The following is a 144,179-nucleotide window of genomic DNA, read 5'->3' as shown; positions in this document are numbered from 1 at the left end:
ATAAATACAGCCATTCATTCATTCATTCATTCACTCATTCATTCTTTCAAATTTAAAACCAGGCACCATGATGGACATCTGGCAGAGGCACAGAAGTTAGACACAGTACCCACTTAGAGGGAACTCTCAGTGTGGATGGCAAGTCGACAGTTAGAAAGCATTGGCAAGTACCCTGAAAGAACAATGCCAGGAGCACAGAGGCAGACAGAACACTTCATGTGGTCTGGGCGGGTGGGCACAGACTCCTGGAAAAGGGGTCCCTAGGCTGAGCCCTGGTGAAGAAGCAGGAGGAGGGGAAGAAACAAGAAGGAAGGAAAGGAATTTGGGGCATAAAAACATTAAGAGACATGGACATGATGGTTCCTCTTTACCTCACTTCAGCATTGTGGGAAACATAAGACACCACAGGCCTACGATGCACAGTGAGGGCTGCCAGCCAAGGAGCGATTAAAATAGAGAACAAGCCGCCATCCTCCCTGTGTTTCAGAGGCACCCTCAGAATGCAGATGGCTGTTAGGCCCAGGATGTTTCATTGCTCAGGGTCAGGACAGTTGAACATTAATTTGTTAAAGTAAGTCCTAATGATGTTTGCCTCTTTTAATTGCTTTCCTGGTCAGGAAATAATTTATTTTCATCAAATTAATTGTAAATTGAGAAATTTAAAGATTAGAAGTTGGGGAAGGGGCATAAGAGAGCGGATGCTGAAGGGAGAAAGAAACTACTGGGAAGAAAGGGGACGGGGCTGGCAGACGTGTTTCCCTAGTCCAACAAGTCTCTGTGTGTGGCTCCATTAAAAAAAATTAACACAGGCAGCCGTTGAGTTGTATTTCACATAGTTAATTCTGAAGCGTATATTTTATTTTCAATAATTATTCTTCTCAATATTATCTTCTATTCCTCAAAATTCTCTATTTTCTATTAAAAAAAAAAATAACTTCAGCCCTAGCTGGTTTGGCTCAGTGGTCAGAGCGTCAGCCTACACGCTGAAGGGTCTGGGTTCAGTTTCAGCCAAGGGCACGTGCCTCAGTCACAGGCTTGATTCCCGGCCCAGCGGGAAGCAACCAACGTGTCTCTTTCACATCGATGTTTCTCCCTCTCTCTCTGCCCCTCTCTCTCTCTCCCCCCGTTCCATTCTCTCTGAAAAGCAATGGAAAAAGCAAAGGAAAAAATGTCCTCGAGTGAGGATTAAAAAATAATAATAATAACTTCACCCTTTCTCTTTTAGAGCGACAATTACTTTGAGGAAAGCATATATTATTTATAGAGCAAGTACCATTACTATGGAGAGAAGCTCATAAATCTATAAATCACTGATATTGATAGTAAAAGAATGCATTGTTTTAACCAATAAAGCAATTGGAAGGGTTGTTTTTTTTATCATCAGGTTTTTATTTAACAAATTAAAGTTCAGTTATCTAGATTAAGTAACTAACAATTACATGTGTGTATTGCTCATTCAAATTCCTTACTGAATATCTTAAAATATTAAATACTGATATTCCTATGACAGGTGATAGTAAAAGTATAAATCTATCCCTCTCAAATTCATATCTACTAACATACACTCTTTTTTCTTCCTTTGCTTTATACGTGAACATTAAATATTTTTTGCTGTAATTATTTTTATTAATTTTATGTTCAAGCAACTGGTAGGTTGATTGGCTTTACAATTTGAGCATTAAATATTTTGTATTAATGCACTTCTTTCAGAGGCCTCTTTAAGATAAAGCAAATCTTTTAGCTATTATCTCAATTTTAAAAATTCTTAGGAAGTTCAAAATAGTTTATGCTTTTCTCTAAAATCACGCTCTTAATTTAACAATAAAAATGTAGTTCACTGTAATAATGTACCTACAGAGTTGTAAAATGGGAGAAAATGTGACTTATTTAAAATAAGGGTCCTGTCTGATTCTGTGATTTAGTGAGAGGACTACTTCTCTAGATAAGTCTTCCAGACCCACAAAGACAGATACAGTGAGTTAACACAAGGAACAGAAAGGAAATGATACAGTAACTTGTGGTGAATGCCTTTATTGTAATTATCACGGCATAATTAAATTTATCCAAATATTCTGGCTATAACAGGGAGAAAGTTCATTATTTGATAATTTAATTTAATTTTTTAAGGAAACTGGAGCCAAATACTAGAAAAAATTGAAAGGAAAAGTTTAAAAGGAGCTTTAAAATCTTCAGGAATTGGGAGCTGATTAAAAACACCTTATTGGAAATCCAAGAGAAATAAGCAGCTGGCACATATTTAGTCCAGGCTATTAATAAAATCCCTGTATGGGTAGGTTATATAGTAAAAAACAATCACTCTTTGGGAGGGGAAAGTGTATGACAGATCAGCTAATTGAGGATACAGGGGACTGCAAAATGTGACAGGGCATGTAAATAAAAACTAGATCAATCTGTATTTCATGTGCTTACTTTTGTGGACACTGAAGAATGTAGAAGGTATGTCTTCTGAGCTAATGGATCTTATTATCTACTTGGGGAAATTTTATACAATGGACAACACTGAAGAACAGCATGAAGTAATAGGGGTTTAAGAACATGATAGTGTCATTTAAATTCCAGCTGCTTATTATATTCCATATATGAGTGAGATCATGTGGTAAATAAACTGATGAACAAAATAGACCTGGAGACATAGAAGCATGGAACAGACTGAGGGATCTCAGAGGGAAGGAGGGGTTGGGGGAGTGGGTGGGGAGAGATTAACCAAAGAACTTACATGCTCATATGCATAACCCATGGACACAGACATTGGTATCGGGAAGGCCTGGGGGTGGGGTGGATGCGGGGTGAGGGGATCAGTGGAGGAAAAAGGGAACATCTGCAATACTTTCCACAATAAAGATAAATACGTTTTTTAAAAAAAATTACAGCTGCTGAAGCCAAGATTGCTACATGTAGGGCATCAGAGAGACTTCCTGGAGGAGGTAGGATTTAAGGACAAATTTTAATGAGGTGTAGCATTTGATTTGATCAAAGGAAGGGAAACACATTTGTGTGTCAGGGTCACAAAATAAGAGGAAGTAAAAAACTTCCAACAAAATAATGAGATGGAAACATGCCACAAATAGAACATTACATAGAAAACCAGAGGACCAATATTCAGCCCCTGAGCATTTATTGAGTATCATATGTGCCCAGTTCATTGCTTGCTAAAGTGGAGAAATACAGAAACAATTTCTGCATTCAAGAGGCTCAGTTTCTAGTGTATGAGATGAGAATATTTGAATATATTTGTATCACCTTGCACTATAATATAATATAAATGTGCTGTATATTAATTTGTGTGGCACAACCCTGCATTTCATAGAGTTAAGGAAATGGAGAAAGGGCCAGGATAAGAGCCAGTGGTTTCAGGAAGGGAATGCATTGACTTGAGCTCTGAAAGATGGTTAGAGTTCCAATACCTCACAGAGCAGGGAGGACATTTCCTGAAATTAGGTGAATTTGTTACTTTTCAGCTATTCTTATGGGAGATTGCATATATAGGGGATCTGAAATTACTCCAGTTGAAGTAGATGGCTTTTTTTGACAAGTTTATGCCAAGTTCATATTACCTATGGTAATTTTGTTTCTCTTTCATTTTTCTATAGATCATAGTAGATGATGCTACCTGCCTATCTGACCCTTTTGACAAGGGAATTTCTAAAATCGAAGGCTTCCTTGTATTGTTCAACTCAGCCAGAGAGAAATCATAGACAATGTAGTAAGTATTTGGTTCTTCTTCTTTTTTGAGTTGAAAAAACACAATGTAAAATGGTTCATTAATATAAAAGTTGGTTAAGGTGATCATTTCATTAAGAGTTAACATAATGGAATACTCTGCAGCTGTAAAAAGGAAGGATCTCCTACTTCTTGAGATAGCATCGCAGGACCTGGAGAGTACCACGCTAAGTGAAATAAGCCAGGCAGAGAAAGACAAGTATCACATGATCTCATCCATATGTGGCATCTAATGAACAAAATAAACTGATGAACAAAATAGATCCAGAGACATGGAAGCGTGGAACAGACCAACGAATCCCAGAGGGAAAGGGGGAGTGGGGTGGGAAGAGATGAACCAAAGAACATACATGCGCACATGCACAACCCATGGACACAGACAATAGTATGGTGAAGGCCCGGAGGGGGATGCGGGGATGCGGGGTGGAGGAGGTCAATGGCAGGAAATAGGGGGACATCTGCAATACTTTCAGCAATTAAGATAAATTTTTAAAAAAGAGTTAACATAAACACAATTTTGAAAATTTATCCAGTAAGCAAAATTTCTCCATAAAATTTTACACATATATTTTACCAAGAGCATTTAGGCTAAAGACAACTTTCAAATTATTTATTAAAAAGATGCCACTGTCTATTTCAATAGCACAGGCACAAAGGACATGTAGTCATGTTTCATGATTCAATTTTTGATACCAAAGTGATCACTAGACTTCTAAATAAGACACTAATTAGGCAATGCAGTGGGCAGAAAAAATGTGTTGTTACTGCTTTAATGAACAGAGAAAAGAATAATGTTGGGTATTGCCTAAGAAAATATTTGTATTTGTCATCTTTCTGAGAATTCTTGCAACCCAGGTAATAATACAAAGCCTCTAGATTCTTGCTGCACACAGCCCTTTGCTGCATTGGTATTTGATTTGAAATGATCATGTTGGTGTACCTAATTCTCAAGAAATAAGGGCATGCTTTTTTAAAAATATATATCTTTACTGATTTCAGAAAGAGGAAGGGGGAGAGAGAGAGAAACATTAATGATGGGAGAGTCATTGATTGGCCACCTCCTGAATGCCCCAGACTGGGGATCGAACCTGCAACCCGGGCATGTGCCCTGACTGGGAATTGAACCTTGATCTCCTGGATTCTAGGTCGATGCTCAACCTCTGAGTCACACCTGGCCAGGCTAAGGGCATACTTTTAATTTCACCTGGACTTTTCCTGAATGAATTTCCTGACCATACATGGTACCAATCTTACTGCAAGGGAGAAGTCCTAGATGAACACAGGTAGCATCAGGGAATTCTTAGGTAAGTCACCATTTCTTAGTTTTCCTACAGATTCTCTACTCCCACTGCTGAGTGACCAATGGGCCTTGTCGCTTCATCCTAGGGCTTCTGTTCAGCTAGATTTCAGGAGGTCCTGAGTGATGGCTGTTCTGTATTTTGATGTGGTTGTGGGAGGTGGCTGGTACTGCTGTTACCTACGCTGCCATATTTTTTAAAATTTGGTTCTTTTTCTAATACTTGTTTAAGTATTAAAACTTTTTAAAGGTCGAGTATTTGTTTTACTATTATTATTATCATTATTACCTTAAAATGTGTTTTCAGTAAAATTTGACTGTACGATTTAGGCAATACGAACAGAATCATATGAATCTTTTCAACAGAATCTGAAATACAAACACATATTTATTCCATTTTAAAAGTATGAAATATCTACTGTGCTCACAGCACCCCAGAGATGCCCTGTTGTTGGAAAAAGCGAGATTGGGGTCACCAAAACCATAGATGGTAAAGGTGTAAGTTCATGACTATACTAACATCTGTTCCTAAGGAAATCTCAGATTCCTGGTGAGTGTTTGGTCTTCAAGCTCAAGGCAGTGAAAAAAAAAGAAACACATTGCCTATCTGGAGGCACCTCTGATTTTATTTTAGCCTGAAGTGAACATATTTCAGGATGGGGGTTAAAATTGTTTGTGCTAAGCTGAAAATTATGGAAAGAAATTAAAACTGTCCCCTTCAACATCCAGGTAGAGCCAGGCTGGTGAAATGACTAAGTTTATTAGTTATTTTCAGTGGCAGTGAAGATCTGTTTCTTTCCCTTCGGCACTGGATCAGTGGGTCAGGAGTGCTGGACAATGGACTGGACTCCCTTCTGAATCACGACTTGGAAAGTGCTATTGTTTTTTGTTCTCCCAACTGTTGACAGGCTGCTAAATATTATGGGGCATTAATAAAATCTTCTGTAAATAACCATAACATTACTTTCGATGAGGTCATTTATGAAGCATCAAGAAGAGCTTCATATTCTACGTACGGATATATTTAGGACCCAGAATTTAAAATGGCAGGCTTAGGGACTGGAAAGATCAGGAACAAAATTCCCAACCCACTACTTTTGCTCTTGGGTAAGTGGTTGACCTCTGTTAGGCTGAAATTTCTGGGCTGTTAATTGACGTTAATAAGCCTGTACTCATAGGCTTTTTAGAGAATTATATAAGCTAACCAATGCGACAGTCCATCTACCTCTGTGAATGCTCAGTAATTATTAGTTCCCTTCCCCTACTCAACAAAGGATAGGTCATCAAAAATTGGGATTGTCAGCAGAAAGTGGAGGTTACTGCCGACAAATTCTAGCCTAAGAATTCTAGATAATGAGAATGGCATATGAATGAGGCTATATTTAACTACTTTTGCCACTCATTTTTATAAATCACACACTTCCACCCAAACCTTTTGATAGTTCAATGAAAGGTGAAAAGTTGCAATTAAATGGGAGGAGCTATGCTTTTAGCATCAGGCGTGGGGAAAGCTTGTAAGAGCACAGATGGGTGAGTGTTAAGAATCCTATTTGCTAAGTGGCTCACTATGGATGCTCTGGGGAAAAAGCTTTCTCATAATTTTAAATAATTTGTGATTTCCCCTTCAAAGCAGAATTTTCAAGGGGAACTGAACATAACCTCTGTCTAATTCCACTCGGTATTTCATTTCTATTTTGTTTGCAAGGTATTAATTATTAAATGTGGTTCATATTGATAATTATCCTGCATCTTATTTATTAATGACTCACTATTAAGCTAAACCTAATATCTCCAGAGGTTCTCAGGTCTCTGTTTGTGCAGGTCATCGCTCTTTTTTCTTGGCAGGACTGAGTGCTGAGAAGGTTTCAAGGCTTTGGGGCTTAAGGTAGATGGGTCTTGATGGTGTGATTACCCACGACATAGTTCATTACCACTGATGGAGTCACCCATGCAGCCAAAGGGAGAAAAGTAGGCCTGCAAAATAGTGAAGTAATAGGCAATCAATTATTACACTAGGAAGGCAATCATACATAAAGTCAGTGAGTGACCATAACCCAATAGAATACATACAGTTTTTATATTGCCTGATGTGGGTCGCCTTTTGGTTCTTTTTCAGAAGGACAGATCCATTCAAACCAAAATTTATTTCTTTCTTTTTAAAATATGTTTTTATTGATTTTAAAGAAGAGAGATGGAGAGAGAGATAGAAACATCAATGATGAGAGTCAGTGCTTGGCTGCCTCCTGTATGCTCCCTACTGGGGGTCGAGCCCGCAATCCGGGCATGTGCCCTGACCAGGAACTGAACTGCAATCTCCTAGATCATAGGTCGATGCTCAACCGCTGAGCCATGCTGGCTGGGCCAAAATTTATTTTTCATTTCTTGCCATATCAGTGTAGATAAGGCAAGAGATACAAAATTATCAAGGCAAAAATTGCATTTATTTCTTATCATGCTGCTTCCTATAGTCCCCGTTTCCTTGTTTGGGCTTCTCTCAGAATTACACCTGATTCCTTACATTCAAGGCCTCAGTGACACAGATGGCAAATTTACACTACAAGAGGATAACAGCTCACCGTCTGGTCCCACATGGGAAAAAAATATGTCCTTACTTGCAAACATTTTTTATATGGGTTTTAGAGTGAGAGACTTAATTAACAACAATAAACCCCTGTAAACCTCAGGTCTACAAGGCCCACATGGCCCCTGCGGGACCACAGTGCCTTTGGGTCTTGGTCTCCCTCAATCAGGAATCAGCACTCAGAGACAAGCTTTTCTGCTCCTGGATCCCCAAAGGCTTTCCAGCCAGTTTTCTTGTGGTTTACTGCTCCCAGAGCTCCCCTGTTTTGGGTCTACTCCCAACATCTCCAAAGTAACCCCTTCTTGATTTTCACCTCAAGTGACAAAAATTCATTATGAGCCTTTTCTCATGCATAAGAAAGCAAGGCTCCTGGGCTCAGCTGAGATTTTGAAGCTCCTGTTCATCCTTGAAATTAGAAAAACCAGTATCTTTCATCCAGGTAATTATACTTTGCAGCCTCTCTTTTATGCTTAGCCAATAGATCATGCATCCCACTCATCCAAGGTAAACTGTGACCCACGGTGGTTCCAATTGGAAGCTCTTGGGCTGCAATTTACATCATTTTTGTTGTTGCTGGAGGCTGCTAAGTGTGCTTGGTCGGAAATGGGGGGTATATCCTTTTCACGTTTGTCTAAGAGGTCAAATATATTTAAAAAATTTTTATTTTTGAATGGTTTTAGATTTAAATAAGGGTTGCAAAGGTAGTACAGAGAATTCCTGTCTATTCCTTTCCTACTTCCCCCTATTGCTAACATTTTATGTTACTGTGGTACATTTGTCAAAGCTAAAGGGACAATGTTAGTATATTATTTTTGTTTGTTTTTCCCCCATTGAGGTTTTTAAATAATTATATATAAGTATATGTGTACAACATGATAATTCGATGTGTATATATATTAAGGAATGATCACCTCTCCAAATCTAGTTACTATCCATTACCATAAAGTTGACCCCCCTTCCCCATTAGTGTATTATTATTTACTGAACTCCACACTTCATTTGAACTTTACTTATTTTTCCCTAATGTCCTTTTTTCTGTTTTAGGATGCACATTACATTCGGTCACTGTGCCTCCTTAGCTTTCTGTGTGACAGTTTCTCTGAATTCCCATGTTTTTGAGAACCTTGACAGTTTTGAGGAGCACTGGTCAGATTCTTGTACACTGTCACTCTGCTTGTATTTGTCTGAGGTTTTTCTCATGATTAGACTAATGATCTGTTTTTTGGAGGAAGACCATAGAGGTGAAGTGCCATTCTCATCACATCATATCAAATACACTTCCTATCATTCACATACAAAAAGTGTAGGGGTCTTAGATAAAGTAAGGCATTTTATTATCCCAAATCCAGGGTTCATAGGGCTTACGTTTTCATTAGAGCAGGCAGTCAGGTTTCCACAGTGAAGGAATATTGTTGTGTACCTCGTGGGATCAACAGGGAGACATGCTTAGATGGGTTATACCTGCCGGGAGTTCTACTGCCTTCCTTGCAAATATCGGACACCCAAAGGGATATCTTCTTTGTGAATGATAATCACTGTATTTGGATTGGAACAGTATGGCCCATGTTAGAGTATGTGTGTGTGTGTGTGTGTGTGTGTGTGTGTGTGTAAAATTTAATTTTAATTTATATCAGTAGTTTTTTTTTGTTTAGGGTAAGAAGACTTCACATGCCTTTGGAAACAGTGATGAGTAAATACTTTTAATGACATTGAGTTGATGAGGTGAGGCTAGATCAGAACTAGGTCAACTTGTTTTTTAATCTAAAATATTGCTTTTAAAGATAATTCTGTCCCATCAATAGAGTTTCATGAGTGTTATAGATGATTTCTAAAACCGGAAATATAAAAAGTTAACAAATTTGGAAAAAGAAAAACAACTGTCCTAAAGTAAACATTTTTCAGTAAAAGAGATATTTAAAAATTTTTTCTAAAATGCAAACATTCTAGCCCAGCTGGTGTGGCTCAGTTGGTTGAACACTGTCCCATGCACCAGAAGGTCGCCGGTTCAATTCCTGGTCCAGGCACCTGCCCAGGTTGTGGGCTCGATCCCTAGGAGGGGGCATGCAAGGGGCAGCTGATCAATGTTTCCCTCCCATTGATGTTTCTATCTCTCTCTCCCTCTCTCTTCCTCTCTCTGAAATCAATAAAATCAATTTAAAAATAAAACAAAATAAAATGCAAACATTCTATAACATATTTTTGCATGTGCTCTTCTGGTTAATTGGCTTTCTGGGAGAACAAAAGGCCCTGACTTGTATCAGCAATTGCTGATTTTTATGTTATAGATACTTCCACTATGACCAGTTTCATAATACCAAAAATTTAACAGCTGCCTCATAAAATTCCTAAAAATTTGGCAGTCAGCTTTAGGGAGTCCGTAAGAGTAGCTTCCAGCATACCTACAACATACTTATTCTCTTTCTCTGGAAAAAGTATGAATATGGGACCTACCTTGGTTAAAGTAAGAACTGTTCAAATTTTCTTCTTTCAATTTACTTTCATTGCTTTTCTGGACTTGGTTAGTACCCTTCTGACTATATGGGAACTGAATAAAGTAATGGAACAATTGTGACCTTTGAATTGTCCAATAACTTGTTAAATTAATTGCATCTGGTCATAGTTCTCAGTCGGTATCACCCTGATTTTTCCTCAAGCTCTCTTGACTTCCAAGGGGTTTCCTCTTTCTCTAGAAGTAGGCTCACAGCACCAGTGTAACATAATCTCAATTAAGAGGAAAAACCAAACTTGAACTAAATTTGGGACTTGAATTCAATATTTTCTCAATGTTAACCTGCCATCAGTTGCAAAATATACCTTTGATTTATTAATAGCTCTCATGGAAAAGAAAATAAACTACATTAAATATACCCATCAATCCTAAAATGCATTCTCTTTCAGAAAGGTGTGTGTGTATATAAAAATTAAGAATATATATCTTGAAATTAAGGAAATAAGGCAGGTAATGTATGGATAATTTTGAAAGCTTTAGTGTATTTTGAGTAGACCTATCCCAGGACTGTGGTTTTTTTCAGTTGAGAGAAATAGACTTCCTTCTTCAACACAGTAGTTTCAAATCATTAAAAATTCTTATGTCATATTGTTTCTGGGTACTGTGTAGATTCCAAACTTTTCTGCCATCTCTTATCAGAGAATGAGCTTTCCTAACAACTTTCCTATTCTTAGTGGGGGGTTTTTTGGTGTTCCTTTTTTTTTTTTTTTTTTTTAATGTCTTGTACCATCTCAGTTTAAATTGCTAAACAAAGATGATGCCCCAACTTAGAATCTCATGTACAGATGATGAATGAAGGTACTGAAGTAACCTTTGTTATGTCAGCATCTGAACCAGAACCACATAATTATATGCCCAAGCTTGGCATTATTACCTTTAAGGTAAAACAAAAACTAAAGAGTTTACACTGGAAAATCTGTATTTCCCTTTATTTTTTGTGGTTGGACTTTTTGTGTGTGTGTGACATGTTTTAAATTTCAAGATTCCTTATGATCTCTATCTCTATCTCTATTTTTTATCTCTCTCTCTATTATCTCAGTAGATCCAGCAATTGATTGATTGATCTATATAGCATTTAAGACAAATGCAAGAACACAATTATAGATTCGAAGTCTGAGGCATAAAAACAATATTTTTTCTGTTATATTTGTTGCTGTTACTAATATCATCTTGTCCATTAATGACATAATAAAAAAATTACTTATTTAGTACCCTTTTTTCCTTTTCTTTTTTGCTACTGATTTTTTTCTTAGCTGAGAGCCTTATTTTAGCCATTCCCTAAGTTTTCTGCTTATTGGACAGGATGAGAAGTGTAGTATTATTATATATAACACTGGTGCCAAGGATTCATTTAAGGGAAACAAGTTGAAAATTAGATTAAACTATTTTTACTGGTAAATTTTGAATATATGAAGGTAAGGGACAGATATTACATGGTGAACACATTGTTAATTAAGTGTGCATGCCAGCCTTGGGGTTAAAAAGACCAATAAGAGTAGTTTCTTAATGTGTTATGGGAAATGTAAAAAAAATATATAAATTTCAGAGTTCTACTCAGACCAAGAATGCCAGAATCTCCAGAGTTTGAACCCGAGCATACATTTTCAGTAAGCCTACAAATCTATTTTTAGTCATTTTATTATAAAGCCATATTTAGAAATCTCTGGTGTATATCATATATAATCCATAGAATAAGCCAAATTAGCACTAAGGATACCTATTTTCCCTTTTTTAAAGGCGAATACAGTTCCTCCTTTAAATTACTTTTTTCTCCCAGCTTGAGGTTTTTCTATAGCAAAAGTACTTTCCATTTTCAACTCTATTCACCACTATTCTGAGCATCCGCTCTGACACACTTCCCCCTCTGCCCGAGTCCAAACCGTAGAGACTCTGTCTCCAGTTGGGGAAACTCAACTAGAGAAAAGTAATTTATTTAGCCCTCGCCAATTCTATATTGCTTCTTATGTTGAAACAAAGATCCTTTTTATGGAGTCTTCCCGCTGCTCCTGAAACCCTTTTCCTCCTTAATTTAATGAGCCCCTGCTCTACAGTGCACTGAGCTTGTACAGGAGAAATATAAAGATGAAAACCACATGTGCTTACATTCAACTGGGGGAGGTCAATGGGATTTTAAATAAGTGTAACATGAGGTGAAAATCAGATTCATAATAATAAGTGGAAAGTGTTCATGTCCCCAAGGCTTCTTGGGTGCTTTCTCTTCTATTTCCAGGTCAAACAACCCCCCACCCCAAACAGTGTGAGGGGTCAGGCACTTGCTAGTGGTTCCGGAGTCCTGCCTGCTGGGCGTGCAGCCTCCCGGCTGCCACTCTCTGCTGATAATCCCTTCTCATCGGCTTCTGGCTGTTCCTCCTTTGTTCTCCAGGGTTTACTCTAAGTGTTGACATTTCTCCTTCATTTGCCCAAAGAATCCCTAACATCAGGCTATTGTGTTGGGTACCTGAAAATCTAGAAACAATGGAAGCTCATTATATTACAGAATAAGAAACCAACTAAATCTCAATATCGGATGTTATTCTGAAATTTCTTCCTTTGCTCAGACATTCCAGGTGTGTGGAAATCACTCATTGTGTATTTCTTTAGGTTCCAGACTTTCCTCATATTGCTGGATTCACCCTCACAGTAACCCAAATTCACCTTTCATCTCTGTTTTCCAAATGTTAGAGAAAAGTTTCCAAGTCGCCAGGTGGAATCAAAAGTTGATGATACTTATTTATAGAGAATAAATTTCCCCCTTTTAATTCCAGCATCTCTCCTCCAAACCATCTTGAGAGCCAGTCAGGGTACAACCAGTGAGTCCAGACAAATGTTTTACAAACTAAACTGTCCTCCTTCAACATCAGTTGTAGCAGTAGTAACTTCTCTTTCTTTGCCCATTTGATTATAGGGAAAAAACTAAATGCCATAGGGATGTGTAGCTTTTGAATGGGATCTAAAACAGGTGAGAGGGAGAGAGAGAGAGAGAGAATAGAGGGAGGGAGATTAGATTTTGAGATTAGGGACTATCTTTCTTCATTATATTCCTAAATGCTAACGTAGTTCTTGGCACAAAATTGTTTTCTTTACCTGTTCATAGATTGAATAGATAATTGAACACTTAAAAAATGTTTCTGGCTATTCTGGCCATTAAATATGAATGCCAAATCATTTTCAAAGTCGAGGAGACATGGAACACCTGTGTGGGCTGTGAAAGACTATGTGGTGGGGTGTGGTCTTATACTTAAGCAGGCAATTAATTTTTCAACCTAATTAGTTATTTAATTGACCATTCATGTAATGTTAATGCATTTGAATTTCTAATTAATCTCCATTTTATTTAAAGATTTTATATTTATGCTCCAATTTCTAGTTTAACAGTAAGTAATCTTGACTTTTGAAGTGCATTTACCACTAAGCCCTCACATATGCATTCATTTTCTTTGGGTACATACTCAAAGAGGGGTTGCTAGAATACGCAGTGGTTCTATTTTTAGTTTTTGAGGAACCTCCACACTCTTTTCCATAGTGGCTGCACCAATGTGCATTTCACCTACATTACACAAGGGTCCCCTTTTCTTCCTTTCCTCACCAACAGTTGTTATCTCTCATCTGTTTGATGATATCCATTTTAATAGATGTGAGGTGATCTCTCATTATGGTTTTGACTTTCATTTCCATGATGATTAGTAAAGTTGAGCAACTTTTCATGTACTTGTTGGCCATTTGTAGGCCTTCTTTAGAAAAATATTTATTCAGTTTCTCTGCCCATATTTTAATCAGATTGTTTTCTTTTTGCTACTGAGTTCTATGAGTTCCTTACATATTTTGGCATACAATACTGCTTCTCTCATGTTCATTTAGAAACTAAATTTTGCTGATTTTCTCTTGGAAAGTGTGGCATGAAATTGTTGAGAAGTTAATTTACAAATTCAATTATCTTTCCTAACTCCAATTTATTTAATATTGTTTGCAAACCTGGGTGATTTTATACTCCCTTGTCGTGTATATTAGTTTTCTATGACTGCTGTAACAAATTACCTTACTTGGTAGTTTGAAACAATACAAATTTATCATCTGACAGTTCAATTGTTGGACTTCTGAAGGTTAGAAGTCCAAAATGATCTGACTGAGCTAAAATCAAGATGAGGGCTGGACTGCATTCCTTTCTGGAGGCTTTAGAAGAGAATGCTTTTTCTTGTCTTTTCCAGCTTCTAAAGGTTGCCCACATTACTTGGCTCTGGCCCCCTTCCATCTTCAAAGCCAGCAATAGCCATTCAAGTCTTTCTCATACTGTATAATTCTGACACTGACTCTTCTGTTTCCTATTCCAGAGTTAAGGACACTTGTGATGAATTTGACCCATATGGATAACCCAGGATAATCTTCCTATTTTAGTCAGCTGATTAATGAAACTTAATTTCATCTGCACACTAAATTCCCCCTTACCATGTAATCTAACATATTCACAGGTACTGAGGATTAGGACGTAGACATCTCTTGGGGGGTATGCTGCAGACTACATCATTTTGTTGCATAGGAAACTATAGATTAAAATGGATTAGGAAGAAAACGAGATATCGTTTTTTTAACATCACATTCTAAATCAATGGTTTGTATTTTTTTTTTTTTTAATTTTGCCTACAAGGGAGAAAATGTTTTTTCCTGATTGTGGAATAAAAACAATTGAAACACAAGAGCTGATTGTTTACAAAGATATTAAGTATACATTGAGATATAGAATTTAAAAAATTCGCTTGGAGCCCATCTGGCATGGTTCAGTGGTTGAGCATTGACCTAAGATCCAGGAGATGGAAGTTCCATTCTAGGTCAGGGCACATGCCTGGGTTGCAGGCCCAGTCCCCAGCAGGGGGAGTGCAGGAGGCAGCTAATCAATGACTTTTATCATTGATGTTTCTATCTTTCTCTCCCTCTCCCTTCCTCTCTCTGAAATCAATAGAAATGTATTTTTAAAAATTTGCTTGGAAATTTTGACATCTAAAATTTACATAGTCTCAAACTCTGGAATTATTCATTTTAGTAATTATTACTAAATTACCCCTGAATTATTGTTTCCTTTTCAATAATTTATATTATAAAGATATATCTTTTCTTTTACTATTTAAACTATAAAAGTGGATATATTTGCCCTTGAAATAAAAGGGTCATTCAAAGTTAACAATTACTTTCTCTGAAGTACATTTAGTTGGTAAAGAATTGTTATAGACCTATGTCCCTGAGTCCTGAGTCTTAACTTATCTTCTCCTCTGATCACATGGTTCCTCAGGCAGCATCACAAGAGTGATTTAGGAGTCAGTAACTCTACAAATTACTATTTAGCCTCAAAGAAGGAGATGTTAGGCCCCCCAAATTTTTCTCTTTCAAGAAACAAATGGATGAAAACTTTCACTCCAGTAATTTAATTCATGAATGGGAAGGCTGTGCTTGGACACCATGTACGCTCTTCAGAGGTCTTAGGAGTTTTGTTTATACTGAAGTTGGGGGTAAAAGGAAGAACAAAGTGAAACATGCACTGAACCACTAGTCTTTGGAACTGTTATAGCTGTCTTTAAATTCTGTGTTTCATTTTCTGAATTTAAAAAATAGACAGCTGGATGACTTGTACTTCAAGCTATCTTCCAGTTCCCAAATTTTACGATTTAAGGATCTCTTTTCTTGAAGGTTAAATTCTACTGTCTCAAGAAATTGCCAGTTATGGCCGTAGGTATCTATATAATTCTTCTCAGTATTGACTATGCCCTACTTACTAATCGTCAGTGGGAATGACCGTCATCTCAAAAACCAGTCATCCAGTAGCTGTTCTTTGCCAGGTCAGAAAATCCCCACATCACTTAGATACTTTTTTCCTCCACTTTAGAGCTGAATATTCATTGAGCACCTTTTTTATAAGAAAGATTTCATAGTATTTTCTATAAAGTATAGAAAGATAATTCAATCCTTTGGGATGGTTGATTAAAATTTGCTTTTATTGGTATTTTTACCACTTACTCAATATCATCATGTCAATTCTTAGGGTTGTAAAATTTAAGAAAATTGCTCTAGTGCACTTATAATTATATGCAGTCCTTTATCAAGTGCATTCTTGAGAGGAGTCAATTTTTTTGACTAGATGCCAATGTGTGTCAAATTCTCTGCCTACAGTTTTAACTTATATAATGATTGGAAAATTTTCCCACAGTTAACTTCTGACTCTTCATTTCACATCTCACTGCTTCTCCACCCACAAGCTCTGTTTGGTTCCAGGTGCTATAGAATTTGCTCGCACTGTGATCTGACGTCTAAACCTGTCTGTGTCATGCAGCTGGGTGTGTCTACATAGTATATAGCATGTTCCGGGAAGCCTCTCCCAGCTGGCAATAACCTTATCACACACATAAATGACTAAGAACCACAGAAATATATCTCACTGAACTCAATGTAAGTGTATCCGTGATTCAAATTCTACTTTACTGGATCCCAAACATGCCTGCAACCACTCTGACTCTAGCAGAGATTAGGATGAACGAGTTGGTAGTCTTTAGAACATATCCTATGCTTGCTAAATTTCTAAAAAGTCATGACCATACAAACACTTTTTTAAATCCTCTTAGCTCGTTGAGCTGAAACTGCATTAGCTTTAAGGTAACCCTTCTCTGTGTCCTGACCCCTTCATCCTGGAGCACATCCTGCTCCCTGTGTGGTCGGATGTGGATGGGTTCTCCTCTGCTGCTCAGGTCCTCTTAGGAAGCAAGCATCCTGCACTATTTCAGCCTTTTTAAAACATGCTCTCTTGCGGTATTGGCCTCTGTGAATATTGGGTCATTTTTGCTCCCCCTCTCCCAGTCCCAGAGGCTTTAACAAATATTTAGAAAGAGAAAGTTGTAGGTTTCATTTTCTTCCAGGAAGCCTCTCACCTCTCAGGTAAACCAACAGGTACAACTTGATACAGGGTGTAGTATACAGGGTGAGGTCACCTGTATACTACAAATATTTGAGTTCCAGCCTTCCGTTGGCCAGGAAACCTCAGGGTGACTGGAACGGGTTGCCTGGAACAGTTCCTTTCCTCCCCTGACAACCATCAGTAATGCTTTTAGGATAATATGGGCCAATATTGTTTTTATATTGAACATCTTTATATTCACTCCATTTTTAGTCATCCCGATAAAGAATTAAATTTTGAAATCACTTTTGAACTACTGACAACTTTATTGTTAGGGTACTTGAATGAGCTGATAATGCTTCACTTTTTATTATTTATTTATTTTCTTAAAATTTTTATTTTTGAAAGGGAAACTACTCCAATGCTTGTCTTTTTAAATGAGGCCACATCTGAGGAAACTCAGATTAAAATTCTTGTGTCTTCTCTCTGCCAAATTATGGGTAAAATACCAAAGTCAAAAGGACATCTCTCCAAGTCTGGGAATAAGTGTTCCTCATCCCATTGAATTCTGCTGCTGCTTATTATGCACTTTTGAGTTTGTAATTTAAAAAGCGATCACATACACGCACATATACAGATGTGTGTAGCACATATGACATCCACATAGACTACTCCTATTTTCTCAGGCCTTTTAACGAAACCAACACCATGCCCCTATCGGCAGTGAAAGGTCTTCCCCTATGACTGGACATGCTAGTGCTCCGATCTTTAAGTAGGGGTCAAGGTCAGGTTGCTAATGCTTCCACTATGATTTCGGACACAGATGCATATAAAAGGAATTCTTTATGACTTCCCTACCAGGTTAATTTCAGGTTCTTTTCTTTTGTCGACATTGAAAAGAACAAAAGCGTACTGGTTGAAGGCAGGGAGAGAGACTGGTATACAAGGGATGCTGAGGGTGTATAATAGTAACTAATTTGCCTGTGATATAGGGTTGTTGTGGCAATGAGTAAGCTGAAGTACATCAAAACATTGGGAAAATGGAAAATGCTATAGCCTAGTATAACTGTTTGTATTTTATAATTATATTTCTCTTTATAAAAATATAAATATTGACCCAATCATCTTTGTGTAGCAGGAGTTCTTATTTTTTAAATTCACAAAGATTTAAGTGGATTTTCTAAAAAAGGTTTTTGAAGCCTCATGGTTCTAATTATTTCCATTAAGTTGAATGTAGTTTTCTAAAAATAGTTTGCTCTGGAGCAATGCAGAGTTTAGCAAACAGGATGTCTGAAGACAGTTATTACTTGGAAAATAATTAAGAAGGCCAATAAATACATATTTATGGATAGCCTTGAATAAATTCAGCAGAATAAAATGCAAGATAAAGATTTACTTCAACAGTGTTAGCTTACGTTTTACCTTCCTTCTCTCCATTCTTACCATCTGTCTGTTATATTAACAATGACATTTTCCCATAAATATCTATTAAAACTTTTTTCCCATACAATGCAGGTAATGATCATAGGAGTTGGTAATTCATGGTTCCCTTTTCTCTCCAAAATTCACTTTGATATTCTGAATGAATCCCACAGAATTAATATCAGAAAAAGAGAAAAAAGCCTTCCCCATTCTGATTATTATGTATGCCTGTTTGTGGCTGGCAAGTCTACAAGTGTTCAAATTTATGTCAGTTTACAGACTTTTAATAAAAATTTAAAATTACAATATTACTTTTCAGGTGTGTGACTTATACTTAATATACACTCATATGTGGGTGGATATATAAATAATAAATATATACTTATACATTTTTAAACATTGAACCATAAAAGACTAGACTTCTATTGTGCAATTTTATCCTGTGCTATCCCTGTGGTAACAATAAGAGATAGTTGATAAACCAAGTATTTTATTTATTAGATTATTTGAATTATGAAGAAATAGTTCCTTTGCTTAGAGAATTGGGGTCTCACACCTGTAAATACTTTTTAAGCCATAAAAAAAACACTCGCAGTTGCTGAAGATCAAGGGTACATATCAAAGTGAAAAACAGACATAACATCTGAGTTTTCATTCTAACCAGACACGGCCCATATTTCAGTTTATGTCTTTTCTAATTGATTCAGCAGGCCTGACGCTGAACAGCACATAACACCACGAGCTTGATGAGGTGCAACCTTCCCTAAGGTCACTCACTGGGTAACTGCAAAAATGCGCTCACATGTTCCTAAGTTGGAACACGGGACTTCAAAGTTGGACAGTGCTGCTCGCAAATATATTCAAATATAAAGTTTCCAACTGCTATGCACTTTTAAGGTTTACCTTGCTGAAAAGGACTAAATAGCAATATTAGAGATAGAATCAAGAAATATTCATAATAGGAAATATTGAATTGCTGCAGTGCTGCCATGATTTTTGCATTTCATTAATGAATCAAAAAAAATCCTGCCTTTAAAATGTGGAGGCAAGTTAGATAATTGTATCATTTTCTTTCTGGCCCTGAGAGTCTGTAAGTAAACAGTAAAGATCAACACCCCAAACGAAAAGTGGAGCCAACTGGAGGTTTCCTCCTGATACTCCATAAGTTGGATCCTTGTTCTGGCTTTCCCTTTCAAATCAAGTTTTCCTTCAAAACAATAAGTATCCTAAATGGGAATCATCGTACTTACATCAAGCAAAAACTTAGTGATGAGAGAAAAACAGGGCAAATCCAGAAAGGTAGCCAGGGTGCACATAGTTGTACCATTCATGTTCATTTTACTTTGAAAATGAAGTTATTTGTGTGTTGCCAGCAAATTCCTTAGCAAAACAACCTCTGAATCTGTTTTTAAATGGTTAGAAGGGAAAAGCAAAAAAATAATTTGATTTCCACTCTCCCTGATATTTCCCCTTCCATTGCAAAAAATCTGTTTGGGAAAAAAAGAAAAGTGTTTAAAAGCTCTTGTTTCTGCAGCCACTGCAGAGGCGATACCACGTCTGCACTCTGCACAGTTGTCAGGCATCAGACTCCAGGAGCATCTAGTTGAATAAATCTCCACTATTATCCGAGATGAATTATTAGTAATAAGTCATTATTCCCCCCAGCATCCTGGTCTTCAGTGTTGAATGTGTCTCCTGTCTGGGCATGTTTTCTAAAACTGTTGATAAGCAGAGTTGATGCAGGCAGAGATCATTACAAAGAAACATTCCCTTCATAAAAACTGTGGCAATGTCTGTGCTTGGAAAATGGGTGTGATTTCCTGTGATATATTGGTGTTTACTTTCTGATGTGTTTCCTGGTTCACACTGCATTTCTAAAATGAGAGTAGAAAATAAAGGCACAGAAGCAAAGGGAAGAGAGAGAATTTGGCAGGAAATTCTGTCTCCTAATAATGACACAAAACACTCCTGCCTCTCTGAAATATATTTAATTTTTGTCATTAAAGAAATAGTTAATTTTTTAAAAATACCAACATGAAAAGTTATGTGCAGCATTTGTACATTATCAGTTGTTCCCTAAAGTTTTTTAAATATAGAGATTATTTTTCTATAAAGATTGAGAAAATGCTTATTATAGAAACATTCTAAGTAGGATAAGTTACAAAACTGCTTAGAGTAGCATAAGGTATAATTTAATCTAATCAAGAGCGTAGCTCTGTAGCATTAATTTTCAATTATGGAGTATGAACACCACAGGTATTAAATATGCAATATGGTGACTAAATTAAATTATTCTTATGAATAATATTTTACCAATCTTCTGAAAATTATATAGAATATATAGGGATTTCTGACAGAATTTAGAAACAAGTCAACCCACCCATTTTGTAGATAAGAAAATTGATATGGAGACCCTTTGTCTAATGTCTCATTAGTACTTGGTGTAGAATGGGCAGAAGGGCTTTTCTTTCTTTTTTTAATCTTTTTTTAAATCTTTTAAAAAAATATATCTTTATTGATTTCAGAGAGAGGAAGGAAGGATGAGAGATAGAACATCAATGATGAGAGAGTCATCATTGATCGGCTGCCTCCTGCACGCCCCCCGCACTGGGGATGGAGCCCCCAACCCGGGCATGTGCCCTGACTGGGAATCAAACCTCAACCTCCTGGATCCTACCTAGGTCGATGCTCAACCGCTGAGCCATTCCCTGCCTGGCAGAAGGGCTATTCTTAATCTATCACACTCACTCTCTAGTGTAGAAATCTCTCTAGGATGTGTGACTGTCATAGTAATATGCATCAAATATAAATCTAGTATAAGGGTGTTTTTACATAACTTCATATTGAAAATGTGTCTAATATTTCACAGTCACTCTGATGTAACATAAGTAAAATATGATATTCATAAAGGTTTTGATTCATGGCACAATACTTTCTAAATACCATGGTGATTTATTATTTGAACACTGTGCACTCCTTGTGTAATTGGACATTCTACTTCAGTTATTAGACACAGCATACCAAAAAAGAAAAAAATAAAGCTTTTGCTTTTGAACTTCAGACCTATTAAATGGAGAGAAAAGAAGTAGTTTGAATCTTGGGACTGTACTTCACAATTGTGCAATATTTAGGAATTTGAATGTTGTAATCCAATTTTAAAATTCATTTCATTTGCCCTAGCTGGTTTGGTTCAGTGGTTAGAGCGTCGGCCCACGGACTGAAGGGTTTCAGTTGCAGGATCCATCCCTGGTGGGGAGCATGTGGAAGGCAACCGATTAATGTGTCTCTCTCACATTGATGCCCCTCCCCTTTCTTTCACTCTCTCTGAAAAGCAATGGAAAAAATATCCTCAGGTGAGGATTAAAAATAATAATAATAATGATAAAAATAAAATTAATTTTATTTATAAGAGTATTCTTCTTTGGAGCTTGTTGGCCAAAGATACTGTGTCTTGGTTCAGTCATCCTTAGACGCTTACAATTTATAATAAACTGGGGCTTTGTAGAGAACAACTGAGGCTTCAGATAAAGTTGCTGCTTCCCAAGAATCCAATAGAGAAAATAACAGATGTGTTTCTGAGCATACTTCTGAATACAAAGAAGAAAAATGAAGAATATTAAGAGGTCAGGGATTATATAGGGAGGTTAGAGATTGAAAAGAGATGGAATAAACCCTTGAAAGCTTCAGAAAATAGGTAGACCTTGAGAGAAACAATTAGACATAATATGCAATATGCTTTCCTGGAAGCTGTTCCAGAAGTAAGAAAGAGCTTGAGCAGGGACTCAAAGGTCACACTGAAGCAAAGAAACAAACTGTCAGAGAGGGTACAAAGTGGAGGTTAGTGCAAAATCAGATCAAGGGATGGAATTGTATGGGAAGAGAATCAGACATTGAAGAGATGTGATTCATCCTTTATGCATATTATTTATGATTTCACAGAGTTCATACTAAGCACAGAATGTGGACAAGAGCATGCATTTTGGAAGTGCTGTAATATAAGGGTTCTCTCTAACTGTAAAGTGTGAATGATAATTCTATTTACCAAATGGTTAGCATTTTTGAATTATTACGAGCCAGAATTAAACATTTTGCATATGTCAGTTCATTAGATCTCAGGATAACCCCTTGAAGTATGTTCTTATGCTCTTGTTGTGAAGATTAAATGGATAAATAAACTCTAAACACTTAAGTGAATATAGCAAACTCTCCAACAAGTTGGATCATTTTAATAAGATGGCCTTCAAATTAAAGTGAACATAGATGTAATTAAGCTCTAGTTAAGCCACCCTGGCTGGTGTTGCTCAATGGTTGGAACATCTCCCCACAGACCAAAGGGTCTCCAGTTCGATTCCTAGTCAAAGGCACATGCCTGGGTTACAGGTTCAGTTTCTGGCCCTGGTTGGAGCACCTGCGGGAGGCAAACAATTGATGTGTCTCTCTCACATAAATGTTTCTCTCTCTCTATCTCTCTGTCTCTCTCTCCCTCTCATCCTCCCTTCCACTCTCTCTGAAAAGCAATGGAAAAAATATCCTCAGGTTAGGATTAACAAAACAAACAAACAAAAGTGACCCAGTTAGGTCATTGTTGGTAGTGCTATCACTAATGTTAAGAGAGTAAATGAACAGTTATAGCTGGAATTATTGTGAATTCAAACCTCATTGTAGCATCTGAAGATCAGAATAAGTGATCTTGTCATTGTTGTGATGCTTCACTTTTGTAGGTCAACTATTATTTTCATTTTTTTATTGCCTTTTGGGAGGTGCCTATTTTTACTGTACATAGATATGCCTTGAAAATGGGCTTCTAATAAACAAATTTTTATTTTCGTACACCTGCTTCTGTTCAAAACAAATGTAATGGAATAAAATCCATTGGGTATAATAAAATTTCAGATACTGGTGTATTTAGTTGATCCTTTAAGAATTTCCACCCCTCTTCCACAGTAGTTTTGAATGTCTTTCTTCTCTGGGCCCAAGGCTCCCCAGAATCTCATCCTTCATAACAGCTTTGCAGAAGTAGTTGAGGAAAAGTTTCTCCAACATGTTGAACAGGCACTGAGTGATTCTAGGGTACTGCAAGTTAATGACTTTAGCTAAATATGAAACTTGGTTCCATGTCTCCCTAGCCTATGACATAGAGCAATTAGGGTTGAATGAGATTGGTGTACTAATTCTGCTATAACTTACACAAATGATGCCTCTATGAACTGCAGATGAAGTACAGGACAAAAGGTCAGTGCCTTCTGAATATTCATCCTAGATAATGAGGAAGTAGAATTGTCTTTCATATTAGATTTTGTAGTTTTTGACCAAAGTATAATTGTTACCTTAAAATCTTTAAAAAAAAAAATTTCTACTTTTCAAAAATTATATTTGTATATTGCAATTTAGTCAATCAAAACAATTGTTCATCAATAAGTGCAATATGAAGTACATGATAAAGTGATTTGCCAATTAAGGACATGATTACTGTCCTCAAGAAACCTGTAATTGGTAAACATCAGGGGTGTACACATATATATTTGAATAGGAGAACTACGTGGCTCCTCAGCTGCTAAGTAACCTTGGAGATTGTTGGAAGTTATTTATACAATATATTCAACTCAACCTGATGGTATTTTTCTGTTATGATTAGGTTGCAACTTTTTAGACGTTATTGTTAAAGATAATATGCTAAACTGAAGGGCATATTGTAAAAGTGGAGAAGTGAAGCTCTGATACTTTTTAGAAAGCCCAAAGGGAAAAGGTGGAAATAGATTTTGAAAGATATTTTTGAGGCTAAAATAATGATCTCAATAAAAATGCAGGAATAATATATTATTATAGGCTCTGCTCCTATAAACTAGTAACCTCCTTGGCTGGGATCCAAGTAATCATCTTTCAGACTGAGCATTTTTTCTTTAGAAAGAGGCAATATGCACATTGATTTTTCAGGAAAATGTGCCCCTCAAGAATCCATTGATGACAATTCAACTCTAAGTTTGAGAGCATTATTATATGCAATCTGATATTAGTCATCCAGAAGACTATTTTTTCCACACATGGGATGTTTTCTCCGTTTTAATTTTAATTTCTTTCTTAGTATAGAGAATCTGTGTTGACTCAAGTGGGTTTTTTTCTCCCTTCTTTTGTTTGCAGTTTTGTCTGTATTCTTTTTAAAGTGATTCATTGCCAGTTGTTGACTCTATTACTTAGTCAACTTTTTAAATCATTTTCTACTTGGATCCAACTTAAATCTTAATTTGTCTCTAAGGAATCAAGAAAAGAATGTGATTTTAGCCTTCAAGACTCTTTGGAAATGATGTCAGACCTTCCACAGTTGATGAGGCAACATAGCAAGTGCTGAGGAAGTAGACTTCGGAGAGACACGCCTCTAAGTTCAAATCACTCCTCCTGGGACATACTAGCCATGTGACAGGTTCCTGACCCTCCCTGGGACGGTTCCCCCTTCTCTAAAATAGGGATAGTAGTATATACCCCATAGTAGTATGAGCATTAAATGGGATAATGTGTGATTAGCAGAGTAAAATCCCCAGAGCAGGAATGAATATTCAAAGAGAGAGAAAATTTTTATCAAATTACAATAAGGAGTTTGGAGCTTATCCAAAAATAGAAGATATTCTAGTCATATTTGGTCTTGTTCTGTGAGAACTAGGAAGTAAAGTACATAATGTAGGTATGTGCGAACATTTTTGGAAAGGAAGCCCCATGAACTACCTGTTTCTGACGGTGGGGTATAGTTGAGAGGAGCATGGTGTTCAAAGGATGGTAGAAGAAGTTTGCAGTGAATTCCTGTGCTCTGGGCTGGCTCTCCCTCAATAAGAAGAAAGTAAAAGCATCAATTTAAATAAGGGCATCTGAATATCTTATACCCCTGTGGCCTTGTTCTAGGCAAAGGGGATGGAGCAAAGAAAAAAAGAGACCAAATTTTCTGATTTCTTAGAGTTTATATATGGATAGAGAAGACAGACAATAGATAAAATATATGGGTCTTTTATAACATATAATAGAAAGTAGATGCTTTGGAGAAATCAAACAGAAACTGTTTGGGAATGCTGTTTGGGCAAAGAGCTGTTTTCCCCAGCATGGTCAGAGAAGGCCTCCTTGCTCAAGATTTGAAAGAGGAGGGGGGCCAGCAGATTCCTGGGGCTAAAATGTTCCAGGCACAGAAAAGAGCAAGGTAAATGCTAAGGCAGGAAGGAACTGGCATTTCTGGAGAAGAGCAGGAAAGGCACTATGGGAATGGACTGAGGGCGGGAGGAAATACTGTCAGAGACGTTGTAAGGACTTCTGCTTTTACTTAGCAAGAGGCATTAACCAGAGGAGAGACCTGATGGGACATCACATTTTAGAACAACCATCATTCTGGTGTCTGTGTTGCAAGTTCTCAGTGATCTGTGAATGTGAGAGAGAAGGTGATTTATTTAAAATCTTAAAATATGGAATTGAAGAATAAATGGTAACAGTTAGTGGCATATATTTACTGAAAGCTTTAGTCTATGGCTCAACCCTGAATAGATTTAACATCACATAATCTCATTTAATCCTCACAACTAATATAGGCCGTAGTACATATATTATCCCCATTGTGTAGACAAGACACTGAGTTTACAGAGTTTAAGTAACTAAGATCACAGGGCTAGTGAGTCACATTGAGATCTATTTCTAGATCTATTTCTAGATTCTAGAGTGCAGACTATAACAGGTCTTCCTTCCTAGATGAGACATTAGATGAGATTTAAACTTTTTATGTGCTTACTTGTGTGTGTATTTAATTTTTTTTATATTCTGTCTTCTACTATGAAGCCTTTAGTCTTTTTTATATATAAATGATAGTTTATTTGCCAAGTTTTCCACTGTAAAATACATAATTCTGTATTATTTTCCCAGATGCTACTCTGGCATAAGTATTTCTAACTCATTTCCTCCATAAAGACATGCACGGTGAATCAGTGGCTTCCATCCTTGCACACCATCAATATCTTTGGGCAAAATTATTAGGTTTTAATAAAACATTGCCTTTCATATTAATAACCATGAGTGAATGAAAATATCTTTATATTTCCACCTTCCACCTCACAGCAGTTTTCTGTGAATTCTAACAGATTACGTAAATTAACATGAATGCTCAGCAATGGGAAGATATTTAAAACACTGATTCATGAATGTAGGCTCATTACATCTTGACAGTGTTAAGCCAGTGCAGGTGAAAAGGAAAGCCTGATTTTTTTGATGTACAGTATGTGTCTTTTTTTTCATTTGATATATGATCTGGCATCCTTAGTAAGTCCTTACAGGAAAATGCCAGATTTTGAAATGGATTGAAATGAATAAATATTTGCCTTAAATCTAAACCCTCTTCTCATCTTTGAATCTTTTCCTGCTCAGGTTCCAGTGATATAGTTTAAGTCCAAAGTGTATTGGCTGTTTCCAAAACTCTAAACATTTTTCAAGAGCCCTGAGGAACTAGTGTCGTTTAAGTCCCAGTGGAAATAAGATCATAGTGACCAATCACAGTTTTAAGAAAGTAGAAGGCATCTTACTTTGTATTTCATACAGAAAGGCTAGTCTTAGTTTGCTGATTGTGGTAGGCTAAATAATATCCCCCTAAAGATGTCCATATTCTAATCTCTGAAATTTGTGAATATGTTACCTTATATTTTGAAAAGAACTTTGAAGATGTGGTTAAGGACTTTAAGACAGGAAGATTATCCTCGATTATCTAGATTATCTGGATGGGCCGAATGTAACCACAAGGGACCTTATAAGAGGGAGACAGGAGATCAGAGAGGAGTAGGAGATATGCAACCAAAGCAAGAAGTTGGAGTGATGAGAGGAGGAGCCATGAGAGGGAAATAGGCAGCCTCTGGCAGCTGAGTAAGACAAGGACATAGATTGTCCCCTAGAGACTCCAGAAGGAACCAGCCCTGCTGACACCTTACCTTGAACACAGGGGAACCTGATCTTGAACTTCTAACCTCCAGAAGTGTAGGATAATAAATGTGTATTACTTTAGCCACTAAGTCTGTGATCATTTGCTACAGCAGCAATTAGAAGCCAGCACACTCCCTTATTTTCCTCAGGTTTCTGCTCCGATATCATCTGACAGGTGAGGCTTTCTCTGAACCTCTGTGTAAAAGAGCAGCGCTCTGCCTACCAACCTGCCACCTGTCATCCCCTTACTTTTCAGTTTATATTCAGCTCTCAAGTCTCTTAGTGTAGGGCTTCGTCGTGGAAGGCAGCCCCATGTGGTTAGTTTCAAGAGTTCATAATGCCCATCACTCTAGCACAGCCACACCTCACGTGGTCCCTTTGCACCAGCCATCAATTGGAGCCTGCAGAGCTCACTTGCAGTTGTGATGGTTGCTTATAGCTGGCCCTACTGAGCTTTTCACTGAGTGCCTCTTGGCAAGATGTGTCCTCTCCAGCTCGCAGCAGTCCCCTGTGCCTTTCATCTACTTTCTCCGTCACAGTTCCTTGTGCTCTGTGGATTTCTGTTTTGGATGGCCTGTAACCACTGACTCATATTTTGGGATCTGTAAGGATGCTCTATTACTTAATTTTGTTGTAGGTGTTTGCGGGTTTTGAGTCTTTGCTTATTGTTTGTATGGAGATTCAGGGAGATCTCCAAACTATGCCTCCACTTCCATCTCTTCCCAGAATCTTTTAATATCATTTAAAATATTCACAAACCTGGGAATGGGGTTTTAAAAAAAATAGAATTTGGAGAAACAGGAAAAAAAACAACAAAAATACATAACTTAGGGATTTTGAAACCAAAATTATTAAGCAACACTTACTAAAGGAACTATTGGCCCAGTATACACTTACACTGAATATTTTCCTATGACAGGCCTCTCTCTTCAGAAGGGAAGTCAAAGGCATTTTACACGTCATATGTCAGCACTGTGCTGAGTAATGTGTGGTAGGTCACATATTCCTCATCGCTTTATGAGGATGTGTGAGCTCTAAGTGACAGATAAAGAGATTCCGGTGAAGTGAGTGTGTTTGATTAGCTCAAGGTGGTGGGTGGGGTATTTAAGGAACCCTGGATCCCAAGAGTAAGGAAAAGCCAAGGGCTCATAAGGGAGATGCAATCAGGGCAGGGCGGAAAAACTGAGGCATAAAATTATCCACATGAGCTGGGCGAGCATGTTGCAGGTTTGGAATTTTGGCAACAGGATGGGCACATGGGTGAGCAGGAGCTATTTCATTCCTCACCATGGGGAAAATGGTGACAAGATTTTCTCATCCTAAGTCCTAAGTTGGGGATGAAAATTTATTACCTGTCCTCAATAAGAACTGGGTTGAATAAAAGGGGGAAGAGTGCTATGGAGTCAAGAAGAAGGCACTGTGCTACAAACAGAACAATAAGTTGTCAGCTTTTAACAAGAGTCAGCATAAAATCTATTGAATTATTATGCAATTAGCCTTAAAATACATGGAATAAAATTTTACTCTATCTGAGTAAGCAAGGAGTGCTTTGCATGTTTCCATGCCAAAAAAAAAACAAATAAAAAAACCCAAACAAACATAACCTTCCTCCACATACAACCAGTTGATTTTAATTACAAGATACCTTTTGGGGGTTGGGACTTAGCCACTCACACTGAGTATAGATTTCTCTAATAAAATTGCTTTTAAAATTGTTATATATAAAAGAAAGGGCATTTTCATTGAAGCAAGTATTATTTGTGTCATGAGGCACTTTAATGAAAAGTGGATTCAGTTGGATTTCAATAGGCCAAAAACATAGCAAAAATATTCAGCTGGAAGGAGGGAAAAGCATGATTGAAGGATGCCAGCAGTACGTATTTCCTAATTTACCATTTTCCTAAGTGTGCCATTAAAAATGTTCTCTCTGGAAGACTTTGAGGCCATAGATTGCCTGAGCTTCATCTTTTAAGACAGCAAAAATATTTTGATTCTGTCAAACTCATAAAGAGAGTTGACTCTAATTTCTTTCTCTCTCATGTTTAAAATGTGTCAGAGAAGCACGATTTACTGTACAGATTTCCCCTGCTATCCAAAGGAGAGTGTTCCTGTGAAACCTTCTGTAAGCCAAGATGACATAACGTGAAGAAGCAATTACCTTAGGACACATCTTGCTAACAGATGCACAAAATAAGCCAAGAGAGCGCAGATGCTCACAGACACAGTTCCCGGCCGCAGGGCTTGACGGAGGGATCTGAGTGTAGTGTCTGGGGAAGGAGCTTGGCGGGGCCACTCTTGCTCTACAGGACACCTACTACACAACATGAGGAAACAAAAAACAGCCAACCAGAAGAGAAAAAAAAAAAAAAAATCCAGAAATATGAAGATAGTATAAGGAGCCTCTGGGACAACTTCAAGAGGCACAACATTCCTATTATTGGGGTAACAGAAGGAAAAGAAAGAGAGCAAGAAATTGAAAACCTATTTGAAAATAGGCTCAGGGTGCTGCTGCCTCTATAACCCTCTTTGTAAAACGAATGCTGAATGTTATTTTTGCTTTTCACCTTTTTTCCTAAAAGTGAAAATCCTCTTTGATTTCTTTCAATTAGTGAAAACAATTACTAATGTAGATCTTTCATGAAAACAGTGGTATATGCTGTACATTATATGATGTTATATACCACTTCTTCCTCAATTAAGAAGTTTCTTCCTGTTAAACCCAGGAGGACATCTCGGCGGTGGGGGTTTCCCGGAGGAGTGAGGGGGCCCAGCCCCACAACAGGCCCCCAGCCCAGGGCTCCAGGGCTGGGAAGAGACGTCCCCACAGCTTCAGGCTGTGAAACCAGCGGGGACTGTGGCTGAGGGTCACGGAGGCTGCGGGAGCCCCAGCAGCTCCTCTTAAAGGGCCGGCGCACGGACTCACTCGGACGCTCCCTCTGAGCCCAGCGCCGGGCAGCAGCCTGAAAGGACCCGGGACACTCGGGGAGGAAATAACCTGCCTGAAGTCGGGGTGAGAACTGGAGGGGCGGCTTCCTCCCAGGCAGAAGGGCTGGCAGAGGCCATGGCTCCTTTGGCGAGTCCTCCCCGCACACAGCCGGCAGGCAGGCGCCATGTTTGAATCCCCAGCACCTGACTCACACCTTTGGCCCCGCCCTGTGATTCCCGGAGGCCCCTCCCCTCCCCTCCCCACCTGCAGGCTCATCCAGGCCATTTCCAGGGGCTTTTCTGTGCAAGTGGCCTCTCGAGCCTCATGCTTAGGACTTTCCTAAAATCTCTCAAACAAGCAGCAGTGGGCCACATAAGGCTTGATAAGTGGCCCCAGGCCTGGCACTAGTGGCAGCCTGCATTGGCTCATAGCTTGGCCTCTCCTGGACACCTCCAAGCCCAGCACAAGTAGCAGCCAACTATGGTTTGCTGTGTAGCTCATGCTGGGTGGCCCTGGGCAAGGCACTGGCAGAGGCTGACTTTGCACCTCCCGGGAGGCCCCAGAGACAGTGCACCTGGTGGTCAGACTCGACCACGCTGGATTACAACCCTACCACATCCACGAGTGACACACTGAAGGGGCACACTTGGTGAACACCAAAGCCCCATTGAAGTAAATCCTGACCATAGGCATGTCTCCAGCACAGCAGCTCTTTGGCTGTAGTTGCAGCTGGTTCTCACAGCCAATTGGCCTGGGGGTCAATTCCTCCCAGGGACGCCAACAGCAACCAAGGCTCAACTACAACAGCACAGTGCACGCAGCCCACACAGGGAAAAACCTAGAAGGCCCAGCTCAGGTGACTGGGGAGGCTGAGCCACTAATCCCTACAGGACACCTACTACACAAAGCCACTCTACAAATTCCAGGAGACATAGCAGCTCTACCTAATACATAGAAACAAACACCTGGAAGCAGCCAAAATGTGGAGGCACAGAAACATGTCACACAGGAAAGAACAGAAGAAATCTCTAGAAGAGGAACTAAATGAAATAGACCCAAGCAAACTAACAGATACATAGTTCAGAATTTTCTTTATAAGGATGTTTAAGCATACTATTAAGAAAATAACTGAGAAAATCAATAACATAATAAAGTACCCATGTGAAATGAAGGCTATATGAACTAAAATGAAGAATAATTTACAGGGAATCAACAGTAGTGTAGAGGACACTGAGAATCAAATCAGTGATTTGGAACATGAGGAAACAAAAAACAGCCAACCAGAAGAGCAAAAAAAAAAAAAAAATCCAGAAATATGAAGATAGTATAAGGAGCCTCTGGGACAACTTCAAGAGGCACAACATTCCTATTATTGGGGTAACAGAAGGAAAAGAAAGAGAGCAAGAAATTGAAAACCTATTTGAAAAAAATAATTACAAAAAACTTCCCCTACCTGGGGAAAGAAATAGACTTACAAGTCCAGGAAGCACAGAGGGTCCCAAACAAGAGGAACTCAAAGAGGCCCACAGCAAGACACATCATAATTCAAATGCCAAAGATTAAAGACAAAGAGAGAATCTTAAAAGCAGCAAGAGAAAAGCAGTTAGTTACCTACAAGGGAGCATCCATATGGCAGTCAGCTGATTTCTCAACAGAAACTTTGCAGGCCAGAAGGGAGTGGCAAGAAATATTCAAAGTGATGAAAAACATGGAACTACAACCAAGATTGCTCCCCCCAGCAAAACTATTATTTAGAACTGAAGGTCAGATAAAGAGCTTCTCAGACAAAGAAAAGCTAAAGGAATTCATCACCACTAGACCAGCACTACAGGAAATATTGAAGGGTCTTCTTTAAGGAGAAGCTAATGAACAAAAGAATCTGATGAACTAAATAGGTCCAGAGACATTGACACATGTAACAGACGATGGTATTTCAGAGGAAAGAACGAAGGAGGGTGGAGAGTGGGAAGAGAGTAACCAAAGAAGTTATATGCATATGAGTATAACCCACGGACACAGTCAATAATGGGGTGAAGGCCTGGGGAGGGGTGGGAGCGAGTTGGAGGGGGTCAATTAGAGGAAAAAAATGGAACACTTGTAATACTTTCAACAATAAATATAAATTAAAAAAAAAAAGTTTCTTCCTTAAAAAAATGCAGTGGCATAAAGCAAACTTTCAAAAAGCAGGGGATACTTATTGTTGGGTAAGTTTTCTCATATGGCATTCTCCAACTCTAATTGAAAAATTAAAAATTATTTAAAAAAAAAAAAAAAAATCACTACAAAACACCCAGTTATATACATATTTTTAATGACTTCCTTCCTCTCCTCACCTCTCCCTTCCTCGCTTCCTTTCTTTCTTCCCTCCTTCTCTCCTTTTTTAAAAATGCAAACCAGTATTGACTCACTTTAGTAGGAAATGATATTTGACACTAATAGGTACAGTTTGAACCCTTACTTCCTTGGCATGTTGAATACTCAAATTGGTCCAATTTCCCACCATTCTTATCAGGAAATCTAAGCCACAAAAATGTGGTCAGATAAGTAGCTGTGACAAACACCCTGAAGGTTGCAGCTGGAAACTGAACTAAAATGGCAGCTTTCTAAGTTGACTTTAGTGGAAGGAAAAAGGCCTTTTTGCCAAATTAAAAACTCACTTCCAACTTAGAGCTTTGCATATTTAAGTTGTTGTCAATCATGCTGTATTTAAGTATGTAAACCCCAAGCACAGTGTAGCTACGTGCATTGTTTCAGAATGTTGAACATGGTTGCTCTGAGTCAGCTGTACTCACCACCTTCCCCTCCTTTCCTGTCTTCTCATGAGCACCTGTCAAGTCTTGCTACTTTTTTCCTTTCTTTTTTTTTTCTTCAAAGCACTGTTTGTGCCAGATTCCTTGACACTTTCCCAGGACGTCGTATATGTTTTGGGTTGGCTCTAGCCTGGCTTTCCTTTTTGGTTCTTGCACAAGGTGCGCATTTGATCAGCGGAGGGTTGGACTAGACCTACTGCCAGGTTGCACTTTGCACATTAACTTGGCAGGTTGATCAATTTGGAGTTTCAGTGGAAGGCCACACAAATGTATCACGTTGATGTGTTTCATATAGTTGTCATTTGAGTGGCCACTTTAGCAGTTTTTATGTTTACTATACCCACCTTTTCACCGAAAACTCCCTGCCACACACACACACACACACACACACACACACACACACACTCTTGCACAATCTTTGTCTTTCAGGGATCATAACTGTGCTGCTATTTCTGAGGTTTCTGTTTTCTTTGTCTTCACATTGTGTTATGCCATATATTAGACTTTTAACTACTATTTTAGGAACCGATAGACACACACACATATATATGTACAGTTGAACAAAACTTGTATTTGTTGGACAGAAGTTCATTATTATTATTTCACTAGAGCGTACTATACTATAAGGCACTAGCCAGGACCTTAAAACATATTTATTACCGCATATTTTACCTTTCAATATTATTTCCTCAGGATTGATTAGTTCTGTTTGCTTTTGTTTTATTTTTATTTTTATTTACAGAATGCTTTCAAAATTGTAATAAGGAGAAAAAAAGAACTTGTTCATTTAAGAGCTAGGAAAGAATTTCTCTTCCCCAACACAAATGCATTTCTTGAGACAAGTGTTGGGATGGGCCATTTGTTTTGTGGAATGTCTCCTGGTATAAGTATAGGCTGGGCTGGGAGTGAGACAAAGGCAAACCCCATTGCTCTGAATGACAAAATAAGAAGCCCAAGTTTCTCTAGGCAGCCTGAGAATGAGAGAGAAGAAAGTAGGTGAGGGAAGACAAACAACTATCCACTTGCCAAGGGTGAATATTTTGTCTGGAAGGAGTTTGGTCAGGCAGAAGTCTCCAGCGTCAGCAATGACTAAGGGACTTTAAAAGTTGATATATCTAATTTTTTATTACAAGTTATTCCCTGTGTTGCTTTGATATGTGAACTTCTCCTCTAACTCCCATTGCATCCAAATTTCACACTAGTCTGCCAAACACATGTAAGTCTTCAACTTTGAGTGGTTGCTATTTGGGTGAATGTAAGAGGATTGGGGCAATGTCCAGTGCAGTGGAGAGGTGAGGAAAATAAAAATAATAAGCAAGAGTCCTAGATGGGTTAGCTCAGTGGTTAGAGTGTCAGCCTGCAGACTGAAGGGTCCCGGGTTCGATTCAGCCAAGGACACATACCTCGGTTGCAGGCTCAATCCCCAGCCCCAGCAACCAATCGATGTGTCTCTCATATCGATGTCTCTTTCTCCCCTCTCCCCTTTTCACTGTCTCTGAAAAGCAATGGAAAAAATGCCCTCAGCTGAAACCAAGAATACTCTATCCAGTAAGGCTATCATTCAAAATAGATTCATGAAATAAAGTGCTTTCCAGACAAAAAAAGGCTAAAGGAATTTATCACCACCAGACCAGCATTGCAAGAACTGTTAACGGGACTGCTGTAGTAAAAAGTTGAAATAGAGAGAATGAGAAACATAGGCGTAAAGAAATAAAATGGCAATAGGTAAGCACCTATCAATAATAACCTTAAATATAAATGGATTAAATGTCCCAATCAAAAGACACGGGGTAGCTGAAAGGATAAGAAAACAAGACCCAAATATATGCTGTCTACAAGAGACCCCCTCAGGACAAAAGACTCAGGCTGGAAAAAAAAAACACGAAACAAAACTTCTGGAGGAAGTTTTAAAGGAGAGATCTCACCCTTTAAAGGAGAGATCGACAGCAAAAAGTCATAGTAGAGACAGCAATACAGTGATAGTAGGGGACTTTAACACCCCACTGACTTTACTTGATAGATCTTCCAGACAAAAAGTCAACAAGGAAACAGTGACACACTAGATCAGATGGATTTAACTGACATTTACAGAACATTCCACTCCAAAGCTGCAGAATAGGCCTTCTCCTCAAGTGCATATGAGACATTCTCAAAGATAGACCGAATGTTAGGACACCAAACAAGTCTCTACAAGTTCAAGAAGATTCAAATCATATCAAGCATCTTCTGGGACATTTACACCATGCAATATTATGCAGCTGTAAAAACGAAGGATCCCTTACCCTTTGAGACAGCATGGTGGGACCTGGAGAGTACTATGCTAAATGAAATAAGCCAGTCAGAGAAAGACAAGTGTCACGTGACCTTACTCATATCTAGAATCTAATGAACAAAATAAACAGATGAACAAAATAGATCCAGAGACATAGAAGCATGGAACAGACTGAGGGATCTCAGAGGGAAGGTTGGGGTGGGTATGGGGTGGAGAGAGATTAACCTAAGAATTTATATGCATGTATGCATAACCCATGGACACAGACAATAGTGGGGTGAAGGCCTAGGGGGAGGGGTACAGAGTGGAGGGTATCAATGGGGGAAAAAGGTGACATTTATAATACTTTCAACAATAAAGATAAATTTTAAAAAAAGAAAAAAGAAAAAATATCCTCAGGTGAGGATTAATAAAAATCACAATAATAACAAGCAAGGAGCAAATGTGGAATAAAGGTGGAATTCTGATATAAAATTCAGCAGAAGTAAAATTTCAGTGCCAATGGTGGGTGCAGAAATGTAGGCACCTTTCTCTTCTCCCTTCAAATCTGTAGCATGTGTGAGTTAAGAGGTTTGGTTGACTTTACTTAAAATGAAGGGACAAGGTGACCTCAATACTATGGAGTGCTCACTGCATCCGGGGGCTCTTTGCATTACAGTGTAATCAGCGTGAGGAAGGAACTATGAGTATATTAATACCGTGATGTTTTAAATTGTGCTTCTAAAGGAGATAAAAAGGAATGTAAGTGAGAAGATGACAGAAAGAAGAGGCAGAAATAAGTGTTGGTGAGGTTGTGGAAAAAGGGAACCCTTGTGCGCTGTTGGTGGGAATGTAAATTCCACTATGGAAGACAGTGTGAGGCTCCTCAAAAAATTAAAAAATAGAACTACCAGCCTTGGCTAGGTGGTTGACTTGGTTGGAGTATCATCCCACTCACCAAAAGGTTGTGGGTTCGATTCCCAGTCAGGGCACATACCTAGGTTGCAGATTCGTTCCACAGTTGGGGTGAATTCCGGAGGCAACTGATTGATGTTTCTCTTTCTCTCTCTTCCTCTCTTTCTCTCTCTCTAAAAATCAATAAATCTTTGGGTGAAGATTAAAAAAAGAAATAGAACAATCATATGATCTAGCAATTCTACTTCTGGATATTTATCCAAAGAAAATAAAAACACTAACTCAAAAAGATACATGCAATGCACCCCCAGGTTAACTGCAGCATTGCTTACAATAGTCAAGATATGGAAACAACCTAAGTGTCCCTCGATGGATGAGTGGGTAAGAAAGATATGGTACATACGTATATTCTATTATACATATGGTGGAATGTTATTTAGCCATAAAAAAGAATAAGCTCTTGCCATCAACAACAACAGGATAGACCTTAAAAGGCATTATCCTAAGAGAAATAAGTCAGAGAAAGACAAATACCATATGATCTCCCTTATTTGTGGAATGTGAAAACAATAAACAAAACCAAGCTGATAGAGAATAGATGGATGGTAGCTAGAGGCAGAGGTGTGAGATGGGAGAAATGGGTGAACTTTTTGTTTGTTTGTTCTTAGTCAAATAAATTGAATTTAAAAAATCAAGAAGAGGGGAAAAAGGGAGGGAGAAAAAGGTGTGTCAGAGTTTTCCTAGAGATCATGAGCTTCCTGCCACGGCCCTTATCTTCTCTCTCTTCTTTCTGTTCCTGTTTCCCTTGTTTTTGTCTCTTCCCCCTTCCTTCCTTCTGGGTCTCATTTTCTTTCTTGCAATAAGAGAGAACAGACTGGGGGTAAGAGTGGTGTCAAAGAATTTTGGGGAAAAGTAGCTTTTAATCAGCAATTCCCACACTCTCTTTGGTTTTACTTGCATGATGCCTGAAAATAGGGGTACATGAGTATTCATGTGAGTCTTTGCATATTCAATGGATGATGTATATTTGCCTAAATATGGAGGTGGAGGCCAAGTATGGGCTCATTACTGAAGAGGTGGCCGGGACACAGCAGGAAAGGCTGAGTGAAGTTCCTAAGGATATAGCATTGGTTTTTAGGGAAAAATGGTATTGAACAACTGGAGCAAGATGAAGAGGGGTGGTTAGTGGAAACTGGGAGCACGTCTAGGCTTTCTTAGGGACATTATCCCTGTCATTCAGACCATCACCCTGTCATTTAAGGTTCTTATAGGTTTCCTTCTTAGCATTTATTGTAATTGCAATCAATATATTATTTGCTTCTCCATACTAGATTGTAAACTAGACTGAAAACTTCATGAAGGCAGGAATTATAAAGTGCTTTTATAGTACTAGGCACATAACACATATCATCATCATCATCATCATCATTATTAACTACTAAATATTCCCACCTAGTATAATGCCTGGCATATAGTAAATATTCATTAAATGTTTGCCGAGGGAAGGAATAAGTGGACAGATGCACAGGGAAAACGCATAGATTGAAAAGGTCTGTGAATTGGGGTGGTTCTGCCAAAGGGCATGTTCTCATCTAAGGGCGGCCTGCAGTCAGGTAATGACAGTATGTCATTTATATGCCTTCAAAGGGTAGTCAAGCAGAAAGGCAATTTGATTAGCAAAATTAATTCAAATATTTACAACATACACAGATTTGAAAATTAATCCAATTTTAACAAAATTTTACTTTTTCCCCCTTTATTTATTATTTTTCCCCCATTGCCATCTATCCCCCATATACCCTCTCCCACCTCTACCCCACCCTCCCCGCAGTCGCCACACTTGTACAGTTATCCGTACATTTTTTTACTTTGCAACTTATTTTTAGTTCTTTGTTATACCTGCTATAGCGAGTCAGCCACTTTCCAGAAATTGTTTTGCTGAATTCTGGCCCTGAATTTTACATTTTACATTGAGATTTTTCATTTGACTCATGACTGAATTAACTAGGTTTGAATTCACAGTTTATTACTGTTTCTTAATAGAGAAAATGTGTGAATTTGTTTATGTTAGGGTCAAAGATTCCACCTTCCCCTGCTTTCAGTAATGCTTTTATTGCATTTGCAACCGCCCTCTGGCAAGTTTCTTTAATAAGCAGTCACAGTACACTGCGTGCAGTACAGGGCCTCTAACAACTTCCTGTAGTGAATGTTGATGTAAATCATATTGTAGATATGCTGTCTGTAGTGACAAAGAGTGTATTCTTTTCAGAGATTATAAGATTTACTGCTTCTTAAAAACATAAGGAGTGGAAATCCAAGCTGAGACTTGCCTATAGTTATATTGTAATGACTCAATCAATACACGATTGAAACCAAGGCACATGATTCTTTCACAGTGTGAATTTTTGAATCAGAAATACCATAAGAATTATGGTATTTCAGTTGTACATAAGAGCCATATTTATATGTATAGCATGATTTTCCTTCACTGCTCCTGAATATGTTCTCTGGAGTTTACACATTTTCAAAAAAACCCAGTTTAAAAAAATTAAAGATTTTATTGACTGTACTCTAGGTGTTTTGAAATTGCTCATTTATGAATGATTTTTGTATATTTAGGTTTACTATAACCTCATCCATCTGTTACACAAGAGTACTTTCAGGCATTCCCTGATGGTTAATAAAAATTTATGTTACAGGAGGTTAAGTACTCTCCAAATCTCTTCTATGTCACAATTTAGGCTCAGTTGAGAAAAATAGTTACAGGCAAGACTGGGCACATCTTACAATTCCAAGGATTCCACAGATTTCCCTACTGCTGCGTGCTAGGAATCCTTCCTACAAGTGCAGGCCCTCACTGGGACTTCGGGTAGAGTTTGAGATGTCAGATTATGTTGTCCTGTAATTCAATTAAATTTTATTGATAAAACTATTCAACCCTACAGAAAAATATAAAATCATTTAATAAACACAGAGTGCACAATTTAAGCTGAACAGATGTTATTTTACCATGTTCCTTTGATCTCACACCTTATTTTTATTTGAAAGAAATAAAACATTAAAGAACCCAGCAAAGGTTCATCCCCATAACTCTTTCTCCTCCTGCCTCCTCAAAGGTAACCACTCTTCTGGAGTCGGTTATATTGTCATGTGTATTTTTGTTCATTTGTTACCTATGGAATGGATTTATAAACAATAAGCAAAATTGTATTGTGTACTTTTAAACTTTACAGAAGTGGTATCATACTGTGTACATCCTACTGCAACTTGCTTGTTTCCATTTAAGCTTACATTTTTATGATGCTAATACATGTAAATTTAGTTCATACGTTTTACCAGTTGTGTCACATTTTATAAGAATAAACTACAGTTTATTTATTCCCCTATGATGAATAGTTAGGACGTTTACATATTTTGGCTGTGATGAACGTTAGTGCAATGAAAGATCCATCCTTGTATGTACTTGTTTCCTTTGAGCACTTGTATGAGAATTTCTTTAAAGTAGATTTCTGGAAGTGAAATTTATAACTCATAGGGTGAGTGCAACTTTAACTTTTCTAAATATTTTGTTGTAAGCTTACATTCTCAGATCAGTATGTAGGTCTCTTTTTTCCCCCCATAAGAAACCTGTGCATATTATCCATCTTAAATATTTGTCAACTTGAGAGGGGTGAAACATTAATTTTCTTTTATTAGCCTATGTAAAAGAGATGGTTAAGATGTATTACTGTGAGACCAGAAGATACTATTACTTTTTTATTTCCTTTAAGATCTCAGGCATACGGAATTACATTTATTGTATTCCTAGGTTCATTAGACAAAATCATTATTAGTCCATGAGTGGCCACTCTTTAATTTACCTGTTTGTTTATAAATAATGTCCTGGATACCCATGAACTCTCAAACCCTCTCCCTTTGCATCCTATAACCCTGAACTTTAGAGTGTTTATCATTTTCTTGCCTTTTAGAAATTTAGTGTGTGTGTTATTGCTTTTGTTTATTTTTTAATTTCATGAAGACATTATCATATTGAAAACCTTTTGAGAGTATTTTACCTAACAGTATGTAAGATTCATCCTGTTGTTTCATGCAGCTATAGTTTCTTCATTTTTCACACTCAATTGTGTGAATAAAACTTAATTTATTTAACATTCTCCAATAGATGGGAATTTGTTTTTTTTGTGTGTGTTTTGTTTTTTGTGGGGGTTTTTGGTAATTTTTGCTTTCTGGTTGTTCTTGTGGACATCTCATAGTGAACATATAAGCCTTTCTCTTAATAAATTGCTATGAGTAGAATTGATGGGTTGTGTGAAAATTTCCAACTGTACCAATCTCTGAAAGTTTTTGTAAGATTTGCCTGTAAAAACATCTGGATTTGTGTCTGTTAAAATTTTATGACTCTTCAATTTCTTTTGTAGCTATAGTGCCATTCAGGTGTTCTATGTCTTCACAGGTTAGTTTTTGTTTTTTTAAATTTATCTTTATTGTTGAAAGTATTACAGATATCTCCCTTTTTCCCCCCCATTGATCCCCTCCACCCTACATCTGCCCCCTCCCCCCAGGCCTTCACCACACTATTGTCTGTGTCCATGGGTTATGCATATATGCATGTAAGATCTTTGATTAATCTTTCCCCATCTACTCCCCCACCCCTGCCTTCCCACTGAGATCCCTCAGTCTGTTCCATGCTTCTGTGTCTCTGGATCTATATTGTTCTTGAGTCTATTTTGTTTATTAGATTCTACATATGAGTGAGATCATGTAAAACTGAATCAGGGAGAATCAGAAAACCTGAATAGGCTAATAACAAGTGATGAGATCGAAGCAATGATAAAAAAAAGCTCCCAGCAAACAAAAGCCTTGGTTTGCTGGCTTTAACAGGGGAGCTTTAACATTTCTTGCATTGCTTCTATTTCTACTTCTGATACAGGAGTCCCTTTAACATTTCCTGCAGTGCTGGTTTGGTGGCGATAAACTCCTTTAGCCTTTTTTTTTGGGGGGGGGGGGGTGTCTGGGAAGCTCTTTATTTCACCATCTATTTTAAATGATAGCCTTGCTGGATAGAGTAGTCTTGGTTTCAGATCCTTGTTTTGCATTACCTTAAATACTTCATGCCATTCCCTTCTGCCCTGTAGAATTTCTGATGAGAAATAAGCTGATAACCTTTTATGGGATCTCCTTTGTAGGTAACAGATTGCTTTTCTTTTGCTGCCTTTAATATTCTCTTTGTCTTGAATTTTTGGCATTTGAATTATGATGTGTCTGGGTGTGGTCCTCTTTGGATTCTTGCTTGAGACTGTGTGCCGTTATTTCTTCAAACAGGTTCTCTAAGCCTTGCTTACTTTCGACCTCCTCTGGCATTCCTATGATGTGAATATTGTTACATTTCATGTTGTCCGACAGCTCCCTTAGACTATCCTGTTTTTTAATTGTTTTTTTTTCTTTTTGGATCTCTGATTGAGTGATTTTTTCCTACCCTGTCTTCTAATTCATTGACCCTATCCTCAGCTTCCTCTAATCCGCTCTTTATCCCTTCCAATGTATTCTTCATTTCTGACTGGTCATTTATCATAGTTTCCATATCATTTCTCATGCTGTTGAGCATCTTTACAATCAGTATTCTGAACTCTATATCTGATAGATTGCTTATCTCCATTTCATTTAGCTCTTTTTCTGGAGACTTCTTTTGTTCTTTCATTTGGGGCTTGTTTTTTTGTCTCTCTGTTTTGGCTGCCCATTTGGGTTTGTTTCTATGTATTCGGTAGGCCTACTAGGACTCTCAGTCTTTTTGGAAGGTCTCTGGTGCAGGCCAATGTCAGACACTGTTTGTGATTGGCCTTGAGTACCGTTTGGAGCTATCAACAACCCACAGCTTGAGGTCCCCTCTGTTGGGGCTGAGTGCATTTGGACAGGACCAAGATGCATTCCAATGTCTGCTTTTCCAAAGCCTAGGTCCAGAAGCAGATCAGGCAAAGACTCAAAGAACTCTGAGGTCTGCCTCTACCTGCAGGCTAATTAGTCTGATTCTCTTAAGGAGCCGCAGGCTATAGAAACTCCATGGGGTAGGCCAAGAGTTTTTCCACCAGGGTGGGTCAATTGCTTCCCCCTCAGGAAAAAGCTGCTTGGAAAGTAAATGTCTACCTGTGAAAGATGTCCTTTGCAGTATGGGAGAATGAGTTGGCACAGGAATCCAGAGGGGTGCCCTCTGATCTCTATCTCTAGAGTCCACAACCCTAGATTCTCTTCACACAGCTTCAGTCCACTCTGCCCTCCCTCTGCTGAAGCCCAAGGTGAGTGGCTATGCACAAAACTTTGTGCATTGGCCCTTTAAGAAGGTGACTGCATTTCCAGATGTCTCTCCCTAGGAGACAGAAACCCAGCTGCTTTTCACAGCCAGATGTTATATGCTATGTGGGCACCTTTCTCAGTTCTGTTACTCTTTACCAGGAAGCCCAGCCTGGGGTTTAGGTCCCAGAGTCCTCAGTGGGAACACCCTACAGCTGAGATATCCCTTGGGACCTTCAGCTGCTGCCTGTGGGAGCCCAGCCAGCTCTCTCGCACCTCTGCACTTCCTGCCAGTCTCTATGGGGTCTCCACTTTTCCTCCTTGGTTATGAGGGTGCTCTCCAGCTCGTGTTTGGTTGCAGTTGATTATTCAGGATGCAGGTTGCAGTTGATTATTCTATATTTTAGTAGTAATTTCAGTTTGGTCCCAAAAGAGTGTCAGTGTAGCTTCCACCCAGACCACACCCATCTTTAATCTCCTTTACAGGTTAGTTTTATTAGGTTAACTTCCTATAGGACTTTGTCCATTTCACCTAGGTTTTCGATTAAATTTTAATAAGTTGTTGATAATATTCACTTACTATCTTTTTAATTTCATTTGCATCATTAGTATTATGTCTCCTTTATCGTTTATAATATTATTTGTGCACTTTGTCTCTTTTTATCCATCAGTATTAGCAGAGGTGTGCTTTTGTTCTGTCACCCTTCAAAGAAAGATCTGACTTAGAGTTTATTGAACATCTTTATTTCATCCTTGTCTTCTATTTACTTCTTTCAATGATCTCTTTGACTTTATTTTCTTTGGGTTTATTGTTTGTTTCTAATTTCTTACATTGAACACTTACTCTATATTTTTCAATTACAGTTTACATTCAATATTATTTTGTATTAGCACAGCATAGTGGTTAGATAATAATATACTTTACAAAGTGTTCCCCTGGATATTTCCAGTACCCACTTGGTACCATACATACTTATTATGATGTTATTGACTGTATTCCCTACGTTGTACTTTACATCCCCATGACTATTTTTTAACTACTAATCTGTACTTCTCAATCCCTTCACCATTTCCACCCAATCCCCCAACCCCTCTCCCCTCGGGCAACTATCAGTCTGTTCTCTGTTTCTATGAATCTGTTTCTGTTTTGCTTGTTCAATTATATTATTCTTTAGATCCCACATATAAGTGAAATTATATGGTATTTGTCTTTCTCTGACTCACTTATTTCACTTAGCATAATACCCTGTAGGTCCATCTATGTTGTTGCAAATGGTAAGATTTCATTCTTTTTTTTATGGCTGAATAGTATTCTATTGTATATATGTACCACAGCTTTTTTATCCACTTTAGACATTTACTCTATTTTTTATTCATTCATCTTTGTTTTTAATCCTCACCTGAGGATATTTTTTCCATTGCTTTTCAGAGAGAGCGGAAGGGAGAGAGAAAGAGAGAGAGAGAGAGAGAGAGAGAAACATTAATGTGAGAGAGACACGTTAATTGGTTGTCTCCCTCATGCACCCCAACTGGGGCCAGGGATCAAGCCTGCAACTGAGGTAAGTGCCCTTGGCTAGAATCAAACCCAGGACCCTTTGGTCTGTGGGCCAGTGCTCTAACCATTGAGCCAAACTGGCTAGGACTCTTTCATCTTTTCTAATATAATTATTTAAGGCTATCCATTCCCCTCTCAGCAAGGCCTTAACTGCCTTTCCATAAATTTAGATATAGTATTTTCATTTTTATCTGTAAGAATTTAAAAATTTATTATTTATTTTTTGACCAATGAGTTTTTAATGGGGATTTTAATTTTTCTGTTTCCAAATTCTAAGTTAATTGTATTGTTGCCAGAGAACATGATTTGTATACCTTTTCTTTGAAAAGTTGTAAGGTTTGTTTTATGGCCTAATGTGTGGTCAAATGTGGAAATTGTTCCATATATATTTAAGAAAAATATTTTTTTCCCCTTTTGATTCTGTTTTGGATGAGACTGTGTTATCCTGGGGGTGGCTGGATGAGAAGTTTGTTCATGTCTAGGCATAATGTAGGGTAATTTGTAATCAAATTGTGGATCATACCTTTCTGAGATTGATAGATAAACTTGGCCCAGATGCGGTGATCCTGGCACTTACCCAGATTAGCTTACATGCAGAATTGCTTCAGAATTCTTTATGTCACACTAGATCTGGAGAGCATATGTCGTGCTAACAGAAACCTAGGGGGACCTCAGTCATCTCATTCATGTGTTATGGTCTGCAACTGGTGAACTTGAACCTCCATCTGTGCTGAAGAATGTAACTGAGGTCTCTGTGGTATATCTTGAATGTACTTGCTTTTTTCTCTGTGCTTTAAGTAGGTAACCTCATTTGATTTTCCCAAGTGGTGCTGATCTTTCAGTCAGATTTTATTATTGCCATCTGTCAAGAAAGTGTTTGTATACCTTGATGAGGTACACATTTTCATGTTTTCTGCCAATGAGGTTTTCTTTTCTCTGAATATTCTGATTAAATCCTATCTTTCTTAAATTATTTTTTCTTATAGGTTTGCATATATATCTTTATATATGCAGGACTTTAAGTCTTTCTCTTATGGGAAATGTAAATATTATCTTTCAGATATAGCCTGTTCCCATGGTTATGGTGACTTTTAATGAACAGAAGGATTTCAATTTAATGTGGTAAATTTGTAAATATTTTTCTTAATTTTTATATTCAACAAATGTTACTGCATTCCTGATAGGTACTAGTAACATTTGTAGAATGTTGGGTACTAGTATCTGCTAGGTACTAGGTCTTGGAGATAGAGAAGTAAAAACAATAGACAAAATGCCTACTCCCATCTCAGCAGTGATAATAATTGCTGTGATGGAAAATCAAACAGGGTAATAATGTAGAGAATGTCAAGCATAAACTATGAGGGCTAGTATTTTATATCTGGTAGTCGAAGAAGGCCATTATGATTAGGTGACATTACAGCAGAGAACTTATTAGGTGAGGAAACAAGCCATGTAGATATATGTTTTGTTTGAGAAATTGTGCATTATCTGATCATCTAAAATTTACTTCTGTAGATTCTTGATTGTTAATTGAAATTTGCTTTTTATTATTTAGAAGTTTATCTGTCTAAAATTTTTTATATGTGTGTATGGTGTGAGGTGGGGTCTAATTTCAACTTTTTCCCCATGAATAACTTTCTACACCATATATCAAAAGAGACCATTCTATCTTCAGTGTTTTGTAATGCTATCTATTATATACCAGTAGCTCCATATATAATTGAGTCTTTTATATAAGCTCTATATTCTGTTCCATTGGTTTATTTATTTGTCTGTGTACCAATATTTCACTAATTTGATTACTATATATCTGTCATAAGCCATGGTTTCTAGTTGGTTGAATTCTCTTCTTATTCATTTTTTTCTTATTTGTTCTTGATATTCTTAGTTTTTCACCATAACATATGAATTTGAGAATGAGCTTGTTAAGTTTTATGAACCATTAAAGTTTTTAATTTATCAATTTGCTTATTGAGAACTGCCATCTTTAAGGTGCTGATTTCAAGAAAAATGTCTGTATCTGTATTATCAATCTTCTTATAAGTCTTTCAGTAAAGACTACAGTTTTCTAAACTTTTATTATATTTTTAGGCACCCTTCAAGTTTGTCTCAAATATTAATGGTACTTTTTTTAGAAGGAGTAACATGGCATTTCACTTTTATTGGTTGTTTAGCAGGCATCAGACAATGTTTCATATATTTCTCTTAGCTTATTTAATCCTCTGTCACAGACCCATAATTTAGCAAATTTTAATTAATGATATTTTTAATCATTCTTTTTAAAATATTATATTTTATAATTATTTATCCTTTGTGTTTAGAAATATAATTTTGTATAATGATTTTATATCCAGAAACCTTATTGAACATTCTTATTATTTTAATGTTTATTTATATATATATAAATAAATATATTTATTTAATTTATCTCAGACTTTCTATTTAGATAATGTCTTTTGTAAATAACAAAGATGTTTTAAAATAATTCTTAACTTTTTGTTTCTTTTCCTTGTCTTTTGTTTTTTAAAAATTCTAATAAAATTATAAATAGATTATATCTACATTTTACTATATATGCACATACATAAATAATATATTACATATAAAAGATTAAATTTATAATTTTAATTCATCAATTACACAATTAAAAGATTAATTGATTTTTATATTATTAAATTCACTTTGTATTTCTGAGATTGCATGATTTGATTATTATGAATTAATAAACACATTGTTGAATATAGTTTGTTAATATTTTTAGGATTTATGTTAATACTTTAGCATGCATTTATCTGTGTTTTGAATAAAGCTGGACTCTTATTTTTCTTATTTTTATTGTCTTTTTCTATCTTTTGATGTCAAGATTATACTAGCGTAATACGAAGAGGGGAGTTCTTTTCTTTTTCACTATTCTTGATAACAGTTTGCTTAAGACAGACATTTTGTTTTTTGAATGTGGATCTTTCCTGTAAAACTACCTGTATGTTTTTGCTCATTTCTTAGATATGATTTTTTTAAACCTCTGATTCATTTCTAGCTATTAAATAATTCAAAAATTCTACTTATCCTTGACTCATTTGGTAATATAGGGTTTTTTTCCTAGAAAATTGTCCATTTAATCTGATTTTTCAGGTAAATTGGCTTGAGTTTATACCCCTTTATTAGTTTACAAACTTGTATTTTGTTAGTTGTTATGACCCTTATTTTTCTTTTACAAAGATTTACTTCTGCCTTTTCTCTTTTTACCTTGGTACATACATCCCATCAAAAGTATGTTTAATTTGTTAGATCTTCATTGAATCATATTTATTTTGTTGTTTTATTATGTTTATATCAATTTCTATTATTACCTTGTTATCCTCTATTTTTCTGCAATCTTTGGAGCTTTCCCCATTATTCTTTGCTATAATTTTTTTGTTAAAATAAATATTCATTCACAGTAGTTAAATATCAAATAGTGTTTTAAAAAAGTGAAAAGTTTCTCCTACTCTGACCCTATCTGCTCAATTTCCAATTGGAAATTTTATGCAGTCATTTATATATACCCACACAATTATTGTCCTTCCTTTGTTACTTAATGTGATTTATATTAATTATATTATATTATTATATTTTATATTATATTATATTATATTATATTATATTATATTATATTATATTATATTATATTATTATATTATATTATATTATATTATATTAATGTTATAGAAGTCTATAACAACATTAAGAAATTTGAAGTTTTGGCCCAGCTAGCGTGGCCCAGTGGGTGAGCATCAACCTGTGATCCAGGCAATCAAGGTTTAATTCTCAGTCAGGACACAGGCTCGGGTTTCGGGCTCGATCCCCAGTAGGGGGTGTGCAAGAGGCAGCAGATCAATGACTCTCTCTCATCATTGATGTTCTATCTCTCTCTCCCTCTCCCTTCCCCTCTCTCTGAAATCAATAAAAATATTTTTTAAAGGAAAAGAAAAGAAATTTGAAGTTTTAAAAAATAGCTGGTTAGTATTCCATTGTATATTTGGGTACTTATTTGACCATTGCACTTTTTTGATGGGCATTGATGTAATTTTGAAACTTTTGCTTTTACAGACTATGACGCAATGTTAATATTTTATTGCACTTGGCTTATCTCTTTTTACACGTTTTTGCTGAACCATTTAAAAATAAATTGCCTACATTATGACATATATATTTCACATACATCTCTGAAGAATAAAGATATTCTCCTATGCAATCACAATTTTATTATCACACCTAAGAAAATTAATAAGAAATCCATATCATCCAAAATACAATTCTCATTTAAATGTCCTCAATTGTCCCAGATATATCTTTTATATCCTTTTTAGTTTCTTCTAATATAGAACACTCCCCCTCTTCCTCTCCTCCCCCTTTTTTAAAAAATTATATTGATTTTTTTTTTTTAATTCTAGACTGGTTGTTGAGTAGATTTTTCTCCTGTTATGGATTTTTATGATTGTTACCTCATCGCTGGATTCAGGTGAAACATTTTCAGCAAGAATTCTACATAGGTAATAGTGGGTTACCAATATTGGTTATATCAATAGGCACTATTGGTGTTATTTATTTTGATCACTTAAGGTGGTGACAATATTAATAAAAAACAAATGTCCTTGTTTTCAAATATCCCTTCCTACCTTCCCCCTACCCCTTTTCTTACTCCTCAGGGTCATCACATTTCCTCTGAACCTGATTTTCTCATTTTTTGCCCTCAGGTGTTATTCTATGACCCACTGATCTGATAACATGAAAGACCAACACCCATGACTTGAGTCGAGAAGAACTCTAGGGTATAATTTACTGTCAAGAGTTCTTCCTGCAGGATCAACTGGGACTTTATCTGAAATTGTAGCTTTGCTTGTCTTCTTTCTCAACCCTGCTCCACTTTCTGTATACATAAAAATCCCTTACCAGTATTCATAAAAGCATTGCTTTAGCAGCTCACTTGTGTATGATTTCTCAATTCATGTTCTTTTTCTAGGGAATCTGAAAACTAAGACAATTGATACTGAAAGTACTACAGTGTAGAATTCGAACTTTAAAAAAGGTTACCTGTAGTTTATCCACTCACTTGTCAAGTGACAGTGAAGACTCCATCACTAGTGGCAAATAGAGTATTGATAGCTCCTGTCAGGCTGTTGTATTGCAATTACTAAGACTTTCACCTGAGGTGAACTGGGATAAAACAGTGGGAAAGGGGTGCACTGCCTTGTGCAAGCTCTTTGGCTTCCAAATCTTTAAATAATATGCCTATCCTGTTATCTTATAGTTATATTTTATATGTTATATATCAACTTTCTACTGTGAAATATGATGATTCAGCTCTTTTGCTACTCCTCTCTTTCCCTAACCCACCCCCTTTACTCTCCCAATAGAGCTCTCTGGAATACTATGCAGCTGTGAAAAAGAAGGATCTCTTACCCTTGGGACAGCTTGGGAACTGGAGAGTATTATGCTAAGTGAAATAAGGCAGTCAGAGAAAGACAAGTATCACATGATCTCACTCATATGTGGAATCTAATGAATTAAATAAACTGAAGAACCAGAGCCAGAGACGTAGAAGCAGGGAATAGACTGACAAATCTCAGAGGGAAGGTGGGGATTTGGGTGTGTGGAGAGATTAACTTAAGAACTTATATGCATATATGCATAACCCATGGACACAGACAATAGTGTGGTGAAGTCCTGGGGGGTGGGGGGGATGAGAGGTAGAGGGGATCAATGGGGGAAAAAGGGATACATTTGTAATACTTTCAACAATAAAGAAAATAAATAAATAAATAAATGATAAACCATTGGTTTATTTGAATTAGAATCAAAAAAAAAAAATTAACTCTATAATAATATTGTTTATGTTTCTGGGAAGTAATAACTATCAAATGTATATCCAGTACTTACTACTTGGTAACAAACAATGGGTTAGGCATTTTGAGATACAGAAATAAAAAATTAGTCCAAGATCAAGTAGCTTACAATCTAATGAGAGACAGAGAAAAGTAATAGAAACTAACTCTGCAGTATAATGATTATTGTAATAAAAGGTAGTACAGGAGCTGAGAGATTGAAATGTCTAGATATTATGGGAAGAGAACTGCAGGCAGAGGGAATAGCAATTTCAAATGCCCATAAGGCTGGAGCATAGCTATCTTGTAGGAATAACAAGCTCTGAATGAGCAAGAGAAGCTAGTAGTAAGAGAGAAACCAAGGAAGAAATGGATTGTCAGTTCCTGCATGTCCTTTTAAGCCAGGGTCAGCAAACTTTTTCTGTAAAGAGCCAGATGGTAAACATCTTCCACTTTGTGGACCATTCTGTGTGTGTAGCAGCTACTCACCTCTATTGTTGTAGTTTGAAAGCAGCCAAAGGCAATATATAAACAATTGGGGTTTTAATAAAAATTTATTTACAAAACCTTTGTCATAAGTCATTGTAATAACTCTGATTGTCTTATCCTATTTGCAATCAAGATATTATCAGAGCAAGAGTTGGCAAGTTCCCCAGGAGCTAAGAACAACTTTTACATTTTTAAAGGGTTATAAACACGCACACACGCACGCAACCACAACATTAGACAGAGGCCATGTGTGGTCATGAAACTTAAAATATTTACTACCTGGCCTTTTACACAAAAAGTTTGCCAACTCCTGCACTAGATTTAAAAAAATGAGTTAAATATTTTTCCTCTTTTTTTTTTTATTCTTTTAAATAACTTCTCTAAGAAAGATTATTTATTTCATGAAAATTTGGTAGGCTTTACCTATAAAACAAATGATGAATAGTTTTGGTTTGCTATTTTTTTTAGTCAAATATATCCTTGTTTGCCACTTTTAAATGGTTATTTAATTTTTCAATTTTTCTGTTTATTCAGTTTTTCTATTTCTTCTAGTGCCATTTCAGTATTTGTTTTCCAGAAATGTGTCCATTTACTCTAGGTTTTCATATTACTGGCACATACCTGTTCGTTACATTCCTTTGTTATTTAAATTCCAGGTGTGTAAGATAGTTTATCTTTTTCATTTCACATTTAATTTCCTAATTTTTTTCTTGTTCATTTTTGTCAGACTTTTATTTATATTATTAGTCTTTAAAATAATTAAAACTTGCTATCAAGAATATTTTCTATCATTTTTTTGTTCTTTATTCACTCTTAGAATTATTGTTTTTCTTCTTTGAATATAGCCTCTTTCTCCCAAATTTTGTGTTGACTATTTAGCTTATTTGCTCTAAGTCTTTTTTATATTTTGATTAATGTAACTTATAACTTTAAATTTTTCTGTAAGTAATTTTTTAAAGAGTCACACAAATTAGAACACACTTTTCATTATTCAATTTTAAGTATTTTGTGAATATTTATCAAAAGATAAATTGATGGTATGTTTTTAAATTTTCATACATACAAGATTTATTTTTTAGCTCTATAATTATTATTAATTTCTAATTGGATTGCATTATGTTAAGAGCATATAGTTTGCATGTTAATTCTTTGTACCTTTTCCAAATTCCTCTTGTATCTTAGACATAGCATTTTTGTTAATGCTTTATATATGCTCTAAATTAATCTGCATTTTTTATTTGGTGGGTAAAAAGTTCTCTATAGAACTATTATCCTATGTTTATTAATCATACTCGTCAAATTTTCTATAGTTTTGCTTATCTGTCTGCTTCATGTATTTTTGAGCGTATATCATAACTTTTCAACTAAAACTCTTGTTTTTTAAAAAATTGAATTTTACATAAATACAAAAAAGTACAAAAATATAAATGCACAGCCCATTGAAGTATCATAAAGTTAAAACCCTCAGCTACTTACTACCCAGGTTGTAAAATAGTACATTAATAGGACCCTAGAACTGTCTTTGTGCCTCTGTCAATCATTATAATCCATTTAGCCCCAAACATAAGGATCGGAGTTCTCACACCATACAGTTGTTTCACTTGTTTTTAAACTTTATGTAAATTGAATCATACAGTACGTATATTTTTGTATCTGTCTTCTAACTTTGTGTGACGGTTGTCCATATTACTGTATACAGTCATTGGTCATCCTTTTTTATTGTTTTGTAGTATTTCATTGAATAAATATAATGGAACATGTATTCATTCTACTGTTTATGGACATTTGCATTATTTTCAGTATTGGCTACTATAAATAATGTCCAATATGAATATTCTCATCCATGCCTTTTGGATCATGGATGGCCTGCATTTTTATGGGACATATTCCTAGGCTATGTGTATGTTTAACTTAGTAGTTACTACCCAACAACTTTGCATAAAGATGCAACAACGGGCCCTACCCTGCAATGCTTTAGCGCCTTCCACGTGGCACGGAAGATACCCACATCATCTTGCCTCCTTCCAGCACCAGCCTTGTACGTATTTCATACGTGAGGTTTGTAAGGAAGGAGGTAACTGTCACTAACTGCATGGCCTCTCTGGCAGTACATACAATGTAGCATGCAAGTATTTTCAGTGAGGGTACTGTATTTATGGAGACCACTGCAGATATGAACATAGCGAACCATTGAAGCTGGAAGAAGCTGTAGATCTAACAGCAAAATCATCCTTTACTGCTTCCTCAGGTCTCTCATCAGTAGTTGGATCAATTGTTGAAATGAAGTCAGGTGAGGCTGAGTCAAGAAATTCAAACTTTGCAACTGTAGGAGCAGGTGCAGAAGACTGGGTGAATGAATGCCATTGAGTTCATTCCTGGGCAGCCCTGCTGTGGCCCACCTGCCCCTTCTTGCACTGAAGCACCCCTGCAGGGCTCAGCGACCAAGGCAGAATCAGAGAAGGAGCCCACAGCAGTGGAGAAAAAGGAGCAGCTCTGCCCCTAAGCTGAGATTGGAGAGTGCTGCTATGGGGAGAACTGCGTGTGTCCCCACGGAAACTCCTGTGACCTGCGTGGGCTGCAGGTCCTCCACCCAGTGGACGCTGCCCAGAGATCAAAGCACATAAAGTCTTGCACTGAGGCCCATGAGAAGGACATGAAGCTCTCATCTGCTGTCCGGTGCACTAAGGACAGTGTGCGGGATCTGCGTGGAGGTGGCCTACGAGAAAGCCAGCCCCAGTGAGCGCCGCTCCGGGATCCTCTCCAGCTGCAACCACACCTGCTGTCTCAAGTGTATTCGTAAGTGGTCTCAAGTGCATGCGCAAGTGGGGGAGTGCTAAGCTGTTCGAGAGCAAGATCATAAGGTCCTGCCCAGAATGCCCGACCGCAGCTAACTTTGTTCTTCCAAGTGAGTACTGGGTGGAGGAGACAGAGAGAGGCAGAAACTCATTCAGAAATACAAGGAGGGCGTGAGCAACAAGGCCTGTGGGTATTTTGATGAAGGATGTGGGTGCTGCCCATTTGGAGGGATCTGTTTTTACAAGCACGCCTACCCTGATGGCCCTAGAGAGGAGCCATGGAGACAGAAAGTGGGAACAGCAAGCAGGTACCAGACCCAACGAAGGAACCACTCTGCGAGCTCATTGAGGAGGCAGAGAACAGCAAGCCCTTGACAATGATGAAGAGGTTGTCACCTTTGAGCTGGGCGAGATGTTGCTTCTGCTTTTGGCTGCATGTGGGGACGACAAGCTGACAGACACTGAAGATGAGTGGAACTTGTTTCACGATGAGCTGGAAGACTTTTATGACTTGCATCTATAACAGCGTTGCTTGGCATGTGAACTGGTCTGCTGAGCCCAGACAGGCGCTGTCCCCTGCGGTGGTGTGGCAGTGGCCATGTCTCTCCTGGGCAGGCCTAGCAACTCCAGGTGCTGTTGGAATACTTCTACCCAGGGCCTATCTTCTCACTCCCTCACCTTTTCCCAAGGAGTATGTTGTTTTCTTTGGTTAAAGTTAGTTTTTTGTAACACGAAGTTAACTGTCAGACAGTTGTGCAAGTTTATTGCATCATCTAGTCTCAACCCGATTCACAGTTGGAGGGGGCTGTCTGCGGACTTGCCGCATGCATTCTGAGGACCTCAGTTCAAACGTAACAGCCCTGGCCCTGCTTTGGGGTTCAAAAATAGGGATGATGGGTGAAGGATCTGAACTGTGGCAAGCAGCCTTGTGCTATAGACTCAGAGGTGGATACTTGAGGCTCCTGGTGAAATCTGCACATCTGTGTTTTCGTATCTGTTCCCTGCCCTGCAGTACCCACACGTGCACTTGTTCTGTGGTTTTGGTCTCGTTCAACTGCACACAGGTAATAAACTACTGGGTAATCATAACCAGGTGCGAATGTGTTGAGATTTTTACTGTGTTTAGTATGATAGGAAAATCCTGAAAGAACACGTATAAAAGATATACTGGCATAAAAGAAATGCAGAATTGAGGTTGACTCCCAAGAGCTGATAGACCTGGCATGTGTGAGTGTGGGGCAAGCTTCTCATCCCTGCACAGATGCAGTGTTCTTAGCCTTAGTGGAAGACCTTGGCTAAGTGGTTTCAGCCTAGTGTGGCAAATAGATCTCACAGCACAAAGCAGTATTTGTAGCTGTTACTAGAGCAGCGCTAGCTTTGTCTGCCTATATAAATAAGTAGACTTAGCCATCGAGGTTAAATCGATCTGGTTATCCCATATATTAACACAAACTGGGTCTTGGAAACACAATTGTATTTAATGCTTAATGATCTCTTACCCGCCCCCTCTCCAGTTCAGGCACCTTTTGGCAAACCTTTGTTCTCATTTGAGGGGTTTTGTGGTGGGGTTTTTGTGTTTGTTTTTGTGAGTATTTGCCTCATTCCATCCCTGTGCTTTGCAGATAGACAGATGTGATTCAAAGCTATGTTCTAAGGTGTTTCTTATAATGGAGTCATTGGTTTTCAATAATAAGTTATGCTTTCCCGCTAAAGGGGGGGAAGAGGCTGGTAATACACAAGACAATCTAAATCGTTAGAAGAATTCCTTGATTGGAAAATTTAGCCTGTGTTTTGTTGCTGATTCCTAAAAATAACTTGGAGATGCTCCTGAGTTGTCCCATCCACTGCTTTGATTCCTTGGATCCCACCCATTCTTTCACTTTAAGAAAAAAACAAGTCGTTGTTATGGGGTCTATTTTACAGCTGCCCTTTTGTAAGAAGTACTTTTCCCAAATAAAACAATAGAAAAACAAAAACAAAAAAGATGCAACAACTAACCCTCCTAGCAGCAGAATATAGGAGTTCTAGTTGCACTACATTTTTACCACTCCTGGTATTGTCAGTCTTTCTCAAGTGAGCCACTATAATGTCAGGAATTAATATTCCATGTGGTTTTAGTGTTAATTGCCCTCATGACTAATACTGTTGAGCAGCTTTTTACAAATGTATCGGCCATTTTATCAAGTGCCTGTTAAAATTTATTGCCCATTTTCTATTGTGCTTTTTCCTCTTGATTTGTAGGAATTTATTTACTTTAGATATGAGATTTTTTCCAGTTGCAAACATCTTCTCCCATTTCCTGGTTCACTTTGATAGTCTCTAAATCATGTCTTTTGATGAACCAAAATTCTTTTTTTCTTGTTTAATATGTTTTTTATTGATTTGAGAGAGAGAGAAACATTGATGTAAGAGAGGAACATCCATCTGTTACTTCCTATACTGACCAGGAACTGAACTGGTGACCTTTCAGTGCGTGGGACAATGCTTAACCAACTGAACCACACTGGCCAGGGCCTGAAATTCTCAATTATAATATATTCTAATGTATCGTGGTTAGTAATTTGTATGTCCCTTTTAAGAAATCCCTGCTTATACCAACTTAAGGACTATACCCTATTTTCTTCTAGATCAGCACTGTCCATAGAAACATAGTGTGAGCCACAAATTTGAACCACGTATATAATTTTAATTTTTAAGTAGCTACATTAAAAAAAAAACAGAACAAAACTGGTGGAATGAATATAAGTAATAAAATTATTAAGGAGGTATTTTTTTCTTCCTCCTTTAAAAATAAGATTTCAAATTTCAGTGGATATTTTATACTTACAGCACATCCCAACTTGAACTAGCCACATTTCAAGTGCCGGTAGCTACATGTGTCCAACGGCTGTCATGTATCATATCAACCCAGTTTAGAGCTTTAAATGACATTCCACTTACATCGAACTCCGCTATCCATGTGCAACTGTTCTGTGTGTGTGGCATGAGGTGGCATACCTAGCAAGGAAGCAAGGCAGTTTATAGAAATAAAGGAAGATCTTCAGGATCCACAGCCAATCGGGGTCCCTTCAGCACTAAAACAGGGCTTGATGAAGCTGGCACATTCTAAGTCTCTCATCTCTGTAGAGTCTCAATTTATTTCATGGGCACTTTTTCTACATGACAGGGAACAAGGCCCCCGGTTGTTCTAGAGTCATACCTCTACAACTTCCAACAGATGAGAAAAGATAAATCTAATTCTGTTTAGAAATATCCCAGCTCAGGTCACATTCCCATACCCTGTTGCCGGGGAGATGATTATTTTTCGTCAGGTCATTATATGTCCATATTTATAATCATGGGACAGAAATAACACAAAGGAGAAGCTATCCATAATATATCATGTCTATTTCTTCCATGAGATGTATTTAGAGGACTGGAGCTATACCTTGTGCACAGTAAGCACTCAGTAAATATTTGTAAATAACAGCTTTAGTCTCCTAATTTGACAGGAGTGTTTAAAACAAGGCCTAACCTGGCTGGCAAGGCTCAGAGGTTGAGCATCCACCTGTGATACAGGAGATCAAGGTTCAATTCCAGGTCAGGGCACATGCCCGGGTTGCAGGCTCCTCGATCCCCAGCAGGGGCTGTGCAGCCGATCAGTGACTCTCTCTCATCATTCATGTTTCTATCTCTCTCTCCCTCTCTCTTCCTCTCTCTGAAATCAATAAAAAAATAAATAAATAAATAAAAATAACATAAGGCCTAAAGCAGGAGGAGGAATATAAATGCATTTGCTTGGAACTCATTTTTATGGTACACATATATTTGAAGACCATCCAAATCCTTTGTTTATATGTTTAAAACTGTTGACTATTAGGGTGTGTTAACACTGAAAATAACTCAGCATTTTCTTTGTAACCTGCATTTTCTGCCCATATCTAGGTGATTAGAATAGGTATAGTCGTCTCTTTGGTAACTATGTGTCTTATCCCATAGTACAATACTTTTGGCCATTGGTCTAACTTTAGTGATTTTCTTCATTAATTTTTAAAAAATAGTGCAAAGGAGGAAAATGTTACTTGATACTAAAAGAATCCCCCCCCCCCCTTTTAGAATTTATCTGGCTTCCTCTCTGAGTGAGGTCTTGGTCTCAATTTATTAATTCAGTCATTTAGCACAAAATGTAAAATTACAATGCACTCTGTGCTAGTTAGCGAGGGAACATTGTTCCCTGGGATGCTGAATGTTCTACTTTTAACTCATATTTCTTCAGAACTAATGTGTTCTCCCTTTGGGGAAACAAAGGGCTCTCCTCTCTCCATTATGTTCACTCATCAGGAGAATAGTGTGAGTGAAAGGACCCAGAGGAAAAACAGAAGGATCTTCCTTTCGTTTTCTTTTTTAGGAACTTCCAATAAGATTGAATGAGAAAAATTACCCATTTTTGTTCTTTAAAAAACATAACATCTGGGTAAAAGCGTTTATTTTGGTTGTAGAAAAACCCTCATTTGGTCTACCCAAAGCAAATTATGTATGGTTAGGTAGACAATATAAAAAGAAAATGATATAGCCTCAATTATTTGACAGTAGAGTATTGATATGGTATAATTTTCTCAGGTGCCAGCATAACACAGTGCTCACCTTCTCCATGCTCTCTGCTGGTGGATGTTTCTTTCTTGAACCTCTCTCCCCACCCCCACTGTTGATGTTTTTGTACAGACATTCAGGAGCATATTTAACGGTGTGCGTAAATGTAGCTTCAGGGCGATGTTAACTCGCAATTTTCACGGAATCCCAAACCACCTAAACCACAGCCAAATGTAATATCTGGAATTTTTTTTTTTTTTGGTATTTGTTTTATGGGCCTGATTAAGAAAGTTAGTAGGGTTTAAAAATGTTTTGCGTTTCTTACAGTTTCAAAGTGTTACTGGTGAGACGATGAAACCTCGGCTCTTGTCTTCTTGAGGGACAGATTACAATCAAGAGACAAAGCGTAGAAAAGAAAGCAAGAATTTATTGACTGCAGCAAAAATATACTGAGGACAGTGAAACAAGGAAGGGCATAGAAACAACAGGAGAGCCCAGGCTGAGCTGCTTTGGCTCACTGGGAAGTCAGAGAAAAGGGGAAAAGGGGGCCTTGAAGAGAGGTTCAGGGGGTTAGCCCCAGAGGAGCTGCCACTGCCCATTGCTCCCCTGGTTGCAAGTCTCATGGGGGTCCCTTAGAGGTTAGGGGACACTTGCCTGTGGGGGAAGGTGAGGGGGAAGGGAATGGCCTGGGCGTGCCCCCTGGAGGGAGATCGCCCTGGGACCTTCATTTTCAGAGGTTTTAAAGGCTGGGCAAGCCCTACCTGGTTTGGCTCAGTGGTTAGAGCATCAGTCCATGGACTGAAAGTTCCCGGGTTCAATTCCGGTCAAGAGTACATACCTTGGTTTCAGGCTGGATCCCTGGCCCATGCAATGTTTCTCTTTCTCTTGTCCTCCCTCCCTCCTTTCCACTCTCTCCAAAAAGCAATGTAAAAAATATCCTTTGGTGAGGATTAGAAAAATAATAAATAAATAAATAAATAAATAAATAAATAAATAAATAAATAAATAAATAAATAAATAAATAAAAGCTGGGCATTTAGGGGAGCTCTTAGGGGCGGATCAATAGAATATTTATCAGCTTTATGCTGATGAACCAAAATGAGATTTATTCTCTTAATTTGTCTGTCCTTGGGTGGGGTTGGCAAATGGTACTTAATTGGATTTCTGTTATCTGTCTCCTTGAGTAGGGTGATTTAAGCTATTTCCCCTCTGGTTGGGGAGAAGTACAAACCATTTACTCTTAAGTGTCCTTGGTGTAGGGAAGATAGGATTTACTAGGTGGCCACAAACTGCTCTTTAACTATCTGTCTCATTTTCCCCATTCCACTTGTCCTGGAATTTTCCTAGCTTCTTACTATTCTATAACCATAGTAAACAATTTAATCTTAGCTTATGTTTTAATTCATTTTAAATTTATAATCATAATATAACAGTAGTTCATACAATTTAGAAAAAAATAATACATGATATCATTATCTCCCAAACTATTATTCTGTATATTCCCTTTCAAGCTTTTGCTATATGCATGTTTTTATGTTATTGTGATTATCGTTCCATTTTTAAATTAGTTTTTTTAGTAATTCAATGGATCAATATGCAAATGAAGAATATGTATCTTTTATTTAGTTTAGGAGATTACCTAGGGCTAATGAGAGTCAGAAAATGACAATTTTCTAGAGTCATTGTGATTTTAAAACTTGTCACACTCGGTGATTTTAAGTACTGGTTTTTTATTGACAGTAAGAAAGAATTGTTATCTTTTAATGTTGAGTAAGGCTCACAATTGTTATGTACATGACAGCAGCTATACAGAATCATTCTAACTTTGTAAATATTAGATTTGATTGTGTTGCTAGGTAACACCCCCCCATCCCAAATAAAAAAATGAAATAAGCAGGAAATAGATTACAAAATCTAAATTTTGTTTCATAAACAGTGCAGTTCTGGGTTACATTTTATTATCAAAACAGTTCAGTGTAAAAGGAAAAAAGGAACTCTACAATGCTGTGATCATTTCCTGTTTCATTTTACTTTCTTTCTTGGGTCAGGAGCTTTTGTCCCTCACTAGGAGTTGCTTTAAATCCCTGGGAAAGTCTGTTCTGCATTTACTCCTTGTGGATTGGTTAAGATACCTTTTGAGTGTGTGCTTTGCTTTGTTCTCTGAGACGCTTAGGTCAGTTGAGCAACATGCTGCTACTGTTTAAAAAAAAAAAAAAAAAAAAGCGCTGAGTCATGCTGGAGCTTCTCTTGTGGCTGATGCAAACCTGGAGGATTTGCATCATCACTTAGCTGGAGTTAAGTTGGTGTGACAGGCAGGAGCTTAAATACCAGCCCTGAGGAAGCTGGGCTGGGCTGTAATGATAGGGCAGCCGCGGCAGGCAGCCACTGCTCCGAGGTGTCCGCGGAGGTGTGAGAGCTGGAGCCCTAGGAACCCACAGGTGCTCCGGAGGAGTAAGGAGGCAGCTAAAGGGGAGAAGACTCCTCTGAGTTTTTGAACTGTGAACACAGTGGCCCTGAGAGACACTCTGGCAGCAAAGAGGAAGGGATTGGTTACTCACACCAAGAGACACCAAAGTTGAAAGTTTCAGGGTTTTTTTGTTTGCCTGTTTCATTTTTCCCACCGCGTGTCACTGCAATGATCAGAAAGCCTGTTGTGTCCACCATCTCCAATGGAGGTTACCTGCCCGGCACTGATGAGGAGAGGCTGCCTTCCCTGGGTGGCAAGCAGCCCCCTGGGCAGGAGGCAGTGATGCTGAAGAAGAAAATTACTTTGCTGAGGGGCATCTCCATCATCATTGGCACCATCATTGGATCGGGAATCTTCATCTCTCCCAAGGGCGTGCTGCAGAACACGGGCAGCGTGGGCATGTCTCTGATTGTCTGGACCGTCTGCGGGGTCCTGTCGCTATTCGGTGAGTGCAGCTTCTTCTTGGGGTGGGTGTCTGTGGAGCTGGGCAGTTCGCTCGCCGGGAAAGCAAAGGGTAATGTTTAAGCAGTGAATGAAGTGGCAAAGGCTATATATCAGGTTTTCTGATTTTTGTTTAGGTATGTGAACTACCCAAACACAGTGTGCACTGTTGGCAGGATCCTGAATTCCTTCCGATCGATTCCTGCAGGCTGTGCTAGCTTTGCCTAACTAAGACAGACTATTTTCTGACTTTTCCCTGTGGTGACCAGAGCAAAGGCTAACTTAGATGACCCAGTGGAATCCATGCAAGCTTTCTGTCCAGGGCGGTTGTGCTTGGTTCTGTGTGTTTGGGACGTCTTGGCAGCTGGCACGTTGAATGAAACACCTGGGAAGTGAAACCCGGTGTGGCCTATTTAGACCTGGAACGGAGTGTTCAGCACAAGTTTTACTGACTTTTTTTTTTTTATTGGCAAGACAAGCAGGTGGCAGTCTTTTCCTTTTACATTTTTTAACTTCATGTGCTTGTCAGTTCCTCGGATTCTATCAAAAGTCCTTGACGTGGAAAGATGTATGACGGCAATTGTTATCATGAGTGGGTGTATGGCAAAGGTCTGAGCATACTTCAGATTTTTTTAACCTTTCATCTCTCCCCAATACCTACGAACTTGTGCAACATAAATTTTAAAACTGGAATTGGGCGTGAGTTTGCTGTGCTTGCCCAGATTTGTTTTCCTCATTTACAGTCTGCTTGTTCTCTGGAGACACAGCCCATTTGTCCACCTGTTCACTGAACAGAACTGCTAGAAGAAATATGATTATTAATTTTCCTTCAAGATCGAGATTTCTTCTGTTGATGTGACAGTTAATAGTAAAGAGGCAATAAATGCCCCCTCATGAGGTGAACAAATTACTAGAAAGCTACATGAGTTAGTTGTAAAGATGACAAAAACTGGTGAATGGTTCACAAAAATAAATTTCATTTTTGCTATGGGATAAATGTTTAAGATATATTTGCTTTTCTCTGGCACACTGTGTTTTGATTTCAAAAGTCACCACTCTGTAAAGCTACTAACTCTGTTATAACTCTAGGACCAAGTACTAACTCTTGGTTCTATACACGTTAGTCCATTCATTCCTAAGGCCTTGTGATGCTTTAATGCATTGGTTTGAGCATTCATTTAGAGAACTCAAATTTCTGTTATTAGTAACATGTCATTTTATTTATTTATTTTTAAAAGGAAGAAGGTATTTTAAAGAAAACCTGTTAAACCAGGGTCTTTGTTCAAGAAGACCCATGGGGGAATAATTTTTAGATTTTTAAAAAGAGTCGTGGTATTCACATGGTCTGGCATGTACATGTCTAGCCAAAGAGAAACTTAATTGTTGATCATCTTAAATGACTTTGCGCACCTTCAGCCTGTAATCTTCTACAATAGTGGGTCTATTTGGAGTAAATCTGTGTCTAATAAGAAAAACTGTACCACTTTCCTGGACTTTACATACTTATATGCATGTGTTGTAAGCAGTGGGAACAGCACCAGGTGTTAGACTCGTGGGGTCAGACCTGACCTGAGTTCAGCATCCTTGATACTTGGGTTCTGGCTAGGAAAGAATTCAGAGCCAAGACTCCAACTATAAGAGGACATTTATTTGGTAAATCACCAAGGTAGAAAAAGTAATTCCTAGAAGAAATGGGCTTAGGAAACAAGTTATAGAGGCAAAGGAAGGGCACTTGGATCTTGGGAGAGAGGAAGCTAATGGTAACTTGCACGGGAGTAGGGAAGGGAAAGGGAGAGGGATATGCTGCAGCATGCTCCCAGGAGGGAGTATGCTGGGTCCTCTGTCCTCCTGGTTGTTTTTATTTGTTTGCTTGTTTGTTTGTTTGTTTTAACACTTTATTAAATTTATTGGGGTGACAATCGTTAATATGAACTTATAGGTTCCAGGTGTGGTTTTCTATGTTACAAGATCTGTATCTTGCTCTGTGTGCCCACCACACAAACCTAATGGTTCTAAGGGTGGAGGTTTTAGGAGGTCCCAGGGGAAGGTCTCATCCAGGTGTGACCTTTCAGGGTTGTGGTCTCCACTGCCTTGGCAGGGGTCATTATCCAAAGCAACTGGTCCTGAGGTCAGCTCTGGCTGGTGTTGTTGCTTTTCTGGGCCTAGAGCTGAAATACAACTGAGTCCTAGATGTTATGTCTAGGGAAGAAAGGCCAGGGGGCCCATATGACCAGCAATGTGTTAGGGGAGGAAAGGCCACCCCGGGGGTGAGGTCCCACTCTACAATTGCCTTTTGCTAGCCATCTGGGGCTTTCCACCCCAATGACCTTCAGTACCTAGCCCATCGTTCTTTCTCTCCTCATATCTGTCTAACTGCCTACCACGCGTGCAGCTCCAACTATGTGATTCCATTTTTACACAAAATCACAGCTCTAAGGGAGCCCACGAGACGTGCAATCAGGGGAGCAATGGGCAGAGGCAGCTCAGTCCCAGGGGCTCTCCCTCCAGGGAGCATGCCCATGCCATTCCCATCCCATTCTTCTTCCCCTACAGGCACATGTCCCCTAACCTCTAAGGACCCCATGAGACTTGTAACCAGGGGAGCAATGGGCTAACCCACTGAATCTGTCTCCAAGGCCCCCTTTTCCCCTTTTCTCTGACTTCCCAGTGAGCCAAAGCAGCCCAGCCTAGGCTCTCCTGTTACTTCTGTGCCCTTCCTTGTTTCATTGTCCTAAATATATTTTTGCTGAGGTCAATAAATTCTTGCTTTCTTTTCTACACTTTGTCCCTTGATTGAAATTTTTCCCTCAAGAAAACAAGGGCCGAGGTCTCATCATCTCCTGGGTAACATGGAACTAACTAAAGTTACACCTGAGGTGGTATTCTTTGATTACTATTATTTTTTTAATTTATCTTTATTGTTGAAAGTATTACAGATGTCCCTCTTTTTCCGCTATTGATCCCCTCCACCCTGCATCCACCCCAGCCCCCAGCCTTCCCCATACCAATGTCCATAGGTTATGCACATAAGCATAGAAGTTCTTTGATTAATCTCTTCCCACCTACTTCCCCACCCCCTCCTTCCCTCTGAGATCCTTCAGTCTTTGATTATTAATTGCAGGGAGTGTGCCCCTGTATGAAATCTACTTATTGGTATTTACGTATTTACATGTGTCACTTAAGTTACTGGAATCTTTTTGACAGGAGGGCCTTCCTAACAGGAAGCAAAGCAAAATGTAAGAAATCCTTTCTTTTAAAACTCTAAAACTCTGGAACTAAAAGTAGAGAATCTATATATTTGGTTTACAATTATTTTTTAAAGCCAGGGTAAATGCATGGATTTTTATATCCTGTGTTGAACTTTTTTCATGAGCTTGAGAATTTTAAATGAAAATCTCATTCCTCCAGAACTCAATTTAAACCTAGGGTAACCATCCTGGAGTTTCTGGAAAGCATGCACAGGTCTAGGTATTGATTCTCTGGCAACAAATTCTGAGGTACTTAAGACTCAAGCCAATAACTTTTTATTTTGGATGCTTTTCTGTTCAGACTACCAAGATGGCGACTGGTTTCCAGCAGAAAGTGGATTGTAGATAATTATAATTAATTATAAATAGGCAAACTATCTCAGTGATCCCCGACTATCAATCTCCAAACTAGTTACTCTAGAATCATCTGTGCAAATTTTAAAGTAATAGCTTATCTTGGATCCCTCTTTTGGAGAGTCTAGCCTCTCTTGGTTAGAGTATGGGTCTGGGGTATGGCCCTAGAATCTGTTTTTTGTTTGTTTGTATTTAAATAAAAAATTCTTCCTGGGTGACTGATAAAATGCTAGGTTCAGGAATAGGATAAGTGATTCCAAGATTTCACTGAGTATCCAAATTCTATTCATGTTGGATAATTCTATCTGATGTCTTGCTGACTAGTGATAATTTCCCACACTTTTAGTCTCTGAAGTAGCTCAAGCAAAAATTATTTGTTACATTTGAGTACTTAGCAGTATGGTAGAACTTTTCACATAATATCAAGATATATTTTCTATTTTCTTAATATGTAATTGTTCAAATTAATGGGTATAGCTGTATTTCATGAGGTACTCATTCCAAGTGTCAGACCCAGTACTGTCCTTGGCACCATTATCACACTGATATACAGCAAATGAAACTGAAGTTTTAGAAGGTTACATAACTTACTCAAGTCCATGTGAATTGTGTTGCTAAATGTTAAAATTTGGTCTAAAATGAATTTTACCTAACGTAATAAATGTAGCTTATAGCATCATTTTTTTAAAAGTATATTTCAACCACCCAGAAGTATATACTTTAAAAACATCAAAGAAAATGTTTTCCAGAAATAGAATATCTGAGTTAAAATTCATTTTGTTGCATATAAAACATATCCTACAAAAAAAAGTGAAGCTTTTCAAGACCTAGAGTTCATACTTTTCTGAAAAACAGATAAGCCTTATTTTTTTTATTATTTACTGATGAGAGAGATTGATTTGTTGTTCCATTTATTTTTTATTTTTTTAATCTTCACCCAAGGATATTTTTTCCATTGCTTTTCAAAGAGAGTGGAAGAGAGAGAGAAAGTAGGTGAGAGAGAGAGAGAGAGAGAGAGAGAGAGAAACATCAATGTGAGAGAGACACGTCGATTGGTTGCCCCCCACACGTGCCCTGACTGGGACCCAGGATCCAGCCTGCAACTGAGGTAGGTGCCCTTGGCCAGAGTCAAACCTGGGACCCTTCAGTCTGAGGGCCAACGCTCTAACCACTGAGCCAAACTGCTAGGGCTTCTTGTTTCATTTATTTATGCATTCGTTGGTTCATTCTTGTGTGTGCCCTGACCTGGGATCAAACTCACAACCTTGTTGTATCCGGACGACACTCTAACCAACAGAGCTACCTGGCCAGTGCCAGAAAAATCTTTATTTTGATGTAACACAGAAATATTTGCTAAAACGATTTTCAATATAATGAAGTCAGTTTGGGATAGTTTCTTATCTTAGTGTGAAGTTATGCTCTAAAAATAGGTTAGTATATTGGCATCTATCTCCTCTTTTTCCGTTGTTCCCAGGTTTGAGATTCACAGTGGTATTGTTTTAGAAGTTTGTCTTTACCAGTTCAAGTAAACTTACATTGTTTGAACATCATGAACTAGATCTCAAATTTAAGGAAGTTACAAAAGGAATTCAGTGGCTCTTTAGCAATTATATGACTGTTACTTGTCTTGAAATAAGAATGTCATTTATACCAAAGGATGTAGTAACATCCCGTGCAATATAAACATTGTTGTATTAATTCTACTGCAGGATGACTTGGTGATATTTATCTTTGTACCTGTTTATTATAAATATTTCACAGGAGCCATGTCCTATGCAGAATTGGGAACAAGTATAAAGAAATCTGGTGGTCATTACACATATATTCTGGAAGTCTTTGGCCCATTACCAGCTTTTGTACGAGTTTGGGTGGAACTGCTCATAATCCGGTAAGTACACAAGCAGGAAAAAATTAAGGAAAAATAAACCTATGTGTTACACCCTTCATTGAATTACCTTGAATATTTTTAACTAATTAAAATATGCATATCATGTGACTATGCTGTAAATATATCTACTTCAGGACACAAAGTCTGTGATGAAATACCTTCTCAATTAACATTTCTAATGCAGTTTTCCCACAGGCAATAGTTCGCCAACCAAGCCAAACTTTGTGGTAGCTGCTTTTCTTTAATCTTCAATTATTCCCTATGGCATTTTCAAGGAAGATGTTAGCCTGAAAGGACAAGAAGCATCAAAATCCACCTTTATAAATCATACCTTTGACTTGCCAGACAAAAGGAAGTCCTATGCTAGGAACTGGAGTTGTTAGTCTTACGGATTACACCCCTAAGACAGTTAACTTGACTCAGGCTTTGTGACTAGGAACATTCTGTTCTTTTTCACAACTTAGCGTGTCACCAAGTTTAATGCTTTACAAAGAAATAAGACTTGACTTGACATTAATGACTCACTCCCTCATGTTAAATCAGTGGACTACAGTTGTGAAAATCTTTTCTCATTTTGTTGCTGTAGCAATGTGCTCTCTTCCCAAGACTCTTGGTTTAGAATCAAATCCAGTTGTGCTAAGTCACTCTGACCAGCAAGTTCTCTTCAACTTCATGGGAAATTTATGTCATTTAGAGTATTGCAGTTCCTAAGTTTAATTGCTTTCAGGAAACATGACTTGCATGTTCTGATCACTGAGTTTAATAGAATTATCTAGGAAAACTTATTCTTCCTGTAAACTTATCAGAGGTACACACCTGAGAGCCCATGAACTTTTATCTTATCATTTATTTGTGGGTAAGTGGCAAAGACAGAGTTAATAAGCATTGGCTTAACACTAATCTTGATCTTTATAGTCCTAGGAGTCTTTTTTTCTTTTTTTAATCATCACCCAAGGATATTTTTTCTATTGCTTTTCAGAGAGAGTGGGGGGGGGGGTGGGTTGTGGAGAGACAGAGAGAGAGAAACATCCGTGTGAGAGACACATCAATTGGTTGCCTTCCACATACCCCCCTACCCAGCCCAACCAGGCTGGGGATCGAGCCTGCAACTGAGGTATGTGCCCTTGACAGGAATTGAACCTGGGACCCTTCACTCTGAGGGCCAATGATCTAACTCAGGGGTGGGAAACCTTTTTTCTGCAAAGGGCCATTTGGATATTTATAACATCATTCTCGGGTCATATAAAATTATCAACGTAAAAACTAGCCTGCTATATTTGGTCCAACATTTATTTGAATTTGTTGAATTTCGAGTCCCACCTGTGGATGCCTTGGCAGGGCCAGACCAAATGATTTCAGCCCATGGGCCAGACATTCTCCACCCCTCCCTGCCTAACCACTAAGCCAAACAGGCTAGGGCTAGGAGTCTCTTTTTTTTTTTTTTTAAACAAAGGTCTTCAGAGTAGAATTTACTTTTTGATAAGCCTGTTCTCATTTTAAACAATTCTACATTATTTAGACTTGTTGTAATGAAATAATGATAAGTGCTTTGTTCCTTTTCTAAAGTCTGGGATTTTCCAGGGGTGTGCTTTCCACTCTTTCCTGATGATCTGAATCTTAACTCTTCAAAGGTCAACTTAAATTCTCTCTTTTTTACAGTTAATTTCCTGTTCACCCTGGTGTATGGTATTTCTTTCCTCTCCAGTTCTTCTGAAACATACAGTCTCTGCGTCTCCTTTGACATTGAACATGCTATCTTGTAGTCTTACTTAATATTTTAGATGTCTGTGTTCTGGTCCCCTGTTAAAAGTGCCAGAAATCATCTGTAAAACATAGATGTCAAGGAAAGAAATATCACACATCAATACAAAGCAGGGGCCATTAGATCAAATTCACATATTCACCATATATTCAAAATTCATTGGGTTTCTACTACATGATAGCCATTATAGTGAACACTGGGGATAAAACAGTGATTATGATGGACACAATCTTGTACTCATGGAGCTCAAGGTCAAGTGTGGGAAATAGTTATCAATCAAGAAATCACATAAGTGAATGTAAAGTTGCTACTATGATGAGCACTGAGAAAAGGAAGCCATGGGGTTCACTGAGAGAGTATACCTGGTAGATCTCATACAATGAGAGGACTAGAGAAACTTTCTCAGGCAAAGGAAGATTGAACTAGACCTGAGGTATAAAAAAACTGTCAATGAGTTGCAGGGGCTCCAGGCAAGGGGTGTGCAGATCCTTCTGGTGGGAAGAAGCAAACTGAAGGAGAAGGAGAAGTTTACATTAGATGGAGATTGGAAATGAAGGATTTTTGCATGTCCTGAGCATGTTTTGAAAGCACTAAAATGACATGATCAGATTTTAATTTATACATCAAAAGATTTATAAATTATGTAGAACAGGAAAAATAGCCCTGTTTTGGAAGAGGGGGTGAGGGCTCTCCAGGAGAAGAAGAATGGCAAGAAATTTACAGTGCTGTCTGATACCAGCAGGCCAAGGCCAGAGCTCATAATAGTGGTTGGTTGTCTGACAGTCTAGGGATTGGATGTGGGTGTCGGGTAACCATGAGAAAGAGGAGAAGCTGGAAGGGAAGATTGCCTGAGAAATTAGGTAATCCCAGGGGCTTGTCTGTGTATTGTGTATCCAAAGAATATGCATTCATATAACTATATATATATATATATATATGAATATATATATGTATTCATGAGTGTGTGTGTGTATATATATAAGTGTGTATATATAGAGTGAGTGTGTGTATTATATATATATACCCAAAAGATGTGTAATTTTATCAGAAATATTTGAAGAATTAAAATGAAATGGCTTGTTACCTATTTTGCTATATACCTGAACTTATTTCATTTTCTTATTTTACACATTTTCTCACTTGTGTAAAATTACAAGAGCACTTCTATTTTTAGCTTAAACTTTGCATCTAAATATTTCCATGGAATTAAGAATAACCACTTGGCTCTTCAAATTTTCATCTGTACTGGAAAAATAATAATAAATGTGTCAAGGATGTAAGCATATATTTGCAATGAACACTTAATAATTTTTTTGTTGTTTTGTGTTCATTTTCCTGACCATGCCCCATCCCATTAGATCCGCACCATTAAAACATTCTTACTGTGACTGGGATTTAATTGTTGACTTAGTGAGAAAGAAGACTGCTTCTTTTCTTTTCTTTTTAATATATCTTTATTGATTTCAGAGAGAGGAAAGGAGAGGGAGAGAGAGAGAGATAGAAACATCAATGATGAGAGAAGACTGCTTCTTTTGAAGCTCAGCTCTGTCAGGATCTCAAGTAATAAACTAGACTTTTAAGGGGGAAAAAGGCAAATATGGGATGACAGAGGCAAAATTGATAGCACCCAGCCTTGCTCCCAACTATCCACCAAAGTTATAGACAATATTTCATTTGAAATGTTGGTGACAACCTAATCAAACATGGAGTTCTAAAAGTTATAGACTATCATATTTAACATGTCCCATGCGCTGAATAAAAATATCTCATGGTAGAAAAAGTTTATTGAAGATGCTATTTTTTTCCTGTAGTAACCTAAATATATATGTTTTCTAGCCCTGCAGCCACTGCTGTGATATCTCTGGCATTTGGACGCTACTTTCTGGAACCATTTTTTATTCATTGTGAAATTCCTGAACTTGCAATCAAGCTCATTACAGCTGTGGGCTTAAGTGAGTATGATAGATATGAATGTGAAACAATTAAAAACCCACAAAAGTGAATGGAGACAAAGTTTCTACAGACTTTTCGCATGGTGGGAACTATTTTCCTCATTATATTCTTTTTGCTCATAGTTCCTTGCCAAATTTGTGTTGGAAAATAATGAAAAGAATAAGTATTTGGAGCGATCCCTGATACTGCATTACACGCCAATTTTGCATTGGGTCAATAGCCACGATGGTGTATCGTTTAAAATAGGCAAAGAAAACTACCTTGTTAGTAAAATAGAAATTGGATTGTATGAAAAAGAGACAATTACAGATGAAAACCCAATTATTTTGTGGATTTTTAATATTAGAAATTTTCCTTCCTCGGAGATAACATGCTGAATTATAACTCATTTATCCTATTGGACTATGATGTGTATGTGTTGGATGTGTGTGTTGTGTTTATACATTTTATAGTGTTAGCAGCTGTCGTTAGTGTTATGGGTTTAGCTGTCCATTGATGGCCACGAGTCTTCTTTCTATATTTGATTAATAGTAGCATTTCTCAGCTAGGAGTTTTCTTTATGGTTTCCAAATTAGTAAATTGCTCATTTTTATCAATGGGCACAGATAGTAGAAAAAGTTTTAAAAAGAAATTAAAAGAGGATTTTGCACATCACATAAGTGATATAAAAGCCAAGTGTGGCTAAGTTCTCAGAAGGGTCTAGCTTCCAAACCCTTGACTCTTACTGGAAACTATAACTTAATTCTAGGTGCTAATTGAATCACTGTTTTAAGAATCAACATTTGATTGTTTAAATTACTTGGAAATAGAAAGCTACACAGAAATAACTGGATAACATAATTATAGAATTTTTAGTTGTGTGTAGCTCAAGTATTTTAATAGGACAATGAAGAGAATGATGAACATTTGACAGCAGAGAGGTGAGTGGTTAGTTATCAGGAAAGAGGAATTACACATAAAAATATGGTAGTGGTTACAGCTCAGGCTCCGGAGGCCAGCAACCTGGAATTGAAACTGTGTCACAATTTCTCAGTTTTGTGATTTGGTCGTAAATATTAAACTACTTTAAACATCAATCTTACTTATTGGCAAAATACCTGTGAAAAGATAATTTATCTTGAATGGCTATAGAAAGGGAAGCTATGCCAAATTTTTAAGGCCTTTAGCAGAATTGAAATTTCTGCTAAATTCTTGATAAATCTGGTGTTCCACTAAGGGACATACTAAAAGCCAATGTTGTGCCCATTCTATTCTTGTCCCTGGATTGACTGAGGCAGAAGCATATCACAATTATTATATTTGAAAAGAGAATGGTAGGGGTAGTGTTTTCAAGAGCTCTGTAAATTGCCAATAGAACTTACTAATTAAAAGCCATAACCAGCAAACTTTAAATACATTCTACGTAAACATACAAATCCATGAGCATTGCCCACTTTGGCCTTGAAGCTGCACCACAACTAACACATTACTATTTTGCAAAGTCTAGATGACTATTTTCTTATTTATCCAAATTCTATTAAAAAATTTTAAGGGAAAATTTGAATTTTAAGGTAGTAAATGGTAACCATTCAAACCAAAATTTTGAAGCAATCATATATAAGGATAACTAAGTACCTTGCAGTTTGCAAAATTTCTTTCTGTAGTAGAGATTGGTGATCAGACAGTTAACAAAGAGCCTGAGTGTATCTTGGATGAAGCTAGACATTTTTCTCTACTTATGCCATTACTTATAACATTAGTTTACAAATTCTCATGTTCTTTTGCTATCTTGAAATTCTGGGGAAATGTGTTCCTATTATCAGAAGCACTAAAGAGAAAAAAATGGATATTCTTGTGACTCAGTGGGAAATAATGTAAGTCAGTGGCCTAATTGGGAATGTCAAACTGTCTTTGAGAAGAATTTAGCTTTAATGGAGCAACAGGAAGTGGAGATGGCAATAGAGAAGGAGAAACTCACCTGGGGGCAAATTTTTCACAGCCTGCATTACTCAAAGTTAGGGTAGGTGATTTTCTGCCTGCTGGGGGTGGAGGGTTAGTGAGCAGTACAAAGCAGAGTCTCATTGCATGAACTGCTTCCTCATATGGGGGGGGGGGAACTTTTGTGGTAGTTTGAAATCTGTAGTTCAATGCAGAAGAGCAGACCTGAAGGACTGTGTTATAAACAAATCACAGAAAAAAGGAATTTCAGGTTTTTTGAAATGTTAGCCAACCACTTAGGAAATGAGAGTGGGGTGGGGGTGGAGAATTCCTAAATGCTAATGTACTCCTCACCCCCTACCCCTTAAAAAGTACAGCGATTCCCGACTTACAGTGGTTCGACTTACGATTTTTAGACTTTCTGATGATGTGTTAGCGATTCACATTGAGTAGGAACCATACTTCAAATTTTGATTTTAATTTTTTCCTGGCTAGCGATAATTGGTAGGATACACTCTCGTGATGCCGGCTGGGCAAGGGCAGTGAGCGCAATAATCCGACACCCAGGCACCAGGGTAAACACCCCATGCCCGCACTCTGCCGGGGACTGTGCAGCCAGTTTTGTTGGTTTGTCTGTTTGTCTGTTTTATTGCACTCAGCACATTTAAGGTAGGCTTGGCTAAGCTATGATGTTCAGGAGGTTAAGCGTATTAAGTGCATTTTTGACTTAGAATATTTTCGTCTCACACTGGATGTAACCCCATGGTAAGTACAGCAGCGCCTGGGCTGTACTCATTCCTGTCCGATTAATAAAGAAGAGGAGCTGTGTTTGTCCAGAGACCTCGCCTTTGTGGTAAACATATGAGGCATGTGGAAGTGTAACTGGGAAATCTTATGTTCACGTTTGGCATTCCCCTCTAGCCCAGCACTGACATTACTCCCTTTACCTTCTGGGAAACCCCATGAAATGTCAGTTTTTGTAGTTTCAGGAAGCATTGAAGTGCATATGTTGAATATTTAAAATGATATTTTGTCTGTTGTTCTGGTCTCCTGAAACTAAACCCTAAGTAAGCACACACTGGAAAAGAAGAACACTGTAATAAAAATATTTTCTCAAAATGTGAGATCTAGTCCCAGATCCATCCCTAACAACCTCTCCAAGTCTATAAGAGTTTAGTTTATGTAGCTGAGTAGACAGCCCTGCCCAGCTTCTTATACCTGTGAGAATAATTAGGGAAAGCAGACAAAATAAAAATAATGTGATTGCACCGTGAACAAAAATTAGCCAGTTCTACAAACGGCGTTACTGTATTTTCTTTTCTAAAACTGTATTTTCCTGGCATCAGTAACTTACATGAAAGAAAATCTAGGACCAGTTCTGTGCTAGCATTTCAAACATAGCATGTGAAGTGGCTTTGTTTCATTTTCTGAAGCCTGGCTATGCTTACTGCTTTTTTACCATAACTAACTTACCAGGACAGCCAGTTCTTAGGCAGATATGCATAGCATTGAAATGCACACAAGTACTGCAAACAACAACCATTTTCTTTGGGAAGATGACAATTAAATGTGGCATTGAAGTATCCTGAAATCCCAGCCAAGACAAACGTGAACTTCGGCAGAGAGGAGCCACCAGGGCTTTGGAAGAACGGAGAGTACTAATGGGATCATATATGTCTTTGAGCTGCTTCCTCCTTGTTACTTGGGAACTAGTGGCTGAAGTGTGGACTCTAGAGTCAGCCCGCCTGGGCTCCAATCCTATCTTCACATGCACCTATGTGAACATAGGCATGTTAATTAATGTCCCAGGTCTCATTTCAAAAATAAGGCCAATGATGGTAACCATGTCATAGAGAGATTAAGATTAAATAACTATCCATGGAAAGAGTTTGCGCAGTTTCTGCCATATAATAATAGTTTACTTTTTAAAAATATATATATATCTTTACCAGTTTCAGAGAGAGTAAGGGAGAGAGAGAGACAGAAACAGAAACATCAATGGTGAGAGAGTCGTCATCGATCAGCTGCCTCCTGCACGCGCCTCACTCGGATCGGGCCTACAACCCTGACCAGGAATCAAGCCAGGATCTCCTGGATCCTAGGTCGATGCTCCACCGCTGAGCCATGCTCAGCCAGGCATAATAGTTTACGTTGTTACCAGCCTAAAGGGGTTCATTTGCCTGCCTGCTTAAAGCCCAATAAGACACGAACAGGAGTTTGTAGCAAAGAAAGAGTTTATTTTTAGGAAGCAGTCCACACCTGGAGACCGATGAGCTAATGCTCAAAGACCCAGCTCCCCCAGGGCTTCCAGCGGATGGGTTATACAGGGGAAAGATCACTAATCACGGTGACTGTGGGAATCAGGGTCATGGTCCCTACTGGTGCGGCAGTGCTAGGGCAGGGGGTGATTAGTTAATGCATTTGGTCCTGACGTCAGCCACAGCATCTCTTTGTCTAGTTTTGCTGCTTTTCTGGGCCTGGAGCTAAAACACAACTGAAGCCTAGATGTGATCTCTAGTTTGACTGAAACTCTGTCTCTGTGGTCAACAGACCTGAGGCCTTGTTCCTAAGGTTATTTAATGCTGATCAGAACCTCTTTGTCCTGAGGGCTTAAGATTAAGGGAGTGGACCCTCGAGGGAGTGGGAGGTGGGTGAGTCAGGATGCTGGATGGGGCCAGTATGCATCAAAAGGAAAGAAAGGACAAAAGTTCATACTAAAGAAGTGAAGTTTCCATGTGGTCACATATTTATTTAATGCTTACAATTTAGTGAGATCCTAAATACAGACTCTCTGTTTATTGCTACACGTCTTCTCTGAAATTAGTGCATCCAGGAAATAAATACTAACAAAGAGATAAAGGCATCCCAGGCAGCTGTTATGAAAAACAATCCACTTTAGCTAGACCACGTAGCATCCATACGTCATTCACATATTTTATCAGTGTAGCATGAAGCAGTCGGAAGTCAGAAGCCAGGGAGAACCTGAACCTGGGAGAAAATCCAATATATCCAGGCTCAGTAATCTCACTCTGCAAAAGCAGAGACAGACTTGAATTACAGACATGAGCAAGACATACTTGCCTGTTCCTAAATCACAGTCAGTCCTTAACATTCCCCTAAACATCCTTTTCAGATACAGCTCCCTTCAAATATGTATTTGTTATCTCCAGGATTTGTACATATGGCTTTCCTGGCTGCATTTCAGTTCTTAGGAAACTGTATCATAAATAAGTGACAAAAAACTCCATGTCTCTTTATTTTCATTTTGGTAATACTTAAAATAAGCAAAATAATAATAATAACCATTATTATCATCATCATCATCATCTCAAATTGGTATAAGTAGTTCCTAATGTGTGAAATTGGCAATTATTATTCAAAGAGTAAAACTAGGACTAGAGAACTTGCTCAGATTTCTTTGATTATTACCTTGTGGGTAGATAGTGTATAAAAAACAAAGTAGGTATTATTTGTTTCAGAGCTGCAGAAAGCTCTTGCATTTAGTGAATCCCACGTCCCTTTCCAGTCTTGTTGGATAAGCAGCACGTGTAGACTTGAGGTTCTCCGTCAAGACACATGATGAAAGGGCAGTGACAGCCGGGTGAGGACCTTCCCGGGCCTCTGCGCTGGCTGCGGGCCCCTTGTTAACTGTCCCTCAGGGTCCCCGAGGTGCATCTCGGCTGTGCCTCGTAATGAGGGCACCGTCTGGGTGCTCCGATGCAGCAGAGTTTTGAGAAAGCTTTGAGGGAAATCAGTCTTAACCAGAATTTTTATTTCAGCTGTCTGAGAGCAAAGCGAGGTGAGATTATCAATTTGTAATATTTGTTTAATTTTGTCTTCCATTTCTCTAAGAAGACTCAGCAAAATATAAAGGAAAATCCAAATACTTTTTTTCTTTTTCAATAGGCACTGAATGTGCATACTCTTTATGAAAGTAACAAATCCTCTTTCCTCTTCTCTAATATATAGATAGAGGTTCCAAAAATAAGGCTGTCTCTTCTTCCCTCCCCCTCCCCCTCCCCCGTCCATCCCTCCCTCCCTCCCCCTCCCCGTCCATCCATCCCTCCCCCTGCCCATCCCTCCCTCCCTCCCCCTCCCCTACCCATCCATCCCTCCCTCCCCCTCCCTCCCTCCCCCTTCCCCATCCATCCCTCCCTCCCCCTCCCCCTGTCCATCCCTCCCTCCTTCCCCCTCCCCCTGTCCATCCCTTCCTCCCCCTGTCCATCCCTCCCTCCTTCCCCCTCCCCCTGTCCATCCCTTCCTCCCCCTGTCCATCCCTCCCTCCTTCCCCCTCCCCCTGTCCATCCCTTCCCCCCCCGTCCATCCCTTCCTCCCCCTCCCCTCCCCCCTCCCTCCTCATATCCCTCTTTCTCTCTGTCTCCTTTCTTTCTCTCCCTTCCTCTCCGTGCCACAGCTGCCTCCTAATGTGGAGTACTTTCAGAAGCAGAGAGTGTTTTGGGTTTCAGGAGCTCTGTTTAAAAGAAAACAGTGCTCTTTTGTTGGTGGGGGGGACATGAGTTTGATTTTTTTCAAGCCAATGCCGAATCTCCTTAACTGAAAAAATAATCCTCTTCATGTGAAGATTCATCTTTCAGAGCCATTTGCATAGAAACAGGAAAATCAGTCGCTGGGTGAGGAGGAGAGCAGAGTCTCGCCATATTATTTTTTATATATAAGTGCTTTATATTGGGGAGAGAAAAATAATTTTATTTCTCACCCTTTCTCTGATAAAGTAATGCACTGTGCCACTAACAATGGGGCTGTCTGTTTTTTCATGTTTGCAGCTCCAGATGTAGATAGAAATTTTCCTTGGCCTCCCATGTAGCTTATTCAGGGCCCCAGCCTTTCTGATCCCTGCTCCTTTGAAGCTTTTCTTCATTAGTAAACCCCTAACTCACTTTGTGTGGGAACCACGAGCCTTTATTTTTTCCATCTTCGAATTTTTTTCAAAAACGAAAATGGCTTTATTATTTTTTTGCTTAAAAATATTACTAAAATAATGCAGAAAAAGACAAAAATGAAAATTATTTTGTCTTGTACTTATAGATGCCTTCTGTTAATGTTTTGGTAATTAATTTTTTAGATTTTTTTCATTTCCCTTCTGTCTTTGTGTGTGTTTATCTGTCTATCCATCTCTGTCACTTGCTGTGTTGGTCAGTACTAAATCATGAACACCCCTTCATGTTATAAATATTTAACTGCATCATGATTTTAAATACCTGCATAGCAAACCATTAAAAAGGTGTACCTTAATCAACCTTCCTTTAGGGGTCTAGGTTATTAACTCAATGATATTTGTACTGATTCTTCAATTCTGAAATGAGTTAGTGATTATATCAAACAGTGAAAAATATGAAGATAACATATCTTTATATATAAGGAAAATTTTCTATTGCAGTTTGAATTATAAAATCCTGTGTTTTGTTTTATCCCTGGAGAAGTATCTTCATATGTTTTTGTTATTTGTTTAGGGGGATATCTTTAAAAATAAACCTCAGCCCGGCCGGGCGTGGCTCAGCGGTTGAGCGTCGACCTAGGATCCAGGCGATCGGGGTTCGGTTCCCGGTCAGGGCACATGCCCGGGCTGCGGGCTCAATCAATGACTCTCTCATCATTGATGTTTCTCTCTCTCTCCCCCTCTCCTGTTCTCTCTCTTAAATTAATAAAGATATATATATAAAAAAAATAAAGCTCATAGATAATAACTGCAAATGTTAAGTATGGAGCTGCTTTCTGGCTGGAGGAGGTGGGTATGCTAAACATGAGGTTTTGTAAAGACCATAAAGTTGAAATCTGCTCTCTAAATAACCTCAGTCATTCCAGCAGAGTTTAGGAGGCATCTTAAAGGATCACCATTCATTTCATGTCTCTTTGGCTGATGGTAGTGTTTTCGTTTTGTTTTTTTGTTTTTTAACTGAGTATCCAGCACATTCATTCATTCATTCAACCAAACTGTGTTGATTATGTTCTTGGGCCAGGCATGAAGCTGAGGTGAATGCGGCAACACAGAGGTGAATGCGGCAACCCAGAGATGAATGCGGCTTGTTTCATCCTCAGGGTTCTCGTGGCCCACAATGCGGGGAGAGCGGGTAGCCGAGTGCTGCTCAGGAAGCTGCAGACAGAATCCTTAAGAAAGGGGAATTCTGCTGGCTTCAGACCCAGCGTTCATCCTAGCCTGGGTGCTCTTTTGGACTCATCACTTACAATGTTTTTTTCCAAAGTCCCGAAACGTGTCTTAGGAGCCTCTTCGCTTTGGGTAGGTTGAAAGTCACTCTTGGACGTGCTAATTGGAGCGTGGAGAGGAACTCCAAAAGTGCTGGCTAAGGCTAGTCTTGTGAGTAAAGAATAGGCCCAGCCGAGTTCTGGACACCTTCCTGCTGCTTGAGTGTGATCTGCACTGGGAGGTGAATATGCACAGTCATCCAGGGAGGAAACAGTGCCTGCCTTCCCAGGCTGAAGTCACCTTCAGCCATCTGATTGCGTGCTGTGATGACTTCAGGATTTGCTTAGGAGATATTTTTATATAATCATTAAGGCAATATAATATACATTCACTCATAGGCCAAAAAGAACAAGAGATGATTTCTCACTGTCCAGAGGTTTTATCTAAAAGTTTCTCAAACTTGAACATGCATAAAAACCACCTAGAGGTCTTGTTGAAATGCAGATTTGTGTTCCTTAGGTCTGGGACGGTGTGTGAGTTTCTGCATTTCCAAAATGCTTCCAGATCATGCCAACACCTCTGGTTCCTAGATGGCCCTTGGAGCAATCAGGACCTATGAAGTCTTCATGCCAATGAGGATTTTCCTTTTGTAACTTCATCTGTTTTTGTTTTGTTTTGTTTTGTTTTTTGCAGCTGCAGTGATGGTCCTCAATAGCATGAGTGTCAGCTGGAGTGCCCGGATCCAGATTTTCCTAACCTTTTGCAAGCTCATAGCAATTCTGATAATTATAGTCCCTGGAATTATGCAGCTAATTAAAGGTATGGACTGAAAAATTAATGCTCTTTAAAGTACGTATCTGCTTTTGGTCTCTCCGAACACTAACTTTCGCTGGTACTAGCAGAATCCCTTAATTAGTCTCTACTTGTGGAACTTAGACTCCATACTGTCATCTAATTGATATGAAAGGCTGCTACACTGAGGATGAGTTGGTATTTAGAGTTAAATGGCAACAAGAGCATTAAGACTAGGCCAAGCAACAAAATAAGACATTCAGTGAATTCTCTCTCTCAGTGTAAACTGTTTGAAGTGAAAAAAATAATAAAATCTGCTCTTAAACTACAGATACATATGTCCTCTTATTTTTACTTTAAAATAGTTCTATGATAGCAATGAGGATTAAGGTCTCTGGAACATAGGGGAAGATCCATAATTCTTTTCCTTTACGGATGCTATTCCTTTTACCTGGCGAATGGAATTTGGCAGGAAGGGAGTCAGATATGGGAGTAGCACTCCTCAAAACCAAATGTTACCTGACAAAAATTGTGGTGAAAAGTTAATTTTTATTGTTACATTATTTTTAATGTAAACTCTGCATTTCTACAGAAATGTTAATACCATTTTCTGGGAGTACTTGCCTTATAGAGTAGACTGTCTAGTAAGAAACATGAGGTGGTTGAGGGGGTGATGTCATTTAGAGTTTCAGTTGTTTTAGGGAAGGAGGCACACGCAATAGCTGGGCTTCAGTGGAAACTGCTGTAAAAGAAGCAGGCCCAGGTGGAGTATTTAATTAGCAATGGGCATGGTAGTAGGAAATATATAAGAAAGTGAGATGAAATTGTAAAGGAGAGACCTATAACTTGGACATGTTAAATACTTAATGTTTACGTGGACATTGTCTGTTCCAAGAAAGGAAATTTAGTGTGAAATTTAATGAAGTTGCAGAAGAATTACACAAGGCAAAAGGAAATGCCAAAATTCAGCAAAATTCAGCATCAAACGATAACAAATGATGAAAGATCCATCCCTCTGGAGTTGGAGAAAGGGAGTTGCTGGTGTCCATTTTAGAAGCCCAGTGGGAATTCTTAGAGTTTTCCTGGCTAAATGTTTGCATCCAATCCAGCAACATTGGCCAACTCAAAATAAACTCAATAAAGAGAAGAAGACATGAGCTGGCTCTCCTTCTTCACGTTGACCTCCACAGAGCTGGCGCACTCATATTTTATCTGATCCATGAGAGATGTTGGAAAAATAATTTGTTTTGTTAGTGTTTTCTCTTTCTGGGCTAACTCTTTCGCCTTCTGTAAGGAGTTTTTCCATTTTTGGAAAGTGCAGAAGCTGAGTCATTGACCCTACTTGAGTTCTAGTTTAGTTTCCAAAAGATGACATATCATCCTTGAAAACTAGGATTTTTTTCTCTCTTTACCTTCTTCGGTATAATGTATAACCATAGTTTTTACCACTTGCTTATATGTGTGTGTGAGATGAGAAGAGGTTGTCCAGATGTTACTGTATTGTAAATTCCTTGAGAGCAGAACTCACCAGATATCTTTTGGATCTTTTTCGACACTTTATACTAGAATGATCCTTTAATTAAATCTTAGGATATCAGTGCTTAATGTAACCAGGCTTCCTCACATGTCTAATCTGAGAAATGCCCTGAGAGTATTACCACATTTAGAGCAAATTTTAACATTTTGGAGAGCATTTTGCAGGCCCAGGTGGGGTATTCCTATTAAACTTACCCTATTCCTATAAAATGGTGACTTACTTTTTGTCTAACTAGACCACATATTTTTCACATGAATTTGAAACTCCAGGGAGAAAAAAATGCCTTTACTAATACAGATAAAGCATTTATTTCTACTCTAACCAGATCCTGAAAATAGTTCTAGAGTCCGTATTTACTTACGAGGATTTATTAAACTTTCCTTTAAATATTATGATGTTTATCTTCCTGAGACCTCTGTTATACAGCCACAATATCCCTGAAGTTCAGAAATGCCTCTCTTCTGTAATGCTCTCAGAGTGGCAGTTTTCAGGATCTGTGCTTGGGACCTGATCTTCAAAAAGCCTCGTTCCTTTTGCTGATTACTCAGTGCTGCACTATTAGGAATATTGTCTCTTTAGGCCAAGGAGATCACAGATCACAATAAAAAAAAAAGCAACAGGTGTTTTTATCTGAGTCCCAGCATTTATAGCTCCCTTTTATGAGGACACAGAGATGCTTTAGTAAAACAGGCATTTCTGAATTCACTGTATCATTTTTAAAAATGAGCTACATTTGGGAATTGGATGCTTCGAGGGGAAAAATCATTTAGTGTATAATTCAACATTCTCTACTTTTGGTCTCAAAACTCACACATATTATGTTGATATATGTGTTGTTGCTGGGCAACCCAGGCAGCAACTGAGAGATGAATGAAGAGAGGAGGTCTCATGTATCAGTCACCTCCTTTAATTTACTTATGTGAAGACCAATTCTGAAACAATGTCACACTTCCTATTTGGGTAATCTCATTTGCTATTTGCTTTGGGAAAGAGACTTTTTTAATGCTTAACTTTAGATATTGGCTGACTAAATACGAACTTTTGTTTTTTGGTAATTATCCAAAATATATACAAGAAAAGGGCCCATTCTGATTCACAAAGTAGAGAAAAATATGATCAACAAAAAGTGTTCAATCCACATGTTGATGCAAAATTTATTAAAATGAATCTATTTTAGAGTTTAGTATAATTCTTTTCAGTACTTCTGGAAGGAACCCATGCCATTTTCTAGAACAACATCAGTGAAATTTCTCTGTACGGAGCCCAACAGTAAATCTCTTTAACTTTGCACACCATATGGGCTCTGTCACAACTACCCTACCCTGCTGTTTTAGGGTGACATCGGCCATAGACTGATAGTGTCTACCATAATACCTAAATTAGTGGGCCTGGCTGCACTCCAATAAAACTTTATTTACCAAAGAAGCTGGGGGCGTGGAGCAGATATAGTTGTGAGGTTTTCCAGCCCCTGTTGGTGTCCAATGAACTGCAGGAAAAGCAGAAAGTTAAATGACGTGACAAGGTGATTTGGGGCTTTCTTGCCACTTCCTCCTGGAGAATAGACCCATGGACATTTCTTCCCAAGCTTTCTATTATCTTCATTTTAAAAAAATTCTATCATACTCCTATGCACTATGGGTTAGCGAAGATCCTTTAGTCTTCATTCATGGTCCAACTCTGTCAAGAGCAGGGGCACTCTCAAACAAGGGATTTTTTTTAAAAAAGCCTTTTTCCTCTTTGCTATGCTTTTATGAAAAGAGAAGTGTAAAGCAGTGTTAGTGGTGATCAACATACTTTTGGAGCTCCATCTCTAGCATGGGTACAGTGTTAACAGATAACATTGGCAATGAGCAGAGGGTAAGAAACCTAGACCCGAAACAGTATAGTTTGCATCCAACCTCCCCTCGCCCCCTCCTCGTGCTTATGAATAACAACCAATTCTTTGAAAAGTCTTCAAATCTTCCTCTTCTCATCGCAGGGCAAACACAACACTTTAAAGACGCCTTTTCAGGAAGAGATGCGAGTATTATGGGCCTGCCACTGGCTTTTTATTACGGGATGTACGCATATGCTGGCTGGTAAGTGGCCGTCTAGACGGTGCTTAGTCTGGTTCATTAACTCCTCCGGTACTTGGACTTGATTGCTAAGCGAAGGGCTGGGCAAATGTGAACGGTCATACTCCAGTGCGATGTACTCTACTTGAACCGAAGAAGGTGGCGTGGCTCCCTCTGTCAGGCCAATTCCTGTGTATGTGACCTCATGCAAACATAACTGAGGCTGCCAGTCAAGGTGACCCCTAGATTTAGCTGAATGTTACAAAAAACAAACAGATGCTGAGTCTTACAAACCAGCGCAGATCACTTATAAGTGTGGATTGGTAAGGATATAGCAGGAGCAGGAGGTATCGACGATTGTTCCTTTGCTTGTCAAAAGGCCCTTCAGCCTAAGCTTCTAGGGTTACAAATAGCGATTGGTTTTCTTCCACCTTCCCATGAGAAAGAAATAATTTAGATGTAGAAATAAGTAAGAGGCTCCTGGAGGTAAAATGGTAATCTAAAGGCAGGGAGGAGAAACCAATAATTAAATCAGTTGTACTAGATAACCTGTTACATTTTAAGGGACTTTACAGATTCCTTAAAATGTCCTCAATATTCGAAAACAAAATATGCCGCCAAGTTCATGAGAATCACAGTACCGTGGGAGTGCATTTCCTGAGGCATGTTCAGCTGTGATACCATTCTGGTTGAGGCATTAGAACTCTGTATTTATGTCTTGCTTTGTTCCAGAATTTGAATAGCAATAATTGTGGATAAGAGTGGAATTTTTTTCCTAATTAAATTTTATTGATCTAGGCCAGTGATTTTCAACCTTTTCATCTCACAGCACACATAAACTAATTACTAAAATTCTGCAGCACACCAAAAAATATACTTTTTGCTGATCTGACAAAAAAAATAGGTATAGTTTTGATTCATTCACATGGGACAGCTGTTGTTGTGTTGGCTGTTGTCATTTTTTTTTTACTTGACAATCTAAGGGAAAAGAGGTCAGTGCCCCTGACGAAATAGTCAGGTATTGCATGTTTTAAAAATTCTTGAGGCACACCGGTTGAAAATCGCTGATCTACTAAGATTTAGGTGAAGTGGCTTTAGCTAGAAAGTCCACTATGTAGCAAAGTATTATTTAAACATCAAAATCATTATAGTCAATGATTTTGGGGTGATTAGTAGCAGTATTTCTTTTTTTGTTATTTATAGAGCTAATAGTTATATAGGTTTAGCTGTGAGAGTGTTCTATGAGTCTAAAAGTAGTATCAGGAAACTACACTTGTTCAAAATTATGTAAATGCACTTCAAACACAAATACAATTTCCTTTTGTTTCTTTAGTTTTTAAGATCTTACCTCCCAGCTAATGCATGGCATATAAAAATATATTTCAAAGTAAATGGAGTGTTTACCCTATTAATCTCATTGAGTTATGAACAGATAGCATTGGAGTAGAACTGGGAGAGTGCAGGAACTGAACTTAAAATTTTAACATGGCTTTTGAAGCAAAATGTGTTTGAAGGTTGTTAGAAGATTGTAGCTCTAAGGAGTCTAGCATAAAATATTTGTGTGTTACCGGAATATTTTTACAGCCATTGTATGTAAGCATGAGTCTCGGATCCCTCAGTGTTTTGAAGTCTTTTTCATTTTTTCCAAAGCACGATGTGGGTGCTGGGCAGAGAAAAGAACGCAGTTGTGATCACAGGGTTAGCAGCAGAATCAACTATTCTGTGGCTATTCAGCCTAGATCAGAGCTCTCGAGCCCTGGGGCATCAGCCAAGCTACTGGGAAGGTCACCAGGAGACACCAGAGCGAAGTGGGGAGGTGGCAGAAGCTTTCAGCTAGAGCCAAGTGTTGGGAGCCTGGCAATATTCAATCAAGAATGTGGACTGTGGAGATAGTCAGAAGGCAGATTTGATTAATTCTATTGAATGAAGTTGCTTTTGCTTGTGAGTTTCATGCATCTGTTCCCACGGAATATTAAAATATTCTTCTACCTAACTCATGCCCCTGCTACCAGCACTGAATATTCAGGTCACCTTCTTTATCTGGAGCAAATCTCTACTTCTGTAGGCTGTTGAGGGCTGATAGATTTCTTTATGAACAAAGACTCTTTTCATTTTGAATTATCTTATTACCTTAATAAGTAATAAGTAATATCAATAGCTTTATTAATATCGAACTCAAAACATTCCTCTTGTTAAAATGATTAAAAAAGACACTGTAGGTGATACAAACCACTGTGATTTAAAACTTCGTAAAATGGGCAGTCTGCACTCTCTAGGGTCCACAGAGCCGCACAGTGGGGCGGAAGACAGGATGCTTTTATTGGATAAAGAACAGGCAACATGGAGATAAATACAGAGTACAGATTTGGCTTGGTTTTTGGGGATTGAGCAGCTCCATATTGGGCCTAAAAATTTATCTCAACCCTGTTTATAGGGTATATGGGGTTTATATAAACCTTTATTTATACTTTTACCCATATAATCCTCATGTCCACTTCCTATTTTATTTTTTTCCTTTTTATTTTATTTTATATATTTATTGATTTCAGAGAGAGGAAGGGAGAGGGAGAGAGAGAGAAACATCAATGGTGAGAGAGTCATTGATCGGCTGCCTCCTGCAGGACCCCCGCTGGGGATCGAGCCCGCAACCCGGGCACGTGCCCTGACCCAGAATCAAACCTCAGTCTCCTGGGTCCTAGGTCGATGCTCAACCACTGAGCTACACCTGGCTGGGCGTCCACTCTCTATTTTAAAGAACAGGAAACTGTTGATCGTCTTATGTTCTTGAGGATTCAATCATAGTACCAGAAATTAAGGCCAGGATTTTAAATGAAATGTCCTCTGATACAAGTGGCTTATTGTAGGGGACAGATAAGTAACTATATTTCCATAACAGGCTGTTATGCTACCTGAATGCTGCTTTGTGGATAGGTGGAAATAGGCTGGTGGTTCATCTATGGCCATCAGTCTTAGAAAAAAAAATGAAGGAAGCTGTGTTTAGAAAAAATAGTCTGTTGGCCTGGAGTTCCAGAGGAAAAGTTAATATCTGGATATAAATGGAACAAGAGGGAGACTAAAAGAGTTCCCAGGGAGAGGCGAATTCACTCACTTTCCAAATGTGATCCTGCCTCTCTGACCTCTCTCTGACTTTCATGATATACTTACAAGGCTGTGTTGTGGGATTATAAATGGGACACTAAATGAGCCTTCACTCCCTCTGCTTCTGTTGTGACAATGGTGTATGGAAAAAAAAGTGGGGGTTGGCGCCTTGCACAGAAGCAGGACAGAAGCAGCGACTGTCAGAACTTAACCACCTGGGGCCTAAGGAAAAGCAGCGAGACCCCGGCTGTCCTGGAGGCCCAGCTCTGTTCGCAGTTCGCCTCCCGCATGTTGAATAGGAAAAGAATGCGGCCAGACCTTGGCTGTGTATACAGGAGGGTTTTGGCTGTGAAGCCTGCAGAACCTTTTCAGAATGATAAAAGCTCCTTCACAGACACATGATTAGGGGGAAAGAAATCATTAGCCCAGCCAGGTCACAGAGTTGGGTCAGAACAACTTTAATATTCTTTGCCAATGTCTGTATTCAGAGAAATATGCCTGCCCGTTTCCCTTGTGGCCCAGGGGAGCTCAACCAACTTCAGTTCCATACCTGACCCAAAGCTAAATATTGGTTGGCAGGATTTTTTTTTTTTTTTTTAAGCTGTGTGATAGAAAATAGGTTTTCGGTCTCTTTTTTTCCTTCCTTTTAAATCCTATCCTCCGTGGATTTGGTCTTTCTAAAGCACCTGCTGGGATTATTTTGTACCATTGTGTCAAATCCAATGTAAAGAATAAGCTTCTTTTAAAAATAATTCCCATGGTTGGGTCCTGGAATGCACTGTCAGCACTGCGGCGCCTTTCAGGCACCATCGTGGAGAAGCTGGAACAATGGGCCTTGTGGCCGTTCTCTGGAGGCCTTGAGATGTAAAGCAGAGAGGATGCCCTGGACTCGCTGCTGGAGGCGAGCGGGCATAAAGCCCCGTTTCCCACGGGAGGCGAACGTTTGGACCCAAATCAGAAGTTTTCTTCTTCCCATCCCCACCCTGCCCCAACCCCCTTCCTTGTCTCTATTCTCTGGAGCCATGGCAAATATTGGAAATTGTGTTCTTTTTCATAAATATTTCCTTTCTTGCTTTAACATGGTTGGAAAAGATGTTTCTAAAGCAAGGAACTGGTTATTTTTGACATGAGGACCCTGGAAATATTTCTTAGTTTGTGTGCTTTTTTGGTTTTATTTTATATTGTTGCATTTTCTTCCCCTACCTCACGTTGCCTCGGGCTTATAACAAACACCTCACACCCCTCAGAGTGCATATTCCAGATGTACGTATTGATCGCCGCTTACCTTTGGGGTATAACTGCAACCTCTATTTTTAGAAACGTACACTCTGGTCATTAAAAAATATCTTTCGCTGCTAACTTTTTAGATCAACATTATCGATACTGTTTCCTCAGCCATTTACATGTTTCCACTTAAAACATATCTTTAAAATATTAGACACTTTAGCCCAGCCGGGCATGGTTCAGCGGTTAAGCGTAGACCTGGGATCCAGGTGATCAGGGTTCGATTCCCGGTCAGGGCACATGCCCGGGTTGCGGGCTGCAGCCGATCAATGACTCTCTCATCATTGATGTTTCTATCTCTCTCTCTCCCTGTCCTTTCCTGTGTCTGAGATCAATAAAGATATATTTAAAATATATATAATATATAAAATATTAGACACTTTAAACTTGTTAAAAGATAAATTGATAAAATGAACAATCTTAAGAGTGTATTGGAGCAAACCTCGATTCCGTTTGGGCAGCTTCCCATCTAGCATATAGAGAGGAGCTCCCAGGAGCTGCACAAAATGAGAGACTTCCAGAGGCAGAAGGAAGCGGGAACAAGAAAGTTTTACTAGACCAAAAAGCAGTTTGGTTATTGCAGGGTTGTTTTCCTGTCTCTCGGGCAGGGTGCTATTTGCAATCCTGTAGAACCTGAACATGTAATATGGGGTGCCCACAATGCTTCTGTCATGTGACAGATCCAGAAAAGTGTTCAGGACTTGGAAAATATTCCAACAGTTCTGCTCTCGCCTGGCCAGATGGCTCAGTTGGTTGAGCATCACCTTGTGCACTGAAAGGTTGTGGGTTCGACTCCCAGCCGGGGTACATACCCAGGTTGTGGGTTTGATCTCGGGTCGGGCATGTACAGAAGGAAGGCAGCCGATGGATGCTTCTCTCACACACTGATTCTCTCTCTCACTCCTCTCTCTAAGCATGTCCTCAGGTGAGGATTTAAAAAAACAAAAAGTTGTGCTCTCTCGTTATCAACTTATGGTATAATGACTAACAGTGTGCCTATTTAGCTTCCGAAAGATACAAAAAAGAAAATCAGCAACTTCAGAGCCTTGTGACTTGAGGTTATTTGATGGGATGCATACAGACTGGACAAGAGTGAACTGAAAGGGAGAAGTGTGAACTGAGAATTTATTATCTTTTATGCCGTTTGGGTTCCCACTTGCCCTCTGCTTATGTCTAGAAAGCCGGTTCCCTAAAACTGAGCGATGCGGTTGTCATACTTCTGCTGTCCTGCTAGTTTTCATAGACTTGACACCGCTGCTAGAATCTGGATTCTCAGAAGCCAAAGGCCACATGTGCTTCGATTCCGCTCCCACTTCCCGCGCGGCACTCGGCGCTGCGGAAGGCTGCCCCGTTGCCCACAGCCCCCGCGTGTGCCCCGCGCAGGCTGGGGGGCCCTCACACCGCTGCACCAGGCTAAATGCTGAGCAGCTCTGAGGACTCGACTGGGCGGGCGCCTCCTCCAAGAACGCCTTCCCTGCCCTGCCCGCCTGGGGTAGGCGGCCCGGCTCCCACGGTGCCGGGTGCGAGCCCCAGCATTTCCACCTGCATTGTAGCACACTGTTTTAGGGACCATTTTATAAACCACGAGTTCCTTGAGGGCAGAGTCCGTGTATTTCCCACTTTCATTTCCCCAGTGACTGACACATGATAATCTCATCTGGTGCTGGGAAAGTGGGCATTCAAAAAATGGTAGAAAAGGGTTGGCAGTAAACATCCATCTGCCGTATGACCCAGCAATCTTACTCTGAGCATATAACCAAGAGAAATGAATGCATGGACATGGACATGCATACTTATGATATCCATATTCAGAATAGCTCTGAATGAGAAGTAATCCAAATGTATACCAACAGTAGACTGTCTAGTGTTGCATTCATATGATGAATAGCAGCAATAGGAAATAATCACTGCTACACATAACAATATGGTTGAGACTCGTAAGCACAAAGGCCAGTATAAAGCCAGACACAAAAGAATAAATATTATATAATTGTTATACAAGCAAATATCAGTCTGTTGTGATGAAACAATCAAAACTAATCCATGGTGATAAAAGAATAGTGGTTGCCTTTGCAGCTTTGCAGGAAAGTGCAGGAGATGATCTTACTGGAAAGGGCAATGAGGGAGTCTTCCAGGGAGCTAGACATGTTTTATCTCTTGATCTTGTTGGTTATATAGGTGTGTAAGTGTGTAAAAATGCATCATTATACATTAGGATGTGTGCACTTTACTGTTAGAATGTTATACCTCTATAAAAATGTTTAAAAAAAATAACTTCATCAGCACAGTTTAATAGGGAAATGATTTGTGGGAGCTTTTGGTTGTGGAACATTTTCATCTTACTATAAGTGTTTATAAAGTTTTTATAACTTTCAGGTTGATTTTAAATATTTATGCAATATACAGATGATGTATTGTAGAATTGTATATTTGAAACCTATATCATTTTATTAGCTGATGTTACCCCAATAAATTCAATAAAAAATAAATAAAATAAATAAACTTTGAATTATAATCATAAAATGTATTAATTGCTTGTAATTTATTTGTATCTTTTTAGGTTTTATCTCAACTTTGTTACTGAAGAAGTAGAAAATCCTGAAAAGTAAGTAGCCATATTTACTCTGAAATATTTATGAGTAAATGTAAGGTTATGTAGTTGAAACAATGGATCTAAAGAAATTTAGTGTGGGCTAATCAACTTTTTACCTATCATCATCGTCATTCTTTTAAGCAGTTAAAATTTATTTGATTTTATCATAAATTAGATGTCAAAAACTTTATTGTATCTTCTTCATTCAGCACTAAATTATTTAACCTGAAAGCATGAAAGAATAAAGTTATATTTCAGGTAACCTATTTCTAAAATAATATATACAACTTAGCATGGCCTTAGCTTCACACATTGATAATATCAGTGTTTCAATATATACAAATACTAAGAACAATGGTGTATTAATTCAGTGTTTTGTTTTGTTGTATTGCAAAGAAATTTTCTCACCCCAAAAAAGTGAGAATAGCACCTGCTTCGTTGGGTTGTGGAAATGAGTTAATATGTGTAAAAGATTTGGATTAGTGACTATCAGTTTTTATTGTTTACATAATTGTTTGGCTGTTGTTACTATTATTATATTCCTTTTTTAGGAACAAGGTAAATGTTATTCATGTAAGAGTGTTTTCTATATTTCAATATCCTAAGCTGTTCTCTTTCTTTAATGTTTTTGGTAGAAATGTGAGAAATCATTTCACACCATAGAAAACTGTTCTCTAAACTTCAGTACTAAAATTGACTATGCATTTTATGATCTCGCCTTTTCTGTGTACAGATTTCATTGACTCTTTATATTTAGAGAAAATAACCTTGCATTTTACAGGAGAAACATGAGCTATAGGAGTTAGATAATAATTTTAAAGTAACTATCAAAACTGATTAAACTAAGATTATTATCACTGGTTACATTGGGTGAAATGTTTTCATTTCTGGAGATCATGATTCTGCAAACTTCATTAAATATTTCTAGAAAACTTTTAATTTGATATTATGTTTTAAGGACTTAAACTAAGGAACTTCTCAGGAAAGATTAAATAAGAATCTCTGGATTTTTAGGTCAAGTTAATGAGTAACTGCTAAAACTTAAGTTGAAGAAAGACCCATCTGATACCTTTTTTCTGTCATACTAGATACTCAGGTATTTCGTTTTTGCCTGGAAGATTTTTTTGTAAAACTTAGCCAACACATTTATTTTCTCAAAATCAGAATATGAGAAATCCAGAAAATCCCCTTAATGGAAAGTAACGATTAAATTTGTACGATGTATTATTTATCAACCAAAGAAATTCAGGGTTTTGAGCAATTTATTCAATGTATTAATTTTAAAAACAACATTTCCCTGCAATATTGACAACCAGTCCAGGTCTTTTAAAAATAAACCTTATTTTTTTTAAACATAAAGAATACTTTGGGAAATATTTATGAACATAGAGGACAGATGGAAAAATTATGTAGGCCTCGTCCAGATGTGTAATTTGTATTATTTTGTAGGTCAACACAGCTCCAAAATACCTTTCATTACAAGGGAAAGTAATTATCATTTCATCTCCTTTGGGATGTGCCAAGATAAATGTGCTTCCCAGTCAGTGGCGGGCGCGTGTGTCCAGGTGTGCGGCAACGTGCAGCCTCCTGGCAGCTGGTGAAATGAATCATCAGCTGCAGCTACAACACCTTTCAGCATCCTGCTCCAGCTAGCAAGAAATTTTTCCTAAAATTGTGATCGCATAGAAAAAGTGGTAATTAATTTCTATCAGCGAAAATATGATTTAAAATATATAAAATGTAGAATAAGGCTTCGTGATCACAATCGACAACCCTTTATATATGATTTAATTTCAATGGAAATCTTTCAGATTACCTAACATTACTCTACAGAATAATTTCTGAACTTCTGTTATGAGCACGACTCGTGGAACAGTTCTGTAAGTGTTGTAGCAAGTGAGATATAAACTAGGAGATTAATAGAATCAGAATAATTAGTTTGCGACGTTTCTTCTGTTGTCTCACCTACTCTTAATAGTTTGCAAAACACTAATCCTAAAATTTGAGGCAAAATCCCTGCTATATGATTACATTTATAACATTAAAAAATGTTCCCATGATCTTTCTTATGATGTTTTCTTCTCTAAGAACAGCTTTGGCTCTATGGAAATAGCAATCCTTTAAGAAATACTTAACATTTTTATGTGAAAATGCAGTAATGTCTTTGACATTTTGTGATAATATAAAAATACTGCCTTTAGCAGTTAGCTATAGCATGGTGACTGTCTCCACAATACTAAAGTAAGAATAGTATTTTGAGGAGCATGAAAGTCCAAAGTTTGGGTCATGTAGGTGACAGAATCCCAAGGAATATCTGAATTTTATTCCCCCTCGCCCCAATGAAATATGTAGCGGTAATGATTGCCAATAAGTACATTGGCTTTTAAAAATCAAAATGTTTTTATTTGCAAATCTAATAGGTTTTGCCTGTGACATTACTTTTGTGACAGCTGCAATCTATCATTGTTCAAAAAGTTACACAGCGCAAAAAACATATCATTGAGATGTATAATGTTGGTAATCCTGCTCTGAGATGGATAAATCATGTCTTGTGCTGATGAGAGCCAAGAAATGAATTGCTTTGCTTTGACCTTGGGAGTCCGAGATTAGCCGGTTTGCCTATCAGACTTGTTTCAGTGTTCTTCGCACTTCGTTTACTCCTTCTGTTCTGAAGGGTTGGAAATAGACTCGGAGGAAGTCAGTAAAGCTTGATATCATCAGTCATTTTTGAAGAGCAGGCTATCAACATGCTCTGAATAATCAGCTTTAATAGAAGGTTTAAATAATCAGAGTGTCACGTTTAATTAATACTCTGGCTGCTGCCAATTTATATTAATTGATGCCTGAAAGTCATCACACCTTGTACCAATGATAACTTAAAAGAAGAGAAAACTGGACTGGGAAAAATGCCCAAAGACCTTTAAGGCAGTGCGATGGATCAGACTGGTTCATTAAATGGTCCACAGTCACGTTATTTTCATTCAATTCACATGTTGCTTACATTCTTAGTATATGTGTTTTATCCTCATTGGGGTGTATTAAGTTAAAGGTATTTATTAATAATGTTACATTTTTATAAGACCTGTTGCTTATAGAACATCTAAAACCATTAACCTGGTTCAAAACACAGCAAAACAAAACAATTTAAAAGTCTTGTGCAAATGTGCTACAGCGAAGTTGAATAACAGAAGATTAAAGGTTGAGTTGAAGTTGTCAATCTTGCATGTTGACATTTTAAGGGCGCAGTTTTCTAGGAAAGACGGATCTTCCTCTTTATATGTTTTGTAGCTTTCTAACTTAACAGGTGCTAGAACAGCATATGGTGTCTCAACTATCTGTGTGCAGATCATAGCAACATTATATTTTGCGATTTTTTAATTACAAAGTAATGTTATCTACATTTTTAGAAAAAATACCAAGTTTCTTTTACAAATATTCAAATAATATATGTTCTTAAGACATGTAAAGTAATTGTCACAGAAAGTTACCTCACTGTAAATAAATGTATATAGAGAAATCAAGATTATTAAGCAGAATTAATTTGTAAAAGTATTTGCCAAATCAATCTCTTAAAAGTGATGTTTCCTAAGTAAGCTGACATTTAAAATTGAATTAACTTTACAAAGATTTCTTGGCAAAATGAGGCATCTTTTTTTAAATTTTAATTTTTTATTTATTTTTATTTTACTTTATTTTTTCCCATCACCATTTATCCCCTCTATGCCCTCTTTCACCTCTGCCCCCTCGACTCCCTCCCAGTCATCATATTGTGTCCATGTCCACGAGTTCTCTCTTTTTTTTCGTTTTTGCTCAAATACTTCACTCCTCCAGCCCCCCGGCCACAAAAGCTCTCTCTTTATTAATGACAATAAGGTATTGTTAGAATTATGTTAATATGTGACAGTGTGTCTCTTTAATTGTTGAAATTATTGACACCTAAATTAAATTCATTCTGTTTGGTGGATTTTTTTCTGGAAACATAAAAAGTTTTGCAAATCCATTTTTAATTATGTTTCACAATAGGAATATAATTATACTGGTTGAGCCACTGAGGCAGGCAAAAGGTCATTATTTGGCCAGTTGTCACAGAAAATAGATGAGTCTGTGTTCAGAGAACAAGGTCATCTAGTTACTCGTCCTTGCCTTTGCTCAGTCTAAAAATTTCTCACTAATGGGACATGTGGTTGATGTACCCTGGGATCAAAATTCTTGCATTTCTCAGCTTCACATATGCATAAAAAATACATTTGGCTCAAACAGTTTGTTCATGTAAGGCCAACGTGTCAAATAAGTGGTGCAGAAATTATAGGATTGTATTATAATATTTTATCAGGCAATAATCAAAGAAGACAGATATTCATCCTTCAAGTGCTTTGTGGAAGCCAATTAGATTATTTTTTTAACTTGAAGGATTCTAACCCCATTTTGAGACAAAAATTTGAAGGTCAATGCTTTTAACGGTGCTACATCCTTTCATAGTTGTTTCTAAATTTGAAATTTAATATTATTTAAGTTTATATTCTGAGTTTAGGCTCATAAACTCGTTTTTTAGGAGCAACAATTGCGACTGATTTAATTTTACCTGTTTCTGTTCCCTTTAATTATCCACAAAATGCTTTTAAAACTCTCAGAATTAGAGGGGACCTTGGATACTGTCCAATCTAGCTTGTCACCACATGCATGGTTCTCCTCTATAGTATCTTTAAACAGATACAATTCATATACAATAAAATGAGAAACTGACTGTAAGTTCCCTGAACTGGGCTACCAATATGTTCACTTGCCGTGTATAATTAGCAACCTGCTAATTTCTATGACCATCTCAAGCTTTGAGAAATTGTGTGTTGGGTGGCATAAGTAGGGTGGGCAAATGTCATGACTGTAATAGGCACAGCACAAATGAGAAATTAAGTGACACACACCAGAGAGGTATCCTCTTATCTGAAAGGAAATACCTTCTACAATCTGAAGAAATAAATCGGCCATCAGTACGTCTCCTGCTTTTGAGTTTACACTTTAGTAACTCTCCTCATTCGTATTCTCAATTATGCAGATCAGCTATCCTTCTCTATGCCTGGATTTAAAAGTTAATGACTGTACCCAATAGGTGGCTCATAAATATATTTTCTATTCTGCATTATACTTGGTGAAAAACTTCTCAGACCACTAATCTCTGGTCTGTGGCCTGCTGTGTGGCATTCATTAAGATTCAGTGTTGTTTTAAGATTCTCACAAAAAATAGGTTAACATCCCACACTGTTTGTTATAGGCAGAGACAAGATGTATCCAGGCCACTATACTTACACTTGCCACGCACCGAAATAACTTGGCTAGTTTTGTCCTAGTCATGTGCATACGTTGACTCGGCTTATCAGTCAACTCAGGAAAATTAGCAACTTTTGAATCTGTATAGGTGCCCGCGAAAACTGTGTTACCAATGAAATCCTCTAAAGTGAACCAACTGAAGTTGAGACGTTCCAGTAAATAAGGATTTCCTTCACTTTTATAAACTGTAGAATATTTACTTTCTGAGTCTTTGAAAATAGTACTGGTTCAGGAAATCAAAATTTGAATCCTGCCTCCTTTTAACTATCTGTTTGACCTTGGGTGGACCTCTAAGTTGCTTTGAAATCTTGGTTTGCCACTTTTAAATAGAGGATAATAACCCCTCTATTACAGTTCTCATGGGACTGTGAGGATAAAACATGGGAAATCCAAAATGTTAACGAGCTTGACAAGCAATATGCAAATACCATCCGCAACCAAAGCCTATATTCTTCCCAGATTAGGATATTTCATAATCTTTGAAAAAAAAATGAGAGGATTAGCATAATTGTTTTATCAACGCAGGTGCCTTTTCTACACACACGACCTATTAATCAGCTTGAAAAGTTGTTCTGCGCCATCAGCAAAGTACCAATTATTGGTAGTTAAAAGGTTCAGAAAGTGCTTTTATTTAATAGTCTCGAACCTCCCTCAGGTGGGAACACACTCATGTAACATAATCAGAGTGCATTTCTTGGCAGACTTTTCCCCCCCCTTCTGAACCAAATATTTATATGCCCACACCCAAACTGTCATCGTCACAGTGTTGACTGATGGTGCAGATATAATGGACGGAGTATTTGTACTTTCACTGCAGTCACCTATTTTTAGATTCACTATCTTACAAAGAAACTCCCTTTTATGAAATCTGACAAACAAGGTCTTGATCTGAGTGACTGGTATCATGTATTTAAATTGTCATTTTTATTTCTAGAAAAGAAGCTGTTGAGTTGATACAAACAAGACAACACATGTGTTAATACCCTCAAATGGCTTTTATGAATTTTTGCTTAGTTTAAAAATGCATAACCTCTGTTAAAACTATAAACGGTACTTTTCAATCTGAGTACCAGGTGAATTACAGGGTAGCACTTCAGATTATTTTAAATAATGTGATGTATTATTTCCATTGTTTGGTTGGGAAAGTTGAAGCTCATAGGAGTGAAGTAACTTCTCATGGTCATGTCGGTTGTCCTTGCTAAGACTAGGCTTATAACCCACGTTTGATATAATGCGTGGACTATTTGTGTGGCTCCGGAGCTCATACTCTTTCCAACACGCCAGTTGCTCTCTTCGGGAGGCAAAGCAGAAGTGATCCTCGGGTGTGCAAGGTGGTGCAACGGCTGATTAAGGAAGTAACTCGGCCCACGGAAGAGGAATTTGGAAGAAGAGTGGGGCTGAGAAAGGTCAGATAGAGAAGTGACGGCATCTCAGGCAGGGAAGGGCATACATCAAGCCACAAACTGTTTCATGGGTCCAGGGAATGACGCGTAGACCGCTCTTGCTAAAGCAAAGGATTGTGAAGAGCAGACGACAAGACGGCAGTAAGGTGCGGATGCTGGGACGTGGTGAACCTTAGCCTCCGTTACAAGAGTTTGGACTTGATCTACTGGCCAATGGGACAGGGTGTGGGGGACTGTGTCGCATGTTTTTAGTGTATATGAAGCAGTGCTTGGGGAAGATGAACCTGGTGGCAGGTTCAGTGGATTTTTTTTTTTATTACGTAGATACAGTTGAAAGAGAATTGTAGTCCAACAAGTTGCATTTCAGTCTCCTTTTATATGTTTATTTTTAATAAAAGCAAATGTCATTGAAAAGTTAATTGCCTCCTAGAGCTGAACCATTGCTAGAGCCAAACAAGGTGGCATATGATGTGGCAGAGAATTCTGGCAAATAGCACCACACTGTCCCAGCCCAGAGATGTGCACTGCACTGCTTAGAGAAAAGGGATGAGTCAGCACAGTGTCCACAGACTCTCTTCAGAAGCATCGAGCTATCTTGTCTTTTTTTTTTTTTTTTTTTTTTTATGAAAAGGATGCTATCTTTTATTCTCCATGACAATGGAAGAGCAAATAAGAGTTCATTTTAGGATAAAATGTATATTCAAAAGTGTTGAAAAAAGGGAATTTGGTTAGGCATTGGAATTCTCAAAATAGAGATAAAAGGAATTATCATTTAGCCACAATTCTTTAGATATGCAGATTGTAAAAATGAGGCAGACCACTGTCTGAGTTTGCCTCCATTTCTATAATATTATGGTTCTATTTTTCGGCTAGTGAATCCCTTTTATCTCTATTTAATATAGGTCTAGGAACCAATGTGGGGAATCAGGTGCTGTACCCCACAGGCCTATGTTGTTGGGGAGGTGTGTCTCATACTCTTAAAATAAAGGAAACCAGTTAGATTTCAAGGTCAAATCGAAATCCTAAGTCTGAGTTTGGAAATATTTCAAATAATATGTGTTAAAGATCTAACTTTTAAATACTTTATATTCTAGGGGAAGGGCAGTTTCAGGAGGAGAGGGAAATAGTAAAACCAGTATAGGACAGGAGTCGGCCTGGGAGGCAATGGGCACTACCAGGCACAATGAGATTCATGCTGGTGTTGTGAAAAGAGATTCACACTGGTGTGAAAGGGCTCTGAACTTGGAGTCAGGTGACTACAGTTCTAGTTCTGGTTCTGGAAATATTTAATTTTGTGACCTTAGCTACATTCTTAATCCTCTCTGGGCCGCTGATTTCTCAGCTACAGCAAAGGCATAGCTGGGTAGCACATTCTGAGTTTCCCTTCCTACTATGTGCTATGATTCTTGTAGATGACACACAAGTACCTGGTTTGACAAGTGACCAGGGAGCGTGGCCAAGGGGTAGAAACTTAGGCAGGAGATCTGTCTCAGGAGTTAAAAGTGACAAAAACACAGACGCACCAAAGGGATTCTGTGGCCAGTCTCTAGATCTCATGATGAATGGGAGATTAGATAGGACTAAAGTTTTTTGAGTGATTTCAGAAATGGTAAGAAGTTTGAATGGATGCATGGGGGCAGTAAAACCAGATTGACACCCCAGTGCATGGGAACTTAATTATTACGTCTGAAGATCTAGGGTTAGGTCCAAGCTATGGCATCTGATTCCGTGGGGTCACCTTAAGTACAGGGTCTGTGATAGGTGGAGTGCGCCAGGAAGAACGTAGGTGCTAATGCACTTGGTAGGGTAGTCAGTAATGTGTGTGGCGATAAATCCTGGATTCTACTCACTATTATTATCATCTATACCTACAGAAGGTATGAAATGGTATGCAAACCTCTGTGGTACAGGGTGTTCATACTAGCCTTTTACTATGTGTTTATTTTTCTCAGGTCTAGCCATATATATTGAGGGAATTGCCTCAGCAGAGAGGTATCTTCACTGATTCCTTTTTAAAGATCCACTTAAAGATCTTTAAAAGATCTACTTTTTTTTTTTTTTTTCTTTAGAGAGAGAGAGAGGCAGAGAAAGATTGATGTGAGAGAGAAACATCTATCGGTTACCTCCTGCACCAGCTACTATGGGGCTTGAACCCACAACCTGGGTTTGTGCCCCGACTGGAAATCAGACTGCGGGCCTTTGGTGCATGGACGATGCTCCAACCAACTGAGCCACACTGGCCAGAGCTGGTAGGTCTGCTTCAGGCATTAGACATTTCCAATAATTGCTTTATTTATTATTTTATAATGCCTACCTAACTAAGGAGAGAGAGCGAGATAGTTTTGCAGCAACTTTCAAAAAATTATATTTATTCCTTTACCCAGCTGTTAAGTGGGTGTTCTGATGCTTATTTTGCAGCATTTTGTGAGAATTAGAAATAACATACTGATTGGTGTGTCTGACAATACCTTGCTTGTAGTAGACGCTTATTTAATGGTAGACCACTTAGTCTTTGTTATTGTTATCAAATATCCTGTCATTAGCTCATTTGTAACCAAATAGGGATTATCCAATCAGGATTTGTGAATGTGGGCAAGCTATTTCCTTTCTTCTGCACTGCCTATGTGCTGGGTTTGAAATCCATTATGACAAGGTAAGGGACACCCTTATTTTAAACACCTTGCCATGGGAAGCAGAAATTATCTCAGAGTTAGGCATTTCTAATTTCTGACACTGGAGCTTGTTACTCAAAAACATATAGTATTTCATTAGTTTTCTAAGGAGACAAGCTCATAGCTTTTAAAAATCAGATGGTTTCCCCAGCTAGCAATTTACTACTGAGCCATATTCTCATTTCCCCCTTTTCTCACATTCTCCCTCTTTCTTAAAATTTAGATGTGGAATAGATAGGAACAGCTATCTATGACAAAAGCTTAACAATATTCAATAATATACGTATCAGCTGAGCATTTGGTGGTCAAATACCAACGCCACTGTTTTATATAGTAGGGTGTACAATATTATATGGAAAATAGTTTATGAAATGAAGTCTATGGCATAGCACTAATATTTTATAATAAGTGAAAAACTGAAAGCTTATTAAATATATAACACATAATGAGAAAGAGACTGAAAATTATAATGCATGATTTTATCAGCAGCCATTTCTTGACCCTGGTAGACTGCCCAGCATACAGTGCTTTTTATAGACATCTTATGTTTCAGTGCCTCCAAAGTGTCTTTCATGATGCCATTTCTCCGTCTTCCCTGACATTCTACCATCATGGTCATTCTCTCAGGAATAGACAGAAAACGATATGATAATGCCTGTAAATTGTTTGAATTTTATGTGACCTGTGTATACAAATAGTTCTGCACACATTTCCCTTCTTTCCTTCCCACATTAGCATGGCTGGCCAAGTTTATTAGTCTAATTCACTGTCACAATTAAAAACACAATGAACTTGACTTTGAGATCACAAAGGCCTGGGATGTTAGAAGTAGACCTCAAATTATCCAACCCTTTCATTGTAAAGATAAAAAATTGAGGTCGTAGAGATGGATTGATTTGTCTATATTTACAAGTTAAAATCCCGATTCCTTTCTAGTCTTCTTTCCAAACAGTTAGTGTTGTTGAATACAAATCTAAGAGAGGTGGATATGGCAAGATTGTAGCCTTGAAATTAGCTGGAGGAAGAATGGAATCATTAGGAGTGACCTGTATGTCATTTGAGACTAGAACAAGACTGCTTTTAAAAATGTGTAAAAGCATTAACATTTGCCTGCATTCAACTTTCTAAAGCTGTTATTTAAGCACATAATGGAAGGGGTCAAGGCTAGCGTTATTAATTAATTTATTCCAGGTTGTTCATTGAAGGTCATTGGTTACAAGATTAAAACAGAAGCTTTATGATTAGGAAAGCTAAAATGATAGAATATTATCAAGAAATAACTGCTTTTTATTTTCTCTAACATCTTTACAGATGTACTGGCTCTTAAAATAGTTCTGATATCTCTTTGGGGGGCAATATCTACTCTTTCTGTATTGGTCTTGTCAAACAATCAAAATCTCACTTCCTATATTCTGGCCTGAGGCAAGCAAAAGAGAAATTGATATAGAAGACACGATTAGCTTTGTTTCGAGCTAGAAGATGACAAAAGAAATGAGTGAGATAGATAGCAAGAGGAGGTCATGATTTTAAAATACTGTTTTGTAGCTGCCTGGGGTCTGGTGCAAGAAAGGTTAAATGCATCATAAGTGTATGTAAGTGTTTGGCTCTTTGATCCCCATATTGCTGTGACACTTAGCAAGGAGAGGTGATCAAGTTGGGAACTTTGGGAGAATGCAACTGCAAATTGATCTCTGATGTCCATCTCTGGATCTTGGAGACGTTTATCTTTATGCCAAGCCACAGCCTGAACTCTGAAGGGCAGTGGGGAGGAAGCTTCAGTTTTGGTTCTTAGGTGCTTTTCAAACCATCTTATGTGGGGTGCAAGCCTGTGACTGGGCAGAGCGGGAGTTTCCAGTTCCCCAAAAGATATGTAAATACTGTTCCTGTTGTTGCCATTTCCATAGCAACTCCTGGCCAAACACCTTCACCTCTGAGCCCCGCCCCCCACTGCACACCTCCGATTCAGGGGCACCAAGAACCACAAGATATCCTGATTTCCTTTGTTCCCATATTTCTCCTAACAGGCACAGCTTGTTTATTCCATTCTTAAATGGCTAGAACACAAATCTCCACCTAGTAGTTGTGGTCAAATGATCGAGTCAGTCAAGTGATAGAAAGGAACGACAACAAAATTTATGTATGCTGTACCCTAGTAACAAAATGTCAAAGCAAAATGTAATGATTTTCATTTATATATGTGGAATGTATTTTCAATAACAATATGTAGCCTTTTCCCCTTTATTTTAATAATAGTAGATGGTCAAATTTCAAGTGCCGAAACATATGTAGAAGAAAATTAAAACCACCTATCATCTCATAGTCACATCAAAGCCCTCCCTGTTGTTATTTTGGCATTTTGGTGTTTTCCTCTGTGTGTGTGTGTGTGTGTGTGTGTGTGTGTGTGTGTGTGTGTGTGTAACAGTGGCACGCATGTGTGTATTGCATTATAGTACTTAAGATAAATGTACACATGCATTTTTCTTTATCACCTTGGCATTATATAATATACTTGTTTGTTTATTGTCTGTCTCACCTATGAGGACCAGAGACTCATCTGTGTCATTCATTGCTGTATCCCCAGCAGCTTGAAGTCACCGTGAAGTCTTCCCTGCCACCTAGATTTGCTGTATCTCAGCTCAGCTTTAGTTCTTTCTATTCATTCAGATCTATCCTGCTTTTTTCCCCTTAATGTCATTTCATTTCATTTTCCTAGATCTTTAAAGTCTTAGTAAGTACCATTTTTAATGGTGGTACAGTGTTTCATTGGGTAGGTGTACCAATATTTACTCATTTCCTGTTAGGTATTGAAAATGTTTTTAATTTTTCTTAGTTTAATAATGCTGTGTTATATACTTAATATATAAATCCTTGTACATATTCAATTATTTTCTTAGGAAGATTGCTAGAAGAGAGTTACTATATCAAAGACAATGAACTTATAAAAACTCTCTTTTTGTATGACCAAGTTGCTTTCCAGAGTGGGTATATCAGTTTCCTCTCACAATAGCTATAGTTAAGAATGCTTCATCAGCACTGAGTGTCATTATTTACAAAATTCTTTGTTAATTGAAAAGCAGAAATTACACCTCATTGTTTTAAATTACATTTTTTATCACGCAGGAGGCTTAGTACTTCCCCATGTTTAATAGTTGTATGTGGTTGCTTGCCATTTGCGGGCGTGAATATTTGTGATTCAGCAGAATTCTTTGTATATTATGGGTACTAATTCTTTATAATATTTTTTGCAAAAATTTTGTCATACATTTTCAAGTAACTTAATTTTCTTTATGATTCAGCTTTATAACTTTGAATTTAAATATAGCCATCTAATATGCTAAATATTTAAATTTAACCCCATTTAAATGTAATTGTGTGTTTTTAAATTCTGTATATTGCTTTTATATCATAAATATTACTGCACCCCTAGATCATTTAAAGATCTCACTTGGATTTTCTGTTGGTTTTTTCCTGATTTCTTCTTATGTCCAACGTTTTTGCTACTCTGGAATGGATTTCTTTTAGCATAATTCCATGTAGGCTCTTGATGTTCCTCCATATTTCCCAATATTCCAGCATTTGTTGAAAACTCATATCACCCCTTAGTTTATGATATTTTTTACTAGTTTATAATACATTCTAAATTATGACATTTGTCATTATGTTCTATACTAAGTTTTTATGTTTTAAACTAAGTTGTTTTTCAAGGCACTCTGTTCGCTTATCTTTTCTATTGATATATCAGCCAATCGTTATACACTTTTTATTATTAGAAGTTTTCATCTCTTTTCTTATCTGGGGGAAAGGTGGTATTGATTATTACTCTTTCTCCCAATAAATCAACACTGAGTATAACTTATACTTGTAGGAAGGCCGTTTCTATGTTTAGCTTTTCATGCATCAGGAAATAATCTGTATGGTGCTTTGAAATAGAATGCTCATCATTTTTAAGGTATTTTGGTTGTATTATCTCATAATATAATCTGTGTTATATAAATATATATTCTATATGCACAGCTAAATCCTCTATAGTCCAGGAATTTCTCTTGAGTACTGTGGTTAGTTATTAAGTCGGTTCCTTCTTTTTCTTCAGATTTAAAAAAATAGTAGCTAATTCAAGTCACCTACAAGGTAGCTGCCAATAACATTAGTCTTACTCTTTTACCCTTTTGGCCTCTTTTTTTTTTAAACCCCTGAACTCTACCATTAGAGCACCTTTTATAATGATTTTCTACTTTCCAGAATATTTTACACAAAATGCCAAGATATTAATGGAAATATCAATGGAAAGATGCAAAAATTATTTTTTATGATCCTTATTATTGTTGAAACTGCCCTATAAGGCGTTAAACATGAGTGAATCTGGTTGTTATATATGTATCCAACTAATTTATTTGTATCTCTGAGAAATAATCCTTTGTCCCATAGGTTATAAATAGGGTAATTCACACAGTTCCTTAGCACATATATTAGAAAGAATAAGAACTTTTTTTTCTTGACATCCTTCTTATCTTTGGACCAAATATCTGTTGGAAAATATTTGAATCATGTTTTTAATGCATCTCTTAGATGTTTCCTACTCTTCTTACAAAATGAGGAAGGCAAATGAAAGGTTAAGGGTCAGTTGCTGGTGCACGGGCAGGCTAAATAGCCATCTCAAATGATGGATAAAGAAAACTTGGATTTATTTAAGGAAAGGGGATGGAGACTGGAGAGACCCAAAGGGAAGGGCTACACAGCACTGAGTCAAAGGGTATTGGGTCCATGATGGCAGGAAAAATATACTTGGGACAGTGAAACAAGGAAGGCCATAGAAGAAGCAACAGGAGAGCCCAGGCTGGGCTGCTTTGGCTCCCTGGGAAGTCGGAGAGATGGGGGCCTTGGAGACAGGTTTAGGGGGTAAGCCCGGAACTAGCTGCTGCTGCCCATTGCTCCCCTGGTTGAAAGTCTCATGGGGTCCCCCTCAGAGGGAAGAAGGGGGATGGAGATGGCACAGGCCTGCTCCCCTGGTGGATAGTGCACACTGGCTCCTTTGTCCTGAGCTTATTTACCTCTTTCTTGCAGGTGGAAACCTTAGGGGAGGTCTCAGGGGAGTGTCTTAACAGGATATTCATCAGCTTTCCAGGGGTAATCTTTGGGCTGGGGGTGAGGGGCAGTCATTAGTCAATGTAGCTGGTCCTGAGGCAGCCACAGCACCACTTGTCTGGTTTTGCTGCTTTTCTGGGCCTGGAGCTGAAATAAAATTGAGGCCTAGATGTTATCATTAGTGAGGAAATGCTCAGAGGGTCTAAACTGCATGACCGGCGATATGCTAAGGGAGGATAGGTTATCCTGGGGACAAGGTTCTTGTTTTCTCAGTTTTGCCCCTTGCTGGGCATCGGGACTTCCTGCCCTAGTGTTTCTGTACTTGGGTTTCTGTACCTGGCCCATCTAACAGCAATGTTAGATTATTTCATTACTAGCCCTTGTTTTCTCATGGTGGCTCCAATTCACTTGGTATATTCTAAATTTATGTATAAAAATCAACATAAAACACAGTTGTGTTGCTGTTTCAAATCCAGCAGTCATTCAGGAAGCTCAATATTTTGACCAAGAGTGGGAGCCACCTGCTGTAGTATATTCGGAAGTGAGTCTTTCTTGGGCCCCTACCCTTCCTTGGTGACATCATTTCAGTCCATGGTCCATTTCCATTGCTGCTTCCTCCAGATTGTGAGGCCTGATCCCTTCCATGGTTCTGACACCCTGTTTGTTTGTACTGCTGACTCCCCACTGATGGCTGCCCACTGATTATGTCGTGCTGTGTCCTGTTTTATGGGAAATGTTCATGAGTGGCTGCTGTGTTTGATATTAAATCTGAGATGAACTTCAGGAGCTTTCCTGCTTTTTATTAAAAATGATTTTGGCTAGGGGCTGTTATCCTGTTCATAAATCAAGTGTTCTTAGAGATTTAATAATTTACAATTCACATGAGCATTTGATGGGATAAACATTTCTTTTCTCTGTTAAAGTTGCCTCTTTGCTTTTTTATTTATTTATTTTTATTTTTCCTCTTCACTGCTTCCAATTTTTTTTAAGTCTTCTTTGGGGAGGTTTGTACAGATTTATCTCAGGGCTGTGAAAATAATGTAAGAGGAGTTTTTTTTCTCATTAAAATGATAGCTTGGTTTGGTTGAAATTATTTAAATATGGTTAAGTTTTGCAAGTCTTCCCATCACTGTTGGAAGCAAGCTTTTATTTTAATTGTGTGGTTTTTAAAAATCCCAAGTTATATCTTCTAAAGTAGTTATCTCATCACTCTGTTTTAATGAACCATTTCTTTTAGGACACGTCTTAGAAATAAGAGGTTGGTAAAACAAACAAATAAGCAAAAATAACAGAGGCTAAGGAGGCCAACAACTCTTTCCCGATCTGGTAACAAGCTACCTAAAAAGCTGGGTGACAAATAGTCCTGGCCACCCCACTCAAAAATGTTTGCACTAGAGATTTAGAGCAAATGCTTTGAGGGCACTTCATAATGCTCAGTAAATGGCCTTACCTTGTTTGTAGAATTTGGTGAGTATGTATACATAAATGAAGATATTTGAAAAGGCAGGAGTTAGAAGATGAATTGTTTGTTTATCTTTTTCTCATTAAAAATAGTAGGGAATGGGGAATACTGGGGTGGGGAATGTCCTTAGACAAAGGAGGGAAGATTTCTCTGAGGGGGAGACTTTGATCTGAGACTACCTGGCAAGACTGAGGTGATCATGGGAGGACCCAGGGGTGGCAGGAAAACTGTGTTCCAGGGAGAGGGCCCTGCGCAGCTTATCCTGTTTGAATTTTAGATTCCATGAGAGAATGAATTTTTTGTTGTGGTTGTTATCTTTATGCCTTTTACTTATAACATGCCTAGCATAAAGAAGATATTTGATAGACATTGGTTAAATGAGTGAACTCTATGTAAAGGACTTTGAAAGACTGTAAATGACAGTATCCTTAATAATATTAGTAGAAATGCCCTCCTGAAATTCAGATGAATTTTAAAAATTTGTTTGCAATAAAATTTTAAACGTATAAATAAAATACAGCAGCTTGTAAAGACAGCCCACGAGCGTTTATGATAATATGCTCCAGGTATGTGGCCTTTTGGAGGCCTGACTTGGTCTCCAGACCCCATTTTAGAATCTGGAAGAGTGGACAGAGCACTTCTCCTTTATGTGATCTTCTGTAATGATCGATATTTTTCAGCCAGGCTGACACTTTGAAGTTGTAGTGATGGGAGGTGATTTAATGCGCTGGTGTTCCTGGTTGAAGAGAGAATCGTAATCTTCAGGACACCGGAAAAAAGACCGTAAAGCTGGCATCCTGTTCTCTCCTCTGATTGGCAGGACAAGGCAGAGGCAGAAATTTCCTTAGGAGGCTCTGATAGATGAACAAGTGCTCCACTGACTTTTCAAAGTATTCTGTTAAACAATTTTTATGGATTCCCTTTATTTGCTGAAGGGATCGAATAGTGAACTTTTAACTGAAATGCACTTTAGATTTCATTAATTCAACACCTCTTTCAACTGGTGAGGATGTTTAAGCCCACAGAGACCCAGTGATCTCCTGTGTTCCTGCTAGTGACTGGGACATGACTAGACCCAGCCTTCAGGTTGCCGTCCAGGGAGTTTTTCAAAATTCTCTGAAATCAGTTAAAGCAAATGTCAAAGGTAAAACTCCAGAGAAAACAAGTTGCAAAAAGAAAATTTACACTTGGGATGGTATATAAAATTTTTTTCTTTGTTGTAAGGTTGTAATTGGGTAATGATGGGGCTGAGGGAAAATGTGGAAGAGAAAGGAAATTAAGTGATGGGTGTATCTAAGGGTCACCTCTGCTTCCCCAGGACAAACAGTTCCTCAGCCATTGCACCCTGTGAGTGACTTGAAGAAATTATCCCTGGAGAGAGGTTTGCCTGTGAATCTTTGTAGTCTAAGAAAAGGCATAATAAATATAAAATGAAGGCACAAAAGCTTATTTTTCAAAAGATTTAACGTTTGAGCTGAAAGATGAAAGATCACAACATTTCCATTTCTACTGGGAATATGAATCTTTGTAAATGGACAGCCTGAGGAGAGGAGAGGGAGGACTTCCAGGAGGATCTGCCATTCCCTGGGCCTTTGTGACCTTTTCAGGGAGCTGTCAACTGTTCTAATCACAAGCCTTCACTATCACAGTTTTTGACGATGACATATCATCTCTTTAAACTGGCAGGGTGCTTAGCCCATCAACTCTATTTCTTCTCATCTTTGCTTTTCTCTACTGCTCCATTCAGCCACTGTGTCATGTTCTCTGTGGCCCTGCCATGTGGATTTACCTCTTTGACTAAAGCCAGGCCATAGCTATTGGCACTCCTATCCCTTCATAGTTTTCCTACTAAGAATTTTCCCCTCAATTACCCTAAGAGTATAATAGGAATTTGTTACATTGAAAAATTATTTTCAACGTCATAGGGTCAAATATATACGTAAATACCTAATAATAATTCACATATAAACCCTTTATAAAACCAGTTCACATATTTTTAATCCTCTAGGAAGCCATCATTGGGTCCAAAAATGATCTAAAGACATAATTTGACTTGTAGAATCTAGAGCAGTCATTTTATTTTATTTTATTATTATTATTTTTTAAATATATCTTTATTGATTTCAGAGAGAGGAAAGGAGAGGGAGAGAGAGAGACAGAAACATCAATGATGAGAGAGTCATTGATTGAGCCCACAACCCGGGCATGTGCCCTGACCGGGAATTGAGCCCCGATCGCCTGGATTCTAGGTCGACTCTCAACCGCTGAGCCACGCCCGGCCTGGCTAGAGCAGTCATTTTAAAACTCTTTGAAAGCATTGGATTACTTCAGTTGTCTGGCAGAATATTAATAGATAAAACAAGTAAAGAGGACTGATCTGGTTGAGGTGAGTGAAAACAGAGTAGTCTAATCCTATCAATTGCCCCTTTTTTAAAAAAAAACCTCACCCGAGACATGTTTAGGGAAAGGGAGAGAGAGAAAGATCGATGTAAGAAAGAAACCTCTATCTGTTGCCTTCCGTGCTCGCCCCAACCGAGGATCAAACCTGCAACCCAAGTACGTGTGTGCCCTGACTGGGGATCGACTGGCAACCTTTCTGTGCACAGGATCATGCTCAATCAACGGAGCCACCCTGGCTGGGCCAGTTGTCCATTTTCTGTTTCGATTCCCAGAGCACCCAATTGGAAAGCCAGTTATCTACTTCACCACCAGATATCAGACTGAAATGATTACTAATAATTAGACTCATCATTGTGGTCAGAAGTATTGGGTCAATTCTTGGTGGCAGAAGCAGTGGTTCATTTGTCATGGATGACTGTCCCCGTGTTTACCTGTCCCATTTCCTATTGTGTGCTGGTCAGGAAAAAATGTGACGACCTGATTTATGTGTGTGTAGAAGTGTTATCAGTTCCTTCTAAGGTACATGTTTATGGCCTGAGGGAATTTTTACTCCAGTTCCCATTTACTGTGTCAAAGTGAGCATATGTATTTTATGCTGTCTTGTTTTTAGTGTATTAATTTAACATCGTATTGTCTTATTATGCGTCCTTGGGCAAAACAAGGGGCATTGTGCTTTGACCTTTGTTGCATTGGTGGGAGTTGTCAGGCATGCAGGAGCGTTTATATTTCACAGTCATGGACAATGGCCTCTCTCTTCGCTCTGTTTCTGGGAAGTTTGAATAATAAATTTTTCACTACCCTAGCTTTTTTAGATGCAAATGTTTTTATTTGATTTTGTCATTTGAGACATTATTTTAAGAATTTTATATCATATACTGGTCTCTTATAAAACAAATAATATAATATAGGACCCATTTTAAGTCTTATATAAACCAATTAATTGAGATTTACAAAAAGTCTTGATATAATGAAGCCCTTCATTGTTTTATTAGTTAGGGTGATGCCAGCTGCTCTAACGAGCAAACCACACATTTTCTATGGCTTTTAACCTGGGGGTGGGGGGACAGGTGCAGGGTGGAGGGGATCAATGGGGGAAAGACAGAGACATCTGTGATACTTTCAACAATAATGATACATTTTGAAAAATAAAATAAAATGAAAATAAAAGTTTAATTTTGAACTTAAGTAACAGTCATCCACTGTTGGCGTCCCTGGCTGGCTGGTGGGATTTCTTCCACAGGTTGATTCTGTGACCTAGATTCCTGTGGCTTTGCCACTCTGTAGCTGTCAGTTAGCAAGGTGGGGTGACAAGACAACCCACTTCTTAACCACACGAATGCCTTTGAATGCCACATTAATTGACACACGAGAATGAGTCACGTTCCCACCTAGAAATGAGAGTCTGGGGAATGTGGTATCTGCTGCTTCTCAGGAGTAACTTCTACTTTGGAAAGAGGAGCACAGAACCGTGGTGAGTAGTCAGTGGTCTCAGCCATACATCTTCAGAATCTCAGGAACTCCGTTATAAAAAAATGGTTCCCTGAGATGTTGCATTACCTTGGTGTACTTTAGATCAAATCCTGAGGAGAATAATGAAAATTTATGAGGTATATTTTAAAAATGATGTAACAAAAATAAACGTTGAACATTAGTGTGAAACTTAACTTATTGTTATTAAAATATTCAATGTCAGTTATTTAATTGCTAACATTTTATTGGAAACATTATTTTGTGCACTCAAACTTGCCTACTAATATCTTGGTTTACCCATGATAAATATAGATAACTGTTAATATATCTGGAAGACACACTCTAAATCTTTTGAATATGAGAAAAAATGAGATGCAGACAATGCAAATTTTTTACTTGTAGGAAATGCAAGCAAATGAAAATTTACTCTCACGCTACATTTTGCTGAATAATTCTATTTAGGCATGAACTTATTCTAATAGTAGGATTAAAAAATTAAGTATTTTAAGGGATAAAAATGCTCATACTAACGCTTTCAACTGCTCATCACCCTGTTCCTGAATTGTAAGTCTTAGTTCATTTTGCCATGTGGTTTTGCTGCACCTTTCTCCTTCCTTTATGTGTCCATGTACTTTTTTCCAGGAGCCTCCTTCAGCCCTACAGTCTTTTAATCTGTGTCTGTTCATTTCTTACATCTCCCTACAGGTCTCTCTGTCTTCTCTTTTTGTCTATGGAGTTCTTCATCTGTGGACAGTGGAGAATGGTGAGATTTAGATTAGACATCAGTGGTACTGAAATGTAAAATGTCTCAGTGAAAACCACCATAGCCTTCGTGATACTGTAAGAACCAGAGGGCAGGTGTTTAATGCTTGAAACCAGTGGGATCACTGTGTACCTTTATGTGACAATCTGCTTGTCACATCACTGTGTTCCGCCTGGGCCCAGAAATTGTCATTAAGTTAGAACATGAACCATGGACCTTTAAGGACATTTATAAATAGGTGTATTGAATGCATTCTTCCTCTTTCGCTATGTTTTTTTCCTTTCAGTACAACCCACGCCATCTCCGCAACAACTTGCCGTGTCTCCTCAAGTGCATTCCTTTTCAAATGTTATTAACAGCCCAATTCCCACGCATGGTGGGTGACAAAGATATAGTGATAGCACTAAACGACAATGAGGCAGAATCACTGAAAGCACATAAAGTGATTCGGATAATTCCAGCCATCTGTAACCTAATTGTTTCAAGTCCTGAAAGCTATCAAGAACACTTATTTGTAATTCGATCCCTGCTAAAAAATATATTAAAAATCACATAGCCAAATAGGATAACTCCATTTCTAGGGGTCTCTGGAGAGTTTGGAATGAGCAAGACTCAGGGAAGATATGTAAAAATGTATAGAGGAAAAATCATGTGAGTGAAAAATATACATCAATTTTCTTTGAGATATCCTTTATCTTTTTGTTGGTAACACATGACTGAAGTTTGAGGAGTGAGATAAAATTGACAGCAGTGGTAATAAAATCAAAAGTAATTCTGCAAAAAATAGTTGTAAACCAAAAAGAGAGGTTCTTGAGTAATTTCTGGGTCAGATCTAAAGAAAAGCATTCAAGGTCTCTTTTGGGTCATTACAAAGAAAATGTGAAGTAAGTATGGTTCTAAAATGAACACTTGGAATTAAAAGATGCTTAATGTAATTTTAAATACTTTATGTTGAGACGAATCACAGTTACATTTTAATTATATAACCAAATAGTCCCTAGTTTACTAACAGAATGGAAAAATACTTTGTAAAACCCTGTTTTCCGTTATTTTGTATCTCACATATTAAGAAGTTTGCCATTTTCTTGCCCTTCTGAATCCTTCCTTTTATTCCTCCCTCCTTTTTTCCTGAATGCCAAAGACATGTGTTAAAATATTAATGATTTTTAAATAGAAAATGTGAAGCATCAACTACTTGCCTTAAAATATTCCAGAACACACAAATACCCAAGAGTAGGTTTTACTAGAACTGTCATCATGCCCAGCCCCATGGCTCAAAGACAGTTTCAGATGCCCCGGGATCAGTGAGCTCTATGGTCTCCATTGTGTGTATTCAACACAGGGGATTGTGTGGAACTTATTTTGGTTCACACAAATCTCAGAGGGTTTTGTTCAAGTCATAAAACAATTTTAGTAATATCCTAAATTCAAATGATGATGGGATTACTCGTGTGGTCTGCATATCAGATATCCCTGTAACTTTCAGGTGTGCCCAACTCTCTGGAGAATCAAGCCTGGTTGACTCACTGTTGTCATAGCGAGAGTCTTTTTAGCCAACATGAAGTCCTGCGAACAATGATTATTTCTGATGGTCTATTATAGCTCCAAAGCATATTAAAAAGTGCAACCCATGCTGCATGCGTATGTATTTGTGACGACTATTTGCTGTCAAAAAATAGTCTGGATTTAAAATGTGTCACATTGTAACAATCTGATATTTGTGTCATTTATATAAAATATAATACGTTTGTCAGCATGTAAGAGTCCTAGGGACCTTGTAGATAGAGTTAAAGTAGGCACGACGCAGCCATGATATGATCAGATATATCATGGATTTGGAGCTTGGAGCTGGAAGACCTGGGTTCACGTTCCAGCCCTTCCATTGACTGCTTTTGTGACTTTGACCATGTCACCTAGCCCCTCTGAGTCTTGGTTCCCTTGTTTGAAAATGGGGGTATTACCTCCTATTTCAATGGTTTGTTGAGAATTTTTTTTATTAATTGTTCATACTCTAGCTCATTCCAGAAAGGATTTGAATTGATGTGTATGTTTGAATATATTTGTGAGTGCTTTGAAGACTATACAAATGTAAACTATGAGCCATTACTGCTGGTACCATTTGGATTCCTGGAGAGGTCTATCTCTTAGAATGAAAGTGCTTCAAAGCAATTGTTCCAGACTTTCGTGTAATAATTTTGAATGAAACAAGTATTTATCCATAGATATCTCTTGACATAGACAGGTTATAGGCACCAATTTAAGATAAACCAATAAGAAGACTACTCAAGACCTTTCGATTGAAGACCATTTGTGACTAATGAAAAATATGATTCTCACGTACTTAATGCCTGTTACTTGAAAGGACTATAACGACAAAGAACTCTTAGGGATTAAGCAACTCTTTTCAATACATTTGTATTGTGTTAATCTTAACAAACATTCACAAATACTAGAGAAAGAGGAGACCTCATAGGTGTGAGTCATTTTTATTCAGCTTAAAGACCATGGCTTTACTGCCCTTAGAATTAGTGGCTGCCTCCCAGTCACAAAGAAGCTGTGAAATATCAGTGGACTAGCAGTTCCTTTAATTCCTTTTATTATCATGTGCCATTTGCTTTAATCTTGAGTTACAACCATGCTTATCTGCCCTCTGCATCTAAAGTCTCCGGAAAGATGCTGTGGCATGGCCTAATAGCTTTTATCAGCTCACCCAGCAGCTCTTAAGCTTTGACGCTTGAAACCCAGGAGTTAACCACTGGTGCCAAGCCCTTCGGAACAAGTCAACCAATTCCCTTTCCCTTGTAACTGATTGCTGTTTATCTCAAGGCAGCCACGATCCCCTCTCCCCCTCCCTTTGTCCAGGTGAAATAGAACCTCAGGACAGAAGAGAGGGGCTATTTTGCCCCAACCCCTCCAACTTCGGGGGCTTAATTTAACTAGAGAGGACTTACTAGGCATGTTAGGAACTGCAGCTCCATTAGACCCCTTTCTCTTGTCCTATATTTTAAGCTCCTTTGATTTTTCCCCTCTAATCACTAGATAGTAAAATTGTTAATCTAGTTTGGTTTATCTGATAAGCATGCTTACTTTTCCTCCTTTTTTACAAAAGTCTTCTAGGGAAATTAATTAAATTAGCCTCTGTTGTCTTTTAAATAGAAAAAAAGAAAGAAAATCTACTTTCTAAATAGTGAAGCTATACATTACAGTTCATGTTACACAGAAAAACTATAAAAATCATGGAATAAGGATTTCCCCCTCCTTTATAGTAGATGAAGCTGCATTTTTCAGTGACTGCATGAGAAACACAGCCTTGATAAGAGCTCTCCAGCAAACATTATAGTCAGCAATTACGATTTCTCGGAAAGTGATAGCATGCGAAGACCCGCATGCGGGAGTCGGAGAGTACACGTTGGTGGTTAAAATGCTTGGACTTCAAGGTAGGCGAGATCTGCAGCTGAATTCCGCGTTTCCACTTACCAGCTGTGTCTCCTTGAACGCTTATTTAAATTCTCTAAGACCTCATTTCCTCATAGATAAAATGGTGATGATGTTTCCAACCTGCAGGATTTCCCAAGGATAAAATGAGGCAAATATGTAAAGTACCCAATAAAATGTTGGGCGCATAACAGACACCACATAAATGGCAGCAGCTGCTAGTGTTGTTTTTGTTATTGACAAGCTGAGGAAAAAAAGGAAAAACCTGAAAGGTTAGGTTTTTTATTTTTTAAGGACCCCTTTTGCTAAAATCAATTTAGAAAACTCTCCTCAGAAGGACCATAATCTCCAGGCAGGAAACAGGGGGAGGCTGGTGTTCTGGCTTCCATGCTGGGAGCCCACAGCCCAAGTTCAAGACTGACTTCTCTCGACTGTTTTACAGGCTCATTTGATGAGACAGGACTACCCGTCCTGGGCGGGTTAGGCTACATCACTGCATTTAACCATAAGTTACCTCAATTTTTATGACCAGAGCCTTTTCATTTCTTGATTTCATTTCTTCATGCTATTTTTGCAAGGAATAGAGAGTCTCTCTCTCCCCCTCTCCCTGTTTCTCTCCTCCATGGAAAGGACTTAACATCCCATTTGGCGATATTATAAAGCTGAAAGGATTGGAGTTTACAGTAATACAGTGAGTGACTGACAGGCTGCCTATAGACCTTCACGTTCGCCTTCATCCCCCCTTGCATTTCCATGTAACCCTTCTTTCAAAGAAACAGAATTCTTCTTTAATTTGCCTTGTGCCATTCACTCTTTTGTATTTAATTGGCCGGGTGATTTCCTTTGCTTAAATTTAGCATCTATCGATCACAGCTAGCAAGGCATATTACGGTGCTAAGAGAAAATTCCCCAGGACCCTCTCCACACTGGGGAAAGGGAACATCTGCTCCTTTCCTACCAGGATGCCAGGATTGAGAGGTCAATGTGTTTCTTCATCAAGGCTTAAGGCTTTGGGGATCAGGGGAGCGTCAGGCTCCAAGCAGCATAATGAATGGCAGGGGCTGGCTGGCCAGGTTTGCCAGTTCCCCACAGCACTGTGCAGCATAATGAGCTGGGACTTTGCGCGCTGAAACACGCCCAGCTTGGGGAGGGAGGCAGGCTGGGCCTCCCGCCCTCTCCCTTTGTTCCTGGTTCTGAACTGTAGTTTCAACTTGGAAGAAATTATTGAGGTCTTCATGAGTGGCACTGGCAGGGTTAAGTCTCCATGAGGGTTGATAAGCTCTATGGCTAAGAAAACCCATCAGGCTTTAGGCAGGGAGCTGAAGGTTTAAGTTGCTTGAACTGGAAAGAGTCTGAAGAGGTGATTATGTTAAGCAAGTAATGTGCATCGGTAACATGGAATCAAATTATTAGGGTCAGTAACTTCCTGGCTTCCCCAGTGCACTAAATGAAGACATAACATCGCACTGGTGCTTGGTATTTCTTGATGCCGCATGGTGTCAGCACTGTCCGGTCATATGTACTTCACAGCACATCACCTTGAATTTCACGGCTTTATCTGCGCTGTTGCTTTAATAGACATTCATGATCTTAAGCTTCCTTTGAACTCGCTGCAGGACCATGCAAAGTCATTATTGTGAGCCCTTCTGTGCTTTTCATATGATATACAAAAGTATTATTCCCATCATTTAGAAAGGTAGTTATATCCTACTCTCATGTTTCCAAAAGTACTTTGGAAGTATTCTTTGCTGGTAAGTGAAGCTACTGAAGGGGAAAATCCCCTGAATGTGAAAGACCTTTGGGGGGACTGCTATCAGAGAAGTGTCAAGGCAGTGAGTTAATATTAGAAAGATATAGAGGACAATGGTTCTCAAAGTGTGGCCCCCTGGCCAGCAGCATCAGAATCACCCAGGAACTTGTGAGAAATGCAAAGCCTACTGAATCAGAAACTGCGCTGAGCTCAGCAGTCTGTTTCAACAAGCCTTCCAGGGGGTGCATGCTCCAGTTTGAGAAGCATTGCTGTAGCGTTTATGGGGTACGGGAATGGGACAGACCCATCTCGTCTGGGGTAGAGCAGGAGACAAGACAACTGAAGTATCTGCAGTATCTGCCCCTGGACCTTATTACATTGCAAAGGAATGCGTGGTACCTCACCCCAGTGAAATGTTCATGCATACCCAACAGAGCCTGTAATTATCATAAGCACCATTTAATTTTTTTGTTTGAATTAGCCTATCTTCTTTGGTTTCAGTAGATGCCTAACACAAGATGACTAATGAGCGATTCCTTCGTGCATTTCAGAAACATCCCCCTTGCCATATGTATATCCATGGCCATCGTCACCGTGGGCTATGTGCTAACGAATGTGGCCTACTTTACGACCATTAGCGCTGAAGAGCTCTTGCTTTCAAACGCAGTGGCAGTGGTAAGTCCAAGTTGGGGAAATGCCAATTTGAATTTAGGTTAATGAGTTGATGCAATTTTATAGTAGTTCCTTCCAAGAGAAAAGGGTTTTGAAATTCAGTAATCTTTTCTTGACCCGAATGATAATCAGTATTTTAAAAAATTTAGAACATACCTTAGCATATTCCATTTAACTGATACAGCTAAAATCCCATATGATTTCTCTGTAGCATTAATTTCATGTAAAATGTTTCCGCATGTACATGTTTGAAAACACATTTACACATGTACACATCGAATAGAAGGCGTTATCCTTCCAACATGTCTTTAAGGACAGGTGGGCAGTTACTGGATTTAAAAGAATGCAGTTTTGGGGTATGCAAATTGTAATTTATTGTGCACTCTTTCTTGTTTGTAAACTTGTGAAATGCTAATTTTTCAGATATTTTCCCCAAAGTACCACTTTAAGAATTTCCAAGTTGACTCTCTCTCTCTCTCTCTCTCTCTCTCTCTCTCTCTCTCTATATATATATATATATATATATATATATATATATGTTTAGTATATCCTTTTGAATACTAGTCATGGGATATTATTAATTTGGGGGAATACTGAGTTATTTAAAGTTAAACTGATATCTTTGCTATAGTACTCAGAATATTAAAGATGCTCTCTAAGAAGTGGATACTCATAATTTTACATTTTCTAAATTTTTGAGACTTCAGGACCAACTTTGCTCCCAAAGATCATGCTGTGAGACTGTTATTCTCTGACACATACTTTTATTTTGTATAAAAACAGGTAGTAAGAGAGCCTTCATTCATGACCTTATAAAAATGAAGGGGAAAAAAATAACTTCCAATCATTAGCTGTCAGTTCCTTTAAAAATAGTCACTATTACCTCATATCAGCGGCATCCACGGTGAACAAATGATCTCATTTCACGTGAACCTACATACGAGTTCACTGTAAGAGAAAAAGACTTCGGCCAGTGCTGTAAGTTCTAGCAGATGCCCAAATGTACAAAGCTTACTGATGTCGGGTCAGTCAGCTCATGTTACTGGCCAAAGGGCAGCACTTACTCCTTGAGTGCTGTGTGGTACAATAATTACACAGCCCCAGCTGCATCAAGGACAAGTAAAGAATCCCACATCTTTTTTTTTATTTTGGAAAATACATCCTTTATGCCATGCATAAAAGGAAATTTCGGAAGCTTTGTTTATCCTGCCGCACTTTTGTATTTTCTGTGGCCTGATATCCTTGGACTTGTATTTGTAGTCTAGCTTTTTATAGGAAACCACAGAAGGAATTGCCAGATAATTGAGATGGAGGGACTGATTCGATAAACAGAGATTCAGCTCTTGTGATTATTCTGGGCAAAAGATTTTTCAGAACATCTCGTAGATATGATATCAATGATTAAGTCACCAGTGTGTTTTTTCTTGCCATGCTTTTATGTCATAACGGTAGCTGTCATGCTACTCAGTGTAGATTTTGTGCTTCACGATCAAAATGTGGCTTTCTAGGCTAAAGAGAAGATTGTGCAAAAGGATTTCTGTCTGCAAAAGCAGAAATTCTTCTAAAGGAGCTTTTTTTTCCATTTACGGAATGATACAAGATTTTGGCCATAGTTGATAAAGACTCGGTAAATGGATCATTGCCTTTTGAAAGTAGAGCCCAGGTGCTTCTTTAGACCTTTGCCCACCTTTTAGCTACAAGCAATGCCACGGTATGTAATTCTGATTATTGTCCGCAGAGTTAGTCTGACCCTAACCAAAGAGAAGGCTTAGGAACCATACACGTGTCACGGGGCTAATAGAAAGTCATAGAGCGAGTCTGGCATAAATTGCTTCATTTTATTCCACTTTCTGGCAAAGCATTAATTTGCATCATTCTGTCTTTCGCTAGACCTTCGCTGAGAGGCTCCTGGGAAATTTCTCATTAGCGGTTCCCATCTTTGTGGCCCTCACCTGCTTTGGCTCCATGAATGGTGGTGTATTTGCTGTCTCCAGGTGAGTGAGTTCAAGCATTTTCCGAAATGTATTCTCTGTTTTTGAGATTGGATGTGATCAGGATAATTTTACAAAGAAATAGTGCCTCCAAATCTGTCGTATTTAAAGGCACACGCAGGATTGAAGCCTTTGTCCAAGTCTCAAGAGCATGTCTCACTCTGCCCATTAGAGGGCACTGCTCCTCTACTCATAGCAGAGCCTGGAGCTGGGCATGTGGCATTTTTTTATAGTATGTCTACAGAGTCTAACAACAGCATTTTATTTCTGGTGATAAAATCTGTTGTTTCTCCAAAGGTGACAAGAAAAAAAGTAAAATAAGAGACACCAGAAATCGCCGCCTCACCCTATCTGTATCCCTATTGCTTTCTTTGATGCAAAAGTACCTTTTGCTTTAATATAAGATTAAAACGCAATCAGATAAATATGAATGTTAGATGTGTTGTCATCCTTAAAAACAAAATAGCCAGTTGTTTACCGGAAAAATGAGTTTCTTCGGGAGTAGCAGAGGAATCGCAATTCAGAACGTGCAAACTATGGCAAAACCGTAGGCGCGTCCTGAGAACAAAGGAGAGGGCCTTGCTTTTATAGAGGAAAGGAGATCGTCGGGAGGGGCGGTTTTGATGGAAAGGCCATTGGAAGAGAGTGAGAGTTCAGGGCTACTGTGGCTTCTCACCAGCTGGGTCACTGCTGGGCAAGGAGAAATTGTCTTTTCTCCTGCTGGGGTAGTGAAGAAGGCTTCTTCTGTTGAGCCCCCGCTTCAGGCCTTCCCAGCTCTATTTTATATGAGGTTTCCTTTATTCATATTTACAGTGTGTGTATACGCGTGCATGTGGGGGGAGGGGTGTGTGTGTGTGTGTGTGTGTGTGTGTGTGTGTGTGTGTGTGTGTGTTGGTTTGATTGGATGGACAGCACACATACAGTACTGGGAACCTAGAGCTAAATTCAGCTTCAGCTATTCACATGTAGGGAGAGCTATGCTGAGTCAGGTGTTGCTACTGTTTCTTCTCAAAGAAGAACATCATATGCTGGCAGATTTTATAAAATTCTGAGTCAGATTTCTCATGATGTTCTCTAGCTTATCTGAAAAGTGAAATCTAAACAATCACCTGAGAAATGTCAAACCACTTGGGATGAAAAAGATGCATGTTTTCTCATAGGTTTCTGGGATTTTCCCTCTGCAATGATCAATTCCACAGTCAACTCCACCCCCGTTTTTCTCCCATCAGGTTATTCTATGTTGCGTCTCGAGAGGGTCACCTTCCAGAAATCCTCTCCATGATTCATGTCCGCAAGCACACTCCTCTGCCAGCTGTTATTGTTTTGGTAATGCATATTAACAAGTATCTCTAGACGTAACCGCGAGTAACAGGTTAGCAAAGCGGATTTCACACCAGACTTCAGAGAGTGCTTTACTTTCTCCTTCATTGCAAAATCGGCTCTGTGTATATCTTGGCAGAGTTTGGGAGGCAGGAGGTTCTCCACATCCTGCCTCCCAAACTTCCCTTGCTGCAGTATTTCTGATGCATAATTGATGCTATGGGGCAGTAACCACGTCACTTTTTTTTCCATCTTTGTAGAAATTTATGAGGTCTAAGGGAAATGATTAGCTTGGCTCCTGTCTCTGACCTAGGACCTCACAGTAAAGGAGGCAGAGTAGTAAGTCCCAATTCTAAGTACCGAGAGTGGAGCTAAAAGCTACAGTCCAAAATGGCCCAGGGGTCTCATCACAGGCCCCTTATAATGAAATTGCACACAAAATTATAGAAAAAGCAACAATGAAATTCTAGACAGTGCAGTGATTCTGTGATTAAAAGTGAGATATTTGAGAGCAACCCTAGACGAGTGAGAGGAAATAAAAGCACCAAAACTTAAATTTGAGCTGTAGGATTCTTTATGCAGAGAAGAGTACCTGTGAAATGCAGGATACAAAAGACTGTGTGAGGTGTAAAAGTCCTCAGACACCCACCGACAATGTTATTGTCCCCTTCGCCTACCATTTTGTCACATTTTTCTCAAATGGAATCTGCTGTGAGAATTCATGGAACCTTTTTGTTTTTTTCATGCATTTAATTTGTTTCAAAATGTTTCCTTGAAATTTCTTTGTAAAGTACACAGCACTCTGCGAGGAATCTGGAAGGTAATAGTCACTTGTGGGAACAGAATGTATTATTCCGTGGAGAGGGCTTCGTTTTAAGCCTCTGCTATCAGCCCTGCTGTCCTTGGCATGAGCAGTGGCAGCGACTCGCTGTGCTGGTCTCTGCGCTGCGTTCCTTTGGGCGGCCTTGAGGGTCACCTACGGCGGGCACGCGGGGAGAGGGAGAGCGGAGGAAGGGAAGGTCAACATTTTGCATTCAGGGGCTGACAGAGGCACGGAGAAGTGGCTGTGTTTCATGTGTGCATAGCCAAGAGCTCATCAGACCCCGTTGGCAGAGCTTTCTGCAGACTTTCCAGTGGGGTACACTTTTTATGTTTATTATTAGTTATTTATTAATCATCTCAGTCTCTGGGTCTTTACATTTTGAGCCACTGAGTATGACTTTGAAAATACAGTCCCTTCTGTCCAATGCAACTAAACACCAAACATCCATATAAAATTCCTCCTGAATAATTGGGAGTGTCGGTGGCCCTCTCATTCTGTGACTGGTGTGTAAAGGGATTTTAAGAGCAGGATATAGAAAGGAGGTTAAGTTTTAATCATAATGGTAGTTTATCAGTATAAGTAATCATTTGAAAAGAGACAGTGATCATGTCTAGTGATGTTATTGTTATCTCCCGTGTTCTCTGTAACTCACCGAGTGTTCTTTTTGCCTCCCCCCCCAGTACCCTCTGACGATGGTGATGCTCTTCTCTGGGGACCTCTACAGTCTTTTGAATTTCCTCAGTTTCGCCAGGTGGCTTTTTATTGGGCTAGCGGTTGCTGGGCTGATTTATCTCCGATACAAACGCCCAGACATGCATCGTCCTTTCAAGGTAACCTCAGCAATCTTGATGGGTTTACATAAATCTTCCTCCTAATACCCAGTCCTCCCTTTGTCATAACTTGACGATGGGGAGCTTGGGCGGGGACACCATCCTCTGCCATAAAGTGTTTAACTCTTGCAGGTAGTGCCTTCAGATTGGATTGGTTTTAGCTTGGAAAATAGCTCATCACATTTCTTTATGTGATGTACTGAACTCCATATGTCATACTTTTGAAAAGAGGTGGTGTTAATAGAGGGTGTTTGTCATGCTGATTATTCATGACGTGTCCGATGACCTGATAAATTCAGAGTATGGGGTATTTTGGTCTGTCTTTATGCTGAACATGACAAAGAGTGACACAGATAAGTGTGGAATTGTGTCACTCATTAAAACATCTAAAAAGGATGCTGCTTTACAAAATAGGCATTTCCAGTGTTTTTAAAGGTTATGACTTAATGCATTGCTCTTTTTCAACATTATGCATTCTAGAAGGAATAAAAATGTAAAATATAAAGGGAAAGCAGAGATGTATGAACTTACCACTCAAGAGAAAGCACAGCTGCCATAACTGAAGCGTTTCCTTTTGGGAGGGTTGAAGAATATGCTTCTCGTCTCCTTCAGCCTCGAATGTTCATAGATTGTTTCAACCTCACTGTTCATTTGCTCCAAAGAAATAACAGATCGCATCGTCAGTTATGTTGTCAGAATTTGTTTCTAATTATATTCATTGCCTAATCCTGGCAACATCTTCATTAGCGGTTGAATAGGAGTTGGCTTGTTTTGTTCCCGTTGTTTCTTACTGTGAATCTCCAACAGAAAATCAATACGCCCCCAAAGGATTGAACATGTAACAGCAGCCCATGGTCTTGGCTTAGTGGATTCTAATCATAATTATCAAAGATCCCATCTTTTACTATCAAAAAGAGAAATTATAGTGGTACTTGAGTAAAATAATTCAAACAGAGCTTCTCTGATGAAACACACTTCTTTTCCTTAGATTTTATTCTATCCAAAGATTCTTTTTTTTTAATTAAGGGAGTGTTTCCTATATTCCCGGTGCCCCTTTAGAGAGATTTTGCTACTAAGGTAAGGTAGGATGGCGCCTGTCACCTGGTGATGTGACACAGTACCACCCAGTGTCGTGACTGACATCCCCTCCTTGGCCGACTGGCCGCCCGGTGCCTGGTTGGAGGTGATTTTCCCTGTGCTGTGTTCCAGGTGCCGCTGTTCATCCCGGCTCTGTTCTCCTTCACCTGCTTCTTCATGGTCGCCCTCTCCCTGTATTCGGACCCATTCAGTACGGGGATTGGCTTCGTCATCACGCTGACCGGGGTCCCCGCATACTATCTCTTTATTATATGGGACAAGAAACCCAAGTGGTTCAGGAGAATGTCAGGTAAGTCTTTCAACCTTTTTACAGACCATGTTGTAGGAAATTCATCTGTGTGTACACGCATAGCATACACTCCTTAAAGGTCAAATATGTAAGTAGGACAACTGCTAGTTTGTTGTTGCATTTTAATTAGAACTGGAAGAAGGAAAAGTGGAAGGATGTTTGGGGAGCAGCCACTGGCTCCTTTCAGGGCAGTGTGTAGTTGGGTTGCTTAGGTCACTTCTTAGGAGAAGAGCTTTCTTAGGTAGAATTTTATCAGCAGTTCTGAAAATGGCCTCACGTCTCTTCTGAATCCTGATTCACTAACCTGATTCTTTTTATTCTGGGTTGAATCCAGTTTAGTGATTCTATATCATACTAGACTACTTGATGAGGGATACAAGATTTGGTGGGGAGTTAGGCAGAGGCCTGCAGAGGTCTTCAATATCATGATTATAGCTCCACCCTATTTAATAGGTATGGTAAGTCACTCAAGGGTCACAAGACCAGCAGGAACAAGGAACAGAGGTATAACAGCTCTCATTTATTGCGTGATTCTGTGGATTAGCACATACATGACCTTATCTCGTCTTTAAAAACCTTCTGAAGTAGGAAAATTATTATTCCTATTTTGTAGACTTTGGGTTACAGCATGGGAGAATTCACACGACTTGGTACAAGTCATAGAGATGTTAGGTAGAGGAGCTAGAATTCAGATGCAGGCAGTTTTGTATTTTGGAAAAATCATCCTGGAGGCTGGATGACAGGGGGTCGAAGCTGAAGACCAAGAATAGGGGTGGTAGGTGACGGCAGTAATCCTGACGAGAACTGAGGAGGGTCTGGGCACAGGCCATGTCAGCAGGGTCCAAGAGAAAGGAAAGATACGAGAGAGGCAACACCCACAGAGCTTGGTGACCAGGTAAGCTGTAGGGGGAGAAAAGAGTAGATCCGTAATAGGAAGTGTACTTAGGAACAAGAGCCCTGTTGAAAGCCCGGCCCTTTGTCCTGGGCTCTGCTGAGTGAGCCCCTTTCCCCAAGTCATCATCTCTTTCAAATCTCCACAAGATGTGGGTGTGAGGTGCTGGTAATTCCCATGCCCAGATGGGGAACCCAGGGCTCAGGGAGAGGAGATTTTATTTTTGAATGTGCAGAATTTAAACCATTGAGCTAGGATTAGAATCCACATCTGCTGGACTGCAGGGTCCATGATTTTTCTAGATTGGTTGGCTGAGGGACAAGAGAGAGGGGTCAGAAACACAGCCAGGGAAGCAGATCGGCTCTTGCTGGTAAGTTTAGAAAGCAATTTGTTCCCATTTGTTTTCATTTATTTACTTTACCATAGTTAGTTTTTAAAAGTTTAAAAAATTCAGAGAGATTTCTGGTCAAATTGTTAATAAATAATGTGAGTGTTACTAAAAATAAAATAACAATTTGTTGTATGTATTGAATCTCTAGTGTGCTAAGCGAACTCATTTAGAAACCAGTGGTTTAACATAGAGTTTTGCTACTATTCCTCTTTATTAGCTCTTAATTGGTATTTGATATCTTTAGACTGAATATATACTATTTATACTGAAATTTGTTTTCTACCTGGCAACACTATTCCCCAAAGAAGTGTTACTATAAAAGTTAGGTTCTTTAAGACTAACACAGGTACACTGATCACCTAGCAGGGTATTTAATCTCTTTTTATTGTTAGATCACATTAGTTTTCTGCAGAATATTTTTAGTTATGTTTTCTCAGTTGTAGGCACGATTCTGGAAAAAAAAAGTCTTGTCAAGCAACATTTACCATTAAGACTGCTTTCCTGGTTACCAGTGTTCAGGACAAATTAATGCTCATCACTGTGAGACCTGTGTCTATCTCAGATCCAGGCCAGAGACAGTTAAAACCCTTGAGCACCATGGAAAACCAAGAGAATGTCGGACGAAAGAGCAGGCAGTCCCAGCGTTGGACCACAGTGAGAAGGGAGCACATTCCTTGTTTGCTCCCACTTATAGGCATTTTGTTCCTTGTGTTTGTAGTCAGCCAGCTGTAACACTTCTTTCTTTTGCTAACATGTGTGTACTATGTCCCTTTTTTTTTTTTTGTCAGTTCATGCCTATTGCTAGTTTCATGCTTGATCTTTCTTTGATGTGTTTCCCTGCTCATGTAATTTTAAAGTTTGGGGTTATTTTTCTGTCTCTAATGATATTTTGATCATCTCCAAGGACCCCAAGTTTAGTGTTAGCCATTTGTGAAAGTAGCAGCAGTGTAGTAGCCCCATAATGATTACTTGGTTCTCAAAAATGCCATTAAGTCTCGCCAAGGAGCATGGCAATTCTGCCTTTAACTGCGATCATTGTCACCCTTTATCTTTATAGCTGCCTTGAAAGTCCTTCCTCGATTTTGTTTGATTTTCCTCTTAGGCAGCATTCTTGTAATGCAGTAAAAAAAAATCATAGTATTTATTGCTGCAATAGCAAGTATTTTCCTAGCCTTTGGCCAAAACAAAACACTCACACACACACACCAAAACGGCAGAGTCCTGAACCAGAACATCACCTCTCCCCACAACCACCTTCTTATTAGAGACAAACTCCGTGTGAACTTGGAGGCCAGAGAGCCTCTGCTTGGAGCAGTTTGTTCAGTGATTTCATATCCAGTTGTCTTGTTGGCTGACATTCTTTAGCCTCTGTATTATCATTTCTTTTTACCCTAATACACATGAACCCATAAGCCCTGTGAAATGATGGTTGATCTGAACACATCTCGCTTTCATAAAAAATGCGAGGCAACCGAACAGCTCTCAGAAAACGGCGAGAGGCTGGCTGCTCAGTCCAGACAGCCAGGGAATGTTCAGAACCTGAGGATGGGGGATGTGCAGAGATTTGATGAATTTCTCTGGCCACAGGATGCCAGTATTGAACCACTTTCTGTTTGACAGCATTCCTAGGGTGAAAAGACGGGCTCTTGAGGGACTAGTTAGACACACAGAAAGCTTTTTCCTGCTCTCCGTGACAGCATGCTTAATTCTCCTGGCTGTTTATGTATTTATTTATTTATAGAAACACAAGCTTCTCACCCAAGGAAAACGGGGCAGATACTCACTGACATACTCTGCAGCTACCTGCTGATACCTAGACCTGGCAAACCCTGCCAGGCCCCCAGCAGCTGCTTTACTTGGCTGCCTGGGTTTATGAGCCAGACCCCGTCACGGCTGAGAGTGAGTGGGGTCACTGGGAGTTGGCCCCTCTTGCTCAGGGTGAGATAGGAGGACAGCTGTATTTAAACAAAATCTTTGATCACAGAGACTCACACTGGGCAGCACCAGCAGAATGACTGTATCCATCTCCATGGTGGTGACTAGGTGGTCCCCGAGTTCTGAAAGCACAGGTTGCTTACAGTGTGTTGCAGTGACTTCATTTATGATTCCTCGCTGAAGGCTGCTTGATGCACTGGACAGACGCCTCACGCAGACCGCAGGGCTGCGTGTGAAGCTGGTTAAGCTCGCCCACATTTCCTAGGGGCCAAACTGTCTTCATTGTAGGATAAAATGAGACCATCCATGTGAAAAGGTTTTGAGGCCTTTTTTTAAAAAAGTACATGCTATTATTCTTATCCGACTCCTGGGGGAGGTGGTCCTTGGGCTAGTATCTCACGGCTTCTGGCTGTCGTTCCTGTGCTTGTACCAGGTGTGTTGGGAAGTCGGATTCTGCAAGGTCAGTTGTTGTTTCAACTGGTTTCAGGAACACCCACCGAATATGAAAAGTAAAGCAGAAAATACAATCTCTCTTTGGTCTTGTGGCTTGTGGTTACTGAAAACACCAAATGCAGACTCACTGGCTCAACTTCACTTAAAGAAATTGTATCATAGGGTTAATTATCTGCAAAGCCAAAGGATGTGTGTGAGCATAAATGTGGTCGAATGCAACATGCCTGGGCTTCCCTGGGTGAGCAGGGAGCTTCCTCAGAGGTTTACTTGGGCCTGTTGAGCACCCGTCTGACCCCATGGCTGTAGATAACCTAGAAGAAAAAGTTGGTGTGGTTACAACAGCTACTCAGAGCCAAAATCGGCCACTCTGCCCAAACCTCCAGAATGATGAGGCTTATCCAAATCTTGAGATTCCAAGAGAGAACCTAAGAAAGCCACAGGAGACACAGGACTGATTGAATACGGAGGAAGGGAAGGGCTAAGTGTGCAGAACCAGAAGAGAGTCTGTGGCCCCAGATGTGCTGCTGCGTGAAAGATCCACCCCGAACACTCAGGAAGGACAATGTCACACTGGGAAAGCAACAGGGCCTCCACCTTGCTCTCCCTTTGTCTGGACCCGATGCAGTGTTGTGACCTGGGTGAGCAAGTTGTCTGAGTAAACATGGGCTGGTGGTCCCAGAATAGAGAAACACAGTTTGAAAGAGGCTTCTGTTTTGGACATGGAGGAGCAGATTCTGAATAAGAAAGGCAGTTATTGAAACGAGGGAAATGGAAAATCTCAGTAGAGAAATGCATGAATAGACTCTCACACACACGCGCACATGCGGCGGGCGGTTGCAGAGCTAGTTCAGTTCAGGTAGCTATAGCAGGCTCCTCCAGGGAGGGAGGAAGGGAGAGGATGCCAGGCTAACCCCTCTGCTTTGCACTTGACCACTGCAGGTGCCAATGGCCTCTTGTTCGTCCCTGTCAGATGGCTCTAGCTCCTTCTCTGCCTACAGAGCCACCTCTTTCTACTGTTGACTGACACTTTTCACAGTTGTTTTAGTTTTTGTTGCCTGCGCTTTTGTGACTTAACCAAGAAATCATTGCCTAGATCAATGTCAAGGACCTTTTCCCCTGTGTTTTCTTCTAGAAGTTTTGCAGTTTCAGATCTTGCATTTAAGTCTTTGGTTCATTTCAAGTCCAGTTTCATTTAAAAAAATTTTTTTTGCATGTAGATATCCAGTTTTCTGTCCTTTCCCTATGTATGTTCCTGGTACCCTTGTTAAAAATAAGTTAATTATATATGAGGGTTTGCGTATCAGTTCTCTACTGTGCTCTACTAATTTATGTGTCTATTTTTATGCCAGTACCATACTATTTTGATTACTATAGCTTTGCAATAAAGCTTGAAATTAGGTATTGTGATGCCACCATTTTTATTTTTTCTCAGTATAGCTTTGGTTATTTGGAGTCTTTTGTGGTTCCAAACAAATTTTATGACAGGTTTTCTATTTATGTTAGAAATGCCATTGGAATTTTTTTTATCAGGATTGCACTGAATCTATAGATCATGTTGGGTCGTATGGACATTTTCAGAATATTAATTCTTCCAATCCTGGAACATAAGATATCTTCCTATTCTTTTGTGTCTTCTTTAATCTCTTTATTAGTGTCTTATAGTTTTCATCTCCTTTGGTTAAATTTATTCCTAGGTATTTTATTGTTTTCAATGCTATTGTAAATGGGATCACTTTCTGAGTTTCTCTTTTAGATAATTTGTTATTAGTGTTCAGGCATGCCGCTGATTCCTCTATGTTGATTTTATATCCTGCAATTTTTTTTTTTTTGGTAATCCTTACTCGAGGATATTTTTTCCATTGCTTTTCAGAGAGAGTGGAAGGGGGGGAGAGAGAGAGAAAGAGAAACATCAATGCCTCACATCAATTGATTGCCTCTCTCACTCGCCCCAACCAGGGCCTCAACCATGGTATGTGACCTTGGCCAGAATCGAACCCCGGACCGTTCAGTCTGAGGACTGATGCTCTAACCACCAACCCAAACAAGCTAGGCAATATCCTGCAATTTTACTGATTTCATTCATTAGTTCTAATAATTTTTTAGTGGCTTCTTTATGGTTTTCTATGTATATATATATGGTGTCATCTATTAACAGAGATAATTTTACTTCTTCCTTCCTGATATGGATGCCTTCCATTTCTTTTTCTGCCTAATAGCTCTGGCTAGGACTCCCAGTATATGATAAGCCATCCTTGCATTTCTGAGATAAATCCCACTTGATCATGGTGAATAATATGTTGTTGAATCTGGTTTGCTAATATTTTACTGAGAAATTTTTCATCCGTATTCATCAAGAATATTGGTCTATACTTTTCCTTTCTTACTGTGTATCTGTCTGACTTTGGTATCAGGGTAATGTTGACCTTGTAAAATGAGTTTGGGAGTGTTCCTGCCTCTTCAGTTTCTTTGAATAGTGTGAAAAGTATTGGTGGTTATTCTTCATGTTTGGTAGAATTCACCAGTGAAACCACCTGTTCCTGGGCTTTTCTGTGTTGGGAGGTGTGATGGGTCTGAGCCTTGAACTGCCTGGGGAGTGGGGCTTAGGGGAGTGGCGGTGCCCCTGGCAATGATGGGTCAGAGCCAGGACCTGGGACCCCAGGAGGCAGGGCAGGACAGCAAGTTGCCATCTCAACAATGAGGGTTCAGAGTCTCGACCAAGGATGGGGGACGGGAGGGCTTGGCAGCAGCAACACAGCCCTAATAATGGCAAGCAGAGTGTGACTTGGGACCCTGGGGGCTGGGCTCAGAGCAGGGGAGGCTGCCTTGGTAATGGTAATGGTGGGGAAATGCCTGAGCTGGGGCCGAGCTGGGCAAAGAGCAGCGGCAGCTCAGGCCTCATGTGTGGTAAGGTGCTGTGGCACCCAGTACCTGAGAGCGGGGCACAGCAACAACCACAGGACCTGAGGGCAAGCCTCACTCAGCAGCTGCTCCAGCACTGGGGACAGATGCAGAGGCGGGGCCACTCCGGGCTGCTCCGCCAGGAGGGTCAGCACGTGGAAAAGACTGTTGGGAGACCCCTCTAGCAAAAGCTGCAAATGTCCACAGTGGAGAGGCTTGCTGGGCTTCTCCTCTCTCCCTCTCTGGGGACTTCCTCAGACCTCTGGATGGGGGGGAGGTGATGCAGGCAAAATGCTTTCTTTACTTAACTATGTGGCCATTCTTGATTTTTGAGCTCCGCCGGGTTTTTGCTGCTGCTTTGTTGTCTAGAGCTTTCCCCGAGCTATTTTCTTCAGGTTCTAGCTATTAATTGTTCTTGTTTTTTAAGGCGCTGATGAGGGTTGGGACCCCTAGCCCTTTACCTCGCCGACACCACTCCCGAATCCCTCATTCCTGCAGATGAGGCAAATGAGGTCCTGGGAGATGAGGTGTTTTGCTCAATAATACACTACAAGTTTGAGGCTGGAAATTTTATTTTGATCCTTCTATTGATTTTGCTGAGGAACTGATTGTAATCTCATAGGTGCAAAAAAACCAACAAAGCAATTTTAAACTGAATATGAAATGTGTTTTTGAACATTTATTTACATCTCGATCCTATTGTCTCCAAATACTTCCAGCCTCCTGATTCATACATAAAAGTCCTTATTTTAATATAAAATATTAACGTATTCTTCTGAGAAGCCATCATGGGAAATTATAGAAGTGACATATAAATTAATTGAGCATGATAGGACTCTGGTGAAGTAAACAATTCTTGAAGGGGCTGTATGAAATAACGGAGTGAGTTTTCAGTATTCAACCCAAAATAATTCATTTTACTGTTTCTTATGCATTTCTGGTTTCTGTGCATTTTTAATTTTTCTTCATTATTTCTTTGTAGGCAAAATAACCAGGACATTACAAATACTACTGCAAGTGGTACCAGAAGAAGATTGTCATAAATCATGAATGAATGCATTTGAAATCTTGGCAATCTATCCTTGGCCTTGTTTCTGCTCAAAGGGCTGAAACAAAGTGTGGGCATTCACTTCATTTTATGAAAATCCAGAAGACTGCAACTTTGGAAGGGAAAAAAGAAATCGGTTATTTTTATCCATAGATTTTAGCATATTCAAACTGGGTTTGAAGAAATTTAGTTATAACTCTATGTGGTTTTAGAAAGCTGATATGCAACTGTGCCATGAGTTCCCATGATTCTTGAGTCCCTGACACCTACCTGTTGAGGTGAGGGGAAGAGACTACGGGATGGACAGTTACTTCAGGGGTCTTTCTCTGTAACATATCTTGTCATGGCCAAGAACCTTTAAATTGAAAACTGAGGTGTTTTCTGTATATTTGGGTTATGTGAAAACAATTTTTACATATTACAGATGACCATACTGTGAAAGTGTTTTCTGTTCTTCTAGAGAAAGAAGAACAAAGCATGCGTCATCATTCTGGACACAGGAAAGAAAGAAATTTGTTTTACATTGGCATTGCATTGCTTCCTCTTAGAGACCAACTTAGCTGTCACTCACCTTTTAAGGGCTAATACTCAGAGCATTTTGAGCAAAGGACAAGGGGATTTGCCTAACCTTAATAAATACATTAAAGAGGAGCTTTCTAGGAGCTGTTTATGAGACAAGTCCAGGAATTATGTTTAAGTAAAAATCATTGAGAATTTAATATGTTAGGATTTTTTTTTTCACTCATTATCAGGAAGCTTCATGTTTATGTGACATTTTGTTTTCACGGCAGCCCATTCGATCAGGGAAGGATGTAACACCTTTCTGACAGCAAAGCAATAGTCAGTTTGGTATTAAATCCTATTAAGCACAATCACCTGTTCCATGAATAATTTACCTTTGATAGATATATCTTCAAATTACAATATCAACAGAAGACAGAAATCACCAAGTAATAAATGCCCAAAAGAGTATGCCCAACCCTATAATCATGTCTACATGCAATAGTAGTAATTCTGAACACTTTTTTTATTTCATAGTTATTTTTACATGGTGATGAATTTTGATAGGTTGTACATTTCCTTTATACATTTTATATTCTGTCAAAATATCTCTTTGGATAAAACTGTCCAGATCAATTAGGAAAAGACATATATTTACATAAAAATTGAGGAAGAAATGTCACTGCTAAATAAGATTCACAACTGATGTTTCTAAAACTTTTCTACATCTATATCTAGGCATTGTCAGTAATTTCCTCACCCTAATTATCAGTCAATTTGCAAAAGATATAACTGATAACAAAGTCAGTAAAAGTAGTAGAAACTGTGCATGCATGAGTATATTATGCTAGGTTCAGAAAATATTGTGCAATTTTTTAGTGAGAGTAATATCACAATGAAATTTTTAAACTATTATTTATACACATCTAAGATCCAGTAGTTCATCCATCCTTTAATTTTTTTTTTTTTTTTTTTTTTTTGTCCATTTGAAAATAAGAATTTTTGAAGGAATTACATTGATTAAAATAATTAAGAGAAGTGGTAGAGTTCACAGACAACTCACCAAAGTAGTAATGATAATTCATAATTTGAGGCAATTCCAATTCACAAATTTCAGTTTTTGCTCTGGATACATTTAATATCCAAGATTGACATTTTTCAGCCAAACCTACTATTGGGTTCTCTAAGTGAATTCGTAAAAGTTCTTCCTTCTTCTCTTACCATAGGGTTCTAAAATTTGATCTGTAGTCTTTATTTCCTGCATCCACTTATTCATATCCCTTTCCATGATATTCTTGCTGTAGGTATTGTAGTCTAGGCCTATTTAACCTAAACCAGGACACTCTTCTTGAATTTTTTGTGTAATGGGAAAAAAGGTAACGTCTCCTGGAGAGGTTCCTGTGGTTCTTTATTATTCCTGAGGTTAATGTGCGTATATCAACAGATGGGTCTCTGCATTTTATTTACTTGTTTAGTTTGAGTTCTAATTTCTCTTTAAATATATCATTGCACAGGCTAAGTAGAATACATATTCATTATTCTTTCCATCATTATCAAAATGATTTTTCATTTTTAAATTTCTAATACCATTGTAATACCATTTTAGCTACACAGGAAGTCAGTAAGTCATTTTTTAAGATGGAGATTAAGTTATATTTTAACTTATTTTTAGGGTGTATCGTGACAAGACACAGGATTTCTGTAGTCATGGAATCAGTATACATAATTGTTATTTAGAATGGTATCATGTCCTAAAAAAGGTGGCTGATTCCAGACCACACATAAATGTTAGTTGTATGCATGTGCTATGTGCTTGTACTGTATCTCCCTCAATCCCACTGGCACAAAATTAGGATAGATTATTAGGATATGCTAGAAATGCATGATAGTTTATCTAACACTAAACCAACTACGTTGAAACAACTTTCCAGATTGTCTTTTGTGTCTGGTAAAATTGTTTCCCCACTTGCTGTTTGATATAGCAACAGATGGTTAACATGAGTACAGTTACATTACTCAACAGAATTCTTCATGACCTGGAATCAGTCTTCAGGAAACTCCTTGTTTTATCTCTTTTTGCAGATCAATGTCACGATAACTAAGAAAGGAAGCATCTTGGAGCTATTGTTGATTTCTTATAATTGAGGTATAGGTTATGAAAAGATAGAAAACTAAAGGTCAGAGTAGCAGGAAATGAAAATAGTAAGTGACTGGAGGTACAATATTTTGGTGTAATTTATTATGCAGTATAGTTAGAGAAATATTAACAATTCATTGCCTGCTACACATAGGTGGATATCCCAAGAAGCTAATGAAATGTAAGCTTCAATGCAGCTCACTTACACATGCCCCTTCCACAGTCTTGTACCTAATTTTGCATTAGGAATTATGTATTCATTTTCTTTAAGAAAATAAGCAAAATTGTGTATACTTCTGGCCCTACAAAGTCAAATACCCCTTTGATTAAGGTAAAATACTTCCATTACTTTTTCTATTAGAAATAAGCATGGGGTATTTGTAATATATATTTTTAAACAAGGCTGTGAGTTAGTTGAAGTATAAGTGGCTTTCTAATAATATACATTATGTGATATATAAGGAGAAAGTTTCACCTTTGACATTTTAGTTGTCAGTTCTGAATGATAGAAAAGCAATAAATGGGATTCTAATGTAGCTCTTTTTTTTAGGTTGGAAAGAAATATAGAGAGATTTAGGATTTGAATACAGATGAGTCAAGAAATTTAATTTTACTTAAATATAGTCTTGCTTCATTTTACCCTATATGATAGGCTGTATGTTGGTGCTGATAATGTTTGCAGAGTTACATTTGACTTTACTAACCAAAGTCAGGAATTAAGCATGTCATTGTGTAACTGGCAACAAGCTCATGGTAGAAGATATCAATTAGAGTAGATAAGGAGTCATTTTGACAGCTTCTGTTTACATTATTTATATATAGGTAGTAGAATTATTACCTACATATGCTTTTTAGGATAATTTTCCCATAAACAGCATTTTTAATCTTTCCCATTATATTTGATACCTAAGTGTAACCCCCTAGGTAGCATTCTTACTGTACTTAAAAATATATTTTAACAGCCATTTTAAAGAAATCATCCTTTCTTGTTTTTGTTGCAGTTTTTCAAATTAGTTGGTATGAAAAAATAAATGCTCGGTCTAGTTTTATATTTGATACAAATTCACAAAGGTGTAAATCATGGTCTCATGGAAAGTTCACCAGTTTTCCATATGTTGTGAGATAATTGTTCTTTACAACCTCCAGGGGTATTAACTTGATTTCTTTGAACCATTTCTCTGGATTTTTTTTTTTTTTTTAATGAATCAGTGATTCCCTTTGTATCATTTTTTGGCATGATATCCTTAAGATAGGAGTGAGTTTTAATTTGAATTTATACAATTACCAATATTCTTAGTGCGAAACTACCACTTAGGTTTACTTCCTTCGTAGTCCCCCCCTTCTCTGTTCCCATTGGCTTTAAAATATCACTGGAGGATGGTTACAGTCTCCAAACAGTTATCTGTTACATGTGTGTATTTCAGCTACATAGATCAAGGGCACATTTTTAGTATCAATAACCGCCTTAACATTTTTATAGATAACAATCCTCTCAAGAAACTGTGGAGCATTAGGCATCTGAGCACCATACAAATGGATGCACTGGTGTGAAAGTGAACATACTTTTTCCCCTCAACATATACACTACTGATTTTCTTTTAAAGAATGACTTTCAAGTGAATTAATTTATGGTTAGGAGACTTGCTTGTTGAATCCATATTACCTCTTGTTGAAGTCTCTAAAGGCCATGCTGAAAGCTAGAGGAGAAATAAAGACGAATGCACAGTTATCTCTTGCAGCAGCGCCTGTATTTTGAGCCCCTTGGGCAATAGGGCATTTTGCACAGCATCTTTGGGAAAACATTCGGCTGTAACAGTTGGGTTGTGAGCAGCCTGACTTAAACAAGGATTGTGAAGTTAGAGCTCGCTTATTCCCGCTGAGGCTTCCACGCATGCTCAGAAGCATATTCATCTCACACTGGGAAGCAATGCAATGCGGTTCCCTGGTTCTAGGTTCAAACTGTCTGATTTCAAAAGGTTTCTGAGTTCTTTTTTCCTAGCATTTCTCCTTCATTCCAGATTTCCATTTACTGACTAATGTAATATAAAAATATTACGTTTAAGTAGAAAACCAGTTTGGAGAAATAAAACAGATAGTTTCAAATGAATGTATGCTTATAAGAGAATAGAATTGATGTACATTAAACTACTGTGTATATTCATAATTTTAGACACTACCGCATAGCACTTTTTAATTGCTCTAGAAGCAAAAACAAATATATATGTAGCTATGGTTATCACACAAACAAGAATCTTACAAAAATTTTAAGTAGTCTGGGATTATTTCAGTCCTTTCCTTGGAGAAATGTTTTACCTAATAGTTTTCCCTTGTGAATATTATTTCTACTGCCATAAATCTGGAACTAAACTATTAACAATTACATCTTGGAAACTAGGGTCTTTTTTACATTATCTATGTTCAGAGAATGGCATATCCCTTAACTCTTTCAGGCTATTTGGGGCCAATGCCAGTGTTCAAAATAGCCAGTTATTTTGAACACAGGCAGTAACCCAAAATTTCTCTCTTTGTAAACTGATTGCAGCACAATAGTAATAATGAATTTGCAGTGTTACCTCCCAACTATTTTGAGAATTTGCAAACATAAGCATCAGGTGTGCCTAGAGTGCATTGCTTAGTACCATGAAATAGAATGTCTCCTCTCTTTGCCACTGGTGAACAAACATGTAGTTGTCTTTTACTGATGTTAAATGCTGGCTACCTGTGCATTTATAATAAGCACAGGTCTGAGAAAGGCAAGCCATGTGGCTGCCTGGACTGAATGCTTGTAGAAATTAATGTCCTACTTTTCTGACAAAGATTTGACTCAAGATTTTACAGAGCTTGGTTTTTGCTCATCATAGAGTGGATTAGTTGGTAGTGATGCACTGGTGGAGATGGTTTTTAGTTACTGACTCAGAATTCATCTCATGATGAATCGTTCATGTCTTTTGATCATATCTGTACTTTATAAAAAAGGGTTTAGTGAGATTTGTGTTAAAATTTGACTTAGTAACTAACTCCTTTTTCAATTATCAAGGGGTAGAAAATTTTGTATGTGTGTTGGTATGTTCATATTAACACATCATTAGGTACTATATATGAATGTATTTAAATGCCTTTTATATTCTATGTCAAGCATCAATAATTTGCACAAATGGAATCAATTTAGCCCCGTGGGTGGTAGTCGGGTTACTCTGGAGGGTTGTGCTGGCAGCTCTTTGATCTGTGCTTAAATTGTAATTTATAGGCCAGCTATACCCCTTAACTTGGGTCTGAGATGCATTTGTCATAACCTTGTACCATTCCCCTAATTGGTAGGGGAAGGCAGGGGAATAGAGGATTTGGCCTGGTGATCTAAAATACAGGAATGGAGAAATGCAGCTGAGGAAGAGCGATCCTCAGTTTCCTAAGTGGTCCTCACGTGTGGTGGGTTTCTTCACTTTGGCATTGCGGTGGTGAAACTTGGTAAAGGGATTGTGTGCATTTTATACAAATTTTACATAATGTATTGATAAATTCTTAAAGAGCAAAGCTCCTTTTCTGCACCTACATTCCAATCATAGTCAGAGTACTAAGATTTAACTATGAAAATATAAATGGTGCAGAGGGACTTTAATTTGTGGATTGTGTTGCGTTCCTTAGGGTTCTCTGGCACTGATGCCTTTACCAGCATGTGATATGTGAAATAAAATGGATTTTTTTTACAGCTTAATGATTTCCTTCTGGGGAGCGTTCTGGTGCAGAAACCACGCTGCCAGATGGTGTTTATGGGCTATTTGTGTAAGTGGTAAGATACTATGAAATAAGTGTGATTTCATCTGGTGGAAACTCTTGACACATATGCTTTTGTACGGAAGAAATTTTGGTGCAATATGATGTCACTCAATTTTGCATTGAGTTTAATTTCAATTGTGTTTATGTGTATGTATACTTGTCATGCTTCCAGCTGCTTCAACTTTTGTATATATATTTTTGTACATATTTTTACTTGAAAATATTTGAAATGAAATTAAACATTTGATAGTTTACATAATAAAAGTCATGCTTTGGTGTTTTGTTTTGTTTTTTAAAGCACTGTACATTTCATTCAATTGAAAGTTTGGGTTTTAATGATTAGATTTATCTATCACTGGTTCTCTGAATTTGTCGGCGTCTCCCACTTATCAATTTCCTGTACTAACAACTGAAAGGGGTGGCAGATTCAGTAAACACTGAATCAGTAGACACTCTCCTCGCTCATGACTTGCATCCATCTGTCCTCTGGTCCAAAATATCCGGCAGCTTTTTCTGTTTTCACTTGCCCTAGATCAGTCTTCTCATTTCTGGCCTCTTAACAAAACTTTCATCTCATGTCTATCTCTCATTCAGCCTTCACATGGTTCCCCAGAATGTTCTTTCTGAAACAGAAATACTATAAAAATCGTTAATGGTTTCACTTTTTTCCCCTGGCTTGATAAAATCCAAACTCTTGTGTATAACATACAGGGCTCTCCATAATTGCCACCTTTCTTTCTCCAGCTACAAATGACTTCTATATTCTCTGAAGCCATATTAAATGTCTTTTTTTTTTTTTTTAATTTAACAAGAAAAGATGCCATTATTTCATTTGACACACTGCAGATCCTTACAGGAAGTATATTTTCTTCCCCCATTCCTGTCTCCTGCTCCCCACATAGCAAACTTCTACCCAACATTCAAGGCTGAATTCAAAAGTCACCTCTTCCAGAAACTTTCCCCAAGCCGATTCAGGACATGACCCCTGACCACCTTCATTATCTGGGGTACATCATTCTATATACCCGTTAGCCACTGGTATATCTTTTTGAAAGATGTCTACTCAGGTCCTCTGCCCATTGTTAAAATAAATTTTTAAATTGATTTTTTTATTCTGTTGAATTATATGAGTTCCTTATATGTTTTAGATATAACCCCTAATCAAATACATGGTTTGCAAATATTTTCTCCTATTCCACAGGTTGCCTTTTCCTTTTGTCGTCTCTTACTGTGCAGAAGCTTTCAGTTTAATGTCGTCCCATTTGTTTATTTTTTTCTTTTGTTGCTTATGCATTTAGTGTCATCTCCAAAAAAATCTCTGCCAAGACCAATGGCAAGGAGATTTTTCTCTGTTTTCTTCTAGAAGTGTTATGGTTTCAGGTTTTACATTTGAGTCTTTATATTAAATTATTTTGGAGAGTTGTATAAGATAGGAGTCCAATTTCATTCTTTGCATGCAAATGTCCAGTTTTAGTTTTCCCATCACCATGTGCTAAAGACTTCTGTTTCTCCAGGGAGTATTCTAGATTCCCTCGTAAAGAACTAGTTGACTGCACATGTGTGCATTTATTTCTGGGCACTTGATTCTGTTCTATTGGTCTGTGTGTCTGTTTTTATAGTACCATGCTATTTGATTACTACAGCTTTGTAATAGAGTGTAAAATCAGGAAGTGTGAGGCCTCCAGCTCTGTTTTTCTCAAGATTGCTTTGGCTATTTGAGATCTTTTGTAGTTCCATACATTTTAGGATTGTTTTTTCTATTTCTGTGAAAAATGTCCTTGAAATTTTAATGTAGATTGCATTGAATCTATAGATCACTTGGGGTTGTATGGACATTTTCACAATGTTGATGCTTCTGATCCATGAACATGGGATATCTTTCCATTTAATTGTGTCTTCTCTAGTTTCTTTTATCATTGTCTTATAGTTTGTAGTGTACAGGTCTTTCACCTCCTTGGTTAAATGTATTTCTAAGTATTTCATTGTTTTTGATGTTATTGTGAATAGGATTGTTTTCTTTATTTTTCAGATAGTTTGTTGTTAGCGTAGAGAAGCACAATAGATTTTTATATCTTGGTTTTCTATTCTGCACCTTTACTGAATTCATTTATTAGATCTAATTGTTTTTTGGTAAAGTTTACTAAATGTATGATCATGTCACCTGCAAACAAAGTCAATTTTACTTCTTTTCTGATTTGGGATCCTTTTATTTCTGTTACTTGCCTATTTGCTCTGGCTATGACTTCCAGTACTATGTTGAATAGGAGTGGTGAGAGTGGGCCCTCTTAGAGGAAAATCTTTCAACTTTTTATGATTAAGTATTCTTCTGTCAGGTCTGGGTTTGTCATATATCACCTTCATTATGTTGAGGTATGTTCCTTCTATATCTAATTTGTTGAGAGTGTTTGTTATATATTATAAAATGTTCTATTTTGTTGAGTGCATTTTCTGTATCTATTGAGAAGACTATATGATTTTTATCTTCCGTTCTGTTGATGTGCTCTATCATATTGATTGATTTATGTATATTGTGCCATCTTTGCATCTCAGGAATAAATCCCACTTGGTCATTATGTATGACCCTTTTAATGTGCCATTGAATTTGGTTTGCTATTGTTTTGTTGAGAATTTATGAATCTATATTCATTAGGCTGAGCTCCTCAGCCAGATGGTGTCACTGGTTGGACTCTGTGTTCTGTCTGGGCCGCAGGCTGGGCTCCGTGATTGGACGTCAGTTGGCCATGCTCCACCCTTGGGTGAGGTCTCTGGCTGGAATCCCTGGTGGAGCCAGGCTGCCAGCTGTACTTTGCATTTGCGTGTGGCTGGGAGCTGTGCTCCAGGGTCAGGCAGCGTTGCTATCCAGGCTCCCTAGATGGGTGGGGCCCCAGGCTATGCTACATGATTGTGCAAGGTGGCTAGCTGGGCTCTCTGCCTGGAAGGGGCCACTTGCTATGGTCAGCAATTGCGAAGTACTGTAGGCTCAGGTGCCAAGGCTGCCACTGTTTGGGCTCCCTTGCAGATGGGGGTGGAGGTTGTGCTCTTTAGTTGGGCAGGGTTGCTGGCTTAACTCTCTGCCAGAGCAGGGCTGTAGGATGGGCTCAACAGCTGCCCAGGTTCTCTGGCCAGGCTTGCTGGTTAGGTAGGGCTGGAGGCCATGTCCAGAAGCTGAGTGGAACTGCTGACTTGCTTTACTATCTGGGCGGGGTCATAGTATGGGCTCTGCTACTGGGACAGCCCCCTGGCTATGCACCCAAACTTGGCAGAACTCCCGACCATGCTCCCTGGTCAGACTGGGCCACTGGCTTGGGTCTACAGATGGGCTGAGCTGTCTGGGATCTAAGGTGAGGCACCGTTGCCAGCAGGAATGCTGTCTGCCAAGATCTACACACTTGTTACTGTGAACCCTGTTCATCTTCTTCTCTAACTGACCCCTCAGGGATCCCCGTCAGGCAATACCTAAGTGTGTTTCCTGGAAAGCTTCCTGGAACATGGAGAAGCTGGGTGTCCACACCTGGCTCTCCTTTACCTACTGGAGAAATTGATGCCTTGGCTGTAGCATTGCTCTGGCCTGAAGGAGAGGAGACGCAGTCAAAGTGAAACCATTCCTCTAACCCTATACTAATGCAGTTTTTCTTGGTTTTTGTGTTCCAAGGTGGGTGCTTTAGCCTCGCTTCCAGGTTCTGAGGTCTTCACAAAAGCATACTGTCTATGAGTAGCTGCTAGTTGCTCTTTCTATGAGGGGAACTAAAGACAGGAACCATCTACTTTACCATCTTGCTCTGATACAGTTTTCTATGCCCAGGTTTCCCTTACCTGATGTTCCATTACCAGGTGGTTCTCTATACACTTAGAGTGACATATTGATTTCCTTAAAAGAATAATTTTATATCATCCAGGTGTGCCTAATGATAAGAAAAGGTTAATGTAGAAAGTCTATGATTATTAGTTAAACACTTTCTCAAATTAAAGCTCTCAGATTTCAGTGAGGGAATATTGAATCAAAGGACTAAAGGGCAGAAGAAATTGAACAATGGTTCAATTTTGTAATAGATGCTATTTATCATTTTTATTAAACTTTGTATTAGCCATGTGCTTTGCATTGACTAGGATACTCCTCACCACTCTCTGTGAATAAGACAGACGAGAAGTCTTACTTCCATTTTTGGATTAAGAAAATAAGTCCAAAATAGATAAAATGGCTTGCTTAGAGCAACAGAGGAAGTCAAAGAGGTCAGATTAGAAATTCTGATGAACAAATCACTCTTACATTTCAGGCTATTTAATCGAACCATCTCTTGGGTGAAGAAATTACTTTTTTTATTTATAAGTCAATCGGTCATTAAATATTTACTTTGTATTGCCTACACAATTAACAATGAATTTGATGGTATTGGACATGTACCATGATTCCTCAGCTCTAGGAACTCACAGTAATTCAGCTTGGATAAAGAAGAATCATAAAAAAACCACAGGACACACCACTGAATACAGTATGTGTTTAGCTGTGAAACTGTATTTTTCAACTGTAAATGCATGAAAAGATAAAAGTGTTAGGCTTGGCATCATTCCTTAAACATTTGGGGGAGATGGTCAGGAGGGTAGAAGTTGATTTTGAATGTGTGTGTGTGTGTGTGGTTTACAATTTGAGAAAAGGCATGTATGCAAAGCATACTATGCTTTTGGTTCATGAAAGAGTTAAGTCTGAGTAGAGTCAAGGTTAATAAATACAGCAGTGTTGATTGTGTCATGTCTACTTATGCAGAGCCTTTAGATCAGGAGAATGAGCTTGATCTGAAGGTGGGAGCCACCGAAGGCATTTATGAAAGGCATACTATGGTAAAAGTGGCCACCAAGGAAGGTTATACCGGCAGCTCTGCTAGAGAGGAAAAATTAACAAGGAAAAATCTGGGATCAGCAAAACTGAGTTTCTATTGGGTTCAATGAAAACCAACGAAATCTCAAAGAAGCAATGCCTTGGAGACTATGACAATAATATAGCAAAATTAGAAATCAATAACAAAAGGATAGCTTTAAAAAGTCTGTATATCTGTAATCTTCAAAATAGACTGCTAAGAGATTCTTGGGTAAAAAACCGCCAACAACTTACAATTAGATGATAATGAAGAAAACAGCAAGCCAGCATTTTTAGGTTACAGCCAAAGCATTTTAAGAGAGAAATTTAGAAGGCAAGAAGCATGGAGACTTGGATCTGGGGGGAAGAGTAACACTAACAACAACAACAACACAACAGCAACAACTAGACCAGAAGAAGGACTGTGCTGGCTGACCAGGATGAAAGAACATGAACTGAAGAACTGCTAAATAGTATTTTTAAGTGACAATAGTTTTGAATGAATTAAGTAATGTAACAATAATATGTTCCATTAAGACCAGTTTTTAGAAAGGAAGGGGAGTTAACAGGAAATTAAAATGATACTGAGGAGCTTTGATAGAAATGCATGTACCGAGGGAATAATTGTCAATGCATGTTGTAAAATACAACTGTTTCAGTTATTTGTATACCTGAGATCCATAAACGAGAAAGGGAAAAAGACCAAGGATGGTTAGTTTGCCAAATAAGTAAGAGAAGTCCATCTCACTGGTGGATGACAGCAATCCCCTGCCTCGCTATCAAAGGAATTCACTACTGTTTTCTGGATTTCAGAGGGAACCAACCATAGAACAAACTTTTCACTCCTCAGCTTGCCTGGAAGAATCTCTGACCTAATAATCTGAAGTTCCCAGATAGTGTGATTTTCAAACACTGATATCCATGAATCATAAGATATTCTCCACAATTTACTTTTAATGCTACAGTAAATGAAGCAACAAAAAGAAGCCTTGAGATGGGCTTATTACCTTTTAGCTATATAATAAGATAAATGTGGCCATGAAAGATCATTCCAGAGACTTTCATTTGAGTTCCAATATGAATATGGATTTTAAATGACTGCTTTTCCCTATAAAACCTTTTTCCTTCATTTACCAAACATGAGTCTTATCTGCATCATACAAATGCAAAGGTAATTTATACTTTTAAACTGGAAATTTACCATTGCAACCCTGATTTGCTTTGTACAACATTTCCTATCTTGGATGGATTTTCCAGTTATAAATAACTGAATGAGGGGTAATGTCTTATAACATGCTTTAAAGTTTCTTTCCCTGGTGACATGTTTCTATCACAGTTCCTCAACGTCATTCCGATTGCTGTTAAAGAAGTCCCTTCCCTTTGCTAGAAACTTAGGTTTTTATTCGTGTGCAATATTATATTGTTTAATTCAATGATTTCATTCAACAAGTAATGAACAAGTACTCTATGCCAAGTTGGGTGTTGTGCTCTCAACAATAAAGTACAGTTTTTCTCAATTAACAATCTGATGGAATAGAGACCCATAAACTGATATAAGACAGTATTTTAAGGGACTGATAGAGGCAAGCATGGGGCATTGTGGGAGCATTTAATTCCGCTATGGAGACTAGAGGTGAGATCCTGGCAAATATGATTCACAAACTGGGATTGAAGGCTAACCAGGCCAAGTTCCTTTTGCCACGTAAGGTAAGGTAGGTAACGTATTCCCATTTTTGAGGGATTAGGCCATAAGCACCTTCGATGGCCATTATTCCACCATGGGACAAAGTCAAAACCTATTTGGGAGGACTTGGTAATTTATGAAGCTGGTGTGAGATGAGTGAAAGAGAGAGTAAAAAGACTCAATATTTAACTTAGCTGACATTAAGAAAAGGGATCTCATGAACTGAAATGAAGTGCAGGTGCACCTGGCTCTGCAGCACTTCACAGGTGGTGTGCTTTTCACAAACTCAAGGCAGGCCCCTCCACCAGCACGATTACGGCTCCCTGTATCGCGATGCTTGCTTTATTAGTATCTGCCACCGAACCACGAGGTCTCAGGGGCCTGCCTGGACTTTAGAGGAAGAATCCCTGGGGTGCAAGTGTGCAGCACGAGGGGCCTCGGAGTGCCTGGGGAACCTGCTGCCGGCAGGAGGTGTCTCGCAGGTATGTTGCCGTCTACACCCGAGGCCTGGGGGCTACTTGTGCTGGAGGTCTGGACTGGGACGTGCTCAGCCTTTAGGGAGCAGAGGCGCAGCGTGTTGGGGGGAACAGGCAGAGGCTGAGTGAGAAACACGAGGAGGCCCGCACCGGCGCGTTGGGAACACGAGCAGCCCTCGGTGCTGCCTGAGGAGGATTTGTCAGAAACCAGGAGAGAGTCCCGGGGGCCAAGGGAACAGAGCTATGGCTTTACACGGTTCTCCCCAAAGTCCCACTAGGCCCTCCTGCCGTGTCCCCACAGAGGAGAGGGGTGAACAGATGGGGCTCCGCACCTCTCACCAAAATCGGAATAACTATGCTTTTGAGAGACCAATTTACACCTGTTCATTGGGTTCTTATTTGAATAAAGGGCTTCTTGATAAAATTATATTTAAAATTAGAAAACGTCTACAGTAGAGAATTTGAGGTAGAGTGAGTAATGAATATCACGTGGTCGCTTGGCTGGAGCATGGAGTGAATGCAGCCGAAAGGAGGCAGCTACTCACTAATCACTTCTCCACCAGATTCATTAACGGTGACGCTGTTGGTCCCTGTGTTCTCACAGCTCTGTCCTGGCGCCTCTCCTACCCTTTTCATTTTTGTTTTAACTTCTCTGTGTCCCCTTCTAGATTGTAAACACACTAAAAATGTTTCCAGTGACTTTCATCTCTGTATTGCAAGTGTAAAAAATGAAGAAAAATTTATTCACTAGACCTTCTGTTAAGGAGAAAACTGTGTGTCTTCAGGTAGAAGGAGACAGGCCTCAAAAGCATGCTCCAAGGATGATGCTCACGAGACTGCTATGCAGGGGAAAGAGGCAGAAATTGTTTCGTTCCCGAGGACAAAGATGAGGAAAAGAAAGAATGAACAAAAAAGTAAAGGGATAAAGGAAGATAGCAAAGAGAAGGCAGGAGGTGTTAAGGTGCAACGCTGGCCCATAAGTTG

The 144,179-nt window shown here is 38.6% G+C and overlaps 1 protein-coding gene and 1 pseudogene across 1 annotated transcript; both read left to right on the top strand.

The window, feature by feature from the left end:
- Nucleotides 1-52,397: 52,397 nt before the first annotated feature.
- LOC107534926 (E3 ubiquitin-protein ligase makorin-1 pseudogene) lies at nucleotides 52,398-53,771 on the top strand (annotated as a pseudogene).
- A 6,427-nt stretch (nucleotides 53,772-60,198) lies between these two features.
- SLC7A11 (solute carrier family 7 member 11) lies at nucleotides 60,199-131,235 on the top strand. The gene is made up of 12 exons (XM_016210200.2): nucleotides 60,199-60,729; nucleotides 66,089-66,215; nucleotides 69,814-69,929; nucleotides 78,704-78,829; nucleotides 82,318-82,417; nucleotides 89,337-89,381; nucleotides 115,683-115,806; nucleotides 117,694-117,797; nucleotides 119,024-119,120; nucleotides 120,618-120,767; nucleotides 121,977-122,154; nucleotides 129,706-131,235. Exons 1-12 carry the CDS (start codon nucleotides 60,453-60,455, stop codon nucleotides 129,771-129,773), a joined length of 1,512 nt encoding a protein of 503 aa, XP_016065686.2. The 5' UTR covers nucleotides 60,199-60,452; the 3' UTR covers nucleotides 129,774-131,235.
- The last annotated feature ends 12,944 nt before the right edge of the window (nucleotides 131,236-144,179 follow it).

The sequence above is a fragment of the Miniopterus natalensis genome, chromosome 4, assembly GCF_054644295.1.
Source record: "Miniopterus natalensis isolate mMinNat1 chromosome 4, mMinNat1.hap1, whole genome shotgun sequence".
NCBI classification, from domain to species: domain Eukaryota; kingdom Metazoa; phylum Chordata; class Mammalia; order Chiroptera; family Miniopteridae; genus Miniopterus; species Miniopterus natalensis.
Note: the sequence above shows the minus strand (reverse complement) of the source record. Positions and strands in the feature narration are given on the sequence as shown.

Excerpts from the sequence above, each read along its gene's own strand:
- SLC7A11 (XM_016210200.2), top strand. The coding sequence starts at position 60,453 with ATGATCAGAAAGCCTGTTGTGTCCACCATCTCCAATGGAGGTTACCTG. Across the intron at positions 66,216-69,813 it reads GTGGAACTGCTCATAATCCG|CCCTGCAGCCACTGCTGTGA; the intron begins GTAAGTACACAA and ends TATGTTTTCTAG. Across the intron at positions 115,807-117,693 it reads TTTCAAACGCAGTGGCAGTG|ACCTTCGCTGAGAGGCTCCT; the intron begins GTAAGTCCAAGT and ends GTCTTTCGCTAG.